This window comes from Mustela lutreola, chromosome 6 (assembly GCF_030435805.1).
Source record: "Mustela lutreola isolate mMusLut2 chromosome 6, mMusLut2.pri, whole genome shotgun sequence".
NCBI classification, from domain to species: Eukaryota; Metazoa; Chordata; class Mammalia; order Carnivora; family Mustelidae; genus Mustela; species Mustela lutreola.
Genome location: NC_081295.1, coordinates 97,348,186 through 97,492,364, shown reverse-complemented (window position 1 = coordinate 97,492,364; position 144,179 = coordinate 97,348,186). Strand labels below are relative to the sequence as shown.

The 144,179-nt window shown below is 37.3% G+C and overlaps 1 long non-coding RNA gene and 1 pseudogene across 1 annotated transcript; one reads left to right on the top strand and one right to left on the bottom strand.

Annotated features, from left to right (window-relative positions):
* Positions 1 to 29,186: 29,186 nt before the first annotated feature.
* On the top strand, positions 29,187 to 125,147 carry LOC131833207 (uncharacterized). The gene is made up of 3 exons (XR_009354356.1): positions 29,187 to 29,570; positions 67,900 to 68,052; positions 124,949 to 125,147. It is a non-coding gene; the product is annotated as an uncharacterized LOC131833207 (long non-coding RNA).
* Positions 125,148 to 140,613: 15,466 nt separating this feature from the next.
* LOC131833206 (small ribosomal subunit protein uS17m-like) lies at positions 140,614 to 140,988 on the bottom strand (annotated as a pseudogene).
* Between the last annotated feature and the right edge of the window lie 3,191 nt (positions 140,989 to 144,179).

Below are 144,179 nucleotides of genomic sequence, written 5' to 3'. Positions count from 1 at the left end.
AAATGAGGATCAATTGTATGATAATAGATGTGAATGGATTGTGTTAAAAATTTAGAACTCTAAACTCTAAAACACACAATGAGTCTATAAGAATGTTCTTAAAAGTTTCAAGGTACCCCATTCTGAGACTTCCTATTCAATGAAATTGAATTTACCTTCAAGCATAATTTCTTCTCTCATATTCTGACCATATTTTGTTTCTGCTACCTTTTTTTCATATATATATATATATATGTATCTATATTTATATCTATATCTATATGTATCTATATCTATCTATCTATCTTATTATTTTGATGGCCAGGACTGGTTACTTTTCCTTGGTTCGTTCTTTTTTAGCTAGTGATATAATTGATTAGTTATACCTGGTTAGATTGGTATTGATTAGTTATATCTGGTTAGAATGCCAACATTCAAAGGACATTGCATGATCTAATTGAGCCACTGTTTGAGTCACCTATGATTTTTTACATGAATTGAATATTTATATTTTATAAGTAGACATACTTTTTTTTTCTCTTCAACACATTAACCAGTCCAATGTCCTTTTAAAACAAAGTTACTTCTTGTCTGTTTTGAGCTTCCATTCTTTGTGTCTAAATGCAGCCTTTAAAAGAATATAAACTGGAAAAATAAAGTAACTTTCTGATTTATAGAGGTACTGAATATCATATACCTTTTTTCCCCACTTGATAGTTTCCAAGTGGATAAAATGTTCACATATACTTAGGAAATTTCTATATTTCAAGATTGGTTGAAACAAGTTTTGTTTTTATGGAAGACTAATTTTGTTGTTTTCTTCAGAAAAAGCTGGATTTTGGTATAGATATACATTTTTCATCAGCAAATGTGGTATCTAGAATGGAACCTGTTTAAGAATGTTATGTGTGAATTTGAGAAGAGCATTTTCTGAGCTCCATAGACCAAGCTGGGTATTAACAATGCAGTACTTATGGTGTCATGTTTATTAATGACTCAATAGGAGGGACAGACATGAAACAAGTAGAGATGTAATTCACTCTTCATAATATCTTGGTACTGTAACAAACCAACAGGATGAAAATATTTGTATAAAGAATCTGCCTTCTTTGATGTGTACTTTTAAAATTGCCTTGGAAGCCTCCAGATTTTTAAAAAATATTTACTATTGTTATATTTTAAGTAAGGCAAACACCTTTTTTATGTTTATATGATTAACTTCCCCTATGTTTGTCTAGACCTAGATTCGCATGTCAGTATGAAAGCAAATTCATGGTGTTTATGAATTAAATGAGTTCCTCAGGGATAAAAGAACCACAAGGAATTCATAATAATTAAGTTACAACTGGAAGGACATTCAGGGACATTTCGCCTAACCCATGCATTTCTCAAAAGGAGAAACAGAGGTACATTTTAACTTGAAATTGAAAAAAATATGTACACCAGCAAAGTATTTGCCTCTTCCTTTTTCAGTTTATGTTTAGGTTGAAACCAAATCTTTCTTATTCACACAAGTTAACATCATAAAGAAATCAGGGGACTCTCGATGGTGGTACATCTGTCCCTTCTGAGTATCCACAGTACTCCAGGGGTGGGAAAGAAAGAACAGTATTTCTGATGAGACAAGCCAGGAAGTGATTCTCCTGGGGTTGCTGACTCCCAACAGGAGCAGATTATCATTCCAGAGAAGAAAGTGGCTACGTGGCTCACACAGCAAGAAGATTAGACTTGGCTCGGAGGCTATAGTCGGAGAGATAGAGAGGGAGAATAACAATACATTTTAGGAATAATGGTAGAGTTTTTATAAATATGCTCATTTAGTTTCAGCAAAAATGGTGGGGGTATTGTTTGTTTGTTTGTTGTTTTTTTTTTTTTTTGGATCTATTTTTGGTTTTGACTCTATACCAGTTAAGTTAATGGTAAAAGTCTGGATACACTAAATATTTCCCATGATTGACGATATTCATTTTAAGGATTTGAATTCAGAAAGACACAGAGAAACTTGCCCCCAGTCCTGTGAAATAAGATCATTTATCAGCTCTGCTTTATTTGCAAAAGAAGGTTCAGTTGCCCTTTATATTATTGTTAGAGCTCAAGACAATGTTTCTTTACTTATGAGCAGATGTTTGAAATCCTCCAGGAGTTTTCTATAAGACTATGGAAATGAACTTGGCATGGGTACTGGGCTCCCAGGTGGAGCGGCGCACATGAGCCTCCTTAGAAGTGTTAGATCAAGGCTAGTCCGGGAGAGCAACAGAGCCTAGCCACCAAAAGCCGAGCGCTTTGGTGAGTGACAGGTACAGGCTCCTTCTGAGGCATGAAAAGGAATGCTAAATGATCTCCCTGACAGAATAAATCTTCTGTTTGTTTGGTCTGGACCAGATGTGCTACCGGCTGATGTGGAAATGTCTGCTCATGCCAGTTTCACTTTCAATCACAATTTGGCAGGCCGGCTAGTTTTGAAAGTTGCAGTCCATTTAGCACTTTAAACAAAAATGTTTTCTAATGGTCTTTCCAGTTAATTTGCAAATCCACACCAGGGCCTCAATAGGGCCTGTAAGAAGCTGTTCTCTAGAGATGTGGGTCACTTGATCAACGAAGTCTGTCTTGAGATTGAATGGAAAATATGGCTTTATTTCCTGTTTTCAACAGAGTGGTCTCTATGTATGGATAGAAGAGCTCTGTGTGACCAGCACGGGGCTGACTATAGTACCACAGATTTATTTATTATAGCTGGTTCATATGCAAGTTGCTTTAATATTTAAAAAAAAAAAAACAGGAGATAAAATGCTGATTACCACCTTCCAACAGTTCTGAACAGTCCTCAAAATCACGGGTTAGGAAAGACCCCGAAGACTCACTTTTCTCAACATATATTACATACTTTGAAACCATGGGTACTCTAAGAGCCATCACAGATATGGCCTGTAAAGAAATCTGTGAAGAATTAATTTTAGGAAAATAAAAGATTCTCCGTTGAGAAGAGCATTCTTGCTTGAATTACTTGAAGATATAATTATCTTACCTTCATTTTTCTTCACAGCTCTAGTTAATGAGCAGAAATTTTCATTAGTACTTGATTCCTGGTAACATGAGGATAGGAATCTTGTTTTTTCTTTTTTTTAATTTCTGTATCCTGAGTTCCTAGATAGAAGCCTGATACATAGTAGCTGCTCAATAAAATGTTGTTGAATGAGAGAATTCAGATATATGAATGTACTTTTACCATTCTATTGGTGATTAGGGAAAGAGTTTGGTATTAGAACTCCAGAAAGAACATTCATTTCTGTGGATTCAGATGTAAAACTTGGACTCTTACCTACAGTTCTTGATTAAAACATCTCCAAAGACTTCCCATCAATAATGGGAAATGAACATTACATTTGTCATTGGGGATTGTTCCGTTGTAAAATTTAAATTTAAATATAGAAACAATAACTTCTTCATGTTAAAAAATAAATAAGCCAAATCAAAATACAAATTGCAAAGTAGGGGAAAATTGCAACATATTTGAAAGCTATGGGGCAGTTTCCTTAATATATAAACGCTTCCAAATCAATTAAAAAATACATATAAAACACAAGGTACTCAAACTTACATTTAAAGCTCTGTATATCATTTTTTTCACCCAATATATTGAACGACAATGAAATGTTTGATAATACACCGAATACAAGGAGGGGGGAAATAGGAACTCTCATGCATTATTGCTGGGGGTCTAAATTGCTGTATCCTCTCTCAAGGGCAATTTTGGAATAGACCTGAAAATTAAAATCACTTTGACCTAACAGTTCCACATCTGAGTATTTATGGTTATACTTGTACCGATGTCAAAGTACATGTTCAAAGAGAATCAAGAAAATTCATTCATTTCAATATCATTTGTAGTAGCCAAATACTAAAAAAAAAATCTAGTGGTCTATCAGTGAGTAAACTAGTTAAATATGCTGTGCTACACCCATATTATGGGATGTTTTGGAGCCATTAAATAAATGAAACTTTCCATATGATCTAAAATGAACTAGTTTCATTTCAAAATAAAATAAATTGTGTTTAAAATAAAATGCTGGTTCCTATTCTTTATTAGCCTGTGCATTTAGAAATATACTTTTTAACATATTTATAGTATTCAAAACTATTTGAGGATCTGTGTGTGTATGTGTGTATGTGTGTGTGTGTGTGTGTGTGTGTGTGTTTGTATGATGTTAATGTATATCATGGCGGAGTTAGAGATGGCTAATTAAACCTCACTTAACTATCTCATAAAGCAATCTGTAATATAGCCCTAACTTTTAGTCACATTTACAGACACTAGAACTTATCTAGAGACTTTCATTGACATGGCGTTTTATTTTCCAGACCATAAGGAGAATATGTAAAAGTTTTTTTCCCATCTGCGAAACTTTTGGGGGCCATTAAAGTGCCATTTTATAAGATGACTGTTCCAGTGCAATAAATGTTGCCCTAGGAACTTGAAAAAGTTTATTATCCTCCTAAAAATGCATATTTTATTTTTTTAGTCACTGCAGGAATGAACCTCATAAACTGGATGAGTTTAATGGACTCACACTGAGCTTAAATGGTGGTATCTGCTTTCTCAATGCCTTTTATCTGCCACATTGGAGATGCATCCCCTACGTGATTCCCCGCAATGGTGAGCTACACTAACAGTATGGCTGATACATTTACCCTCTGAAGAGGAAGGACACCTGTAAATCTGAAGCACCATTGCATACCTTAACAGTTATGTTGCTGGTGTTAAAAAGGTAAATTATTTCAACTGCAAAGACACAAGTATTGAAAGTGAAATTGCAGATGGGAGAAAACCCAGTTCTGGAAGCCCCCTTTACTCAATTGGTCTATGGAGTGAATAACCTTGTGCTGCATACAGATGCTGGGAAAGGTTTGTGTTGTGGGCTGGAATTCTAAGAGTGGCTGCTGTGATTAGTTAACACTTTATGACTGATCAGCGCTCAACTGATACCAAAAGACTGAGGTTATTCCTTGCATATTCTCAGACCACACTGCTTTGAAACTGGAACTCAACATAAGAAAAAGTATGCAAGGAATTCAAACACTTGGAAGCTAAAGACCACCCTGCTTAAGAATGTTTGGCTCAACCAGGAAATCAAAAAAGAACTTAAACAATTCATGGAAACCAATGAAAATAAAGACACATAGATACAAAACCTATGGAAAACTGCAAAGGCAATCCTAAAGGGGAAATATATAGCCATCCAAGCCTCCCTCAAAAAAAAAAAAAAAAAAAAAAAAAAAAGAAAGAAAGAAAGAAAAAAAAAGAAAGAAAAATCCTGAATACATCAGCTCTCTTTACACCTTAAAGAACTGGAGAATCAACAAAAAATTAAGCCAACCCCACACACAAGAAGGGAAATAGTCAAGATTAGAGCAGAGATCAATGAGATAGAAACTAGAGACACATTAGAATACATCAATGAAACTAGAAGCTGGTTTTTGGAAAGAATCAATAAGATCAATAAACCACTGACCAAACTAATCCAAAAGAAAAGAGAGAGGACCCAAATTAATAAAATTATGAATGAAAAGGGAGAGGTCATGACTAATACCAAGGAAATAGAAACAATCATCAGAAATTATTATCAACCACTATATGCCAATAAGTTAAGCAACTTAGATGAAATGGATGCATTCCTGGAAACTTATAAACTTCCAAAACTGAATCAGGAAGAAATTGACAACCCAAATAGACCAATATCTAGAAATGAGATTGAAGCAGTGATCAAAAACCTCCCCAAAAACAAGAGCTCGGGACCTGATGGATTCCCTGAAGAGTTCTATTAAACATTCAAAGAAGAAATAATACCTATTCTCCTGAAGCTGTTTCAAAAAATAGAAACAGAAGGAAAACTTCCAGACTCTTTTTATGAAGCCAGCATTACTCTGATCCTCAAAACAGGCAAAGACCCCACCAAAAAGGATATCAGGGACCAATATCCCTGATGAATATGGATGTTAAGATTCTCAACAAGATCCTAGCTAATAGGATCCAACACTACATTAAAAAGATTATCCACCATGACCAGGTGGGATTTATCCATGGGATGCAAGGGTGGTTCAGTATTTGCAAATCAATCAATGTGATAGAACAAATCAATAAGAGAAGAGAGAAGAACCACATGGTCCTCTCAGTTGATGTAGAAAAAGCATTTGACAAGATACAGCATCGGTTCCTAATTAAAACAACTCAAAGTATTGGGATAGAGGGAACAATCTTCAACTTCATAAAATCTATCTATGAAAAACCCACAGTGAATATCATCCTCAATGGGGAAAAGCTGACAGCCTTCCCTTTGAGATCAGGAACATGACAAGAATGCCCATTCTCACCACTCTTGTTCAACATAGTACTAGAAGTCCTAGCAACAGCAATCAGACAACAAAGAGAAATAAAAGGTATTCAAATTGGCAGTGAAGATGTCAAACTCTCTCTCTTCGCAGATGACACGATCCTTCACATGGAAAACCCAAAAGACTCCACCCCAAACTGCTAGAACTCACACAGCAATTCAGTAATGCAGGACACAAAATCAATGTACAGAAATAAGTTGCTTTCTTATACACCAACAATGAAAATATAGAAAGGGAAATGAGAGAATTGATTCCATTTACTATAGCACCAAGAACCATAAGACACCTGGGAATAAACCTACCCAAAGAGGTAAAGGATCTGTACTTGAGGAACTACAGAACACTCATGAAAGAAATTGAAGAAGACACAAAAAGATGGAAGAGCAATCCATGCTCATGGATTGGAAGAATAAACATTGTTAAAATGTCCTAGAGAAATCTATACTTTCAATGCCATCCCGGTCAAAATTCCACCAGCATTTTTCAAAGATCTGGAATAAATAATCCTAAAATCTGTATGGAAACAGAAGTGACCCCAAATTGCTAAGGAAATGTTGAAAAAGAAAAGCAAAAGTGTGGGCATCACATTGCCTGATTTCAAGCTTTACTACAAAACTGTGATCACCAAGACAGCATGGTACTGGCACAAAAACAGACACATAGACCAGTGGAGTCAAGTAAAGAGCCCAGATATGAACCCTCAACTCTATGGTCAAATAATCATCGACAAAGCAGGAAAAAATATCCAGTGGAAAAAAGACAGTCTCCTCAATAAATGGTGCTGGGAAAATTGGACAGCTATGTGTAGAAGAAAGAAACTCAACCAATCTCTTACAACATACACAAAGATAAACTCGGAATAGATAAAAGACCTCAACGTGAGGCAGGAATCTATAAAAATCCTAGAGGAAAACATAGGCATTAACCTCTTCAACATCAGTCACAGCAATTTCTTCAAGGGATGTCCCTAAAGGCAAAGGAAACAAAAGCGAAAGTGAACTTTTGGAACTTCATCAAGATCAAAAGTTTCTGCACAACAAAGGAAACAGTCAACAACACCAAAAGGCAACCCATAGAATGGGAGAAGATATTCACAAATGACACTACAGATCAAGGGCTGATATCCAAGATCTATAAAGAACTCCTCAAACTTAACACATACATAACAAAAACACATAAAAAATGGGCAGAAGACATGAACAGACATGTCTCCAATGAAGACATACAAATGGCTAACAGACACATGAAAAATGTTCATCATCATTAGCCATCAGGGAGATTCAAATCAAAACAAAATTGAGACACCACCTTACACCAGTTAGAATGGCCAAAATTAACAAGACAGTAAAAAGTGTTGGAGAAGATGTGGAGAAAGGGGAACCCTCTTACACTGTTGGTGGGAATGCAAGTTGGTGAAGCCACTTTGGAAAACAGTGTGGAGATTCCTTAACAACTTAAAAATAGAGCTTCCCTATGACCCTGCAATTGCACTACTGTGTATTTACCCCAAAGATACAGATGTAGTGAAAAGAAGGGCCATCTGTACCTCAATGTTCATAGCAGCAATGGCCACAGTTGCCAAATTGTGGAATGAACCAAGATGCCCTTCAATAGACAGATGGAAAGAAGATATGGTCCATATATATATACAATGGAATATTATGCCTCCATCAGGAAAGATGAATACCCAAGTTTTGTATCAACATGAATGGGACTGGAGGAGATTATTCTGAGTGAAATAAGTCAGAAAGAGTCAACTATCATATGGTTTCACTTACTTGTGGAGGATAAGGAATAGCATGGAGGACATTGGGAGATGGAGAGAAGTGAGCTGAACGAAATCGGAGGGGGAGACAAACCATGAGAGACTGGACTCTGAGAAACAAACTGAGGGATTTGTGGGGGAGAGGGGTGGGGGATTAGGTGAGCCTGGTACTGGGTATTAAGGAGGGCATGTATTACATGGAGCACTGGGTGTGCTGCATAAACGATGAATTTTGGAACACACACACACACACACACACACACACACACAAAATAAAATAAAATAAAATAAAATAAATAAAAACAAAACACTGTATGACTGAGTCTTTGGGCAGTTGTGTTGAATGCATTAATGTCAGTGGGTTGGCAACCTGGTGAACGAGGTGCCAAGCTTCTCCTTGTTTTAGGTGATGTGGGAAGGAAGAAAGTGAAAAGGAAGGGATGGGGAGAGAGTCTGAAGTTTTAACTGTAAAAATTGGCTAAGTGTTTTGTTTTGAGTCAGTGGAGAGAGATGATGTAGAAATATAGGTGATCTGTGTATATGTATTTAAAACATGTGTCTATGTTTAGGGTAGCCTTTGGCATGGATATGTTGCCAGATTTTACTCACTCATTTGCATGGTTTCTTATCTGGGTTTCAAGGATCCTTAGATCTGTGAACGGAGATGAGGGTGACTGTGACCTGGAATTGAAGAGGAGCTTTTTCTTGTGAGTTAGCTTTGTCTCCCATCACAGAGGCATTAGCATTCAGTAGATTCTCAAAGATATGAATGTCACTGATGTTCATAGATCGAGTTGGTTGACCAGCACAAAATGTTCCAGCTAGTATCTATTGTAGCAAACTCTTCAGAAAATTCTAACAAGTCTGTAGAGAGTGTATAGCAAAGGGGAACATGAGAAAGAATGGGTCCAGAAGACTTTAGGAATTCCCCAAAGCTGTGTGTACATAACTTCCGGGTTATAGAAGTCTAAGGTTATGTTCATCCTTGTAACAGGACATAAGTGAATGCATTCACTTTTCTAAGCTACAAATACTGCACTCTACCAGAGTATACCTAAATATATGTAACATATTTACTCTTCAGGACAGTTCACTGAGGGCTTCCTGGTCTGGAAACATTCTCCACGGGATCTCTTCATTTAAGCTGCCCACAAATTTGTGATCATAAAAGGTCTCAACATTGTTATTGTTCTGGTGGTAAAGCTCCCATTTTTGTTGCCATCTTTTTCAATAAAAATGAGAGATTGAATATTTGGTAGCTCAATTTCACATCTCAGTCATTTCCTTGAAAATGCTAAGAAGAATAGAGAGAGTCAACACATGTGAGATTCATTATTTCTTCCACAAGTATTTGCTGAATTCTTAAGCATGTATCAGAAGCTAGATCTGTTTCTGGAGTACAAAGACAAACATAATTTCTGTCTTGGTGAAGCTTGCAGATTAATAGGACTGGGGTCTGGAAGAGACAGAGAAATAAACTTATAAATTAAAAGAACTCATGAGTGTCCAAACAAACTTTCCTATCAATCCCATATTTGAGATTGGAATGTAAATACTTCTGACAGCTCTGTGTTAAGTTAGTGGGTATTCCAGTGATTTGCAACCCTCGGTGCCCAGTGGCTCACCTTGCAGCATTTTAAATAGTTGCCTGGGGCTGTACTCAGACCTTATGAATCAGTAATCCTGGGGATGGGGCCCTGATTTACACATTTTGAAGAGCTCTACACTGCTTCTGATGTGCCATGGATTGAGACCCTCTGAAGTTTTATTATATTTTTATTATTTGATCAGAAATATGGGTTTATTGGGGTGCCTGGGTGGCTCATTCACTTAAGCATCTGTCTTCAGCTCAGGTCATGATCTCAGGGTCCTGGGATGGAACCTCCTGCTGAGCCGCCAGCCTGCTTCTCCTTCTCTCCCTCTGCAACCCCCATGAGTTTATCACAAGAATACTTAGAAAGAAAGTCAGCCCAGTTACTAGGACTCACACGCCAGTTAGACCTTTGTCCTTTCCCAGTGTCCGCAAGTCCTGTTAACATGTTAACCTTAGATATGGAGTTGGCTTGCATTTATGATTGTTGTGTAGCTAAACTTTGTTTTTCTGAGCTGATTATATTGCACTCGTAACCAGAATCCCGATTATTCCAAAGGGAAGATAAACTATGTCAACTGTTAGGAAGTCATTAAAATATACCTCGAGGAATAGTTAAGTCCTTATGGAAAACCCTGACACCTGTTGTCTTTTACAGCAATCCCAAGTCTACCTCATACATTTTCTTTATTTTTTTTCTTTCGTTCTTGGGAGATGATTTCCATGAAAATGAGATCTTTATTTCTTGAGAGTTCATCTGTTCCTGCTGCTCACAGGGGAAAAAAAAAATGCTTAAAATTTAAGCTCGATGAGTTGAATTAGAATACTTCCCAGCATTTTCCACAAGGATCAGTAGCTTTTGGTGGTCTATCAGGAATTCAAGCCCCGCTGCCTACCAGCTGCTGTTGGGATGAAGGTTTGCTGGTGCTGTTTTCTTGTGGACATGTCGTCCTCAGGAACAGCCATTCCAGCTCCTGTGACTGCAGTTAGGGAAAAGGTGGCGTCCTCTTCAGTCTGGGTTCTTAAACTTTACTCTCCCTGTAATCTGGTAATGCTTGAGTCTGACAGCAGCATTTCTTCAGAGCATTAAATTCCAGATGATGGACATAACACTTTATGTGCTAGAATATATTTTCATAATTCTTTTTTATGTGTCACTTTCCCTTTTATTTTATATCTCTCTCTAACTACAAAGTAAGTACTAATGCAAGTAAATGTAACAGAACTTTTGTAATTAGGCATTGTCCTAGGTTGGCTTTGCAGATGTATTGATAAATGTTCTCTCAGTTAACTAGCTGTGTTCTTCTTGTATTAAGTGTAGTAATGACTAAGAAAAGGTTTGCACTATTGCTTGAACTTAGAATGTGATAAGAAGGGAGGAAAAAATGCTATGCTTGGGTAACATTGTGATTTATTGCCTTTGGATCTGTATGGAATTGGTGATTAACTTCTTTAACAAAGGCTCATGGGATTCTAAAAACTATTACAGCAAATTGTATTTTAATAAAGTTTTGAGTACTAGGAGGTTATTGTACATAGCAAAAAAAAATCCTCAAGAACCAAAAAACAAACCCAAATGATATAGTCCTATCTTTAACATTCCTTAAATATTCAATCATCTTCTTTCTTTCTTTCTTTCTTTCTTTCTTTCTTTCTTTCTTTAAGAGTATATTTATTTATTTGACAGAGATCACAAGTAGGCAGAGAGGCAGGCAGAGAGAGAGGGAAGCAGGCTTCCCACCGAGCAGAGATCCCAATGTGGGACTCGATTCCAGGACCTGAGACCATGACCCAAGTAGAAGGCAGAGGCCCAACCCACTGAGCCACCCAGGTGCCCCCATTTTCTTGACCTATATGGAAGTTATAATAAAATAGTATCAAAAATTGAAGCCATGCATTCAGATTAATTTATTAATTTTCTCTAATTGGTTATAAAAATAATATAATAAAACTATATGTGCTGCTTTGCAATCTCATTAGTGAGAAATAATCTATTTCTTCAACACCTATAGCTAAGGTTCTGAGACAAATTGGAAGGAGGCTCGTAAGAAGGCTTTTGTTCCTTGAAACACTCCTGAATCTCTTTTTTGCAACGTTTATTCTTTTGCTATAACTGACATTGATGGTTACATTCCCCAAAGCCATTCTTCTCTGTCTTCTCCCATTGGCCAAATACAACTAGGAGAGAGATGGAAAATACCAGAAAATTCCAAATTTCCTTCCATCTAAGAAAGACCATGTGAACTAGAACAGGTCTATGACACGTGAAGGAAATTATGCTGGGGGTTTCTGGCAGAATATTTTTCCTTGATAAAAGGAAACAGCTAAGTATATGCATGGAATTCCCCATTTCCCCTTATTAATTCTGTACATGCTTTATAGGAAGATGTAATACTTAGAACAGCTGCACCCATTCTGTAACCACGAGGAGCTATCATCAACGTCTTGAACAAAGCAGAAGGATAGGAAGATCCTGATTATTTGATAACGTATGGAGTCACTGAATCTTCCCTGCAACAGTCTACCTCAGTATTTTTTGTTATGTGAGGTCGTAATAAAACAGTTCACATATTGGTATGAGAATTTTTCATTTAGTTTTTTCAGGCCTTTCAATGAAAAATATTTTAACCTGGCAAATGCTGCAAGACTTACAAGGAGATTTGATCTATTTAAGAGAGGCCTCAAGATTTGGAAATTCTCTAGTTTTATTTAATCAACCGATAATAAAGCCAGATAAACTACGAAGGAAAGCTCCATTGATAGCTGGCAGCTCTGTACCCAAGAAAAACATTTTACAAAAATAGGTTAGAAGCCTATAGCAATCAAATTTAGATAAGAATGAGTGTACATCAAGTGGTAGGTCACCACTGGTCTAGTCAGGAAAGCCATAATCTCAATATTAAAGATCAAGGGGGAAGTGAAAAGCTAGACACTTAATGGAAAATCTGAATTGAGGTCTCTGTACTTTGTTAGGAAACAAATTCAGCCTTCAATAATTTTTTTCTAGCTTATTGAAATGGAAAAAGAAAGAAAACCAGGTAAAAACAAGGGACACTATTGGGCCTCAGTGGGTTAAAACCTCTGCCTTCTGCTGGGGTCATGATCCCAGAGTCCTGGGATCGAGCCCCGCATCGGGCTCTCTGTTCAGCAGGAAGCCTGCTTTCTCCTCTCTCTCTGCCTGCCTCTCTGCCTACTTGTAATCTCTCTCTGTCAAATAAAAACTAAAAAACCAAAAAACAAAAACAAGGGACACCATACATTATGCAGGTGGGCAATTCAATTCAGTTTGAAAAGTTTAAAACTTGGAACATTTGTTCATCAGAAGGAATTTAAAGTACATTCCATTTCAAATTTCAAAAATGATTTATTAAAGACATGATGCTTTTAACATGAGTATGGCAATCAGGGGAACTTTTTGACCAAAACTGAATTGGAAACCTATATAACAATACATGTATCTGGAACTATAAGCAAATCTGCTGATACTGATAGAATTGTATGTGGCTCTGTCAATAGAGAAGTAGAACTTGACAGTAGACAGAGTAATTCAGGGAAGGAAAACCTACAAAAACTGAAATATAAGACCAACAGTGAAGGTGAGAGGCACTAGGCAGTATACAGTCTAAGCTGCTATGGAGATACAAAAATAGAATGACTCAAGCCATTTAGGAGTGTGTTTCTTTCTTACATAACAGAATAGAGTTAGGAAGTCTAAGCCTGGAAAAAATTTTGTCATTCTCAAGATATAGCTTCCATCCCTGGGTCCAGTTCTTGGAAAGGGAAGAGAGAGAGAAGACAAAGTTCATTTCTTTCAGGGGCACAACCTGGAAGTGACAAGCATTAACTCTGTTCACATCTCCCTAACAGAACAAAATCACACAGCCACACCTAGTTGCAAGTTGTGCTGGGAAATATACTCTGTAGCCAAGGATTCTGTCCCTTTATAAAACTCACTCTTCTTAAAGGAATGGAGAAGGAACAGTGAGGGGCAATTGTCATTTCTGATCCAGGAGGAGTCAGTGTTGGAAGAGAGAGTGGGACTGTAGAGTCTTAGCTTTTAATCCTGTTCACCTTGTCTGGGAAATTTTCCTGACTACATCTGTGATTTTAGTTAAGTATGCCTTTCTTTCTTTTTCTTTTTCTTTTTCTTCTTCTTCTTCTTTTTTTTTTTTTTTAATGCTCTAGTGCCAATGTAGACCACAGTGTTACCAGGTTGGAACATTTATGTCTTTATTTTAGCAATTAGAAAAGAAAAGTAATGCAAAAGTAATTCCTACACAGGATTACAGAAGATCATACATGGTGGAATTCTAGGGAAAAGTGTTAAGTTTCCTGTTTTCCAGTGGCCTTCAGAAAAGGGGACATGTGTCTTCCTACAGATATATACATCTCTCAAAACACTGGGTTTGGTGAATAAACAATGAAATCTTGGACCACTGAAAAAAATTAATAAAATAATTTTTTTTAAAAAGACCACTATTATGTCTACAAGCTTTAGGTTTATTTATTTTTATTTTTTTAAAAGACTTTATTTATTTATTTAACAGAGATTACAAGTAGGCAGAGAGGCAGGCAGAGAGAGAGAGAGGAGAAAGCAGGCTCCCCACAGAGCAGAGAGCCCGATGTGGGGCTCGATCCCAGGACCCTGGGATCATGACCTGAGCCGAAGGCAGAGGCTTTAACCCATGAGCCATCTAGGTGCCCCAAACTTTAGGTTTATTAATTTTAGACATCATCTGTTGAAGCTTAGCTCAGTTGCCAGTAATGGCATACCTCTCACTCAAAAATTAAAATTTTAGTTCCTTTACTTATTGTCTTTGTAATTTTAAGTAATAGGTTTACATGTTAATTTCTTATTTGGTCAATTATAGACACTATTTCTTCACTCTCTAGTTTGAAGGTTAAGATATTATCACTTCTAAACATTTCTTTCAGCTTTCATCTTCCATTCTAACCCAAACTTTGTCATCTTTATTCTTATATGTATTCTTATATACATTATATTCATTAACCAAAATTAAGTATCTTCTAATTTGTTATTGGTTGTTTCTAAAAGTTGGAAAATCGATGGATATTGTTTATGTTATTATGACTAGTGTGGAGGAAATAGATTAAGGAAGGATTTGTATGCTATCCTCCCTGCCCTGAGAACATTGGGATGGAGAAGGAAAGAGGGAGGGGGTTGGGGGAGAAGAAGTAACTCATTCTAAAGGAAAACTTAGAATTTATAGCTTTATGAAGCATGGCCTATTTGAAATGTCAGTGTCAGCTGTGTCATGATCAGAGTATAAGAAAGACACATTTTGTGACTGAGACGGTTCCCTTTGAGTAAGTGATGCATTACTCTTAGATCTTATGTGCTAAATCTGGGCCAGGGTATGTCCTAGCATTGTTGGGAAGAAACCAGGCAACTTTTTTCTCCTTTTTTAAAAGATTTTATTTATTTGAGAGAGAGAGAGAGACAGAGACAGAAACAGCAAGAAAGAGCAGAGCAGGGTCAGAGGGAGAAGCAGTTTCCCCGTTGATCAGGGAGCCTATTGCCGGGCTTGATCCCATGACCCTTGGATCAGGACTTGAGCTGAAGGCAGCTGCTTAACCAACAGAGCCACCTATGTCCCCAGAAACCAGGGGTTCCAGACTTCTCCACTTCTCTTACCTCTGTATCTTATAGTACCTATATTCTTCGAATTAACACTAAAATTTATTATTTTTTCCCAACTATATGCAAAATTTAGTAATGTTTATCATTAATACACTTCACACACATTAATTCAGTTGTCACAGCATTGTCAGAAGTCTATTAATTATTTCATTATGATGATTTTTCCTTTTTAAATTTAATTAATTATTATTTTAAAGATTTTATTTATTTATTTGACAGAGAAAGACACAATGAGAGAGGGAACACAATTGGGGAGAGTGAAAGAGGGAAAAGCAGGCTTTCTGCTGAGCAGGGAGCACGATGTTGGGCTTGATTCCCAAGTCTCTCAGATCATGACCTGAGCCCAGGGCACATGCTTAACGACTGAGCCACCCAGGCACTTTACCATTTTTTTTTTTCTTTTTAAAGAATTTTATTTTTATATAATTTTATTTTGTTATGTTATGCTAGTCATCATACAGTACATCATACAGTACATCATTAGTTTCTGATGTAGTGTTCCATGATTCGTTGTTTGCATATATCATCCAGTGCTCTATGTGAGACATGCTCTCCTTAATAAAGCTTAATATTAGGTAAAACCTACTGTTCCTTGAGAGTCTGATTTGACAATCCAACAATATTTATTCTCACCTGTTTCTTAATGATCACCATTAAAGCAAAATCTATGGGGTGAATATATTTTCTTTTCACTCAGCCCTTTATCTCTTAGAGTTTCTGTCTACCTAGTTTTTCATTATATTATTATGTTTGAATATGCATGTTTGAATACAATAGTATATATTATTATATTTCAAATTATCATTACATTTTTATCATACTGCCATTTTCCATGATGTATGTAAGAAAAGTTGCATAAAAAGCACATTTTATGAGTCCTTAGATATCCAAAAGTATCTGCATTAATTTTTCACACTTGGTTTATCCATTAGCTGCTATAGAAATCTATTATGAAATAACTTTCCTGGGGTGCCTAGTGTGGAGGAAATAGATGGCTATTTCCTGGGGTGGCTCAGTGGGTTTAAGTCTCTGTCTTCAGCTCTGGCCATGATCCCAGGGTCCTAGGATCGAGCCCCTCATCGGGCTCTCTGCTCAGCAGGGAACCTGCTTCCTCCTCTCTCTCTCTCTGCCTGCCTCTCTGCCTACATGTGATTTCTATCTGTCAAATAAATAAATAAAATATTAAAAAAAAGAAAAAAACTTTCCCTTATTATTATAAAGGCATTATTACAGTTTTTAAATTTGATATTGACAAGTCTGAGCACATGTATGCAGGTAGCACATCCCCTTAGTATGTTTCACAAATGATTTTATTAAAAAACAAACAAACAAAGAAACAAACTTGGGTTTATATGTGTTCTTTCAGAAGATGCCTAGAGTTGCCTGGAGTCATCTGAAAAGAAATAAGTCACTTCACCTTTAGCATCTTAGTTTTTTCATCTAAAAGTTGGTACTGGAAAAGTTTCCTAGCAGTTTTATAAATGATGATAATAATAAATACCTTTTTTTCCCCCAAAGAACTTTGGTGTCTATTTTTTATTGTCCTGATTCACCTTCATGGATATCTGGATGGTAAGTAGGATCATTTTTGTTATTCCCATTTTATTACTGAAGAAAGAGAAGCCCAAAACTATTAAATAACCTGTAAAGGTAAAAACAGGTTTGTTTTGTTTAGATTTATTACTTCAAAAGTTGTTTACAACATGTTCAAAACACAACTTGTATATATACAAAGTGTCCTATGTTAACATAGTGTTAAAAGTATTCATTTAAGAACATTTTCCTCTAAGGACTTTTCTCTTATATCATAAAACAAAAATCATGCCCTGCATTTATTGAAGAGGTTTTAAAACATCTAATCCATCAGTGTATTTATGAGAAAGAACTATGTGATCAACACACAAGAATTTGCCAATTGACAAACATTAGATTGTATGTTTCTTTGGTTATTGAATGAGCTTGCTTTTTTTTTTTTTACATATTTTTTACTGATTGGTTTATTTTTATCTGTGAGTTGTTCCCCCCCACCCCCACCCCCAACACCACTTTTTCAGTTGAGGGTGATTTGTAAGCACCATTTACACATTGAGGAAATTGCCACTTTTTAATATCTGTGATGAGCAGTTTTATGGGATGTCATTTGCCTTTAATTTGTTTATGATACCTTTTGATATATAGAAGTTTTAAAACTTCAGGTAATTTCAACCACTGATATTTTCCATTGTGGTTTCTTCCATTGTCTTTACATTCAATGATCTTTATCCCTGAAGCTGGGATTTCTGGGCTAGGTAGACACAGCCCATGAAATAAGGCATCCTTGGTGTATGGGATACATTCTTGATCTTTCAGATAGGGAGATGCTTAAAATGCGATTGTGAGCATGTTACTAGGTAAAACCTTTGAAGGGCTTCTTATTACTATATATTGAAATTATAAAATCCCTCCCCTCATTCCCTACAGCCCCATGGTAATGGATCCCAATTTCACCATGGACGACAAATTATCTGGTGTCTATTGTATCACAGGTGAGAATTTTGGTTTGTAGGAGCTGTCGTGAGAATTGCTTATCATGGGCTTCCACATCATCTTGAGTATCTGTTAAGTCCTGGAGAGATGGTTGTTCTTTTGCTATTACTAAGTATTCAAAGCCATAAAATAGAACGAAGTCTATCCCCCTCTAAGACACATCAGAACCAGTGTATCATGCCTTGTACCTTCTTTACTGGGTAGCTGGCAAAGTTCCAGGGTTCCCATCTGTTTTCATGTACACTTGATGTAGTGCTTCTATTGACTTGGTAAGTGATTATCTTTAAAATATTGAAATACTTATCTTGCACCCAGGTATCTGTTTTTTAGAGGTTTTTGAATGTCCCACACTGCCCTAGTCACCCTGGCCCTTCCTTCCTTTCTACCTATGCTCCACTACCCTGCAGTTCATGGACTAATGTTTCACACCTGGAACAGCATTATTCTTAAGCATTCTTAATGTCTTAAACATTACACATTAAACATTAAACATTTTGTGACTCCTATTCACTAAACGCTCTTCATATCTTTCTTTTCTTTTTTTTTTTTAAGATTTTATTTATTTATTTGACAGACAGAGATCACAAATAGGCAGAGAGACAGGCAGAGAGAGGAGGAAGCAGGCTCCCTGCTGAGCAGAGAGCCCGATGCGGGGCTCCATCCTAGGACCTGGGATCATGACCCGAGCCAAAGGCAGAGGCTTTAACCCACTGAACCACACAGGCGCCCCTTTATCATATCTTTCAAATGGAAGGAATGTATCACTCATTCCTACCACCCTTTCCACTTTGCCTTCTGGATTTCCTGACATGTGATTTAAAAGAAAAGTCCACTTCCTCATTAGTTCTTTGGAACATTCTTTTTACCTTGCCTTAACTCCAGCCTCCTTTCTTCTGACAATTCTGTTTCCTTGCCATCCTCTCACATAGAGACCAATTTTGTTTTGTTTTGTTTTTACATCCTAAGTAAATCAATCAGCAGGCTGAGAGTTTGGAAAAACCCAATACTTGCTAATTGTTTCTTCTTCCTTCTTAGCCCATTTCTACTTCTTTGGGCCTTTGTTGTTGTTTAAATTGAGGTATAATTGGCATTAGTTAGTTGATGGTCTTGCCTTCCTCAGTGGGGTCCTCTACTAACACTCTGGTCATTCACTTCATCCGTGTTCTCTGCTCAGTCACCTCCACTTGCAGTTCTTAATCGTTCTCACTGGCTTCAATATCCAAGATCTGGAACAACCCAGCACACTGGATCTCACTTCTGAGATCGAGCTTTGTCGGCACCAAAGGGCCTCATTTCTGAATAGTGATTTCCATCCCCCTACTTTCTGCTACCTCTTACCCTCTTAGCCCTTTTGATTTATTGTCCACTATTGCTAATATTCTGTAACCTTTTGGATCCGTAAGTCCCACTGATTCTACCATTCTTCCTTCAGCATCTTCCTCTTTTCACTTTTCTCTTTGTCCAGCTTAAATGTTGAACATTTTTTCAACTCTAACTTTGGTTTTTCCTTCATCGGTGTTTACCAATGAATTCCAACCTGAATTCCTAGAGAGCGTCTCATATATTTGGGCTGATAATATTAATTTTATATTAATTTATTTTCAAAAACCTCACACAAGCATTCAACAATTTTCTGTAATCCTACTGTTCACCTAGAACATTGTATTTCTTATTTGCTACATATCCTATTTTGGTCCTTCTTCCGTCTCCTTGATCACCACATATCCCAACTGATCATTCTTACCACAAACTGCATGCCATACTTCATGGGAAAAAAGACAGTCATTCAATGGGAACCCCCTTATTTTCTATTACAGAACCCACAAACTTTATGCGTTCTCATGCATTTCCTCATTCCTCTCTCCTGTTACATTAGGGAAGCTTTTGCTTTCAAAGATAGGTCTCTCCTCCTTTTTCTGCAGTGCATTTGCTTTAGCTAGTCAAGGATTCTGCAAGCTCAGCTTTTCCTGTCTATTGCATAACTAGTCTCTTGCCATCTCCAGGATCATTTCCATCAAATGTAAAGCTACTCCAGTAATTTCCATTTTACAAAAACAAAAATGCTACCTTTCCATTTCTTCTGTACTTTTCCATTTCTTGAGATTTTATTTGATTCTTAAATATCAGTCTTTTTTCTTAATCACCTGTTTTCTGGATTTTATTCCTTCCCTTAGCTGTTTGAACAGTTTAAAGCCCTCTTTAGATTGTTCTGGTTATGCAGATCATTTATGTGATAATTCCAGTTCCTTTTTCCTGCCAGGGCCTATGACATTACCCAATTCTGAACTGGTTTTATTTCTGGGTCTCAGCTCAAGGTTTCAAGTTCTGCTCCACATGGAGAGTGCTGATGGATCCCATGACCATTCATGGGCAAACTCCAGATGCTCATCTCAAATCCCTTTTTCCACTCATGATTGGGATAAGCAGTAAGATGCTTTAGGCCTATGCCAGGGAGTGGAGATATCCTGGTGCCTGTTTTTAGACTGTGCATTCTCAGTTGAAAATTACCCCTTAAAAAAGCATAGTGAAATGAAATAAGATACATTCTGATTTCCCCATATGGGCCCATGTTCTTGGTAGATAGGAAACAATTGTCAAGAATCAGACTTGGTTTTGTTTATCCACTGTCTGCCCATAATGGAAAGATAACCACACTTCAGGGTCTTGGTTTTTAAGTGCTATCCCTGGAGCAGCATAATAGCACCACATTCTAGACCAACTAGATAAGAATCTACATTTTAACAAGTTCTCCTTGTAATTCATATGCATTTTGAGGCCTCTGTAACTAAATTCCAATTAATCCATGAAAAATAAAAATTTAAATTTTCGGGGCACCTGGGTGGCTCAGTGGGTTAAAGCCTCTACCTTTAGCTCAGGTCATGATCTCAGGGTCCTGGGATCGAGTCCTGCATCGGGCTCTCTGCTCAGCAGGGAGCCTGCTTCCCTTCCTCTCTCTCTGCCTGCCTCTCTGCCAACTTGTGATCTCTGTCAAATAAATAAATAAAAATCTTTTAAAAAAAATTAAATTTTCTTGCTTTATTTATCTGATTATAAGTGAAACAGTCTGTAATAGTCCCATCATGATTAAGGCAAGAGATAATAGTATTTTCTCTTTCTGATCTAAAATACACAAATTAAATGGGGAAGATGAACTATAACACAGTTCTGACCCAAGAATAAAATGACCTTTTGATATTGTCATGATCTGTTTAATAATAGTCTATTCACAATGTACTTTCATGGTATCCTTGAAATTTCCCTACTTTGGGAGGAGTGACTCATGGGAGCCATCTTTTCTCCCCCAGTGACTCCCCAGCCATCTTTTCTCCCCCAGGTTCTCACTGCTTCTGTGGGAGATGTTACTCTTCATATCTTCAGAGATGATTATCTCTACAATGGGATACATATTTTTTAAAAGGGGTAAAATACCACCCAAATGTGACCAGTCACCTAGCCAAACAGTGTGCCATTTTAGAAAGGGATGTAGCTCTTTTTTTTTTTTTTAAATTTATTTATTTGACAGACAAAGAGATCACAAGCAGGCATAGAGGGAGACAGCGAAAGAAGGGGAAACAGGCTCTCTACTGAGCAGAGAGCCTGATGTGGGGCTTGATCCCAGGACCCTGAGATCATGACCTGAGCCAAAGGCAGAGGCTTAACCCACTGAGCCACACAGGTGCCCCATAGAAAGGGATGTAGCTCTTGAGGCAAATTATTACTGATGTTACAAATGCCAAATCAAAGCAAAAATGCCATTGAGTCTTCTCAAGGAAGAAGGCTGGTGACTGGATCCAGAATGTCCCTCTCAATGTTCTCCTTTAAGTGAGAAAAAGGAGGCTAAAATGTTTTAAAATCTTAAATAAGAGAAAAAGATTTTTTCTTTAAATCCAAGTTATCCGGGGAGTATATACTAGTAAAGCATAAAAAATCCATGCATTAAGAATTTTAACTTCTGGATCTCTTAGACCTATAATGCAATGTTATTAATAATAATTAATGACTAACATTTATTGAGATTATTGCAATATGTACTTAATATGAGTATCATGCTTGATTTTCACTTTTAAGGTAGGCACTATTTTTTTTCCCCCCCATCATTATATGGAGTGAGAAGCAGCAGCCCAGAGACTCATGCATAGTCATGCATTGCCACTGCTGGTAAGGAGTATAGCTGAAGTCTGAACTCAGGCAATATGGTTCCCAAGCTCTTTCTTAGAACCCCTGTGTCATGCCAGAGATTTTTGTCCTTAGGAGTTGAGATACACACTAGGAACATATTTCTCAGACTTGCCTATAGGCATCACCTAGGAAACTTGTTCAAAATTTCTGGGTTCCTCCCTTGAAGTGGATACCAGTAATCCATAAGATGCTTCTTGGGTAATTCTTATCAGGAATGACTGGGAAAAAAAATGCTTAAAAGTTATTGAAAAAATGCAAATATGTGACCTTACTATGTGACTTAGGATCAACTAAAATCAGATTCTTTCTCTTTTTTATAATATAAAGAGGGAAGAACGCTTAGAAGACCCACTAGGAAGAGTTTCCTGAGATTGTGGAGGGAAGGAAGTCATATTTACCTAAAAATAATCATCATATAAATTAAAGTATTAGATATAGTGTGATAATGGAGGAGACCGTGGTTGCTGGGATTGTGACTTCTCCTATACATGTTTCTATTTATTATCTGTCAGGAGTTTTGACACTGATGATAGTCAGAAAAGAAGTGGACATTCACAGGGTTAAATGTTCGTCTAAATGGTCAAGTAGAATATTCTTTTCCCCATGAAATTTCTTAAGATAATCCATTATATATTCATTAGGGATTATGGATTTTAGAACACTCTGCACCTCATAAAAAGAGCAAATAATACTATGTCAGTAAAGTACTATATTCCTGTAATTCAAATGTACTTTCTACACAGAGAAAATCAATATTGCTCCAGGAAAGGTTTTAGATAGATGGCTAACCGAAATAGCTCAAGGTGAGAAATTTTTTGAAGAGTCAATATTTGAAAGAAATGGAATGCCACAATTAAACAATCCAAAAATCCAAAAGGTGGGACATTCTACAGGAGAACTATCCTGTGCTCTTGAGAGAGTTAATAACACGAAAGCAGACACGCCAAAAAGAATGAGGTTGTTATAGATAGAAGAGACTAAACAAATATAATCAAATGCAGTGTGCAGACCTAGGCTGGATCCTGGTTCTTGTCAAAAGAAAATAGTCATAAAAAAATCTGGAGAGGGATGCCTGGGTGGCTCAGTGGGTTAAGCCGCTGCCTTCGGCTCAGGTCATGATCTCAGGGTCCTGGGATCGAGCCCCACATAGGGCTCTCTGCTCAGCTGGGAGCCTGTTTCCTCCTCTCTCTCTCTGCCTGCCTCTCTGACTACTTGTGATCTCTCTCTGTCAAATAAATAAATAAAATCTTTTAAAAAAATCTGGAGAATTGGAGAAATTAAAATAAGGACTAAATAGTAAATGTTGTTTTAGAACAATATTATTTTTTAGGTCATAGTGATATCGTGTTTTTGGTCCTTATTTTTAGGAGATGTATGCTAAAATATTGAAAGATAAAGTGCCATGATGTTGCCACTTTCAAATGGTACACATAAATGCATGCACATGTGCACACACACACATACATATATACATATGCACACACAAACACACACACACACAGAGGCACATATAAGGAGAGGGAGAGAAAATATGTTAAAGTGTTCTGTCAGCTATACTCTTTTCTACTGAAAAGAACAAGAATTCCTTGGAGATATAGATGATTCTAGGCCTGGGGAGAAATGTACAAAATAATACTCAATATTTTACTGTGGCAGATAGCAGGGGAACTATCAAAGACTACTAGGTTTGTGTAAAAGGATTCAAGAGATAATTTGAAAGCTTCCTCTGGCCACACGTGGGTATCAATAAGGGTAGTATCTTCTATAGATTTAAACATCAATTGTGTGTATATCTATAAATTCTTAGTGTGTATTAAAAAAGAAATGGTCATCCACAGAGGATGGAGTAATTTGAAAGTTGATAAACGAAGGATAGAATAGAGCATTTATTTTTCCTTTTATATACAACAGTACTACTGAACAAGAAAGTGGTAAATGCGGGAACATTTCTCTTTATAGAAGTAACTTACCCAATAATTGAAGAAAAATAAAACTAAATATCACCCTCACTCTTAATGGATTATTAGGTCTGTGTATTGCACATTAATTGTTGCTAACATCAGAACAGGAGCAGTAACTAGATATTACAAGCCCCGAGTGGAGCAACACACCACCTACTAAAAAACAGCCTTTCCAGTGATGTCGTTCCTAAATCTAATCAAATCTTTAGGTCCAGCTAAAAATTCACAAGAAATATAAAATCAAGAGAATCTTTAAAAAACAAACAGCAGCGCCTGGGTGGCTCGGTGGGTTAAGTGTCTGCCTTCAGCTCAGGTCATAATCCTGGGGTCCTGGGATCGAGCCCCACATCAGGCTCCTTGCTCACCAGGGAGTCTGCTTCCCCCCTCCTCCCATCCCTCTGCCTGCTTGTGCTCTCTCTCTTAAATAAATAAAATAAAATAAAAAGATTTAAAAAAACAAACAACAACAAAAGCTTCACAGGGATGCAGTCAGAAAAATCCAGATTATAGAAAAATCTGCAGAACAAGTACCTAATTTTGTCAATAAATGGAATACAAAGAAGATGAAGAAAGAAAGCTATAGATTAAAGGAGGCTTAATAGAAATATTATTTAATTGCTATATGTGGGCCCTATTTGGATCCTGATTCAAATGATTAAAAGAAATTTTCTAATATGATGGAACATTTATGTTTTAACAGCATGTTTGAAGGTATTAAGGCTATTGTTTTTAGGTATTATAATGTTTTTGTGGATCTATAGCTTCTATTTTTGAACAGTTTTTAATCTTTTATTTTTATTTATTTATTTATTTATTTATTTATTTTTTAAAGATTTTATTTATTTATTTGACAGAGAGAAATCACAAGTAGATAGAGAAGCAGGCAGAGAGAGAGAGGGGGAAGCAGGCTCCCTGCTGAGCAGAGAGCCTGATGCGGGACTCGATCCCAGGACCCTGAGATCATGACCTGAGCCGAAGGCAGCAGCTTAACCCACTGAGCCACCCAGACACCCGAGTTTTTAATCTTTTAAAGAGGCATGTGGAAGTAACTACAGAAGAAGTGATACAATGTCTAGGGGATGTTATATAATAATACGGAGAGGAAGTAAAAGTTGATGCAATGAGACTGACTATGAGTTCACAATATTTAAATCTTTTAAAAATATAATATTATTGATATTCTGCTATTTGTATATTGAGCAGCTGGAATTTAGTTTGGAATGAGATAGCAAAAATCTTCCTGGCCATTTATTTGGCTGAGATAACAAGCACAAAAAATGCTAGCTGCGGAGCAAACACGAAGCAGTTTTTCTCTTAAGGACATGTTGTAGCTTTTCTTCTTCTTCAAGGAAAAAAAAAAAAAGATGAAATTGATACTATTATGATCAGCATTTCACAGATGAGACAGAGGGAGACAAAGTCACTCGCCCAAGTTACACACTATGATTTGCAGCGGAGACAGGTTCTTTCTTCAGGCACTCTGGATGCAAGGCCCATGATGATGTATATACCTGGGCTGAGATCGTCACTGAGATGTTGTGACCTAGCATGGTTGGCAAGTTTTCTTCATATGGAACTTGCAAGTAACTACATGGCTTATTTGATGGGTACAGATCCAAAACTCCCTGTAAGCCAAGGAAACAGCCACATGACAGGGATGCCAATGACATAGGCCTCGAGAGTCCCCAGACTTAGGAGTTGAATCCATTTTGATGCATGGAAACATGGACCATACGCATATAGATAAGAATTTTGGAGATGGTAGGGATGAATAATCACATTATTGTTCCTTTTATCCATATGCAAAATAGGAAAGGGAAAATACTTTCTTTAGTGGTTGAGAAATGCTGTTTCTAAGAAGTGAGAATTGAGAAAATATTTTTCCATTGCATTGTCTGGAGTAAAATTGCTATCTTCAAGCAAGATAACCAACTCATAAGAAGGAATATAAAAAGAACCTTAGCATATTAAAAAATCTTTGCTATGCTAATGTGTTCAGATATTAGAAACAAATTGATTACATCTGTAAAACAGAAGAGAAAGAATGATGATATCCTCCAGGATGCATCAGGGAGGATTTAATAAGCTGCCTTAAATCACTCAATGCACAACACATCTAAAATGCTAATTAAGCAATTTTTTTTTTTTTTTTTTAAATCCTCACCTCTGCTCTGCTGGCTTTAGTAAAAGCCTGTCTGCCAGCATAACTCTCTACAGGTAACTCCAATTCTGTTTGAAGTTGGTGATCTGGGCTTGGCTCATAACATTCACAGTAGATTTACCTGAAAGATCAATAAAAGAGTGTTCAAAGCTAGATTGGCTTCATAGAGCCCAGGATTTTTATTAATTCATATAAACTTCCTAAAACTTTCAGTGTAAAGAAAAAAGAAGGAAACTTGAGAATATTCACATTGTAAGAAATTGAACTGGTATCGTGGAGTTTTAGAATTGGTTTGGAGCCTGTGAATCCCCTCACACGACAGAATTGGTGGAAGCACCAAGGGCTGAGTCTTTCTCAAATCTTCTAGGAGGGTGGAGGGCCATCAGTCACATCAGAAACAGGTTGATAGGAGCCAGCCCCTTTGTCGTGGACTCTGTGCAAGGTTAGTAGGGTGGATTTTGTCCTTTATGAGGTTGGATGTCACTGACCTCAGGAGCCTAGGTGGTAACTCTGTGTTTTCCTAACTGTAAAGGAGATGGAAAGGCTATAGACAAAGAAGTTGAATCAGTTAAAGAAAGTATGCAGGCTCCATGTAGACAGTGAGAGGAGGCTGGGAAAAGAGGGTCAGGTAACATTTTCGGAGGCACCTACTAACGACGTGAAATAAAGCGTGGCTTTTTAGAGACAAATAACAAACGTGGCTGGAGCGTTCGGTGCAATTTGCTAATCACCTCGAACCCCAGTTTTTCTGTTAGCCAAGGATAAGAAAAAATAACGTATTTAAAGGAAGTAATTTGCTTTCTCATTTAGGGAAATAAGGATTTTGAAGGACTATTTTGAAAGAAGCCCTCTTGAATCATGATTATATATTTCAAAATGTGGAGTGATAGGAGGGGAGATATTTATTACATACTCTGGGGTTTGGAGAGACTTTCACGGAAATAGTGTTGTTTTACAGCTTAGTGTTTGATATAAGGGTTTCGGCAAGTCGAGAAAACCGAGTTCCAGCCACAGGGCATGGGGTGGGATAATTAATGGGTAATTTGACTAGCATTTATCATTTACTGGAAGAGTGAGCTCACGTAGGGACAATTATTTTCCTCTTTATTTTGGAGAGGTAATATTCTTGCTTTTTCAAATTTAGATTTTTTTTTTTTAAAGACTGTATGATTTGACTAAGAGTGTAAAATTAGGACCTAGAAACTAATCAACCAGCAGAGAAGCTTTGATCTTTAAAATGCTGGAATTATCTTTAATCAGAGGAGATTTAAATTGGCTAAATAGTGGGATTAAGGCAAAATTATCATCATTTTGTGCACTAAAATGTTGATTCTTTTTCTACTAATGGAAACATTTCTTTGAATAAGAGCTCAGTTTTCTTTTAAAATTAAATGATCCATTGCTTTCCAACTGGTTTAGTTTTAAAAATTATTTTACCTTTTAGCACAGTTTTACTACCAGTATCCACAGAATGAAATATAAACACTGATCTATGATTTTATTATACTCACTAGTGTTGTTTTTTTATTTTATTTTATTTTATTTATCTTTTCAGTGTAACAGTATTCATTGTTTTTGCACCACACCCAGTGCTCCATGCAATACGTGTCCTCCTTAATACCCACCACCTGGTTCCCCCAACCTCCCACATCTCGCCCCTTCAAAACCTTCAGGTTGTTTTTCAGAGTCCATAGTCTCTCATGGTTCACCTCCCCTTCCAATTTCCCTCAACTCCCTTCTCCTCTCCCTCTCCTCATGTCCTCCATGTTATTTGTTATGCTCCACAAATAAGTGAAACCATATGATACTTGACTATCTCTGCTTGACTGATTTCACTCAACATAATCTCTTCCAGTCCCGTCCATATTGCTACAAAAGTTGGGTATTCGTCCTTTCTGATGGAGGCATAATACTCCATAGTGTATACGGACCACATCTTCCTTATCCATTCGTTCGTTGAAGGGCATCTTGGTTCTTTCCACAGTTTGGCGACCATGGCCATTGCTGCTATGAACATTGGGGTACAGATAGCCCTTCTTTTCACTACATCTGTATCTTTGGGGTAAATACCCAGTAGTGCAATTGCAGGGTCATAGGGAAGCTCTATTTTTAATTTCTTGAGGAATCTCCACACTATTCTCCAAAGTGGTACTCACCAGTGTTTTAATTCTTTTCTCCAATAGAGTACTGCCTATAATGTACATGAAGAACTTTTTATCACAACTTCTTCCTTCTAGAAAAACATCTTGGTACCTGAGCATGGATATCACCTTTTATTTTATGGGATCCCTGTAAGGGACTCCGAGAAAGATTGATTAGAAATTTACATATATTATTTTACATATATTTTAAAAGCTATAACAAAAACAATATATATACACACATTGCCATATAACAGATTTTACTACCAATGTATTAACATGTGTTACCAGATAACTAAATTTGCATGGATCTTAGAAATCAGTATCCTGATGTATACATATATTTGGACATCTCATAAATAAGTCACTGATCATTTATGCATTTGTAAACATCACTGATTGGGTTTCAGCTAAGTTTTATAGGAGCTGGGTAGGTGCATTGGTTTCCTTAATTTCAGGGTTTGTTTATTCACAAATGGGCCCCTCTACACAGAGGGTGAGGGGGAACTAAAGAAAGAGGCAGGTCACTTTAGATTAGTAGGTGGCAGTTTTAAGGAGTAAGTGTTGGAGGAGGTCATCAAGAGGATGTGACCATCGACCCCAGAGCTGCACTTGGGCAATCAGAGGCTCTTCCACCCCCCACAATCACCCCCATCCTGGTAATGTGCGTTTCATTGCCTTTCCGCCCCAAGGACATAGCTCTGAGATAGCGATGTGTTGTAGAAACATCTGGGTCCTATTATGTGGCTGAGCCCAGTGAAAACCTCTGTGTAAACATGTAAGATTCTAGCAAGCAGCTGTGGAGATATACTCCTCTTGTGGCTGCCCAAACAAGCCTTGTTTGTAAGGTCTCCTGTCTTTTTCTTTTGGGATTCCCTGTCCTCTGTTTGTAAGTTCTCTTGCCTCTTTCTTCTGTCTCTCCCTCCCTTCTGTGCAACAGGAGCCAGTTTCCAATTATACCTGGGAAGCTTGCAGAGGAGGTTTCAAACCCAAAGCAAGGAAACTTAACTGGGTTCAGTCGTGTGTACCATCCAGAAGATCTCAACAGCGCATCACAATCTCACAGCTGTGTCCTCATGGCAGCTCTTTTGGTGGGAAAGGCAAACAGAACACACATTCAAGGGATAAGGGAGATGTGCGAGGAGCCTCCAATTGCCCAGATGCAGTTCTTGACTCAACTGGCAGTTTCATCCTCTCTGTGATCTCCTCCAACAGGTAGGAAACTTTTTGTCCATTTATTTATTTGTTTAATTTATCCTTTTAAACTAATGTTGCTATCCATTTCTCAGGTGATAACCAACTCATTAATTTATTATCAATTAATTCATTTATTTATCACACATGTACTGAAAAACTTCTTTGTGCCAGAATTCTAGAACTACAGTAATGCACAAAGTAGTGTCCCTACTCATAGAACTTACAGCTAGCAGGAGAGATTGCAATGAGTGCATAAGCAAATAATTACACATTGAGGAACCTTTGCTATAAAGGAAAATAAATTAGTGTTAGGAGAGTATAATGAGCAACTAGAAAGGAGGGTCCTCATTATAAAGGAGAGTTTACACTGCAACATGGAAGTTTATGAAGAACTAGGTGAAAAAGAGCCTTTGCACAGAGACCCTGAGAGGGAATACTCCTGGACCACTGGAGAACCTGAAAGCCAGCATGGTTGGGTGAAGTAGGTGAGGGTGACTGGGGCAAAAAACAATGTAAATAGATAGTAGGGTCACATTGTGAAAGGTCTCAAAGGTAAAGGCAAGGAGGTTAGACTCCATTCAACATCAGTGAGAATCCGTTTAGGAGTTTGAGTAGGAGAATGATATTCTATTTAAGGGATTACTTTTGGGGACACCTGGAAGGCTCAGTCAGTTAAGAGGATGCTTTTGGCTTAGGTCATGATCCCAGGATCCTGGGGTCAAGCCCTACATCAGGGTCTCTGCTCAGTGGGGTGCCTGCTTCTCCCTTTCCTTCTGCCTGCCTTTCTGCCTACTTGTGCTCTCTCTCTCTCTTTCTGTCAAATAAATAAATAATCTTTAAAAAAAAGATTACTTTTGTAATTATGGGGAATGGATTGGAGGTAGACAGGAATGGTATGAGGGAGACCTGTTATGAGGTCAATATGAGTCCAATTTGATGGTGAATTAGGCCAGGATGGTAATGGTGGAATGGAGAGAACTGGACAGATTTAAGATCTAATTTGAGGATGAAATAGATATAACTCTATAAGGAGTATAAGTGTGCAGAGGGGAGAAAGGTGTCAAGTAAGCTTCCTGGGTTTCTGGTATGAACACCTAGATGGTTGATGATCATAGATGGAGAACACTGGAAAAGCTCATTTTGTGGGGAGAGAAGAAAGAATACAATTTTGAACATGTTAAATTTGAGATTCTTGAGAGATACCTGAGTGAAATGTCAAGACCAGTCTAGACCTCAGAAGGAAGTTTTGAGAAGTGCACATAAATGCTGGTGTTATTGGAGGGGTATGTGAAAATGAGGGATAGGTCAGAATCATCTGTTGGACACAGTGTTTGTGGTTTAGATACCTCATATCTGTATGTCTGCATCAACATGTTCAGGCAAATAGGCTTTGTTAAACTTCATGACTTAGGAAAATGGTTACAATAATTGCTGCTGTCAAAGTCATTTTCCTGAATTAGATCTGAGTCAGGAAAGATAGATCACTCTTGCTGGTTTTTCCATATATACCCTGAGGCTTTGTGTGTATCTGAGATGTAAACGTACAGATGGGGAAGCTCCCTGGTGCTCCAATGACCAGAAAGAGAGTCCTTCAAGAGTGGAATCTAGAAATCAGGTGAGAGTAAAAAATATTTTGAGATCATGTTTTCTCTTTATTTTTCAAAGATCCAAGGTGGCTTATCCTGAGAAGTGTGAGGAAGAGACGAGGCTTTACACGTCCCTTCCCGCCTGTGGTATGGTGCTAGTACATTTAACACTTGCCAGGGTCAGAGAGCATCAGACAAGCTTTTGCTTTTTTTGATTCTCTTCCTAAATAAGATGCAGGGTTGTTACTTGAAATCTATCACAAGGGGAGAAACCATGTATCACACATACTGAGGGGTTTTCTTTTCTTTTTAAGGGAAACTTCCTTTCCCATCTTCCTCCCCAGAGTGGCGTTTGGTGCAGGGGAAGGTTAAGTCACCCTGGTTCCATTGGCATGCTCCTATCCACATCTGTACTCTCTTCTTTGGTCTTGGTTTAAGGTGCTGCCAGTTTGGAATGGCTGGTTTGGTTTCGTCTCTGGCCTTTTGGCACCAGTATTCAGTGGTGGTGGCTGATGGCCCTCATTGCTCTTGGACAGAGCTCCCAACTTTTGTTGCTAAAGCACACAGCCCCTGTCCTAATCTCTGGTTGCAAGGTTTCTGAGAGCTAGTATGTGATCTGTCCTGATTCTGGACTTGTTCTAGGACTCCGATTCTCCTAGATCCTCCATGACCCGTTTTAGGCTGCTAATCCTATATCACTCTGGAGTTTCAAGCTTCTGCGAGGCTCTAAGCAACTATCTAGGCAATGGCGTCACGTAAGTTACCACCTTATTTATTTGTAAGTTACCACCTGCCGCCATGTTGATGATAGCATCATGTCTCCTGCCTGCCTTCTCAAAGCTGTTTGTTGTTTTCCCTATGCCATGTCTAAGGAAGAAGGGTACCATCATTTATATCCCCAGATTTTCCTTAGGTCTACTGGGATGTGCCTATACCCCTAACATACATTCCCCTTGCAGATGCTCATAACTGATCTCTTACCTTAGCTTTCTATTTTTTTTTTTTTTTATGTCTCCACCAGAAACAATGGCTTTTACCATCTCCTATGTCTACTCTTCCACATTTACTTCCCATTCCTGTGGTAGTTCCACGTTTAGTTTTTAAAGAAATTGTCAAACTGGCTTCCAGAGGGGCTATACCATTTTCAATACCCATCAGCAAAGTATCCTAACTCTCATTCTACTCTTCCAGGGGTGGCAACTCTGTGTAGAGATTCATAGACACCTATGAAGTGAGGTTCTTCTCCAAATTGGTTTGATAACTAATTATAATGGATTTCTCAATGCCATCAGTTATCCCAACTCCAGTTTTCCTTGTTTACATCATTGAAATGAGGATAAGTACTGTCATTTGACTTTTGATTATACAATGAGACAATATATCTAAAATAAAGACCCTTTGGGAAAGACTCATGTTTGAAAGGGCTTTTATGGTCCCCAAAGATTTTGAGAGTTTATTATCTCACTTAATTCAAGTAAAAGAGTGATCCATAATTGAGAAGTGTGTTTGTATTTTTATGACTTCTACAACATGAAAATCATTGAGAAATGACATTAAAAAGTAAAATTATATCCAATTATTTCATAATTTGCTTCATATATCTTAAGTAAACTTCTCATTTTGAGATAGTTATAAATTCACATGCACTTGTAAGAAATAACACAGATACATTTGCCCAGTTCGTCCCTATGGTAACATCTTGCAAAAATATATAGTATGATATCACAAATAGTGTGCTGACTTTGCTATAGTCAAGTAGCAGAATATTTCCATTATCATAAGGATCTCTCTATCTCTCTTTTTTAAGCTTTTATTTATTTATTTGACAGACAGAGATCATAAGTAGGAAGAGAGGCAGACAGAGAGAGAGAGAGAGAGAGAGAGAGAGAGAGAGAGAAAGGCTCCCTGCTGAACAGAGAGCTCAATGCGGGGCTTGATCCCAGGACCCTGAGATCATGACCTGAGCCGAAAGCAGAGGCTTAACCCAATGAGCCACCCAGGCACCCCATATATTGTTTTTTCTTATGATCACACCTACTTCCCCTCAACCATCCTCCTCTACATCTTTAAGCCCTGGCAACCACTAATCTGCTTCCTTGTCTGTAATTTTGTCATTTCAAGAATACTATACAAATCAATTCCAACAATATTTAACCTTTGGGATTGGCTTTTTTCACTCAGCATAATTCTTTAGATTTCTATCCAGGTTGTTGCATGTCTCAATAATTAATTCTTTTTTCTTAGTGTAGAAAAGTATTCCATGATATGGATGTATCACAGTTTGTTTAACTTCACCCCCTAAATGTCATCTTAGTTGTTTCTGGTTTTTGGCTATTAGGAATAAACCTACCACAGACATTTGTGTATACATTTTTGTGTGAATATTTCTTTGGAGTAAATGCCCAGGAGCACAGTTCCTGGGTTGTAGGGTAGCTGCACATATGTATGTCTGTGTATTTTGAAGAAACCGCCACACTGTTTTCCAGAGTAGCTGCATCATTCTAATTTCCACCAGCAACTTATTGTTGATCTGGTTTATTTCTAGCCTCACCAGCATTTGGTGTTGTCACTATTTTTTATTTTAGACATTCTCATGGGTGTGTAGTAATATTCCATATGTTTTAAATTTGCATTTCCCTAATGGTTAATGAAAACGAATGTCTGTATATCTTCTGTGAAATATCTGTTCATATATTTTGCTCATTTCCTAATTATATTTTTATTTTAGAGATATAAAGTCCTTTGTTGGCTCTGTGATTTGCAAGTCTTTTCTGTCAGTCCTAGTTTGTTTTTCATCCTCTTAAAATGGTCTTTTACAGAACAAAATTTAAAGTTTTGATGAAATTCAGTTTATCAGTATTTTTCCTTTTGGATCATGCTTTTGGTATCAAGTCTAAGAAATCTTTGCCTGTCCATAGATGCCAATGACAGTCTTCTGTCCTTTTCCCTAAAAGTTAATAGTTTTAACTTTAAGTCTGTGGTCCATTTTGAGCTATTTCTTAAATGTAAGATATGAAGTTTAGGTAGATACTCTTTTTTAAAAAAATATTTTTATTAGCATACAATGTATTATTAGCCCCAGGAGTACAGGTCTGTGAATCATTAGGCTTACACAATTCACAGCCCTCACCATAGCCCATACCCTCCACAATGTCCATAACCCAGCCACCCTATCCCTACCTCCCACCTCCCACCTCCCAGCAACCCACAGTTTGTTTTGTGAGGTTAAGAGTCTCTTATGGTTTGCCTCCCTCCTGATCCCATCTTATTTCATTTTTTTCTTCCCTACACCCCACAAACCCCCATCCTGCCTCTCAAATTCCTCATATCAGGGAGATCATATGATAATTGTCTTTCTCTGATTGATTTATTTCACTCAGCATAATACCCTGCAGTTCCATCCACGTTGTTGTGAATGGCAAGATTTCATTTTTTTGATGGCTGCATAGTATTCCATTGTACCACCTCTTCTTTATCCATTCCTCTGTTGATGGACATCGAGGCTCTTTCCATAGTTTGACTATTGTGGACATTGCTGCTATAAACATTTGGGTGCACGTGCCCCTTCGGATCACTACCTTTGTATCTTTAGGGTAAAACCCAGTAGTGCGATTGCTGGGTCATAGGGTAGCTTTATTTTCAACTTTTTGAGGAATCTCCATGCTGTTTTCCAGAGTGGCTGCACCAGCTTGCATTCCCACCAACAGTGTAGTAGGCTTCCCTTTCTCCACATCCTTGCCAGCATCTGTTGTTTCCTGACTTGTTAATTTTAGCCATTCTGACTAATATGAGGTGGTATCTCATTGTGGTTTGATTTGTATTTCCCTGATGCAGAGTGATGGGGGGGCACTTTTTCATGTGTCTGGTAGTCATTTGGATGTTTTCTTTGCAGAAATGTCTGTTCACGTCTTCTGCCCATTCTTGATTGGATTATATTTTCCTTGGGTGTTGAGTTTGATAAGTTCTTTATAGATTTTGGATACCAGCTCTTTATCTGATAAGACATTCTCCTTTTCTTTTTCTTTTTTCCCCCATGAATGTCCAGTCACTCTGGCATCATTTGTTGAAAATGATAATCTTCCTATTTTATTGCTTTTGTGCCTTTGTTAAATATAGCTGGGCACATTTCCATGACCCTATTCTGCATTCTCTATTCTGTTCCATTAATCTGTGTATCTGTGTGTCTATCCTTCCACTGATACCACAGTTTTTTTTTTTATAAAGATTTTATTTATTTATTTGAAAAAGAGAGAGAGAGAAAGAGAGAGAGACAGAGGGAGCATGACGGGGGCTGAGGGGCAGAGAGAGAAACAGGCTCCCCGCTGAGTAGGGAGCCCAATGGGGGGCTTGATTCCAGGATTCTGGGATCATGAAGTAAGCCGAAGGCAGATGCTTAACTGACTGAGCCACCCAGGCTCCCCAATATAATAATTTTGATTAGAGTAGCTATACAGTAAGTCTTGAAGTCAGGTAATTTGATTGCTTCTATTTTTTTATTCCTTTTCAAATTTCTTTTACCATTAAGTTCCCTTTGCCTTTCCATATCCTTTTCTTTAAGATTTATTTGCCATTTAAAGTTCACAGACAGCAACTCTGAGATGAAAGTACAGAGATTTCCCATACTTGCTTTGCTCCACACATGCGCAGCCTCCCACACCATTAACACCGCCCATCACAATCGTTTCTTTGTTGCAATGGTGAGCCTGCATTGCCATGTCATAGTCACCCAGAGTCCATAGTTTACCATTTAGTTCACTTTTGGTTTGGTCAGTGTATAATGGATTTGGACAAATGTATAATGACCTGTAATAATCATTATGGTATCACACAGAGTACTTTCACTGTCTTCCAATTCCTTTGTGTTCTGCCTATTCATCCCTCCCCTCTACTCAACCCTCCCCTCCCCCCATCAACCACTGATGTTTTCACTGTCTCCCTTCTTTTGCATTTTCCAGAATGTCATTTAGTTGGAATCATAGTATATAACTTTCTCAGCTTGGTTTCTTTCATTTAGTAATATATGCCACTCCTGTTTTGTTTTGAATAATGTTTGCATAATATATCTTTTCCTAATCTTTCACTTTCAGCTTACTTATATTTTATATTTGAAGTGTGCTTTTTGTATATGCATAGATTTGGGTGATGCTTTTAATCCATTCTTCCAAGCTTTGTCTTTTAGTGGGGATATTCACTCAACTTACATTTAACGTAGTTGTGGATATCTGGGGCTTAAGTATTGATTTCATCTTCATTCCTGACAGATATCTACTGTCAATATAAAATTCTGAGCTCACAGTTTTTTGTTTTTTGTTTTATTTTGCTTTTTTTCTTTTAGTACTTGAAAAATATGCATTTCTTTCTGGCCTCCATGGTGTCAGATAAGAAATCTACTCCTATTCAAATTGTTTTCCTCTTAAAATTAAGGTGTTATTCCTTTCTCACTGCTTTTAAGATTTTCTTTGCCCTGAGTTTTGAGAAGTTTGATTATGATGTGTCTTGGTGTGGATTTCTTTGGGCTGATCCCATTTGGGGTTTCCTTAATTGAATCTGTATGTTTATGCCTTTTGTCAAATTTTGGAATTTTACAGCCATTATTTCTTTGAGTACTTCTTCATCTACCCTCTTTTGTACTCCAATGACATGAATGTTAGGTCTTTTATTATACTCCCACAAGTACAAAAAGGTTCTGTTACTTTTTAAAGTATATTTTTCTTTGTTGTTTGGTTGTGTTATTTTTATTGTTTTACTTTCAAGATACTGGTTCTTTTCTCTGTCTCTCTATTCTGCTGTAAGGTCCATCAACTGAGTTGTTTTTCAGTTTGTAGCGGTGCCTGGGAGGTTCCATTGGTTAGGTTGCTGGCTCTTGATTTCTGCTCAGGTCATGATCTCAGGGTCCTGGGATCTGAGTCCTGTATCAGGCTCTGGGCTCAGTGGAGAGTCTGCTTGAAGTTTCTCTCTCTCTCTCTCTGTCCTTACTCCTGCTCTCTCTCTCTCAAACTTTCAGCGTGCAGTCTCTTGAAATTTCTCTTTCTCTCTCTGTCCCTCCTCCTGTTCTTTCTCTCAAACTTTAAGATAAATAAATAAATAATTAAAAAAATCTTTTAAAAAATTTCAACTGTTGTATTCTTCCATTCTAAAATTTCCATTTGGTTCTTCTATATATCTTTTCCTTCTCTCTGTCTCTCTTTTTTTGTAAGCTGAGACTTTGTATTTTTGTTTTATACATGTTCCTAATGGTTTATTGAAGCCTTTTCATGATGGTTGCTTTAAATCTTTGTCACACGAATCATTCCTCTTTTATCTTGATTTTGGCATCTATTGATTATCTTTTTCATTCTAATTGAGATCTTCTTGGTTCTTGATGGGATGAATAATTTTTATTTGAAACATGGACATTTTGGGTATTATAAGAGTCTAGATCTTATTTAAACCTTTTGTTTTAGCTGGCTTCCAATGATACTGCTGTGGCAGGGGCAGGGTGGGGGTTGCTGCAATGGTATTGACATTTGAGAATGGACATCCAGTTTCCCCACCAGCCTTCCTCTGACACAGATGGTGAGAGGGCGAGAAGGAATTGTCATTGTTACGGGTTTCTGAGTTTCTGTGTGCTCCACTAGGCTTCTCCTGTTAATCATCCTGACTGAGAAAGATAAGAACAGAAGGTATTATTACTGCTGGGTGGTGGTGCTTGACTCTTCACCAGGCCTCTGACACCACTCAGGAAAGGAGGATGGAGTGTTTGATTATTATTGGATGGGAGTGGGAGTCTGGGATCCCCACTTGGTCTCCACTGAAACTCAGAGGTGGGTGCCTCTTTCCTGGCTCAGTACAGATGAAGTCTCGGCTCTCTGCTTGGTGTTCTCTGACATCACCCTACTGGGGTAGAGTGTATGTGTGTGTGTGTGTGTTTGTGTGTGTGTTTGTGTGTGTACGTGCATATGCCCATTTGCACACACACACACTGCTGGGAGCTTTGGTATGCCTCATGGAGCCTGGTAAGGGCAAAAGTGTAGGTTCTCTGCTTGTCCTTTGCGGGCATGGACATAAATGAGGCCCCAGTTTTCTCTGTAACATTTAGATGCAGTAAGGTGGTTGATGTCTAAAAGTTTTCTGTTCTCTTTCCTTGGTCCTTTGGCTAGAGAGAGAAAGCTTTTTTTTTTTTTTTTCATTGTTGTTTTGTTTTATTGTATTGTTTGTTCTGTTTTTTTTTCTTTTTTTGTTATTTTTTTATCTATATCTTTTGACATTTTTCAGGTGTCAGCATCTTCAGCTCTAAGTCTGGTATATAAGAGGTAAAAAGAAAACATCTCATCACCTTGTCATTTTTCTGTTCTGAGATCCTCAGCTAGTCTGTCTTCTCCTTCCCATATTTTAGAGTCTTCTTTTTTATTTTAATATATGTAATATCCAGGGGGTTTAGTTGTACTTAGAAGGACAAATGTGTATATCTACTCTATCTTCTCCATCTTCACAGAAGGAGATACTTGATCTTTTTTTTCTTCTCTTAGGAAAGGAAACATTGTAATATGGAGTCTTCCTGTGAATCTTTCCTAGTCTCATTCCTTTCTCTTTCTCTGGTTTTTAATTTTTCTTTATTTACTTATTTTTATACAGTAATTATACTATAGTGACTTTTGCAACTTAATTTGTTTATTTCCTCAAAATGCATTTTGAACTCTACCCATGCTAACATACAGACTCTAAGTTCATTAAGATTGGTGACTAGTTGGAGTTTGGGATGATAAGAAACTGTATCTTATTTGTATTTGTCTGTATCTTATTTGTATTTTTTTTTTACTCTTTTAATAATTTTAATGGAAATGTTTTGATGTTAAAGACACCTTCCTGCTTCCCTAAACAGAATATGGTATACAATACAAAATAAGACTTTTTCATATTGACTCAAGGTTACCAACATGGTCAGTTATTTTACTCAGCTTTAATACTGCAAAGTCTTCAGGAACTACTAGGAAATAGATACATATTTAAATATACATACATACATAACACATGCATATTGAATACACCCCATACTATTGCACTTTCTCAGCTGTCCTTTATCATTTTTATTAGTCAGTATGCTACTGATTCTAATATTCCTTAACTCATACATAATTATGTCATCAGTATTTTCCTTTTTTTTTTTTTTTTTTTTTTGGTTTGGCAATGGTCCATTTTTTAAAATGAAATTTCACATGAATTCCAACATACAAATTGAATGAATATGGATTTCTGCTGTGGAAGTGGAACAGGGAGCCAGTGTCCTGCTGCTGAGCCTCTATACCTGGTCTTCAGAGTAGAACACTGAGGTATCTGATGAAACTCAGTGACATTTAAAGACTACTGGGGCCTAGCTTGTGCATATCTCAACTAATTAAAATCAAGCAATAATTGTAGGGCTTCGGTCTAGAGAATTCTAATCAGCCTTGAAACTAATGGACCATTAAAAAAAAAATTCTACATTGAAGCCCTTTTCGCAAGTGAGAGTTGTATTTTTCTTATGTGAAACTTATACTCAGACCTCTTTGGGATCTTAAGCATCATGATTTTGCATGAGAAACTTTCAGGGGGTTGAGGAGATATTATAATAATAATCTTGTCATTATAATCTTATTTGTATTTTTCTACTTCTTATTTCTGTAATACGATGGCTAGGGATTCTTGACTGTTTTTCTTCTCCTCTTTCATTTTACATTCTCCTTTTATTAAGATTACATTTATGTACCTATGAGCAAATATATTTGAGCCACATGACTGAGCTAACGTTACATTTAGAAGTTATTTTATTAGGCAGCATTTTAATTTTATTCCATTTGTCCTCATTAAACAACTGTTTGCCCCCTCAGGCATAGTAGAGCTAACTTTCTGACTCTATATTGGTTACCAGGCTGTAAAAGTTAAAGCTTATCTGAATTTTTTGCCTAGGACTCTTTTAAAAATACACATAAAAAAATCAACTTGAGAAATTCTAAATGTTTTGTATGTAAACCTACTTTGGTAACATAATATTTGTTTTACACCTGAGGGATAATACTCATAAATGATAATAGTAATATCTGAATAAATAATTTTCTCTAAAAAAGATGATTTTTTGCATGTGTATGTATCCCTAAAAAGGATATGTGTGTACATACATTTATATGCATAAACATCTATCTATCTATCTATCATCTATCTATCTATCTATCTATCTATACTTGACTATGGAACAACATGGGTTTGAACTGTGTGGGTATAGATTTTTTTTGATACAGTGCTACAAACGTATTTTCCTTATGATTCTCTTAATAACATTTTTTCATCTAGCTTACTTTATTGTGAAAATACAGTATATAAAAGTCTACTATATATATATATATAACATATATATATGTTAATCAACTGTTTATGTTATTGCTAAGGCTACTAGTAGTTAAGTTTTGGGTGAGTCAAAAATTACATGCAGATTTTTCTACTGGCCAGGGTATTGGTGCCCCTAACACTCAGGTTGTTCAAAGGTTAACTGTATATATTTAGGTATACATTGTATAAATCTATAGTGTGTAGAGTCTACCTAGGACTACATGAAGCTAGTATGTCCCTACAGTGTTCAAACCCCATATTTAACCACCTTCCCTTCCCTGCCCCCTACCACGCTCTTCCTCTGTCACCTCCTTTTCCTTTTCCCCTTTTGGAGTATTTCACTGAAGGAACTGGAAAGAACAGGAATAGGGATGAAGAACTGGGGAAGAGATGATCCTGTTATAATCCTTTCACAGGGATCTGTATTTTCCACCATGCTGGAGTTTTATGTCTCCACTCCTCTTTTCTACTGTTCTCTGGAAGTAATGGAGAAGAAGGTCCAGACATTGGTCTGTGCCAAACCGAAATTATATTGTTATAAATTCTGACTTCGTAGAAGTCATTCAATCTCTGTGGACTTTTTGTTAAGGGGTTTAACAATTGCTTTTTTTTTTTTTTTTAAGATTTTACTTATTTATTTGACAGAGCGAGATCACAAGTAGGCAGAGAGGCAGGCAGAGAGAGAGGAGGAAGCAGGCTCCCTGCTGAGCAGACAGCCCGATGGGGGGCTCGATTCCAGGACCCTGGGATCATGACCTGAGGCGAAGGCAGAGACTTTAACCCACTGGGCCACCCAGGCGCCCCAACAATCACTTTAAATTAAGAGCTTGACCTTGCTCTTTCGGGTCATTTTCTAGATTTAAATCTGTAATTTATCTTTTATTTTTTCCTCTTTTTATCATCTTTGTATCTTAACTGCTTCATAATTTCCTTCATCAGGTTTCTCCCTCTCCCCATCTTTTTCTTTCTCTGAAAGTATTGCGGCAGAGATATCAAGTTCAGGAGTATATATGTAGCTGAAAAGAGTTTTTTCAATAGCAAAGGAAAATAATTTCCTTTTAGTTGTTCAAGATATTCAGAATTCTTACTTTTTTATTAGTGCCATATTCATGACATGTTAATTTGAATTATTGGTTTGTACATTTTCTTTTTACTTGTCTTCATTGGAAAGGCAATTTCAGTCAGGGTGGACAACAATTTTATTAACTATATCCATAGATATCAAAAATCCACTCTCCAATTTGAGAAACAAGATAGAGGATTATAGGGGAAGGGAGGGAAAAATGAAACAAGATGAAACCAGACTGGGAAACAAACCATAAGAGACACTTAATCTAAGGAAACAAACTGAGGGTTGCTGAAGGGGAGGGGTTGGGAAGAATGGGGGGTCTGGGTGATGGACGTTGGGGAGGGTATGTGCTATGGTGAGTGCTGGGAATTGTGTAAGACTGATGAATCACAGCCCTGTACCCCTGAAAAAAAATAACACATTCTATGTTAATAAAAAACAAAACAAAAATAAACCAAAAGCTTCACTTTCCAATGAAATCGAATACTTGCCAGTCAAAGAAAAAAAATTATGCGATTATGAATTTTATACCTTGTTATAACTTGACATCAGTTTGATATATTTGTTGGTTGCTACTGAATTTTTATCTTAGAAAATTTTTGTCTTGGAAAACATTTTTGTACTCATTAAGAAAATTCTCATAGTGTAATAAAAAAAATTCTCAGCCATGTGATCAAGAAAGGGAAAGAATGGAAAGTAATCCTATTGAATGTCTGTGTGTCAGGCATGCACTAGAAGTTACACAGGTATGAACCCTTAAACACAGGCCAGTAATGAAGAATGTCAAAAGCTGAATAACTGCTTAATTGTTCTTAAATGGCTAAAATCAATATTGCCTAGGGATAAACAGTACATCAATCAATATTTAGGATTTCTATTGATCAAATATCTTAAACATTAAAAAATTATTTATTTATTTGAAAGACAGAGAGACAGAAAGAGAAAGAGAGAGAGAAGGTGAGTGCAAGGGAAGAGGAAGAGGAAGAGGGAGAGACACAATCCCAAGCAGATTGTGTCAATCCCTCACTAAACATGAAGCCCATCATGGGGCTTAACCCCAGGACCCTGAAATCATGACCTAAGCTGAAATCAAGTCAGCTGCTTGACTAACTGATCCACCCAGGTGCCCCAAACACCTTAAACATTTAGAACCCCAACACAGGCAATAACATAAGATAACGTGATAATTGTAAAAATGTTGTGAATTTCATGGACAAGTAGCCTGATTTCATGGAAAGAAGACTCCTCATAACTTTTTTCTATTACAATTATGTGACCTTGGGATCATCTTGAACAAGTTGTAAACTTCTGTTGCTCATCTGTGAAATGAGGAAGCAGTAGAATGCACAGTGAGGTTATACATTAGTTGCTTTCTTACCTACATTACAAAGATCATAACCAAAAGTAATTGTTGGGATATTCTTCAAATTTACTATTATTGCCACCAAATAATCTGGTTTATGTCTCTCTTTTAAGTAGAGGAGGGAGAATTTGGCTATTTGATAATTTATTGGAAATGTCCTGGTACAGTTCATATATGGAGCAAATCCATGGCTGCATAAAGAAAAATGGCACTAAGAAAGAACTGTGTCTCTATGCTTGTGTGCAGGGAACACCTCTTTACTAGGTTTTAGGAAAAGGAGCTAAGTATGTTACTCAGCCTGGGTTCGAGTCCTAGCTCTGCCACACGGAGATGTCTTTTAACTTCACAGTTTCCTTGCCTGAAAGCAATGGTGTTAATACCTGGCCTGTCTAATTCATGAAAACAACAATTAAGGTTAGTTTACATTCAGTGTTTCTTTAACTCACGCTAGACAAGATCACTTGGAGGTGTAAGAATCTATGTGTTACTCTTCTATGTGAAACAATGCTTCTGATTGCTTGTAGGTTTTAAGATTGCAGTTATCAATGACACATTTTTGAAAATTTACTTTATGCATTTAGAACACTCTACTTGCTTGTTACTTCCAACTCTAGACTCATGTTCTTTTTCTTAAATAAGTGCGATGTGCATAAAAAATGTGAGAGTATTTACAGTTTGTTCCAGAATGGTATTTTGATACACAGTACTAGAAAAATGAGACTGACTTAGTTGGGACAAAAAAATTTCATGGTTTTTCCCCCTTATTCACAAATGTTAATGACACTTTCAAAAAAATGTCAGTTTTCCAAGATAAAAATGGATAGTTTGATGTCATCTTATTCCAATCCTTGTTTTTGAACATTTCAGTGTTTGTTACACTGGGGTATCTGTCAGTAAATAATATTCACTCATGCTCCTTGCTTTTTCTGTTTAATGTTTTGAAAAATTTGACTCTGATGGAAAAATACTGATTAACTATTCCAAAACTATTTTGATCATATTCCAAGACCCAAGTGGTGCATGAATAAGTTCTTTAAGTTTTATATTTTAAAAATAATTGGATCTTTCTAATCCTAGGTGTCCATATCCCATGTGTTAGCTGGCACAGAACTAAGTAAATAACCCTTTTTTGTATTTGCATTTTAATTTCCCCTTAACGGTTTTGCAATCTATGTTTTCATACAGAGAATATGTCTGCATTATAAATAGATGTCACTTGAGCTGTCATTACAAAGATCTATGATAGGAATCTGAAAGTCTAGAGACAATGTTTAAAGTGGCAAATTTAGTTAGAGTTTTTGAAACATTTTTTAACTGTGGCCCTTAAGGTGAAAGATTATATAACCCCCTAATTAATACCACAACTTGTGGTGTAGTGCTTATTAATATGAATTACATACATGCATCACTTTGATTTAAAGTTCACAAGATAGTTTTTAAACTGAATTATACTTCCAGCATAAAACTGGATTGTTAACACACTCCCCTTTGATTATTAGCATCCATAATACATATGTACCTAATGTTTCATAAACACATCCTATCAGTACAGTTAAAGTTCTCCCAAGTACATGTCATTCTTCTAAAAAAAGCTAAAGATGTTTTATAAAATTCAAATGATACACCATATAAATGAAATAAGCCTCTGGGGTGTTTATTTATCATAAGTGCTCGAATTAACTGTGACTACAGTGAATTTTTCCTATGAATTATGTTTTCAGTGAATTATATCTTTTCATGAGTTTTGTTTTTAAAATGATACTACATCGTTTCTATTCCTTGCTAAATTATACTTTGCAGAGAGAAATATTCTAAACTAAATACTTCCCATCTGGCCCTGCCAGGGTGAATGTTCCCCTCACAGCCTTGACTTGCAGTGGAAGCTGATGTGAGAGTATGTCATGGTTGTTTTGACAGTCCGGTCATCCTAATCCAGGGATCCGATCCCTATGGTTTGTCAATTATCCTGCTAACCCTACAGCGAGAACAACACTCAAGGCACTGAACTGTCAACCAATAACCAAGAAATAATGTCAGGAGCCAGAGAGGCAGGAATGAGAAAGGGATGCTTTTGACAACAGAAGTCTGTATCATTCAACATTTATTTTATTTGTGGGGGCTAGTAACAAATTAATTACGGGAATCACACGATGAAATGTCATCCATTGCTTTGGACATTCTTTAATATCTAAATTTAAAAATCAAGGATTTGACTGCTTGTATAACTTTTCCTAACATAGGATTCTGGAACATAACTCTATGTTGAAAATGGCTAGATCACCTCAACTTAATTTGATTGTTAGGGATTTTTTTTTTACCTGCCTCATGTTTACTGTAAGGTCTTTAGGGAAGAAAACAAAAAAAAGTAACGTACCTGGGGACTATGTGTGTGTTCATGGAAATAATTTTGAAAGTTATCAGGAATCCTATTAATATGGAAATAAATATAAATATGGGGGGTGAAATTGTACCTATGTATGACCAAAAAAATGCATTCGAAACCAAGAATTTCAAAGGGAAACTTATATCTGAACAATTCAGGATCTTTAGTAGTTTTCTATAAGAGGAAATAAAAGGGACTTTTCAGTGGCAATGGTATCTATCTTAAAATGAGAAGATGATAATGAGGCTTTAAATCTGCAACTGCTCTTGCATAGGGCTCACTGGAACTCTTGAGTGACATCAGCTAAAATCTACATGGGTTTTTTGTTCTGCTCTAATGTGCAGTCTGTGTTCTATGAGTGTATCAATTCAAGTAGCTGCTGTATACATAAAGTGAATGGTAGACCATGATTAACCAATACAAATCTGGGATTGATCTTCATATAAATGCTTGATTGCCATACCCAAATGACACTTTTTACCTGCATGTCTTTCCTTGGGAAAATATTGAATGAGTCATTGTTCTTGTTTGTAGAGTGCAGTAAGTTTGAAATTTAAACACATTTTGTGAAATTCCAGTAAATAATCACACTGGCTCTTTGGATTTAATGACTATAGAACATATTTTTCCTGCCTTGAGAAAGTATAAAGTAACCTACAAAATTATGTTCATTTATTTGGGGCAGTACTCCCAAAATGAGAAGAAAGAAAAATATAAACACAATGCAGACATTCATATATATAATGTAAACTACTTTTTTAAAAATATGATTTTATTTACTTATTTGAGAGAGCAAGCACAAGGCGGAGAGCGAATCAGAGTGAGAGGGAGAAGCAGACTCTTTTCTGAGCAGGGAACCCAAAGTGGGGCTCGATCCCAGGACCCTGAGATCATAACCTGACCCAAAGGCAGATGCTTAACCGACTGAGACATCCATGAGCCCCTGTACACTACTTTTTAGCAGTATATATCAGAAAAAATAGATCATATTATATAGATATATATATGTATATATAAAATGTTTTGTACCCTACTCTTCTCCCTATTTAGTGAATATGTTCCCACATTATAGCAAATGTTTTGAAAATTGAATATTTTTGACACCGTTATACTTTAATATATGAATATAGCATAATTCATTTAAGTAATACACTAATGTTGGATTTCATATTAGTTAAATTTGAAAAGATGTAAAATGACTGCAATAGATAACTCTTATTTTTGATTTAGTTTAGACTTACTTCTAATTTTCCTTTTAGGATGAATTTGTTTCAGGTAAATTATAAGCCAAAGAATATCAATAGTTTTGATCATCTGGGAGGACTTCAAATCTTATTTAAAAGTAAAGATTAACTTAAAAAAAAAAAAAGAAGCATCTGCCTGGCTTGGTCGGTTGGGTGTGCAACTCTTGATCTCAGGTTTGTGAGTGTGCATCCCAAATTGGGTGTAGAGATTACTTAAAAATAAAATCTTTAAAAAAAAGTCAGTGATTAGCACTAGAAATTTTCTTATCTCCTTAATATACTGTTAATTGCTTCTTTTTAGGCTGTCACAGGTGTAGCCAACTTGTAATTATTCGTTATATGTTCTAAGAGAAACATGTCATGGCTGAAGAATAACATTGGGGCGGTTAGAAGAAATACTTATTTATTTATTTTTTAAAGAATTTATTTATTTATTTATTTATTTATTTATTTATTTATTTTTGACAAACAGAGACACAGCAAGAGAGGGAACACAAGCAGGGGGAATGGAAGAAGGAGAAGCAGGCTTCCCACCAAGCAGGGAGCCCGACAGAGGACTTGATCCTGGACCCTGGGATCATGACCTGAGCGGAAGGTAGACGCTTACCGACTAAGCCACCCAGGTACCCCCAAATACTTCTGTTTTCAATCTAGGTGTTATTGCCTAGTGCTAGTGGCTCCATCAGAAACTAATAAGGTGGATGGCAGAGTCCACTCGTACTTCATGCTAGCTGTATTCTCAGACAGATTACTTAATCTCTGTGCTTTAATTTCTCCTTCCATAAAATGAAGGTGATATTATTGTCTGCATCTTTGAGTTGTGGAGAGGATTAAATTAGGTAATGTGCATCATCTACTTCACACACTGCTGGGCACACACAGAGCCTCCAGTGAATGTTAGCTGCTGCTATTACTGGAATACAGACATTAGCAAATAAAATGCATTCGGATTCAACAAGCATTGCATTTCTGGTGCGGAAGTCAGGAATAGCAAATATTTTCATTCCATACATAATACCTGGCTAAAACAGCTTTTATTTGTAGCAAGAGAAACTTTTTAGAAAAGTACAGTGCAATATAGTAGCAATTACTCCTGCCTGCTGGGAACAGCAGAGAGGAAAGATCCTAATAAGTGTCTTTGCATTATGCGTTATGGGTTACTAGCTCTACATGTAAGGATGTTATGTTGGTATTATGTGATGTAGCTCAGAACTGCTTAAAATTTAATGAGTCATTTGGGAATCTTACTAAAAGGCAGATTCTGGGGCGCCTGGGTGGCTCAGTGGGTTGAGCCCTCCTGCTCCTCTGCTCAGCAGGGAGCCTGCTTCCTCCCTCTCTCTCTGCCTGCCTCTCTGTCTACTTGTGATCTCTCTCTGTCAAGTAAATAAATAAAATCAAAAAAAAAAACAAGATTAAAAAAAAAAAGGCAGATTCTGTACATCTGGGGTAGGTCCTGAGATTCTGTATTTCTGGCAGATCTCAGGTGAAACTGATAGTCTGGTGGCTACACTGAGTAGTAAAGATTTAGAATGAAAATTCAAGTTAGTGAAGTTTGATAGTGAGTTTTTAAATTTTTTAAAAAGATTTTATTTATCTATCTATCTATCTATCTATCTATCTACTGTGAGAAAGAATGAGAGAGAGAGCATGATGGCTGAGGGAGGAGCGGGGATGATAATCCCATGGGGTTCAATCCCAGGATCCTGAGGTCATGACCTGAGCTGGAACCAAGAGTCGGTCTCTTAACTGACTGAGCAATCCAGGTGCCCTCTGAATTTTTAAATTACAAAAAAAAAAAAATCTTTTTTTCCTCTTTTGTTCTTCGATTTGGGCATGCAGCGTATTTGTATATTATGAATTTGAGTCTCTTCAGTGTCCTGCAGAAGTGGGAAGTCAACCCATTTTTTTCCCTAGAGAGAGACCGGGGGGAGGGACAGAGAAAGAGAGAGAATCTTAAGCAGGCTCCGTCAAGCACAGCACCCAAAGTGGGGCTTATTCTCACAATCCTGAGATTATGACCTGAGCCAAAATCAAGAGCTGGACACTTAACTGACTGAGCCACCCAGGCACTCTGGGAAGTCAGCACATTTTTATTAAATGGATACTCTCAAACAATTGGCAGCTGGGAGGAGAATGGGATTTAAAAAACCAAAAATGAAAACCTGAAAACCACACCTTTCTATCCGCTGATCTTTGGCTGTCTGCACTTTGACGTGAATATTGGTAACCAGGTTGTAGGCTTTTTCATCTCTGGCTGCTCCTCAAGGCCACCGTCACTACGGATGGCTGTGGCTTCTTTCAGCTGGACTCCATGAAGGCACAGAAGCAGAAATCAAGTCCCATCAGTATTGTTTAATGATGATTATAATGAAGACACATAGTGTTCCTTACATCAGAATGCTTTTTGTCCATGATCCTCACCTGATTTTTTTTTTTTAAGATTTCATTTATTCATTTGAAAGACAGAGAGAAACAGAGAGAGACAGAGGGTATGAACACAAGTAGGGGCAAAGGGCAGAGGGAGAGGGAGAAGAAGGAGATTCCCCACTGAGCAGGGCGCCAATTGCAGTACTCGATCCCAGGACCCTGGGATCATGACCCAAGCAGAGGGTAGATGCTTAACTGATTGAGCCACCCAGGCACCCTGATCCTCACCTGATTATAAAAGAGTAGGTATGTAGCCAGGAGACTGCAGATTGTTGGACAGCTTTTCTTAATCTTCTCAGAACATCCATTTTACTCAAAGACTTGGAAAATTCTATTAACTCCAAACATGGATCATTTATACCATAGAATTCATATGCATTAAAAAACAGTATGAGAGATTATGGTAGGCCACGCCTATCTATGTTCCTATACCCCAGGGATATTGTTTCACATAATTTTGCCATTAAGACCAATTTCAAGGAGCAAATATGAATTCTCTTGGGAGTAAAAAGAATAGGAGAAGAAATTCAGGGAGGCATGTTGATAAGAAAATTGATATAAGTCAAAATACTTCATTTCTAATCCTTGCTCTGCTGTTCATATCCTTGGCAAAGCTTTATCTCTGTGGACTTCATCAGCTTTCTCGTTTGCAAAATGTAACAGTTAGACTGATTTTGCAGTCCCTCCAAACTCTGGCTTTCTATGGTTTTGTGATTGAATTATTCTTTTCTACTGAGAATTTTACCCTAACTCATAGGCGGCTAGTTGACTCTTTTGTATGGTGAAGCCTTCCCCAGCCTGGGCTCCTATGGTAGTCTCCATCTGTGACCAGGACTGTCAGTCATTCTGTGATTATTTTCACTGTTCTGCAGAGTCAAAATCCTGCCCTAGAGATGGAGTTTCATTTGAAATACAGTTGAGTACACGCGATGCTAAAAAATGTGTTACCCCACCTTAGTGGGGCAAGTCTGTAAGAGAATTTACCCCCTAAATGTAGGGTATCAATGAGGCCGTGTAAACCACAAGGACAGCTACTTGACAATTTGTCACTCAACTTCAGCAAAACTATAGAGGAACAGCACAATGAATTAATGAATAGCAACAAATCCCCATGACAACATGTTAGTTCATTAAAATTTTATCAGCATTCTTCCTAAGGAAAGTGTGCCTTCTGTTCTATGTTGAGTTTCTTCAACATTGTTTTACGGCCAATTCACAGCATTCTGGTGCTTCAAAATTAGTTCCTGTGGAGAGTGAGATACACATAGACTCTATATTGTGTCACACACGGGTCTCCTGGGTGTCACGATGAAATATTGCCTGCATTTTTGCGTATCTTACAGCTTAAACATTAACAAGCATTTCCCTATCACCTTTTTTGAGAGTAGGTTAATTAGCTGAAAAACACCTCTGTGTTAATTTTTAGCAAATGTATTAAATTGCATTTCATAACTATATTTCTAATATTCAACCAAAAAAAGGCATCAGATGTGGGGGATGGCAGAAAATTTTTGCTTGCTGCCACAGTAGCATTTCCCCTCTGGCTTTGGAATACACAAAGTAACACACAAGCCTCAATAATTTCCTGGGATTCTTTTTCTCTCCTTGAAATTTGTGTTATGTATAATCCAGATGCCAGTGATCCGAGTGTTCTCAAATCTTCTAGTGTATTAAGGATATACTTCCCTTTTATAATTAAAAAAAAGTCCCGTAAACCCATCTTATAGACAATAGGAAATGCAGCAGAGTTCCCAATATTTTCTAGGGTTTTTGAGAGAATTGCACTCTTTTTGTTTAATTTTTTACTATAAGTTCTACCGAATTCCTGATTTCACTCTTGTTTCTCCTTTTATAAAAAGTACCTAAATGGACATATATATGGAAGTCAGTCCTTTTTACTCTTTTAACAACAAATTGAAGATCACAGCAACTCAGCAGTCTCTTTATTTACCTCCACATATTGAAGATTATGTATTGTTGGAGAACATGGATTTAGACCATTCATTCACATATACATATGGCCATCATAAGATGGTTTCTTTTGGCACAGAAATTGAAGGAATAATTTTTCACATGTCACTAAATGTGTTTACAGTGAACTTAATTATGAATTTGTAAATCTGTGTAACCTTTGTATTATGAAGATTTGCAAAGTGTGTCAAATAAAATGACACATTTTCCTTGACTTAAATTTTTTTTTTCCTAAGGGGGAGCTTGGGTGGCTCAGTCATTAAATGTCTGCCTTCAGCTCAGGTCATGATTCCAGAGTCCTGGGATCAAGCCCCACATCGGGCTCCTTGCTCAGCGGGGAGTTTGCTTCTCCCTCTGCCCCTCTCTCTGTTTGTGCTCACTCTCACACTCTTTCTCTCTAATAAATAAATAAAATCTTAAAAATTTTTTTAGATACACTAAAAATAAACACATTTATGCCAAAATTTATCTATAAGAATAGTTATGATATTATTGCTTATAACAAGAAAACTGGAGTTAATCTAAATATCTGATAAGGTTGGTTAATATAATTTATTACATCCTTAAATTGAATACTAGTTAGTCACTAAAAATAATGAAGTAAATCACGATTTCCTGACATAGTGGATTATTTACAATCTATTGGTAAATTATAGGGAAGTATAACATGATTGTATACTTGTCCCAGAGAGTCCATAAATATGTAAGTACTCGTGTAAGATGAAGTCTGCAAGAAGACACCAGAAAGTATCTGTCACTAGGTTGTGGGATTTATAGTGACTTGATTTTTTTTTCTTTATGCTTATTTTCTAATTTTTCTATCATGGCCATGTTCTATTTAGTAATGTCTTTAAAAAAAGTTTTTAATCATAAGTTTTTTCTAAACTTATGATTAGATTAGGATTTCTCAACAGCCTCACTATAGCCATTTTAGGTCAAATAATAAATTGTTGTGGGAGCTGTTTTGTGTATTATGGGATATTTAATAGCATCCCAAGCCTCTACCTACCTGGTGTGGGTAGCAGCCCTTAGCTGTGACAGCCACAAATGTCTCTAGACATTGTCAAATATCCCCTGAGTGGAAAGAGGAACAAATCAGGTCCCAGTTGAGAATCACTCATTTAGAGGTATTGACTGATTGATTTATAGCTTGTAATATGATTCTTAATTTATATGTGGAACAATGATCTTCTCTCACAATTCATTCCTCTAGTTAATAATTTCCTCATTTCATGCCTCCATCTTGAAGGAGAAGTTGAATTTTCCTTTTTTCAGAGAAAGCCTGAATTCAGAGACTCAACTAGAGTAATTGACAATATGTAGCTTGCTTAGATTACCGAATCTGAAAGGATTATCTATTAATGTCACCATGGCTAATTGCACAAATTACAGCTATCGAAGAGGGCTTGTGCTCCAAACTGTTGGGCTCTACACCTTATGTGTAGCTTCACAACAAGAGAATGTCCAGCCAGCTTATTCTATGTCACATATTTAAAAAATATTTACTGGAAGTATAGATATATTCTTATTTCCAATAATTAGGCTGACTCTGGGAACTGTATGATTCTTATAATGATTAAGCATGTCTTTGAGTCTTGAGCCTGCCATTTTCCTATTAACATGACCCTGGACGAGTCTTTTAACCTCTTCGAGCTGAAGTTTTCTCATTTGGAAATAAGGACAATATTAACAGCCCCACTTAGCTACCTGATTGTAATAAATAATGAGTGCATTTATAGCTTGAAAGTGTTGTGTAAACTGCCAAGGACTCCATTCCCACTGGGAATTCATTTCTCATGGAGGTTGTTGGTGACTTGAGGTTACTATGGCAACTTTCTGGCTTGTAATGTTCCCAAAACAATGCCTAATATATACGTGCCATCTATTTACACCTAGAAAGCAAATAGGGATAATTAAGGAATTTAACTTGAATTGCTTAATTTGAATTGTTTAATGTTTCTGTACCTTTAGTAGAAATTAAATAAATCTCAGATGCTGGTAGGTATGGAATAGAAAACTAAAGCAAATAAGAAAGGAAGAGAAAGTAAAATAAACGTGAATTCTTAAAACAAAATAAAATAAAACAAAAGCCAACTTCACAGGAATTAGGAAACACATGTTTGAGCTCATTTCAAGAATTACCAGTGTGAGATTTCCTCTGATAGTTGTTTCCCCTGCTTTATTCAACCCTGTTAAAATGAATCAACCAATGGGGCTTCTGCATATCCCCCAGGAGCCTCTGCTATACTGTAATATAACTAAACATTAGAATATCTTTTTTCTGATTAGCTGTCTCACAGCTTCTCTCCAAAATATCCCCTGTGGATTTTGGAAAATTATTGCAAGCTAGCATCTGAACAAGAATGGAAGATATGCCAACTCCTTTGCCTGATAACTACTATGCCTGCTAAGTTCAAGACTGTGCATTGACAACTTTAAGAAAGCAATTATAAAATGGATTTAAAAATATATACCGACCAACTACTTACTTTGATTTTCATTTATTTTTACTTTTCAGTCCTTCAACATTAAGATATAAGGTCAACATTAGATATGATGCCCAAACAGAAGATGATATAATGGAGTGTGTGTGTGTGTGTGTGTGTGTGTGTGTATTAAACAATCCCTGGAAAAGGACAAAGTAATATTTGCATCCCAACATGACAAACATATGCACACTAATATTTTTTTTGCTGTCCACCATGTGCAAAGATGATGCAACAAGTCCTCTGATTAGTAAGAAGAATAGTTTCAGATTAGTTTCTAAGGATGGTGAATGGACTCAGGATTAATTTCTTTCTTTCTTTCAGTTTGTTCAGTCTTCACGGGGAGTAGCACACGTTTGAGAAATGATTGCTTGACGTACTCTTAGATCAAGGAACAGCTTAAAGAGCTTAATATCCACAATTATATATTATACAGACCCAGATATACATATACATTATATGATATAGATATAGATATAGATACCCGGAAGTCTTATAGATACACAGACCCGGAATGGAGTTAATTTGATTAACTGAGAGGAGAGAAAAGGCATGACAGTACTCAATATGTCTGGGGAAACGGCTGGATCCGTTTTGATAGCTGTGATATCCGTAGAATATGCACATACCTATCTAGTCATTGAGCAAGCAGTTGGAATTGACAATGTCATGACCAGGAAAGAAATACATGGGAAAAAGAGATATGAACTTGACTGCTTATGCTAATTGGAAGTTTCAAGAATGGGTGAGATGACCAAGGTCAAAAAAAGCAAGGATATGAAATTGTCAAACTTTTCACTACTGTCATTTATTATTATTGCTTTTTACATTTACTGTCTGTCAGATTAGACCTTAAAATCTATGGCAGAGCCTCCAGTAGTCTTGTTTACTGTTTTGTATTCTAGAGCCTAGCATCATGCCTGGAACATGGGATCCTTGAAAGAAGACACAACAGCAGAGATTATTCATCAGTTAGTACAGAAATTAACTTGGGTTTTGTCAGTGTTGTTACTGATTTTAAGCGGAATGATCTCATTAACAAAAGGATTTAAAGGTCATTTTGCCTCCCCCATCAGATGGGCTTTTATATTCTTTATTTGCAGATTTGTGAGTGGCATGGGATCAGGAGGAAGGAATTATGTCTGACTCAGGTTAGATGGAGACTGTCATGAAAACACCCTTCTTATTTTGTATGAAGTGTCTGTGCCCCATAAGTGATTATATAGATAGGATTGACTTAGAAGACAAGGGCTTGGTGTGTTAGTGCTTCTGATTGGGATTCATCTAGACTCGTAGGAGTCTCTCTAGACAAGTGATGACTACATGGAGCTATGACATAAGCAAGACATACATCTTTACTCTATTAAAAACAGTAGTAAGTGGGGAACGTGGGTGACTCCATTGGTTAAGCAACGACTCAGTTTCAGCTCAGGTCATGATCACAGGGTCATTTGATGGAGCCCTGCCTCGGACTCTGAGCTGGGTGTGGAGCCCGCCTAAGATTCTCTCTCCCTGTCCCTCTGCCCCTCCCTGAAAACCCCACCTCCTTGCCTCAATGCATTCATACTCTCTCTCAAAAAATAATTAAAATAATTAATAAATAAAAGTACTAGTAAGTTAAATGGTCAGCATGGGAATGGGATTAGTGCCCAGTGGTCTCAAGTCCTAGTACATGAAATTGTTTTTTTTTTTCTTTTTCAATATTGAAGTGATTCCTCCTCCCATCATCTTTTGTGTCAAAATGATCCTTGAATACGTAGCGCAATGAACGTGGGAGCCATGGTAGAACTCCTATCTGTGCATTCAACTAGCATATATTTATGCATTATGTGCTCTGTGGACAAGGAATAAAGCTCTCTAGATATGCTGTTTTATGCTCAGATGGCCTCTGACTCCTAGAAGGAAAGTAGAAGGTAACTATGCTCCCTGGCAGTCTTCATATATTAGACACTAAGTCGCTATGAATTAATAAATGAAATTTATGTCCATCTATTAGAGAAAGGTCTAGTTTGTAGAAAGAGAGAATTTGGGAATTTGGAAATTTAGAATGACACCCAAAAAGCATCTTGACTTCTTAAAATAGGACCCTTATTGACTTAAATACAATTGACTTATTTTTTATTTTTATTTTTTTTTTCCTTTATGGTGTGCTGAAACTCTTCTCTCCCCTTCTATCTTTCCTTTTACCCATTGTGTCCAATTTCTGATGGGAATCTTATTTTATTCATTGACATTTATCCTTCTATGTTTCCTTCCATGATCACATAATTTTTAAATCAATTGCACCTTGCTATTATTTGTGTCTTTTGTGTTCTTTTCTTCTTCTTTTCCTGTCCTTACTGCATTTTCATCAGTTCCTATTCTTGACACCTCCTGACTCATCCATTTATACCTCCATGGGATTGTATTCAGGGATCTTTTTGTTGAAATATATGGAAAGTTAATCCAAACTGGCTTAAATAAAAAAGAAAATGTTATAGACTAAATAATGGCCCTTCAAAGACTTCTGTATCTCAATTCCCAGAACATGTGAATTATGTTACCATATGTGGCAAAAGGGATTTTGTAAATGTGGTGAAGGTAAAGACCTTGAGATGGGGGATTACACTAAATTATAAGGGTGGGCTCAGTGTAGTCACAACAGTCTGTATAAGAGGGAAGAAGAAAGAACAGAAACGGAGATAGGAAATGTCATGAAAACAAGCAGTTGAGTGATGTGTGGAGAGAGCCACAAACCAAGGAATGTAGATGACTTCTAGAAACTGAACAAAGACAAAGAAACAGATTCTTCCCTCAAGGTGCTAAAGAAATATAAACCTGCCACCTAAAGACCTCAACCTGATTGAGACTTCTGACCTCTAGGACCAAGAAAGAATAAATTTGTGTTGTCTTAAGCCACCAAATTGTGACAATTATTTACAACAATGATAAGAACCTAATACACAGTATCTATTTGCTAATATCTGATTCAGGTGGGACTAAATGCACTATTTTATTTTTTTAGTTCCTGATTACAGCACCCTGTTTTCATTCTTTTATAAATTTATAATGAAGCATCTATGATTTCAGTGTAAGTGTCTTTAAAGTGAAGCATAAACTTGTCATGCAGCTGAAACACAGAAACTTTATGGATTTGTATAATTTTCCCCATCATTTGTGGATGGTGTCTCACCCATCTGTAATTCTATAGGATTTTCTTTGATCTATTCTTTCTTTCCAAAGCATTCAACTTCTCATAAAAATAACACCTACCTTTCTTTTTCCTTGTATTTCATTAGTGTATTCGATATTAATAACTTTTTTGACTAAAATAAAATTGAAAAGAAACAATGATAGCTTCATAATAATATTGTTAAACTAGACAGACCACATTCAGTGTGTATGGTTGCCAGTTCACTATGTTTTACTGAAGGCATGAAGAGTATTAGTTCAAACATAGCTCCATTGGCCTGGAATGGCTTATGCAACCATCCTTGACATAATCACCCCAGCTAAAGGAAGATACTGCAGATAACATCAAACATAAGATCAGATAACATCCTGTTATCACAGGATAACATCAGAAACATCCCCCAAAGTGTTTCCCTTGAGCTCTTCAGCTTCCTTCCACTGTACAAGCTGATTAAGCCAGATACTTGAATTTCTATTCTTTATTGTAATTAAAGATGGCTGCATGACCCAGTTGTAACTATTGAGATGTGAACAGTCTTCTGGGGGATTTCTGGGAAAGGGCTCTCTCCCTGATAAAAGGTGAGATGAGTGTAAAAGAGTGTGTTTCTCCTTCCACCCTGGCATGTCTCCTTCCTTACTTCTTCCTTATAGGTGCAGTCCTGGGACTATGAGGGAAAAGTTAAGAGTCTCAAGGACATCTACCCCACAGGTTGGAATTATGAAGCTGCTGTAATACGCTGGAGTTGTTTATATAATTATTATCTGTCACTTTTTGTTGGTTTCCTCTTACAGGCAGATAAATTCTTTCTTGCTGATGGAGAACAGGATAAGCTGATAGACTAAATGAGGATTATGTTTTCACTCCCAGAGACAGGATGTGTATTGGTTAACAGTCATGGGTTGAGGTTGGGGAAGAGTTATTTACCCAAAGGAAAACAAAGGTGCTGTTTTTAAAAGAAAACAGGAAATTGATCCTAGACAAAAATAACAACAGTCAACCTCACATGTGCATTTATAAAAAAACAAAACAAAACAAAACAAAACAAAAAAACTCCACTTCTCCTATATGGATCCAAAGTGAAAATGCAAGCCTTAGATGCTGTTTCCAGAGAAAACTGAAGCATGAAACTCAACTTCTCTGCTTTCCTCAGCCCTGCTAATATTTCTTTTCCTTTCCCTTCTTTTCCTATGATGCTAGGCACTTGTAAATGAGAAACCTATGTGGAGTAGGAAGATAAGTTGACTTGAGCTAGAGTCAAATGAAACTGTCAAAAGAGGAATGCCAGTCACTTTAAGCTGCTGTCTGAAGTCTGCCTGCCTGTCTCCTTCCTGTAGTCTCTGTAAGACAGCTCTTGTTAAAGGCATATGTCATGTCAGTCAAACACCATAGGTGGTGTTTGGAGTTTGAGGTATTGACAATAGGTATTTGCTTTTGTCTCACATCATCCCATCTCAAAGGTATGTGGTAGGTACAGATGCCTCTTGAAAGAAAGGGGACAAAAATGATGGATGAAAAATTGTCAATGGTAGCCAGGATTACCTATTATTTCCTGACTTTCCAAATGGAATACTAGATTTCACAAAAATGTTCCTCTTTTTTGATCACAGGATAACTTTCATGACTGGTTTTATAAAAATATGTAGTTTTGTGGGTTGGTTGAAAATTATAGAGTTTGCATAAGTTTCAATTCAATGAAGGTACTGAGAATCTCTTGTTTTGGTGCATAATTTAAGACCTTGTGAAGGATAATATAAAAATCAGAAGACAAAAAATCCTGCCTTGAAGTGATTTATAGTAGGGGTGCAGAGTAGGGAAGAAGAAGGCAAGATAATTCCATAATTATAATTCAAGGAAATTAATTAAACAACAAAGCAGAGGTACAAAATATTCTGAGTTCTGAATTAACATCTGGCCATAGAGTTAGGGATGATCAAGATGAAGATGATATTTAATATTATATTTTGGGGAGCAATGTGAAAATGAGCTCTATGTTAAGACAGGAACATCTGTGTCTTAGGTCCAACCTTTAATAAACTAGAAAAAATGATCTTTATTAATTTGGGGAAAAATAATACCTGAAGAATTTACTTCCATTAACTCAGATTCATCTGTAGGATGGGTGATGTTTTATTAGTGATGATTTTAGCCTGAAATGTTTTTGTTTCTTTTTTATCTTGGGAAGTGATTAAATTGTTACATGATGTGTAATTATAAGACTTTAAAGTTGAAAAACTGAGGGCTGCTGGAGGGGCGGTAGACAGGGAGATGGGTTAAGTGGGTGATGGGTATTAAGGAAGGCACTTGTGATGAACACTGAATGTTGTATGTAAGTGATGAATCATTAGATTCTACACTTGAAACTAATGCTACACTATATGTTAATTCACTGGAATTTATATAAAAACTTGAAAAAATTCTTTAAGTTGAATACAAAAGGGGAAAGGAGTGATAGATACTTTTATAATTATGTGTAGTAACATCTATTTTTTAATGTAAGAGTACTCTTATAAGATTATATATATTCCTTTTTGCTCCTGCCTTATTTAAAAAAAGATTTAGACACTTAACAAAAAGAATGTTTTTAAGAGAAAATTTAGGGGTGCCTGGGTGATTCAGTGGGTTAAGTGTCTGCCTTTTGGCTCAGGTCATGATCTCTGGGTCCTGGGATCAAGCCCTGCATCATTGGGCTCCCTTCTCAGTAGACCTCTGCCTCTCCCAATGCCCCTCCCTCCACTCTTGCATGTTCTCTCTCTCTCTCAAATAAATAAATTAAATCTCAAAGAAATGAGTAAGTTTTACTTCTTGATGTATATGAAGTTAATAAAAATTAAGCAGATGAAAAGATACAACATCTGTTCCTGATTAAAATGACTCAAAGTATAGGGATAGAGAGAACAGTCTTCAATTTCATAAAATCTATCTATGAAAAAGCCACAGTGAATATCATCCTCAATGGGGAAAAGCTGACAGCCTACCCTTTGAGATCAGGAACATGACAAGAATGCCCACTCTTACCACTCTTGTTCAACATTGTACAAGAAGTCCTAGCAACAGCAATCAGACAACAAAGAGAAATAAAAAGTATTCAAATTGGCAGTGAAGATGTCAAACTCTCTCTCTTTGCAGATAACATGATACTTTATATGGAAAACCCAAATGACTCCACCCCCAAACTACTAGAACTCATACAGCAATTCAGTAATGTGGCAGGATACAAAATCAATGTACAGAAATCAGTTGTTTCTTATACATTAACAACGAAAATGTAGAAAGGGAAATTAGAGAATCGATTCCATTTACTATAGCACCAAGAACCATAAAATACCTGGGAATAAACCTAACCAAGGAGGTAAAGGATCTATACTCTAGGAACTACAGGACACACATGAAAGAAATTGAAGAAGACACAAAAAGATGGAAGAGCATTCTATGCTCATGGTTTGGAAGAATAAACATTGTTAAAATGTCTATACTGCTAGAACAATCTGTACTTTCAATGGCATCCTGATCAAAATTCCACTGGCATTTTTCCAAGACCAGGAACAAACAATCCTAAAATTTGTATGGAACCAGAAGAGACCCCAAATTGCTAAGGAAACGTTGAAAAAGAAAAACAAAACTGGGGTATCACCTTGCCTGATTTCAAGTTTTACTACAGTGCTGTGATCACCAAGACAGCATGGTACTAGCATAAAAACAGACACATAGATCAGTGGAACAGAGTGGAGAGCCCAGATATGGACCCTCAGATCTATGGTCAAATAATCATTGACAAAGCAGGAAGAAATATCCAGTGGGAAAAAGACAGTCTTTTCAATAAATGGTGCTGGGAAAATTGGTCACTATGTGTAGAAGAATGAAACTCGACCATTCCCTCACACCATACATAAAGATAAACTCAAAATGGATAAAAGACCTCAATGTGAGACAGTAATCTATCAAAATCCTAGAGGAGAATATAGGCAGTAACCTCTTCAACATCGGCCACAGCAACTTTTTTCAAGATATGCCTCCAAAGGCAAAAGAAACAAAAGTGAAAATGAACTTCTGGAACTTCATCAAGATCAAAAGTTTCTGCACAGCAAAGGAAACAGTCAACAAAACAAAGAGGCAACACACGGAATGGGAGAAGATATTCACAAATGACACTACAGACAAAGGGCTGATATCCAAGATCTAAAAAGTACTCCTCAAACTCAACACACACAAAACAGAAAATCATGTCAAAAAATGGCAGAAGATATGAACAGACACATCTCCAAAGAAGACATTCAAATGGCTGACAGATACATGAAAAATGTTCATCATCATTAGCCATCAGGGAGATTCAAATCAAAACCACATTGAGATACCACCTTACACTAGTTAGAATGGCCAAAATTAACAAGGCAGTTACCAAGAAGTGTTGGAGAAGATGTGGAGAAAAGGGAACCCTCTTACACTGTTGGTGGGAACGCAAGTTGGTGAAGCCGCTTTGGAAAACAGTGTGGAGATTCCTTAAGAAATTAAAAATAGAGCTTCCCTATGACCCTGCAATTGTACTACTGGGTATTTACCACAAAGATACAGATGTAATGAGAAGAAAGGGCATCTGTACCCCAATGTTTATAGCAGCAATGGCCATGGTTGCCAAACTGTGGGAAGAACCAAGATGCCCTTCAGTGGAGGAATGGATAAAGACGTGGTCAATATATACAATGGAGTATTATGCCTCCATCTGAAAGGATGAATACCCGACTTTTGCATCAACATGGACTGGACTGGAGGAGATTCTGCTAAGTGAAATAAGTCAAGCAGAGAGTCAATTATCATATGATTTCACTTACTTGTGAATTATAAGGAATAACACGGAGGACATTGGGAGATGGCAAAGAGAAGTGAGTTGGGATAAATTGGAGGGGAAGACAAACCATGAGTGTCTGTGGACTCTGAGAAACAAACTGGATTTTGGAGGGGAAGGGTGTGGGGGTTGGGTGAGCCTGGTGGTGAGTTTTATGGAGGGCATGTATTGCATGGAGCACTGAGTGTGGTGCATAAACCATGAATTTTGGAACACTGAAAAAAAATTAAATTAAATTTAAAAAATAGACAAAAAAAATTAAACACTCTGAAAATGCAAGTTACTATGTCATGAAATATGCAAAAATGAAGTAAAAAGAAAGTGGTAGTTTTCATTTGACTTATTTTTTCCATCGTTGTCCACAGTTAAATCAGAATATTTTTGAGTATTTATTCAGCATACCTCCATTTTGTGTTTTGTGACATCAGGAAGGATAAGACAGAAAATAAGGGAGAAAATGTTGGTCTGTTGAGGACCAGTCTACTGACAAACAATAAAAACTTACTGAAGAAATTAATTTGGTACTGAATACATTTTCAGTGTTAAACTAGGGAGTAATAAATGGGATAAATTTACGTGAACTCATAATTGCTTTGAGAATTGGGAAAGACAGTTGGTGTCTTTTTTTTTTTTTTTTTTCCTTCTGAAGGGATAGTAGTCTACACATAGTCAACATAGATGTACAGATCTCTTTTGAGAAAATTAATCTTTCTCAAAAGGCAACGATGCTTCAGGTTTTTTTCAATATTCTGTTGAAAGCAACATAACAAAACCAACAACCTGAAGCTGATTAGGAGACCAGGGAGAAAAGATGTAGCATACACCAATTTTGGAATAGTTTTTAAAATCTATTTTTCAAAAGATAGAAAAAAGAGAAGTCATTTACAAACTCTGCTTTGAAAACTTCTTTACTCATGATCTCTTCTTTAGCCTATTTTCTTTCCTTTCTCTTGGAAACACTGAATGATTGACCTCACTCAGACACAGATGGGGAGAGAAGGGTTGAACTTAGATCCGACAGTAATTAAAAAATAGAACAAGGAGGGGGGCCTGGGTGATGCAGATGGTTAAGTGTTTTGACTGTTGATTTCAGCTCAGGTCATGATCTCAGGATCATGAGATTGAGCTAGCCTTGGACTCTAAAAACAGGGAGTCTACTTAATTCTCTCCCTCTCTTTCTGTGCCACCACCTCTTTTCTCCCCTCCCACTCTCTCTCAAATAAATAATAAGTCTTTTAAAAAATGTAGCAAATGTAATGATGTATGAGCATATTCCCAGGACTGCATATATAATCAATGAGTGCTTACTTTGTGCTAAGCATTATGTTTGATGCAAACACGTGCGTGCGCGCGCACACACACACACACACACACACACACCCCAAACTTAATCCCTATGATGATTGTAAAGGGAGATACTATTATTCCCATCTGACAAAGGAGAAAGCTGATGTATGAAGAGGCTTAGAAATGAGATGTAAAGTGGCAGCTTCAGTTTAGATGCTAAAGTGATACGTACTTTTATTTTTTAAAGGATTTTATTTATTTGACAGAGACTGACACATTGGGAGAGGGAACACAAGCAGGAGGAGAGGGAGAAGAAAAGCAGTCTTCCTGCTGAGCAGGGAGCCCGATGCTGCTTTTGATCCCAGAACCCTGGGATCATTATCTGAGTCGAAGGTAGACGCCTAACAACTGAGTCACCGAGGCGCCCCTAAAGTGATATGTACTATGTCAAGGGCATTTGAGACATCCTCCATGCAGATGGTCTTAAATTCCTTTTGAATCTTAAGTCTGTCCTAAATGTAGAGGGTATACAAAGGGTTGGGTCATTGGAGATGGGGTAGGGGAGGATTTTTGAAGACTTCTCAGAGCTGTTAGTGTTATCCCCTCCTCACAGGGTCAGAATTGGAGATGTTTCTTCCTTGGAACTGAAAAAGAATTGACAAGTGAGGTGGAGAGGAGGCTGGAGAGATGGCAAGGGCCAGATCATGCAGACATTCTATTTATCTCCTAGGGAGAGTGGGAAGTTGTGAAGTATTTTACACAGCAGGACGGCATACTCACGAATTCACTTCTGCTACTGTGTGCAGGGTGGTGTTCTCTGCAGCCAAGACTGAGAGCAAGGGGGCCAGTTGGTAGTGGTGGCCATGGACCTGCTGAGAGCTGACAGCCCGGACCAGCAGGGGAGCAGCTGTAGTGATGGACTCAGCGCACATTTTCATCACTAGTGGCTCATGATTTTCTTTAGGGAAATCTGTTTATTGTTGGAATTACCCACCGAACATGACATCCTTACCTTTGGAAAGATTAGAAATGGAATTTAGAGAGAATATTTTCATGTGTATCTTTTATAAATAAGAAAAACTGAGACAAGACCAATCACACATACACGGTACATTGGTTGTCAAAGAGCTCAGGGATCCGGACCCCGTCAGATCTTTTTCTATCATGATCAAAGCACAAGATGACACTGACGAAACTTGTCAGATGTCAATGTCAAGATGCCGGCAGTGGTGGTAAGCCAAGATCAAGAATGCTGCAGGTCAAAACTCTGAGAGAGACAGAAAGAGAGAAAGAGAATGTTCAGGTTCGTAGCCTGGAATAAGGTACAGTCAGAAAGATAGGAGTGCCTATTTGTACCACTGAATGGTACATTTTGGCTGCTGGAGTTGACCAGTTTGGTCTAGCTCCTTTGCTCTTTTTATATAACTCTTTAAGGATTTGTTCTGCTGCCAATTTGTCTCCACTCACCTTTCTCCTTTTTACTTTCTTGTTCGATTTAAACATGCAACTTGCACTGATTTGCTTTTGGTAGTAACTAATTCAGTGCTCTGAGCCCTTCCTGAAATCATTATTTCTTCCTAATGAGACACTGTATTTTTCTAGGAAGAGCTGGAAGATCCTTTTACCCTGCATAATCAGACTCTCTACTCAGGTCCCCTTTATATATATATAACAGGGTGTATTCTCATTGTTACCTTCACGTAAAGTAATGTATATATTACTTTATAATATTGTATATAGTAATATACAATTATATATAGTGTCTGTATTATAATGTTTTAATTCAATTATATTAATATGATTGATTATATGACTAATTAATCATAACCACCAAAGCTTTCTCATTCTCTGACTTGTTTTTATTTTTTTATTATGTTCAGTTAGCCACCATATAATACATCATTAGCTTTTGATGTAGTGTTCAATGATTCCTTAGTTGCATGTACCACCCAGTGCTCATCACCACATGTGCCCTCCTCAATACCCACCACCGGGCTTCCCTATTACCTCCCCCATCCTGAAACACTCAGTTTGTTTCCTGGAGTCCATTGTCTCTCATAGTTTGTCTCCCTCTCTGATTTCTTCTCATTCAGTTTTCCCTCCCTTCCCCTTTGGTCTTCTGTGCTATTCCTTAGGATTTTAATCAAGATTTGGTTATTACAAATTACTGGTGTGCCTCAGTTCAGGAAAACCCTTTCTTCTTTCTTGCCTCCCTCTCTGCCTACTTTCCTGTCTTCTTGCCTTCCCGCCTTGTTTCTTTACTTCTGTATTCCATCCCTGCATTCAATAAATGTTGAGTGCCCTCTGTGTGCTACGCACTGGGCTGCGGGCTTATGATTTAATAGTGAAAAAGACAGATGTAGTTCCTTTCTTATGGCTCTTTTAAGTAGTAGAAAACTATTTATTAAACAAAATAATTTCAGATATTGATACGGTTTAGGAGGAAAGTTATCAAGAAGCTATGTGAGAAAACAATGGAGCATGATTCTGCATAGAGTTCCCAGGGACAGCCTCTCTGAGGAAATGATGTCCTCATCGAAAGTTGAAGGACAAAAGAGAAATAGTCAAATATATTTCAGGGGAAGTGTTTCCCTCAGAAGAATATCAAGTGGGAAGATAGCTATAACCCAAATGGTCTTTAGTGTGATCTAGAAGATGATGTCCCTTCCTCAAGACATTGCTGGATAATTACTATAATAAATAGACAAATATGTGAAGAAACCAAATGTGAGTTAAAGCCTTTTATAATTTCAATGTATACCCTGTACAATCTTATATTTCTGACTTATCTTAGCCCCGACCAAATGATGCCTCATGATTCTGGATTCAATTTAACATGATGAAGGGAGAGACAGGAGTCATGGTTGGGAGGTTTGTTGTTGTTGTTGCTTATTTGTTTTGTTTTGTTTTTCCAAGCAATGCAATGTCAGAGCATTGGAAGTATATTTCTGCCATTCTGCTCACTTTACCTTCATGGTTGCAGGACGGCTGCAGTGTCTTCATGTGGAACATATGTACACAATTCATTGCAGAAGCAAGAAATCGCAAACAGTCAGGAAAAGAATTTTGTTTGACTGCTTTCTTCTCCTCCTCCCATTCCATTCTTCTCCTCCTGCTCCTTTGTCCTTCTTCAATTCAAGGAGGGGAAGATTTTCCAGAAGCGCCCCAGTAGGCTTCATCTTATGCTTCTTGGCCAGAATTAGTCACTTGAATATACCTCCGAGAGGGATCACCTCTCTGACATCAAGGGATACCCACCTCAACCTGCTTCCAAGACTTACCATTACATTTACAAGGAAGATGCCAGAATAGTGCCTGCTGAATTCTTAAGGCCTTAGAAAGGAGTCTGGAGCAATCAGAAGGTTCTAAGCAAAGTTTCTAAAACAAGTTACACCATATAATGTGTTTTAATGAGATACTGCTGAGAACTGAATGGTGAACGTATCAAAAGGCACAGAAGGAGTAGCAGAGAAACAAGTAGGAAGCATCTTGAGAAGTTCTGGTGAAAATCCAAGAAAACCTACCCTGAGGTGGCAATAGGAGAAATTAGGAAAAGAGGTAATGCAACCAGGAAGACGGAGCAAGGATATAGCCCAGTTTATCTTGCATGTCTGTGTTTTGAATTAGAGATGTACAGGGGCTCAGTCTGTTGAGCCTCCAGCTCTTGTTTTCAGCTCAGGATACTGGGATGAAGCCCTGAATTGGGCTCCCTGCTCAGTGGGGAGTCTACTTGTCTCCTTCTCTGCCCTTTATCCCACTTGCATACTCTCTCAAATAAATAAATATATCTTAAAAAAAAAAAAAAAGATGGACACAGGCTGCCAAACTCTCTTATTATTAGAAGAGAAGGATGAACTATTATTTACACCTTACTTCCCTTTTATGTAAAGAATTGCTATAAATCAAATAAATTATATCATTTTTCCTTTGCATCAGAGATAGTTTTCCAGTTTATAAGAAAATTTTTCTAAATCTTTGACTTAACCGAAGCTCATGACTTATCACCAAATCTTATGACTTGTCTGTTCTCTTATCTTTTGTTGGTTCTTTTTCTTCCCATCCTTCCCTCTCTCATGTGGCACCTCCAAAAGCCTCTCAAACCCTCCCCACTCAGTTTCTGGAGGTGAAGTAGTTGAAACTCTGGCTGCAACTACTATGACAGTGTGCAAAAGGTCCAGTTCCTTAAGGAGCATGCTCTTATTAATCTCCTGTTAACTTTGGAGGGATAAGAGAAGCTCTGTGCGAAAATGGCAGCCTGCTGTAAATCTCTGCTCTCTGTGTATCTTGAACATCCATGTCAAATGTGCTGAATTTATTGACAAAACCCACACTCTTCTTCCTGCCGGCAGTATGGAAACTTGAGAGCTATAGATGGACAGGCTATGTTTGGTTCTGCCTTCTACATCAGCAACGGACTTGCCTCTTAGTAACTTTAATCATCTTTACAGTTGATGGTGGAAAAAGGCTTGGTTTTGGCTACTGAGCTGAAGCCCAAAGCATTAGTAATATAAGCATTTTATTTAGTGGCATTTACTTAGAAGAATGAGATAGCTATATGGTTATGTAATTCTTTTACGGTTACTTCTTTAACTATTTGTGAAAATAGTTGGGAAGTTTTATGCTGTCTATGCTGACATTTAGAAGGCACAAGAAACAATGCAGAACTTCTAGACTAGATAAAGCTTTCCAGTGAGCACCCAGACTTGTCCTCTGGCCAGAGTAGAACCAGAAAAACTGTTTCAGAATAATAGATTTTTGTTTATCCTTGCTGTTAAGATTTTAAAATATCTGCCTTTAATATCTTGTTACTGACAGTTTTAATGTTTTTTGTTTGTTTGATTGTGTGTGTTTTTTTAAATTTCACTTTAGCTAGAATTTGCAAACAGTATTTTAAGCAAACAATTTAATATGTTTTGTCAGATGGGTGTTCTAATGTAACCTCAACTTTGCAGTCAGGTGCAGAATATTTTCCGTAGTGAGTCCACTAAAGCTCCTGGACACTTCCTACCCCTACCACATGCAGAGGCAACCATTGTTGTGTTTTTTATCACTATGAATTAGTTTTGACTGTTTTTGAACTTCATATGATTCATAGTTATTCTTTGATGTCTATATTCTTTCAACATAGTATTTTCAGTCATGCATTTTTTAAAAAGATTTTATTTATTTTTTGACAGAGAGAGAGAGCACAAGCAGGAGAGGGAGAGGGAGAAGCAGGTTCTCCGCTGAGGAAGGACCCTCATGCTGGACTTGATTCCAGGACCCTGGGATCATGACCCAAGCCAAAAGCAGAGGCTTAACCATCTGAGCCACCCAGGTGCCCCAGTCATGTACGTTATTGTATCAATAGTTTACTCATTTTTTTGAGCTAAATGGTATTCCACTGTATAAATACAACCCCACTTGTTTATGCATTCTCCTTTTGGTCAACATTTGGGTTGTTTACATATATTTACTATTACAAATAAAGCTATAAGGAACATTTTTGTGTTGATCTTTTGGTGGGTATGTTTTCATGTCTCTTGAGTAAATAGGATTACTTGGTCATGAGGTAGATATACAGTTAATATATAAGAAAATACCAAGCCATTTCCAAAGTGGTTATAACATTTACACTGCTACCCAAAGTCTTAGAGAGTTTCTATTATTCTCCATTCTTCACAACGTTTGGTGGTGGTCTCGGGTTTTGAGTTTTAGCCAGTCTAGTAGGAATGAATTGGTATTTGTTGTGGATTTAATTTTCATTTCTCTTAATCTCACAAAACAAACTGAGGGTTGCCGGGGGGAGGGGGTTGGGGAGAAGGGGGTGGGATTATGGACATTGGGGAGGGTATGTGCTTTGGTGAGTGCTGTGAAGTGTGTAAACCTGGTGATTCACAGACCTGGGGATAAAAATATATGTATATAAAAAATATATGTTTATAAAAAATAAAAAATTTAAAAAAAATAAAATAAAAAAATAAAAAAAAATAATTTTCATTTCTCTGAGGAATAATGATGGTGAGTCCTTTTTGTGTGCTCCATAACCACTCATGTATTTTCTTTTGAGAAGTGTGTATTCCTGCCTTTTCCCCACTTTTATTCTAATTTTTTGAAGTTAGTATTTTGTGGGAAATTTTTATATATTCTGAATATAAGCTCTTTGTTAGATATATGCAGTGAGTATATTTTCTTCCAGTTTATGGTTTACTTTTCATTTTCTTAATATTGTTTTTGGACAGGGTACTTGGGTGGCAGTGAAGCATCTGAGTCTTGATTTCAGCACACCTCTTGATCGCAGGGTTTTGGCTTCAAGCCCCATATTGGGCTCCATGACCAGTGTAGAGTCTACTTATAAAAAAACAATGGGATGCCTGGGTGCAACAGTCGGTTAAGCCTCTGACTCTTGGTATCGGCTCAGGTCATGATCTCAAGGTTGTGACACTGAGCCTTGAGTTAAGCTCCTCACTTAGCACAGAGTCTATTTGACATTCTCTCTACCTCTCCCACTTGTACCTCCCTCTCCCTAAAATTATAAATAAATCTTCATAACTCTTCAAAAAATTGTCCTTGGATGAACAGAAGGTTCAAATTTTGATTAGGTCCAAATTATCTTTTTTTCTTTCTGCTATGGTTAGTTAACACATAAAATTCAATATATCAATTTACTGGATCCATTTTTACCCCTATTTTTAATCAGAATAAAATTCCAAATTATGTGTAATTCACCTAACCAGAAATCTTTACTAGTCAAAACTTTTTATGATACTTTACTAATTGGAAAAAGAAGACAAACTTTAAAAAAAAAAATTTTTTTTTTTTTTAGCAGCACTGTAGTCTCCATTCATGTAGAATGACTTTCAACTACAAACACAGAGCAATGCTGTATAAAAAATAACCAAAACCTTAATTTCCCAGCAACTGTAAAAGAAAAGAAGGAAAATTCCTACCTACCAAGGAGACAGGATAACAACCAAAACCTCAAAACCAGAATAGTAAGAATGCAAGTTGATGCTTAGCTACTGAGCAAAAGATTAGGGGTCAGTGCAGTAGACACTGACTTTAGTAGCTGGAGGCTGGGCCGTGGAAGCTCTTGTAGGAGATGATATTGCTCAGGCCCCATGCAAAGTGATGAGATAAAACCATACTACACAAATTTGAAAATGCTCTGTGAAATGGAGACTAGAAAATTCTACCTTTTTCAAGCTTATTCCCATTTGGTAGTCTGGGAAAGAAATCTACCACAAAGAAAAAGAAAACACTGAAAAACCTAAAGCACGAACAATACCAAAGTATACTGAAATCCGAGTTGAGATATTCACATAAAAACTTGCTGTCTACTTGGGATATTCCTGGACATTTGGTGAAAGTAAATGAGGAAGATCTCTGTAGGGGACACTTTCCCCAATTAGAGCAAGCAGTATTTCCCACACCCAACAAAAACAGCAATAGCAAAAATTAAAGAAAACTAAAAAATCTTGATGGCAGATTATCTTATACCAAAAAAATCTTCAAATACATTGGGAAATAGGCTACAGGAGTATTATGTAAATGGACATATTTTTCTCAAAATTAAGAAAGTGAAACAATAGAAAAATATAAGTATATACTGTGTATTTAAAATGATGAGACATATAAAGAACATATAAACCACACACAGCACAATGAAGTAATAGAATACTATAAATAAAGAAATAGCAGATTAAAAAAAATCTAGAGATGAAATATGTAGGATAGATAGATGATCAGATTAAACTGAAGAGTCTAGTAGTAAACTGAAAAAGAGATCTGAATAAGTCCTTAGGATCATAGCCCCCACCCCCAAAAAAAAACTGATTAAGAAATGGAAAATAAGAGAAAAAGATGAAGGAACAGTGGGTATAATAACAAATTCCTACATATGCCTAATCGGTTTTCCAAAAGATGAACATAGAAAAGGGGAAGAGCCCATGCTAAGAGAAAATATCTGAAAATTTCCATGAATTACTGCAAATTCAGATCCCAGGATAAAGAAACACATCAAATCTAAAGCAAGGTATTTAAAGAACAATGCATGTGTCACTGGAAATTTGAAAAACAATGAAACATTAAACACAGCAGAAAGTTATGAGGGTCAATAGAAAGGACAACTTACCCAGAAAAAAAAAGAAAAATATATGAGGCTAAATGTAATTTTCTCTCTCTTACAACACTAATGACCAAACATGAGAGAATAGTATATTTAAAATACAGAGACAAAATAATTGATAGTACGGAGATTTTTACCCTGCAAAGCTGTCATTTAGCACAGAAGTGAACTAAAGATATTCCAAACAAGAACTAAGTTTACCGAATACTGATCTCAGTGAAAGAAGTAGTAAAAAAATGCACTCTTAAAAGAAGGGAAACAAATAGAGAACACCAGACCTTGGTTATGAGGTTATTTAACTTCAGCTCAGATATACCTATTAAGAATAGATATGACCCAGCAATTGCACTATTGGGTATTTACCCTAAAGATACAAATGTAGTGATCCAAAGGGACACATGCACCCGAATGTTTATAGCAGCAATGTCCACAATAGCCAAACTATGGAAAGAACCTAGATGTCCATCAACAGATGAATGGATCAAGAAGATGTGGTATATATACACAATGGAATACTATGCAGCCATCAAAAGAAATGAAATCTTGCCATTTGCAACAACACGGATGGAACTAGAGCGTATCATGCTTAGCGAAATAAGTCAAGCAGAGAAAGACAACTATCATATGATCTCCCTGATATGAGGAAGTGGTGATGCAACATGGGGGCTTAAGTGGGTAGAAGAAGAATAAATGAAACAAGATGGGATTGGGAGGGAGACAAACCATAAGTGACTCTTAATCTCACAAAACAAACTGAGGGTTGCCGGGGGGAGGGGGTTTGGGAGAAGGGGGTGGGATTATGGACATTGGGGAGGGTATGTGCTTTGGTGAGTGCTGTGAAGTGTGTAAACCTGGTGATTCACAGACCTGTACCCCTGGGGATAAAAATATATGTTTATAAAAAATAAAAAATTTAAAAAAAAAAAAGAATAGATATACTAAATATTTTCCAAAAATAGAAGGAAAAAAGGGGAATAAAGAAAATTTGATTAATTTCATAAAGGCAGGAAGAAGGAAAAATCAGCCAAGAAAAACCATAGAAAAGAGAAAGTGTAAAATAAAATGCTAAGTATAAATCTAAGTGTATCCAAAATCATAAGAAATAAACAGATGAAACACATATTTAAAAGCAGATTGCTAGATAAATAAAACCCCCAAATATCATTTTTGTAACTTTGAGATATACACAAAATTATATTATTTATGATTACCAAAAATGTGGTAGAATATAAAGACATGGTTTGCAGGGAGACACATGATCTTCCAACTATTAATTATATCTGAGGAGAGATAAGCTCCTTCAACTAACTCTGTGATGTTTTATTCCTTAAAAAAAAAGTCCAAATCAAATATGGCAAAATATTTGCATTTTTATTGCAGAGTATGAAAACCCTAGTCACTTAAGAAATAATCTGTTCTGTCTATTCTGTTCTTACCTCAATGGAAAATTCAACTGTTTTAGGAAAATTTTTGACAAGGGCTCAAACAAAATAAATTTTCTTGTTAATCTAGAATTAAATAGAAGTAATATTAACCATAGGTTTGCATTTCTTGAAGATTCAGACTTATGGAAAATTTTCTGTAAATATAAGTGGATTAGATACACCTGGGTCTCTTCCTCATTCAGTGTATTTAGTTCTGCCAATAAGAATTCCTATGAAATGCAATATAAATAAAATATACAGGAGAAAACACTTTTTAAAAAAAAAATTTTAATTTTTTATAAACATAAATTTTTATCCCCAGGGGTACAGGTCTGAGAATCGCCAGGTTTACACACTTCACAGCACTCACCAAAGCACATACCTTCCCCAATGTCCATAACCCCACCCCCCTTCTCCCAACCCCCCTCCCCCCAGCAACCCTCAGTTTGTTTTGTGAGATTAAGAGTCACTTATGGTTTGTCTCCCTCCCAATCCCATCTTGTTTCATTGATTCTTCTCCTACCCACTTAAGCCCCCATGTTGCATCACCACTTCCTCATATCAGGGAGATCATATGATAGTTGTCTTTCTCTGCTTGACTTATTTCGCTAAGCATGATATGCTCTAGTTCCATCCATGTTGTCGCAAATGGCAAGAGTTCATTTCTTTTGATGGCTGCATAGTATTCCATTGTGTATATATACCACATCTTCTTTATCCATTCATCTGTTGATGGACATCTAGGTTCTTTCCATAGTTTGGCTATTGTGGACATTGCTGCTATAAACATTCGGGTGCACGTGCCCCTTCAGATCACTACGTTTGTATCTTTAGGGTAAATACCCAGTAGCGCAATTGCTGGGTCATAGGGCAGTTCTATTTTCAACATTTTGAGGAACTTCTATGCTGTTTTCCAGAGTGGCTGCACCAGCTTGCATTCCCACCAACAGTGTAGGAGGGTTCTCCTTTCTCCGCATCCTCACCAGCATCTGTCATTTCCTGACTTGTTGATTTTAGCCATTCTGACTGGTGTGAGGTGATATCTCATTGTGGTTTTGATTTGTATTTCCCTGATGCCGAGTGATATGGAGCACTTTTTCATGTGTCTGTTGGCCATCTGGATAACAAAATCAAAAGACAACTGACAGAATGGGAGAAGATATTTGCAAACGACATATCAGATAAAGGACTAGTGTCCAAAATCTATAAAGAACTTAGCAAACTCAACACCCAAAGAACAAATAATCCAATCAAGAAATGGGCAGAGGACATGAACAGACATTTTTTTTTTTTTAAAGATTTTATTTATTTATTTTACAGAGAGAAATCACAAGTAGATGGAGAGGCAGGCAGAAAGAGAGAGAGAGGGAAGCAGGCTCCCTGCTGAGCAGAGAGTCCGATGTGGGACTCGATCTCAGGACCCCGAGATCATGACCTGAGCCGAAGGCAGCGGCTTAACCCCCGGAGCCAACCAGGCACCCCATGAACAGACATTTCTGCAAAGACTTTTTTTTTTTTTCCTATGAGTATAAATCCCCAATTCACATTTGCTATTTTTAAAATTTCAGTCTTCAGAATTTTCAGTGTGATAGTGATTTCATATTTTTAATGATAATGTGACTTTGCACAGAGACCCTTGAGAAGAAAGTTCCACTGCATTTCTTCTTTTGATAAATTATCCCCATAGCCAGTAAAGCTGTGAGATGTGTTCTTGGAGTTTGAGGGGGTATTTGAATAATTATTCTGTTAATGAAGCTTTGATAATTTCCCATGTACTACACAGCAGCTCATATAGGAGTAATGTAAGGTGCTAAAATTTTATCTTGTGTTACACATTTGGTTTGTCCTGTACTACTGACTTTGGTTTTTAGTGATAAATTTTCCAAGACAGTCAGGCACTGGGAAAACTGATTCATGACAACCCAAACCACTAAAGACAACATATCAATAACAACGGAACGGAATACTACCTTAAAGATGAATGGTAGGGAATGCTGGGAATCTACTCTCTTTCCACAAAGAAAAGAAAGAAATTCACCTGAGAGAGGTAGCTACTTAATGAGTATGTGAGATTAGATCTGGAAAGGAGGGAGGAAGAAAGGGTGAAATAGAGAAAAGAGAGAGAGAGAGAAAGAAGGGGAGGGAGAGCCATCATGTATCAAGTACTTGACTGATTTGGGCATATATGCAACCTGTGCTAGAAATGGGACTACCCTCCTTTCACTTGCTTTTATTATCTTACTTGTGTCAGAATGTCTTTATCATTGCTGATGTATTATAAGGAGTTTGGTTTTGGAATATAGAAGAAAGTCTGGATTCAGGATAAGGGTGTCTGAGTTTATATAAAGGGTATAAAGGAAAGCTGTGGAAATGAAAAGACCAAGGGGGAAAAAAAATGAAAAGTAGACTTAGAGGAGTTGATATAGGAAGGAGTCTGGGTAGAGTCTGCATTATTTCTGATCAAGAAATGGGTGCGCCTTCCTTCGTGCGTGATGTATACTTCATAGCCTGGTGTGATCCTTGAAGGTGAGGACCTTCTGTTGTATCCCACAGGAAGACTATTGTTAGTACCAACTAAAATGGTAAGATTAGCTGTTAGTAAATATAACGCTAGTTGCTACAATAAACAACCCCCTAGATATTTGGGGCTTAATACAATAAAACTTTCTCCCTCTCATATGAGTTTCAACACTGATTTTATGGTTGATTGTGGGTCTTTTCTGAGCAGTGATTAAGGAGTTCAGGTTCCTTCCATTTTGTGGCTTTGCCATTTCAGCTTCTAGCTTTCAAGGCCTCTCTGTTGATCTGCCTCATGTCAGAGGGTGGAGGATGGGAACCATGCATGAGAATACTTAGATCAGGCTGGAAGTCACATACATTATTTCTATCCTGGCCACACCAACTGCAAGGGATGCTGGGATAAGTGGTCTGATCATTAACTTTGCAAGAAGGAGAAACTGTCTTAGAAGAAATCTCCCAAACTTTCGAGTCTGTATTCCTGTGTCCTCACTGATGTCAGATATTCTACTATAAAACATCATTGAATTGGTTGTGTTGTTTGTTGCCATATAAATAAGAGAAGTAGGAATTTGGGACATTGAAGTAGGAATTTGGGACCTTATTTCTCCCTTACTATAAATTATTGCTGTGTAATAATTTGTGAATCATAACCTATTAGTGTGTTTGAAATTAATTTAACGTCAATTATAACCTGCATTTAAAAAAGACGAAAAAGGAGAGGAATAAAGCAGAATAAAAGTCACAGTGCATTATATAAAGTGCAGGTAAGAATTGCTTTGCATAGGATGCCTGGGTGGCTCAGTGGTTAAGCATCTGTCTTTGGCTCAGGTCATGATCCAAGGGTCATGGGATTGAGTCCTATATCAGCTTCTTGCTCAGTGGGGAGCCTGTTCTCCCTCTGCCTGACGCTCCCCTGTTTGTGTGCTCGCTCTCTCTCTCCTTCTGAGAAATAAATAAAATCTTAAAAGAATTGTTTTGTATAACTGTTGTGCCAATGATATGTATGTATAATATTTGTATTATTTACATATGTAATATGGAATTTTTATATATATAATTAAAACAATAGTTATATGTTTCTATCTATACATATATATGTGGGTTATTCAGTTGGCTTTAATAATACATATTTCTTCCTATGGTTGCCTAAAAAATGTACAGTAGTAGTGGAACCAGTTAACTACATCTTCTCATACATACAAGGTAGCTCTTCAAGTGGACTTGGGAAATAAAACGAACTATCCTACTTCAGTTTTGCTTGGGGTTGTACAGGGTGAGCAAAAGGATAATAAATTCCAGTATAACCTCAATTTTCTTTCTTTTATTTTTTTCTTTTTTCTTCTTCTTCTTCTTTTTTTTTTTTTGGTAAATGACAATAACAGGGTAGGAAATTCGTGAAATATCCTAAGAAATCGGCACGTCTCTACACAAGGATGAGTTGGTGGCAGACTTACAAACTTAATTCTCAATCTGTTTGCCTTCTGTCAGTTTTAGACAGATAACTTTTTTTTTAAAATCGTTGTTTCAAGAAGTGTCAATATACATGCATAGTATTAGTCCTGTCATCTAAAGTTCTTTAGATAAGCAGGTGGTTTTGGACCTTGCCTGCAGCAAAAGTCTTTGATCATTTAGGGGCTACTGATGTACCCTAGGCAGCAGAAGTTAAACAGTTATTTGTAGTCATTTAGATACACACCTTTATACTATATCTTTAATCTTTTTGCACTTATAATAGGCTCACAGTATGAGAATATTTGAAAAGATTTTTTCCCCCACAGTTATACTTCACCTTTTTCTTTTTGGGGACATAACAGTGTTTCTGTTTTCTGTTTTTTTGTGTTTTGGTTTTTTTTTTTTTCTATATGAATGTAATTGAGATTATACCTAAGCATGAATATTTGATAAATATAATTATAGACAAACCTAATAAAATCATTTGACATGGTTTTTACTAGATGCTTAATGTAGCTGTTCCTATTTGAATTTAACTTTTGAACCTAAAATCTGGAGTTCTCAGGCATCCTAGAATGATAAAGACATCTTTTCCCCTCCACATATGGTTTATAAAAGATGGAATATAGCGTATGAAGTGATTAAAGAGGAGGCGAAAACAAAACCAAAGGACCGGTTGGTTTGGTCGCCACTGTGTTTCCACATTAAGGCTCAGATTTTCCCAGTTTGTAGGGATGAACAGCTCCAGACGCAGTGATACCACAACAGATTCCCACGGAGTATTTGAATGTGTGGCAGGTCGCAAGCACGCTGCTGATCTGGCGTGGGGGGAGCAGGATGAGTTCATCCAGGGACTTCTAGTCTCGTGGCTGCCTGAACTAGCAGAAAAACGTATGGGTTTTGGACACAAAGAGAACTGTTCTTGAATCCTGGCTTTGCCACTTTTTCTAGCTTCGACTATAAGCTAATTATTTAGTTTTTCCACAAATTAATTTTCTTCCTTGTAAAGCCAGAATGATGGTAATTTATCAGTCAGGAATGTTTAGTGTCACTGACAGAGCTCAGATTGGCTTAAACAGAAATAGAGGTGGTTTTTGTTTTGTTTTGTTTTTTGCTCTTCTTTTTTTTTTTTTTTTTTTTTTTTTTTTTTGTTTTTTTGAGTCACCTGATAGAAAACCAACAGGAGTTTTTTCTCCTCATAGAGGAGCTGCTGATTCAGGGTCACGTGTCTTCAAGTTTCCAGCTCCCTTTCTCTGAATTTCTTGTTTTTGCTGTTATCTTCTTTTGAGTTGGGACATCATACAAATTGTAGTTGCCACTAAATAAAACAGAAAAGAGGACAAGTGAAAAAACAGTTCCTAAAGAAGAGTAGAAAATGAACTCAAACTCTCTCATAAAAGACTCTTCTTACAACAAATTTGATCACATGACAGCCTCTGAAAAAAGTCACAGTGGCCACAGGAGTGGAATGAGTTATTAGGGCCCTTCCAGAAACAGAAGGTCAGGCTATCCTGTAAATAATTTCTGGCTGAGAAGTGGTTCTCCAAAAGAAGTGCAGGTTTTGTTTGGAGAAAAATGTTGGTGAGGCCAGTATCTGCTAGCTACCTCTTGACAACCCTGCAACCCATATGCTCTTCTTCCCATTAAGGTACACTGAGGCCTATGGCAGATGTGCCTGGCCCATGTCTCTTCAAGGATGTCATTCAAACCCACATCCCTGAGTGGAAAAGAGTTAACACAGTGAGGGTGCCTGGGTGGCTAAGTCGGTTTAGCCTCTGCCTCAGGCTTAGGTCAGGTCCTGGGATCGAGCTCCAGCTAGACTGGGCTCCAGTCCTGATCTGGGCTCCCTGCCCCTCCTCTCTACTTGTGTGCTCTCTCTCTCAAATAAATAAATAAATAAATAAATAAATAAATAAATAAATAGATCTTTAAAAAAAAAAAAAAAGAGTTAACACAACAGACTTGGTTGTTCAACACTAGCATATATTTAGGAGGGTTTGCTATGTGACTGACCCTTGGCCAACTCCTGGGAACAGCTCCTGGGGACGTTTCCCCTGTTACTAATAAATATGGTTGTTCTGTCTACCTGGGGCACCCAGCCAGGCCATATCAACTTGTTAAGACAGGTTGTGCAGACTTCTGGTGGACATTGGTTTCTTTCTAAGGGGTCTTAGCTTCAGAAATCATGGCTGGCCATACATGTAAATGAGCCCACACAGCCAGGTCCCAGTAAAAGTCCTGTGCTCAGGAAGGCCTCCTTGGTCAGAACCACTTTGCTTGTGTCCCAGTCCTTTCTTGGAGGAATAATGTGTCTTGTGTGATTCCTTGAAAGAGGGCTCTGGGAACCTGTGCCTAACTCCATACAGACTTCGCTCAAATGTCTTTTCCTCCTTGCTGATCCTGCCTTGGATCTTTTTGCTGTAACAAATATTAGTTCTGGATTTTGTGAGTTCTAGGGAATCATTGAAAGTGTGAAACAATCAAATTGCAGGACTCTGATCCCAAACAAGGCTTCTCTAGGTTCCTGGTTGGCAAATATATAGATATTTTTTTTAAGTGCCCAATCTTATATACATTTTGCAAGTAATAGTACTGTGACAATGACCTAACTCTGTAAGCTGTTACGGTGCAGCTGTAGACAATTCATAAACAAATGGATGTGGCTGTTTCAAGACAATCTTTTTATAAAGGCAGATGGTGGAGAGTGGGCAGGTTTGTTCCAAGCATGGTATGTAGTTGGTTGACTGCTGCTGTAGGTAGTGGGTCCTATTCTTGGCTTGTTCAAATCTAGCTTCCTGTAGTGTGATGATCTGAGCAAATTTAACTTGGAAGTTCAGCTTCTTACCATGTAATCAATGTACAGTGGGGAATAACACATAAAAATATATATTAATTAATGATCCATAACACTCATGTTTCCTGCTGGGCCTGCATCACATAGACTCCTTGACTTGGGAGTAAATTCTCAATCAGCCCATCTGGTACTTCTCTACCCCCTGGGAAGTAGCTCCCTTATCTGTGGCCACTGTGATCATCGCTTGGGTAGGATTTGGGTGGTATTTACCATTAGGGCTTCACACAGCACACTTTCTCAGGGCAAAGGCCTGAGAATTGCCTTGAGGGGTAGAGCCATCAACATCCCTAATTTCTCACTAATTGGTTGAAGGTTTTGTCCTCAAACTATTTCCTTAATACTTTAATTGAATTTTAAGCACACTTTAAACTCCTTTTAATGAACTTCAAAGGATAGTAAACAAAACCAAGGATGTTACTAGATAATGGTCTCTGGAGTGTGTAACGGCCTGAGAAATTTATTTCCCAGAAATAGGTTCTAGTTAATGGCCTCTGCCTTGTTCTCTTTTTGGGAGCCACTCAGAGCAATAGCTGATATTTAGGGGGTTGGGGAGTCACTCATCTGTATCTTTGCAATAAGAGGAGATGGTCCCCTCTGCATGTAGTAATGAACAAGAGTTTTCTTGGGAGTTGCCTAGGCAAAAACACTTGCCTCAGTTCCCAATCTTATCACGTGGTAATATTTCTTCCCCATGATTTTTATTGCCATTGACTTTAGCATGGGCTGCTAATTCAGTTTTTTTCCTATCTGTGTAAAGTCAACTTCCAGTCCATTTTGATTTCTTGGAGTGGATCAAAAGGATCACTCAGAGGACAGTGAATGTTCTTTTTTTTTTTTTTTTGGGCTAGATTGTTCTCTTTTCTGTAGATCCTTATAGAAGAGTACTTTGGTCTCCTCATCAATGAAATGAAAATAAAAATTGTAGCTGTGTTGTTAGGTAGGATGTAATGGGAAGTTACTTGTATCAGAGGGATGAAAGCTACCAGCAGAGGGAGGAGGGGAAAGGGACAAAAGTGGGGAGGGAGTAGATTTCGTTTTGCAGAACCAGGAGTTACTGCCATAAAGCCCTTTAGGTGTTTCACTTGATAGCCCCTTACGTGATCCAGTTTCAGCTGGTTTGGAGATGAAGACTTCCACAGAAGCCCTCTGAGTGGTCCTGAAGTTACCTTTAGCTTATTTATACTAAGGTCAGGGTTTTCCACCTTTTTTTTTTTAACATGCAATCTATACACTAGTATGTTGATGTGATAGGCATGTGCAACTGAACCAAAATATCTAAGTCATAGATTATGTACAAGTTCCTTAATCTGTATACAAGTTCTTGGGGCACCTAGGTGGCTCAGTTGTTGAACATTTCACCCTTCATTTTGGTTCAGGTTATGATTTTGGGATTGTGAGATCGAGCCCTGAGTCAGGCGCTGCACTCAGTAGGGAGTCTGACCATGATTCTCTTCTTCCTCTGCCCCTCCCCTTGCTTGTTCTTTCTCTTTCTCTTTCACAAATCAATAAATAAATCTTTAAAAAAATATGTATGCCATTTCCCTGTCCTCAACCTCAATACACTGAACAAAAGCCTGCTGTACCAATCCCAAGGGGAGATAGTGTTTGAGAGCTAGCTCCCTATCTCCTTGTTTGTAACAAGTAATAAAAAGTTCTTTGCTTTCAACGCTTCCTTGGGTCAGTTCAATTTAATGCACCCCAAGAAGTGAACCCATGAATTTGCTTACAGTGTCATCAGTTAAATGAGTATTAAATGAGTGGATACAAGTAAACTGTTAGAAAAATGCCTGGTGGAACATGTGGGTGGCTCAGTCAGTTAAATGTCTGCCTTTGGCTCTGGTCATGATCCCAGTGTCCTAGGATCGAGCCCTGCATCAGGCTCCATGCTCAGTGGGAAGCCTGCTTCTGCCTCTTCCTCTGTATCTCCCCCTGCTTCTGCTCTCTCTCTCAAATAAATAAATAAAATCTTAAAAAAAGAAAAAGAAAAATGGCTGCTGCATAATAAATAGTTGATATATGATGGCAAATAAAGGCCATAGGAGGCAGCCAACACACTGATGAGGGAGTAGAAGGCTAGCTGAAGACAAAGCACAAGCTGACACACAGCTACCTCCACCCCATCCCCCCAACCTCCTGGGTGGGACATATGTGACATTCTTTCAGGAAGCTCCCAACTATGTTAATGTTAATGCCTTGGTAGAGGGAAAAACAACCTTAACTTGACAATGGCAAGGACTCTGGTATCTGGTAGGTCCTCTTTAACATTTGAAGGTTCTTTTGAAAACCTCCCCTTTTCCTTACCTTCCCCAACCCCATAGGGTATAATCAATTGCTCCTCACATCCCCAGTGCATGGCTTTTAGTCCACAGGCCCAGTCCTTGTGCTTTAATAAAATCACCATTTTTGCACCAGAGAAGTCTCAAGAATCCCTTCTCGGTCGTCGGCTCCGGAGGTTACCCATCTTCCAAAACCACATCAACACTAACATCTTGAAAATTTCCTACTGAACCCTTTAATGCTCCAGCCTCATTAGATACAAGGTCTGAGCCTAAAGCTACAACTGCTACCAGTTTTAATACAACAAAGGGTGCCAGTTCCTTAGCTCTTGATAATGGGACCCTCATCACTTTCTTCCTACTTCAAGTCAGCCAATTCTGTATGTTAATTCCCTTTTGATATCCCATTCCCAGTTCTAAACTTTATGTGACTAAGGATCATTTGCAAAAGATGGAAAATACTAATCAAAATGGCTTAACCAAAAATAAAGAGCTGAGGACTCTGTTAGCTAACAAAGTAGTTCAAGGAACACAAAAGTCATTGCTTGATCTAGAAGTTCCTGACTGAGATCATCAGAGCTCTGGTTATACATTTGTCTATGAATTCCTTGGCTCTACTTTTCTTCATTAATCAATCTCATTTTTAGGTTGTCTTCCATCCAGTTGTCAATGTAGTTAAATGGCTAAGAGAAGTCAGAGCCTCCCCTCTCCTCACCACATTATCCAGAATATAGACCCATTCTGGTTGCTCCTGTTAAAAGGATAAACTGAGGTATATTAAAACATTTAAGAGTTTATTTGAGTAAAAATCAATTTGAATTAGGCAGCACCAAACCACAAGTGGTCAGGAGTGCTGCGTAGATAGGAGCCTAAGGAAAGAAAAGTAAGAGCAAAATAAGGGAATTATTGACTGGTTATAGCTTAATGCCTGGCTGGGTGTTTGTGTGTGGTTATGCTTAGAGGTTTAATTTTATAACCTTGAGGCATTTGCAGGCTTAGATTTTGGTTTGTTTTATAGGCTGCCAAGGCATTAGAGCCCCCTTAGTCTAATGACTTCTTGCTTAAGTAGTTTAACAGTCTCAAGAAGAAGGGAAGTTCCTTACGGGAGTATAAGCTCTTCATTTACTCAAATTACTTTGGAAGAAGAAAGATTCCGTCTATCTTGTTGATCTCACGGGACAGCTATTACATACTGAATGCAAAAGCTCCATTCCCATTTGTGTATCACATATTTTTTTTTGTTGCTGAGACAGGTGATTTTAAGACAGTTTCTGGACTCCCTTTCAGATGATGTATTTCTGCCAACAAAGGTTAAGATTGGAAAGGTAGAAAGAAACCAGGCTCCAGTTTTGACTTCAACTAGTTTTGTAGGAAAGCAGAGTTGTGGAGATTTTGTTTTGTTTTGTTTCTGGTTGTTCCCCGTGTCCAAGTTTTGTCTCATGAGTGTCAAGAGGCATGGAAATGTGGCTTGAGTTTTAGTTGAGGCGATGTGATCTTGGGGCCAGCAGCTTGGATCTTGGAGGAAACCATGTGATACTGGAGCTAGCAGTTCAAGGAGCCACTTTCTGATCATGCAGGTTTCTGGTAACAGGGAAAGCAAGGGCTGTATTAGGGCAGTGCTTCTATAGTGTTCTGGGAATCATTATTTTTGGAGAGCTGGAAATAGCACCTGGGGAGGCAAACAATGAATATTTAGTAGAGAGGCCTACTTTTAAAGAATTGTGAGCATTCTAAGAGATGATGCTTATTTATTGCAGTTAATTTTTATGTGTGGGACAAAAAGACACATATGGGATACTGGGAGCAACAGTCAAAAGGAATTGTTTGTGACAACACTATATACACCTTCTCTTTCCCCATACACTACTTACCCTTTCTTCAGTAGTATCAGAATCTCAGTTTTTATTCTGGGGACATTGTTGTCCAAGTTAAAGAGAGTTCCTTACTAGGGAAGAGGCAAATATCATTTTGGACCTTCCATTTTTTCACTCTGCTGGCCTGTAACACAGTTGTGATGGTTGGAGTTCTGGCAGCTATTTTGGACCATGAGGTGACCACGATGGTGTAATGAAAGAAGGGGATCTTGATCTCATTATAACTAATGAGCCACCATAGCAATTTTGGGTAGCTAATTTCCAAAGTCATTTTGTGAGGGATAGGAAAACTATTTTGTTGTTTTAAAACAGTGCTGTTTTAAAGGCTTTCTGCCTTACATATATGAATCTAATCATAATTAATACAGAAATAGTCAAGTCTTAAAGGATAGGGATGGGATTTTAAATTCTGCAAGAGAAGGCACCGTATAGACTTACAAAAGAAAATAGAAAAGGAAAAATTGGACAAAATCAGAGAATAAGAGGCAAAGAATACAGGGCAATTGTATTACAATGGCAAGCATTAATATCTTGTTGCTAATATTTATTTTTAAAACTTTCTATACAACATTTGAATCTTCTTCCATTTTGTGAACATAATACATTATGATTTAGGCTACTAGAGCAATCAGACCACTCAGTTATCAGACCATTCACTTTGGACCTTAAATCAAAAGCAAATGAAGCCAGGCAGGGGAGCAGTATAATTTCCTTGAATGTGGGGTTCCTGGGTGGCTCAGTTCGTTAAGTGTTTCCCTTCAGTTCTAGTCATGATCTGGAGGTCCAGGATTGAGCCCCACGTGGGGGTCCTTTCTCTGCTGGGAGTCTGCTTCTTCCTCCCCCTCTGCCTGCTATTTCCCCAACTTGTGCTTTCTCTCCTCTCTGACAAATAAATAAAATCTAAAAAAAAAAAAAAAAAAGCTGGGAGGTCAACAGGGGGGTTGGGCGCTCTCATGCCCAACCACTTGTAGTTAATTGTAGATGCACCAGAAAGAGACCACACCTTGCCAGTTGACATACTTTTAACTACTACTTTACTATCCCAGCAGGAGGAAGAAGCTTTTCTCCTACTCTGGCAACAGCCCATCCAATAAGAGACTGTCACAACTCAGCAAAAAACCACTTTGGATTCCCAGTTTAGTCAATGGACTTTCTGTTTATAATAGTCTCCCCAGTTACCCCACTTGCCTCTTTAGAAGAGCCTTCCTCTTTGTTCTCTGAACTTGCCTATTGTTTTGCCTTACCTTGTTTTTCCCATGTAGCAATTCTTTGGTCTTCCCGAGTAAACCCATTTTGCTGGTAATATAACTGGGGGTTTTTCTGTTAAGGTTAACAGCTCTAGTTATGTTGTTGCTATTTGATTCTTTGTCTTCTCCTGTCTTCCTTTTTGGCAGTTTGCCTTTCCATGGTTTCAGTTACCTGCAGTCAAGGGCGGGTTGGAAGCAGATGATCCTCCTTCTGATGTATTGTCTGAAGGTCAATAGTAGTTGAATGCTGTGTCACAGTGCCTACGTCACTCATCTCACTTCATCTCATCATGTGGGCATCTATTTAATTTTGTTTTTTAAAGATCTTATTTATTTATTAGAGAGAGAGAGAGGGAGAGAGAGCAAGCAAGGAGGGAGAGTGACGGAAGGACAAGCAGAATCCTAGCTGGGCAGAGAGCCCGATGCAGGGCTCTGTCCCAGGACCCCCAGATCATGACTTGAGCCCAAATCAGATGCTTAGCTGAATAGGCCACCCAGGCGCCCCTCATATGGGCATTGTATCATCTCACATCATCACAAGAAGAAGGATGAATACAGTCCTGTAAGATATTTTCAGAGACAGAGACTGCATTCACATAACTTTTACTGAGTATACTTTATAGTCATCCTATTTTATGATTCACTATTGTCATTAATCTCTTCCTGTGTCTGATTTATAAGTTAAACTTTATCATAGGCATGATCATAGGGAAAAAAATCAGTATATATAGGGTTCAGTACAATCTGCAGTTTCAGGCATCCACTGTGGGTCTTGGGACATATCCCCCATGGATAAAGGGGGATAATTTAGATTTGGGAGCTAAATTTGTAATTTAGATTTGGGAGCTTCCCAGCGTCTTTTCTACAATCCTTTCCTACAATTCTTTTATTTACGTATGTTAGTTAGAGTCAGTTTGTGTTGATTGCTAAAGTGAACTCCATCTGATACTTATCTTCTAATAATCATGCAGTATGTAACACTGCAAAGACAAGCTTTGATTTAAATAAGAAATTTCAACCTGTCTTTTTTCTGAATTGATTTTAAATAACATCCATATGTTTCTCCAGGGGCGAGAAGTCTTAGGAGCCTCTTTGATTAGTCTTTTTGCCTTTCTAAATTCATGTTTCAAAACCAATTCATTTAAGCTTGAAAAAATGAATTTGGACTGAAATAATGAACCCATATGTTTCAAATGGATTTTGAATTTACCAAGAATAAGACTCCTTAAATCCACACTTGATAAATACTCATCTAAACCTGTTACAAATGTGACTTTATTTAATGTGTCTTAAAGTAATACAGAATGAATGGGACATAGTTTCTGTGTTTGGTGAGGTCAGTTGTCCCAAGATTTTGACCATTTTTCAAGGAAATTTCTATTAAGTGCCCAGCTGATAGTGGGTCCCTAATAAATGGTATTAATAAATTGAATTTGATAAGAATAATAGGATGATTTTCATGGAATTCTCTTTATGTAAGATTGCTGCACTTTAGAAAGATAGAAATAATTAAGTAGCAGGAGGATTAATAGGAGTATTGATATATGAGCTTTATAATTTTATTATGATGATTCAATGAGAGGCAGTAGATTCTTTAAACAAAGCACAATCCTGCTTTCTGTTTGCACTTTATTTAATATTTCAGTGTTCGTTTTTAAGCACACAACAGTTTCTTTTCACTGCTATAATCAATGAGCATCTTCTAAATTACCTTTTCAGGGTCATTCGGATTTGAACCAAGCATACTGTATTTCATCCCTTGAAGTACAATGCTTCATGATGGGGTAACAGTGGAGATATCATTATTTATTTGATTTTATGCTTAATATCCCTTTGCCATTGAATGTTTGTTATGTGGATTAAAATTTGTCCTTCTTTCCTTTGAGAGATATAGGTTACCCGTGAGTGTAATAAAATGTTCTAAGATATAACAAAATAAAATTTGGGAATCACTGGCTTCAGAGCTTTGTTACTGAGCAGTCACCCGCTTTTTACATTTTTTGCTTTATCTTTTATTTTTTTAACAAAACTTCCTTCATTCCTTCCTCTCCCCCATTGTCAAGGAAAAATCTGTAGTTTTTGCTATGTTCCCTCTTAGACTGGGAGCTTCTCAACATCAGGGCTGACGGCATTTTTTTTTTTTTTCAGTAACACTATCACCTTCTCTGTGATATATGTGTAACATAATAGTCTACTGTGAAAATATAGCAGATGGAAATGGACTCAGCTTTTTACTGTGTGAGACAGTGGACTTAAGTAGAAAAAAACCCCCCACAAACTTTGGGGTCAGAAGCATAGTTTAAAATTATTCCTCTATTCCTTATGTAATAAATTATACTACTTTGTTACTTATGAAATGAGTGATATTACTGGCTCCTATAGTATCTATGTCCTAAGGGGGGGAAAAAGATGCCTTATTGAGAAGACTAAGAGGAATAATGGTGTAACCAATTTCATTCAGTGCCCACTGTATGATAGGCAGCAATAGTGTTGTCCAGCCCCCCCTTTTTTTTCCACTGGCATTGATACTAGGGAGTGTAAAGCATATCATTTTGCTTTAATAGTAAAAGCACTGGGCAAATAGTGTAGAAAACTGAGTTCTTGTTTTCATTTTGATCTTGAAGTTTTATAAGATCTCTAAACTCTCTGGGTCTTAGTTTCTTCCATCTTAAAATGAAAATATCCTCTATCCAAGGATAGAAAGTAATGAAATAAACCAGATAAAACACCTTAAAAAATTTAATAAATATGTACTCAGTGGTGTTACTAGTTTTTGTTTCTTTTAATTGTGCATAGTACAATATATTACCATTTGTTACAATTAAAAATATATATTTGGTATTATGAATAGGTGCTTATTCTCAGGCTAAGATGATGTTACTAGAATGTCCTCAAGGCCTCACAGAAAATGTTGATATAGGCATAAGGATTACACTGACAAGTAATCTTAAGAAAGTACTATGGTTAAAGAAGAAGTTTTAAAGATATTTGAACTAGCAGAGTATGGACAGATTGAAAAGAGAGCAAAGACAGGTGGTGAGGAATGGGTTTTGGAATATCAGATGTGAAATGACAAGGACAGGAACAGAGATTTAACTGTGGGGGAAAAAGAAGTACTAGAAACATATAACTAATTTTCCGAAGGAAAACTGTTCAATGTGTCCTTTGTGTGTAGAATTCTGCAATATGGTCTTTTATACACAGCTAACCCTGACTAATAAAGCAGGGAGCAACTTGTTTATTATTTTTTCTTCATCTGGTAAGAAACCTGTTGTCTTATTTTGCTCTATTGCAGTCAAGCTCTCAAAGTTCTCCCAATTCTTCAGTGCCGCTCTGCAAGATTTGTTTTTTAAAGATTTTATTTATTTATTTGAGAGAGAGACACTGAGAGAGAGCATGAGAGGGGAGAAGGTCAGAGGGAGAGGCAGACTCCTCATGGAGCTGGGAGCCTAATGCGGTACTTGATCCCAGACCTCCAGGATTATGACCTGAGCCAAAGGCAGTTGCTTAACCAATGGAGCCACCCAGGCACCCAAGAAATTGTTTTTACTAAGTGTTTCAAACAACAACAAAAAATACTTAAATGTTAGAAGAGAAATTTTATCTGCAAGATTATTAGCAACCCTTCACTAGAATTTACATTTAGAAATAAAAAATTCAGGCAGAGAAACAATCAAGGCTAACTACAAGTTCCAATTTGTGAGTTCTATACCCTCAGCGCATAAATATCAGTCATCCTCATTGCCATTTTTTAGGAGAAAATGCAGACTACTAGGATTATCAGTAATCTCTCTTGTTAAATTATATGGATCATTTTGAAAAATGGACAGTAGCTTCTTGGTTTTTGTGTTGGGAATGCCTTCTGCTCACCTCTTCCAGGTTGGACTTGTCAGGGGTTTTTCTAAAGCCCGAATTTCCTGGTCAGGATCTGAGAGATACTGGCCATTCTCATGCCCCTAGGCTTTACTGAAAACTGCCAAAACGTTATGTTAATCTGAACTTTTATAGTTTCATCCATTATCCACCTGCCAACCAGATACCTCTACCTGGATGCCTTCTGGATGCTTCAATTTCAGCATTCCTAAATTGTCTGCTCTTATAACTTTTCCTCCCCCCTATAGTCTCTCTATCTTATTTGGCAGTATTACTTTCTATGCAGCAGCAATACAGAAATCCTGAAGTTGCCATAGATCCCACTCTTCTTATATACCATACTGTAGGTGTCATGAAATCTTACAGTTTTCCCACCTAAACAACTCTGGGATAGGTTCTCTTCTCTCTGTCCTTGTAATGCTCTTTGGGTTAACCCTCATCCTCTCATGCAGTAGATTCCTATCTCATCTGCACATGTCTGCACTTAACCTGCTGTGATTAATTTTTCATCCTGACACTGGAGTGATCTCTTCAAAACTCAAATTTGACTGTGACCCCTACTGGTATATAACCCTTCAAAGGAGTCATAACACTTATGGGGTCAACTATTGAACTCTACAGTAGTATGCAAACAACTCCATAATTGAGCACCTGGCAACTTCATCTTCCATCCTTTCTCCTATTGTCCCTTGTCTGGAATGCCATTACTACCCTGTTAACCCACTTGTCTTTGCAGAATTCCTGCTAATGGTAGGAGTGTCAGTTCAAGTCCCCATCTTTAGGAAGTCTTTCTGGACTCTCCTACTGGCTCTCATTGTGATACTCAGAAAACGCCTTGCTCTGAGGTTTTGCCATAGTTTTGCATCTGTCTGTTGTTGTCCTCACTGTGTTGCATTTTGATTCTCTCTCTGTAACAGCTTCCAGGCTATATGGTGGGTGACTTGAGGATAGGAACCATGGCTTATTCTTTGTATTCAACATGCTTAACACAGGGGGTTTGTACAGAATAACAAGAAAAATTATTTTTTCAATGAATGAATGAATGACTATATAGAAGGGCAATGAAATTATAGAAAGAGGAATAATATCTTTAAAAACATTTCATCTACATTTTACTATTTGTTCTTCCTCAGTTTTACTAATATTGTGGCCACAAAGTCACAGTGAACAAAATCATAGGCTAAGAGGGAAATGAAAGATATTGAGCCTTTTAGGTTAAATAATCATTTCCTTGCATTTCTCTCCATTTCTAGATCTAAGATCCAATTAGATCCCTAATATTTAAGACTGAATCATAGTAATTTGAAAGATAATGTATTTTTTATTCACTTCCTATTTTAATAATTTTACTACCATTTATTTTATTTTTAACAATTTTTATGTATTTATTAGAGATAGCATAATCAGGGTGAGCAGTGGAAAGAGGGGGAGAAGACGACTCCCCACTAATCAGGGAACCTGACATAGGGCTCGATTCCAGGATCTCGAGATCATGACCTGAGCTGAAGGCAGCTGCTTAACTGACTGAGTCAGCCAGGTGCCCCATTTTACTACTATTTAAACAGTTTGAAGTCACTGTAAAAATCTCTATAAAAATATTTAGGTCATAATCATTTGAAGGCCATTCTGATCTACTCTGTGGATGTGAGAATGAATGGCCTTGTTGCCGTTACATATTTTTTTTTACTTTGGTTTATTTCTTTTTCCTCCAGAGAGTTCATTTGTTGTACTTAATCCCATACTTAATAATAAAACTAAGTTTAAGTCTTCTATTTAAGCATAATATGTTCTAATGACATAAACTCAAATATTAAAATAAGTAGTCAGATGCCACCTTCTGGCTCTTGAAGAAAAGGAGAAAGAAAATCAATAGTTGTACACAAATTGGTATATTGAAGGTGACTGTCATTTGCTTCAGGTTGATTTGTTTCCCGCCCTTACACGCATATGGTGTATCATGCTGTATCTCCAGGCTGTGTCAGCCACACATAGTATAACAGTGGTAAGGAAGAAACACAAAATGCATGACTTTGATCTTCAAAGTTACCTAATTTCCCTTTGCTCAAAAGCAGTTGTTAGAGCTCCAGTGTTAAAAAGTCTTCCAAAGAAATGTAAATGGCCGTCTGTGCAACTTCACTCTTAAGCATAAATCTAGAGACCCGGAAATATTGTCACCATAAATCCAAGTGGCAACAAAGTCCACAGAGAGAGAAGAGAATCATGTTCCTTTGGTGACTACAAATTACACTAGTGGATTCCGCCAACTTCCAAGGGGTAGAAAGACTACTTTCCTTATTCTTTTTTTCTAACTCTGGGTTCCACTAGCCTCTAGCTTCAGGAAGTTGGTCAAACTGAATTCTATAAGGTGATAGAAGAGTTACTTTTTTAAGCTGTGCTTTATGTGTTCTCATCATATTGATAATAACCATTAATAATGTTTGTTAGTAAAATGAGTTTTTGATGATTGGGAAACAACTGTGATATCTTTTTTTGGGGGGCCTGTGTTTGTGGTTGTTCTAAGTTGATTTTCTGGAAAAATAACATAAAGCTCAGGACATGTAGGATCTTGCTGGTAACAGCTGGAGGGAAACTTCCCAAGAATTTGAAAACCAATTTCAAAGTGCCCACAGGTTCTTTACTATTGAATGGTGAAAATATAAAGTCAACATCCCTTTGTTTAAGCAAATCATCTTCATGAGTTTCTGAGTATGCAAACCTGAGCCCAGACATTATTTGAGGCGACTGATGGAGAGCTGAATTGGTCTTCACAAGAAATGAGCCAGAATAGTGAGTTGGAGGCTGTCTTGTAGAGATAGGAGGAGGACACAGGAAGTTATGTTCAAAGTTAGCCATGATCAATGAGAAATTATGCATGGTAGGAAATGCCCAGCATACTCCAAAATTATATCTAATAGCTAATTTTAAGATTTTTAAAATATTGTTTATGTAATTTTCACACTTTTTGGCCAAAACCCATCAGTAAATTAGGTTCTTCAGGTACAGTCTTGTATTAGGCATATTTGAGAAAAACGAAAGAAACCAGGAGAATGTTGAATGTGATTTGAAGTAATGCATAAGAGGAACAAAATAAAGTAAAACTAAACCTTTGACTGACACAAGGAAAAGAAGCCAGTGGTAACCAGAAAAAAGGAAATCAAGAATGCCCTTAGAAATTAGTTAGTTTGGGTTAAAGTCTTCTTTTTTGGGGGAAGATTTTATTCATTTATTTGACAAATACACGCAGGGAGAGCAGTAGCAGCCAGAGGGACAGGAAGAAGACTTCCTGTTGAGCTGGGAGCTGGATAGAGCAGGGCTCCATGCAGGGCTCCAACCCAGGACTCTGGGATCATGACGTGAGCTGAAGGCAGTTACGACTAAACCACTTAGGCACCCCTGGGTTAAAGTTTTATTTTTTTTTTTTAGACCTGTACCCCTGGGGATAAAAATATATGTTTATAAAAAATAAAAAATTATACTTAAAAAATATATATATATATAAAATTTAAATGACAGGTTAAGCTCAGAAGGCAGAAGAACTTTCAGTTTTGCGTGACTTTATGGAAGCCTATGGTCTCACATAAACAAAACCTTAAAAACATTTCATGAAACGGATGAATTCTAGGCATTCACAACAGTCACATCAAATGAAGCCTAGACAAATGAAAACTATTATCCACTTTGATTTGTGGTTTTCTCTATGTAGTGTAAATTCTTTGAGCATAATTATTTTTCCTTTAAATTTTAAAATCCTACATTTTTGTTTCTGACATTGCTTTTGAATAGAATGTAACGGGGGTTATGCATTGATATAAATCAATGGCTTACAAACATTTCCATTTACAGAATTAGTTTTCTCACAAAACCTTAAATGGGAAAAATTTGTTAAAAAAAGATAAGCAACTGAAATACTAGAGCTGAAGTAAAGGGTAGGTTTCAAGTTATGGGTGAAATTGCATCAAATAATCCTGCAGGGTGAGTGGAAAGAATAACTAACAACTCTGGTGTGTCCTGGTCCTCTCCAAGCTCACCTTGTCATCCTGTGGTTTTAAATGTGCTCAAAATAATAACCTCATCAGACAACTTTTGACAAAATTAACCATGATCTTATTTTGTATTTGCTTTCTGGAATGTTAAAAATTATTTTGCCACTTGTTGGTCTTTCTTTTAACAGACTTTCTCTACTCAACTTACTTTGTATCCTTGGTTTTTATTGTTCCTGTCAGGGAGGAAGAACTTCCACTGACCTTCCAGGTCCCTCTAGCTGGACTTAGAATCAACTTGCCATGAGACAGATTAACAGGAGGAAGTAAAATTTAATGGTGTGTATATGGGGAATCCGCACTGGCATGAAATTTTAAAGACAATGAGGCAACATGAAGCTTATTATATGAGCTAAGGAGAGGAGTAGGGTCTAAGGATACAAAGGGGAGCAGGAAGGATATTGGTAGAAGGTGAAAGGAGATGTTTTGAAAAACGAAGGTTGCCGTACTCTACAGTTAAGTTTTCTTAGGTAAAGGGGAGTTTCTGTTAATAGTCTTCTTCCTGATACAGGCTCTCCTTTCCAATGGAAGTTTAGGCAGTTGAGGACTAGGTTGAGAGCTTTTCCTGCATCTGCTGGGTTCTGATTACTTCTAACTCAAGATAACATTCATGCCAAAGTGGCCATTTTGCTGCAGCCTGTCCTTGGCCCCTACACTTGCCACCCAGCGTTTAATGATTCCCAAGTTGTAACGGAACCAGTATTGTTTGGCTTCCCCTATTCACTTTTGAATCTTCCCCTCATTTCTCTCTGTATATTCTCTGGTTTGTTTGTGCCATGTTCCCCATTCTCATTTGCCTCTGCTTCCTCGATTCCTATAACTTACTCAAATTTCCTTTGCAATTTGCTTTTCCTGCAATGACAAACTAACTTCCCATAGCTGCTCTATGAGGGAATGTTATTCATTTAATGAGCACTTTCAAAGAGCTTCTTATGTGCTCCACCTAGTTTCAAGCAATTCAGAAGTTACCTGAAAAAATCATGTCATGGAAATAAACAAAATGAGTTAAATCTAAATATAGAAAAAGAAAATCTGAGTTACATTTCCAGCATGGAACCCTTTACTGAAGCCTAAAAGATTGTAGAAATTCAAAGTAAAGTACATGCCAGAGAAGACTAGAGTTAGATTAGGAAAGATTGACAGAGTTAGGAAGAAGTATAGTTGACCAAGGAATCAGCATATCTTCCTGAGAATAAAATGTGGTAGTCTATCTCATTTCAAATTTTTGTCAGCATTACTAGAATGAGGAGTCCAAAAAATGATGTAGGCATAGTCTGCTTGGAATTTTGAAATGAATTTTTTTCACGAATTTTTAAAATTATTTTACAAAATATTTTATGAATTTTTTTTTTTTTTTTTTACAAAATACCTGACAATTTTCTTATAGGTTAGATAAAATATAAAATGTACTTGCTGAGGAAAAGTTGAAAAAGAAAAACAGAACTGGGACATCAGGTTACCTGTTTCAAGCTTTACTACGAAGCTGTAAAGCTGTGTTCACCAAGACAGGATGGTACTGGCATAAAAACAGACACATAGACCAGTGCAAAAGAGTTGAGAGCCCAGAAATGGACCTGCAACTCTGTGGTCAAATAATCTTTGAGAAAGCAGGAAAAAATATACAGTGGAAAAAAATACAGTCTCTTCAATAAATGGTGCTGGGAAAATTGGAGAGCTACATGTAGAAGAATGAAACTCGACCATTCTTTTACACCATACACAAAGATAAACTCAAAATGGGTAGAAGACCTCAATGTGAGGCAGGAATCTATCAAAATCCTAAAGGAGAACATAAGTCGTAATCTTTTCAACATCAGGCATACCAACTTCTTTCAAGATATGTCTCCAAAGGTAAAGTAAATAAAAGTGAAAATGAACCTTTGGGACTTCATCAAGATCAAAAGCTTCTGCACAGCAAAGGAAACAGTCAACAAAACAAAGCGGCAACCCATGGAATGGGAGAAATATTCACAAATGACACTACAGACAAAGGGCCGATATCCAACATCTATAAAGAACTCCTCAAACTCTATACACACAAAACAGAAAATCATGTGAAAAATGGGCAGAAGACATGAACAGACACTTCTCCAAAGAAGACATACAAATGGCTAACAAACACATGAAAAAATGTTCATCATCATTAGCCATCAGAGAGATTCAAATCAAAACCACATTGAGATACCACCTTACACCAGTTAGAATTGCCAAAATTAACAAGACAGTAAACAACATGTGCTGGAGAGGATGAGGAGAAAGAGGAATCCTCTTACACTGTTGGTGGGGATGCAAGTTGGTGCAGCCTCTTTGGAGATTCCTTAAGAAAAAAATAGAGCTTCCCTATGACCCTACAATTGCAGTACTGGGTATTTATCCCAAAGATACAGATGTAGTGAAAAGAAGGGCCATCTATACCCAGTGCTCATAGCATCAATGGCCACAGTTGCCAAACTGTGGAAAGAACCAAGATGCCCTTCAACAGATGAATGGGTAAAGAAGATATGTTCCATATATATGTGTAATGGAATATTATGCCTCCATCAGAAAGAATGAATACCCAACTTTTGTATCAACATGGATGGGACTAGAGGAGATTATGCTGAGTGAAATAAGCCAAGCAGAGAAAGTCAAGTATCATATGTTTCATTTACTTGTGGAGCATAAGGAATAACATAGAGGACATTGGGAGAAGGAGAGGAGAAGTGAGTTGGGGGAAATCAGAGTGGGAGACAAATCATGAGAGACAGTGGACTCTGAGAAACAAATGAGGGCTTTGGAGGGGAAGGGGATGTAAAGTTGGGTGAGCCTGGTGGTGGGTATTATGGAGGGCATATATTGCATGGAGCACTGGGTGTGCTGCATAAACAATGAATTTTGGAACACTGAAAAGAAAGTAAAATAAAATGGAAAAAGAAATAAAATGCACATGATTATAACTAGGTGGACTTATTGAATGACAGAATGCAAGGGTTGTGGATGATGGGTTTATATAACATATAGGCTAGACCTTAACATTCTCCCCTCTTCTCTTTTGTATTTATCATTTTAGTTTTTGACTCAGATGGAGTTATGTAAAGCCAGCTTATTAGATGTGACAATAATACAAAGCTAGGAAGGTCTTCCTACCCCTAAAGTTTTGAAAATCCTGGAGTTTTGGATCAGATTTTTAAAAAATTGATTATTGTGGTGGTCTGCACTATTACCTTTAGAGCCACTGCTCAAATAAGGGATGAGAGAGAGGAGCTCAGTGGCGGCAAAGTGTAAAAAGACTTGGATGCAGTTTCCACATTCCATTGAATTCAGGATGAGTCAGCAGTGTATTGGGGCTGCCAAAACACAGTTAGTTCTGCTTATTGTTATGGACTGAGTCGTGTCCCCCAAAATTCATATGATGAAACCCTAACCTCCGATGTGATGATATTTGGAGATATGACCTTTGAGAAATTAGGTAGATAAGGTCATGAGGGTGGAGTTCTTATGATAGGATTAGTACCCTTATAAGAAGAGATACCAGAATGCTTGCTCTTGCTCTTTTTTTCTGACCGCCACATGAGGACAGAGAAGTGCCATCTGCAAACCAGGAAGATAGCACTCACCAGAACCCGACTGTTGTTGGCACCCTGATCTTGGACTTCCAGCCTCTAGAACACTGAGAAAGTGGTCTTCTGTTATTTAAGCCACCCAATCTGTGTGTTTTTTTTTTTCTTTTTTTAATGACACCCTGAACTGATAAATATATGTATCTTGCAGGAATAGGATTCCTTGATCTTTGTTTTTCTTTTCTTTTCTTTTTTTTTTTTTGATTCCTTGATCTTTTAAAAAAATATATTTTCTGAAAGCTTCTGATTACATTCAATATGTTCATTTTATTTTAAATGTAATTACAGTTGTTATTGGCCCATATGTCCTTTTGAGATTGAGTCCCTCAGAAGACCATAAGTGGTCACTAGTTCTATGGCAAACTTGCCCTCAAACTTATTCTCCAGAGAGGAGAACACATATTTTTAAAGGACCACAAGTCAAACCAAATAATTTGACCTAAATATGCACATCTTATATGTCCTGGAAAACACCATTATGGTATTTATAGTTAATGAAACTTGTATTCTGAGCCATGAAAATGAACATAGACCGTTTTTAAGTAACCACAATAAAATAGGTATTGGGAGCTGGAAGTTGAGGATGGAGTTGCATATGGAAAAATTAGGGAGGCTTATATGGATGGGGGGGGTCTATAACATGGTTCGAGTTTGGGCTACATGTTAAAAATTCAAATTTTTTGTTTGATATACACACTTGGACTATGACTAATTTATAACACCCTGTGAACTAAATAAGTTGAAGAACTTAGTCTGAAATCTATTATCATATTCGTTTCTTTAACACTTGTGAAAATGTCGCTGATGGCACTCCATGAATTTCTGTGAATTCCCTTTTTTAGTACTTTAGTAAGGAAGTGTGAAAGAAACCATGATCAAATTAACGCTAAAACACTTCCATAGGCTAGAAAAAAAAATCTGCCTAGAAACCAGGCCTGGAGGAGGAACAAGCAGTCCAATGTGAACTTTTGGTTAGTGTTGAGTGTTTTTGTTTTTCTGAATGTGGGCCTGTGAAGGAGAGGTGAGAAGCAGCGCTGAGCCGTGGTCTCTCAGGAAATCCTCTGCCTCCCGCTCTCTTGGAGCTGGAGGGTGGTAAATTGCTAGAGGTGATATACAACATATGGAAGAGGAACGGATGTGATGAGACAGACATAATTTATCTGTCTTTCTCATTTCTTTGCTATTTTCCCACTCCTTCCTATTTATAAATATTGTCAAATTTCATCTACTTCCCTTCTCTTTCCTTCTGTATTTGATAACATTGACTTCTAATCCTTATTAATTCTGATTTGATTTTCAAACTTAGTTTGCTTTTGTGGAAAGAGGGGAGGAAAAAACTGGCTCACTCAAACCCATGAAAATGGTGTAAAGAGTAATGCAATGGGATGGTAGGATTTAGATGGTGCTCGAGGAAGCTAAACGGAGCAAGGAAAGAAAAAGCATCAAGGTAGTAGGCTTTCTCATCACACTTAATCTCCAGCTGTGTTTGGCAGTACCCATTCAAGTTCTAAGAGTAAATATATAAGTGGGCATTTTATGGTGTATGAAGACATGCACAAAAGATTTCCTTTGGCATGTTCTCTGAAATCTCTATTCCACCATAGGGATTTTGACCCAAAGAGCATTGATCCACATGACAGATGACTTCTCGGATTTCTGCAAAGATTCACATAGAGAGATGGGAGGTTAATTTCCCCAGTACTTCAGAGAACCTGTGTTCATTTGACCATAAAACCAATAGTTTAGGCAATGTTGGGTCTCCTTATGCTAAATGCAAAATACTTCTGTGCCTGACTCATTTTCTACTTAAAAGACAAGTGCCATATATTCTTTAAGGAAAGCCAAGATATGAAAAACATTTAATTTTTATGTAATGGGCACATAGGGGCTAATTTCTTAAAAGATAATTTTAGACTTGCAGAAAAATTGCAAAGAACTCCTAAATATGCTTTACCAAGATTCCCCAAATGAAAATATTTTACCAGACATTTTACCGCATTACCACATTTGCTATATTATTTTCTGTCTCCCTACACACATGCACACACTCTCTCTCTCTCTCTTTCTCTCTTCTTCCCTGAAATGTTTAAGATTAATTTGTAGACAGGGTTACTGTCTGTAACCTGGGAGCCTCTCTACTCTTTAGGATGAAACTTTTGCTCGTGTTTATTCACACAACAATGTTATTTAATGTACATGACAAACTGACAAAGTTTATAAGCAATTATTTTGTAAATAAGCTTTCAGGAACATTTCTATTGTGAAGTCCAAGTGTACTTTGTGTTTCTGTTTTATTCTAAATAAGCAAATACAGCTAACAATGTTTGCATAGTAACTATGTGGAGAAATTCAGAAAACACAGAAAATGTGATTTAATACCATTTCCTGAATGCCTGACATAAGCAAAGGGGTGTGTGTGTGTGTGTGTGTGTGTGTATCAACAATGTATCTAACAATTTTTTTTTCCTTAATGACAATGTCTTAAGGAAGGTATTGAAGGTGTTATTAGCCTCATTTTGCTTTTAAAGAAACTGTACCTTGAAGAAATTAAGTAATTTGCATATAGTTACACAACTAGTAAATGCTGGAACTGTAATTTCCAGAAAGCATCTTTTCTTTTTTAATAGAGTAAATTTTGTAAAAAACAAAACTTAATTTATTGTTAACCCTCATCTCCCAAAAAATGAAGCCAGCCAATAAAAAAACTCAACACAACTCTCTTCTTGAAGATGGCTTGGGATGAAATTTAATTTCCATCAGTAATTCTTTATTAAGTCATATCAACTGATGCTTAGGGAAGTTAAGTACATGTCTCAAGGTCACACACTATCTGGGTGCTGGAGTTGGTAGACTATTCTGGAAAAATGGTCTCTGCTCATCATGTTTCTGGAGTAATTAAAAAAATGGCTTTCTCAGTTTGCATAAGAAATATGTATTCATGTTTTTGAAATCACATTTTTTTTCATTAATTTTTTATTTTTTATAAACATATATTTTTATCCCCAGGGGCACAGGTGTGTGAATCACCAGGTTTACACACTTCACAGCACTCACCAAAGCACATACCCTCCCCAATGTCCATAATCCCACCCCCTTCTCCCAAACCCCCTCCCCCCAGCAACCCTCAGTTTGTTTTGTGAGATTAAGAGTCACTTATGGTTTGTCTCCCTCCCAATCCCATCTTGTTTCATTTATTCTTCTCCTACCCACTTAAGCCTCCATGTTGCATCACCACTTCCTCATATCAGGGAGATCATATGATAGTTGTCTTTCTCTGCTTGACTTATTTCGCTAAGCATGATACGCTCTAGTTCCATCCATGTTGTCGCAAATGGCAAGATTTCATTTCTTTTGATGGCTGCATAGTATTCCATAACAGACACATAGATCAATGGAACAGAATAGAGAGCCCAGAAATAGACCCTCAACTCTATGGTCAACTAATCTTCGACAAAGCAGGAAAGAATGTCCAATGGAAAAAAGACAGCCTCTTCAATAAATGGTGCTGGGAAAATTGGACAGTCACATGCAGAAAAAGGTAATTGGACCATTTCCTTACACCACACACAAAAATAGACTCAAAATGGATGAAGGACCTCAATGTGCGAAAGGAATCCATCAAAATCCTTGAGGAGAACTCAGGCAGCAACCTCTTCGACCTTAGCCGCAGCAACATCTTCCTAGGAACAACGCCAAAGGCAAGGGAAGCAAGGGCAAAAATGAACTATTGGGATTTCATCAAGATCAAAAGCTTTTGCACAGCACAGGAAACAGTTAACAAAATCAAAAGACAACTGACAGAATGGGAGAAGATATTTGCAAATGACATATCAGATAAAGGACTAGTGTCCAGAATCTATAAAGAACTTAGCAAACTCAACACCCAGAGAACAAATAATCCAATCAAGAAATGGGCAGAGGACATGAGCAGACATTTCTGCAAAGAAGACATCCAGATGGCCAACAGGCACATGAAAAAGTGCTCCTTATCACTCGGCATCAGGGAAATACAAATCAAAACCAGAGTGAGATATCACCTCACACCAGTCAGAATGGCTAAAATCAACAAGTCAGGAAATGACAGATGCTGGCGAGGATGCGGAGAAAGGGGAACCCTCCTACACTGTTGGTGGGAATGCAAGCTTGTGCAGCCACTCTGGAAAACAGCATGGAGGTTCCTCAAAATGTTGAAAATAGAACTGCCCTATGACCCAGCAATTGCACTATTGGGTATTTACCCTAAAGATACAAACGTAGTGATCCGAAGGGGCACGTGCACCCGAATGTTTATAGCAGCAATGTCCACAATAGCCAAACTATGGAAAGAACCTAGATGTCCATCAACAGATGAATGAAATCACATTTTTAAAAAGATTTTATTTATTTGAGAAGAGTGAGAGCACGTGCATGCACAGAAGGGAGGATTAAGGAGGTATGAGGAAGAATGAAGGAGGAGGAGGAAGGGAGGAGGAAGGAGGAGCAGAGGGAGAGGGAGAGAGAGAAGCAGACTCTCTGCTGAGCAGGGAGCCTGCCACAGCACTAGATCCCAGGATCCCGAGATCATGACCTGAGCTGAAGGCAGACACTTAATCAGCTGAGCCACCCAGGCACCCCACTGAGATCATATTTATGAGTCAGCTTTGAAAATTTGTATTTTTTTCTGGAAAATTAACTGTATTTATGATATTTTAAAATTTCATTTAGCATAATTTTATATTTTATTAGAACAATTAAAGAATTTTTTATTATTTCTCTGGATCTGTTTTATATTCTTTGTTTCTTTTGTTTATGATCTTGGATCTTTTACTTTAAAAACCATCTATGTTTGTTGGTCTTTTCTAAGAAACAGCTCTTAAATTTATCACTCTACATTTTTCTTTTCCTAATTAAAATTTTTTGCTTTTATCTTTATATTTCTGAATTGAACTCCACCAATTAGGGTTTAACTGCCAAAACCACTGTGTTTTCCTTAGTTCTCAGGCTACTTGATCTCTCTGTAGTATTTAATGTTTTTTGATATAAATTTCTTCTTAAAAAGATCTCCTATAGATCTTTTTAACTCTAGGTTTCTTTTCCCCCCTAATTTCTCTGTCTACTTTTTGTTTTCATCCTTAGCTCATCTTCTTCCTATTCTTCAAATGAAAATCCCTCCAAATGTAGCTCTTAGTTCTGAACTCTTACGTTTACTTTTGAGATCACAACAGCATCTTGGACGTTAGCCACCATTTTCAAGAAAAGGATCTTTAACAGTTTTTTTGAGATCCAACCTACACATCTTAAGATTCTTTTATTGTAAATGCACAAGTTAGTGATTTTTCATAAATTGATAGAATTGTGCAACCATTGCCACAATCCACAATCCAGTTTTAGAACATGTCCGTCACCTCAACAAGTGCTTTCTTGCCCACCTGGAGTTAATTCCTGCTCCTACCCACAGTTCAATGCAAAAACTGACCTACTTTCTATTTATATAATTTTACCTTTTTTGGACATTATAAATGGAATCAGGCAATAAGGTAGTCTTTTGTGTTTGGCTTCATTCACTTAGCATGTTTTTGAGGTTCACCCAGGTATGGATACATTGTTCCTTTTTCTTATTGAGTAGTATTAGACTGTAGAGGCACTCTATATTTTGTTTATTCACTAACGGTCTATGGACATTGTGATTTTTCCAGTTTTGGCTTATTGTGAATAAAGCAGCGATGAACATTCAAATCTTTGTGTGGCATATGTTTTTCATTTTTCTTGGAATGCTTTCTAAGTGTGGCATCGTTAAATTTTTGTTGTGCTTTCAAAGAAACTTTTGAATTGTTCTGAGTGGCTGTTCCACTTTACATTCCCACCAGCAACCTAGGAAAGATCCAGTTTGTCCTGTCCACAGTTTTGCCAATACAGAGTTCTTTTTTTTTTTTTTTTTTTTTTTTTTTTTTTTTTTTTTTTTTTTTATTGTAGTGATCCCGGTGGGTGTGAAGTGTCTTATTTTGCTTTTATGTATATAATTTTTTAACTTAGTACCCTCAGTCCTGGCCTACTCTTAAAGGTCTAGGTATGTATTTCCAGCAACTTGCTGCAATTTCCACTCAGATATTTCACAGTCACATTCATTTTACCATGGGAGAAACTAAACCTCTCTCTTGACTCCTAATATTGGTTTACTTTCAGAGGTCCCTATTCTTTAAAAATAATAGCATTGTTTTCTTTCCCAGTTTAAACATTTCAAACCATCCTTCTTCTCTTGAGCTCCTTGTATTTAACCAACCAGCAAATTCTACAAATTCTTTCTTTTTTCTTTTCTTTTCTTTCTTTTTTTTTTTTTTTTTGAGAGAGAGAGCGAGATAGTTGGGGGCTGGTGGGAGAGGGGAGAACTTAGCAGGCTCTGTGCCTGTTGTGGAGCCTGATGTAGGACTCTGTCTCACCACCCTGAGATCATGACCTGAGCCGAAATCAAGAATCAGATACTTAACTGACTGAGCCATCCAGGCGCCCCTACAAATTATTTATTAATATCATATATAATGTTTTCTCCCTATTTTCATTACCTTAATTCTATTCTAAACTAATTCTAAATAATTATGTAAAACATTTTGTACATTGTATTTACACTGCTTTCTACTTTGGAACTGTCAAGATATAGTACTTTTTATTTTATTGTATTTTCTGACTACATCCCTTGAGGGACTCAAAATTATTTAATGCCCTTGTTCTCTCTTCCATAGCGTGCTACTTTTTAGTGTTAATTCCATAGTGCTACAACCTACCTTTTTTATCTAAAGAAACTTCAGCTCCAGTTACTTGGAGACTCCTCTGAACATGTCTGTGCCTTTCAACCTGGAGGCTTTGGTAACAACTACATCTCAACCATCTCACTTGGAATTAACTTTCTTTGCCTGTCTGCCTTTTTGCCAAGCCTTAGCAACAAAATTGGTCTCATTTTCTGAGTGAAAGGTATACCAACTGCCTGTACTTATATAAGCTAATCCAGTGTGGTCTTCCATTTACTTCTTTACTATTTATTATCAATTAATCAATTAATTAATTAAATACTTTGAGAACTTCCTGGGAACCAGGCTTTGCTCTAGGCGCTAAAAGGCAAAGTGGATATATTACAATTCAGTGTGATGAAGCAGTATATGAAGAGGCAAATAATACATTGATGTAGCAATTGAGCTGTAGACAGGATATTTTAATCAAAAACAAGGAGAGGCACAAAGCCCATTTTGAATTAGGCTGAGTGTGGGTGATAGTTGAACTGAATTTTGAATGGTGATGAGAGTGGTGAAGGTGAGGGCAGGAAATTCTAGAAACAGAGGAAAACACATAGAGGTAAGAATTAGCCCAGTGTTACTGGAAGTTACCAGCAGAAAGGGTCTACGGACACATGTGGCATCAGGCACAGATCAGTGAGCATGAATCTAGGGAAGAATTCAGAGACCAAGGTGTGAAAGGTCTTGTTTTTTTGTGACAGCAATTCAGACTCTATGCTGTGGATAGTGTGACCCCACAAAGGTTTAAATAGAGGAGTGAAATGGTTAGTCTTGTGTTGTAAGCCATTCATTTTGACAACTACATGAAGGACGACTTTGATCAGGACCAAACTGTTGGACGGGACTAGATGGGTGTCATTTCGTTGATGAGATAGTGAATGCTTAAGCAGATGGTGGTAATGGTTATAAAGAGAATGGGATAACTATGATAAAGATTTTGTAGATATAATTGGTTGGATGAAGTAGTTGTTTGAATGTGGCAGGAAGAATGAGAAAAAGCGTTGAGAATAACTTCTAGATTTCTGGCTTTGCTTACTACACTCTTTCTTTCAGGGTGATTATTTAATTCAATTGACATTGAGACATTTTCAATGGTCCAGTAAAGTAGATGATCATACCTAATTTAAAGACTGAGGAATTTAGAAATCCTCCTGAAAGCAATAATGCTCCTCCAAAAAGCTTAATTTTAGTCACATCATCATTTGAATTTTTTTAAAGATTTTTATTTATTTATTTGACAGATGCAGATCACAAGTAAGCAGAGAGGCAGGCAGAGAGAGAGAGAGAGAGAGGAGGAAGCAGTCTCCCTGCTGAGCAGAGAGCCCAATGCGGGGCTTGATCCCAGGACCCTAGAATCATGACCTGAGCTGAAGGCAGAGGCTTAACCCACTGAGTCACCCAGGTGCCCCTCATTTGAATTTTTAAAAAATATTTTTTATTTATTCATTTGAGAGAGAGCATGAATGTGAGAGCATGAGCAAGGGTAGGATCAGAGGGAGAGGGAGAAGTAGACTCCCTGCTGAGCAGGGAGCCTGATGCAGGCTCTATCCCAGAAATCTGAGATCATGACCTGAGCAGAAAGCAGACACTTAGCTGACTGAGCCACCTAGGCACCCCGTTTGAATTTTCTGATGGTGAAGCACAGTTTACCTCTATAGACTTTATTACAATCTAAGGTAAGGTCAGATGTAATCTAAGAGTTTGAAAAATCTCTTGATGCTCCTCATGTTTAGTTTGAAGCTAAAAAAAAAAAAAAAAGGCACTTCAGTGCAGTGGTTCCTTGCTAATTATGTCAAGGAGCAAGAAAATCATTGCAGAAGTGGGGACCATTTTTCCCCATTTTGGCAGCAAAATAGGGACGGGTGAGAAGCATGAGTCAGAAGTTAATTATATAAGTAATTAAAGAACAATACTGTACGCATCCACAATTATATATTCAAAATTTTGCCAATGATATATTCCTTCATTATCTTGGAAGCAATAAAAAAACTCTTAAATGTCTCTTTTTAAAAAAGATTTTATTTATGTATTTGACAGAGAGAGAGAGAGAGAGTGAGTACAAGCAGGTAAAAGTGGCAGGCAGAGGGAGAGGGAGAAGCAGCACCCCTGACCCCCGCCCAGCAGGGAGCCCGATGTGGGATGTGGGACTTAATCCTAGGATGCTGGGATCATGAGCTGAGCTGAAGGCAGATGCTTAACTAACTAAGCCATCCAGGCACTCCTTAAATGTCTTTTTAATACAAATTAAATCTGTTTCTTTTTAAAATGTGTACCATTTTTCTGTAACCCTCCCCAACACAGGAATCTCTAAACAAGTTAAAATTCTCTTAAACTAATGTCATAGTCAGTGCCTTCGGAGATGTCTGTAGTTAACAGAGATATTTTTATTCTGTAATTCCCAATTAATGAGACACAGATACTTGAGATTGTATCTCAAAGTCTTGATTTGTAATGTTCTTCAGTCTTTAGAAAAGTCCTTGGAAAAGAATTAACTATAATCCAGCTAGTTCTGTGTGTTTTAGTCAGGGCACTTTTTGACTACAAGTTACGGTGAGCAAATTTTTGGCTCACATAACTGGAAAATTCAGGGGTGCAGCAGGAATTAGCTCTGTCTAGATCAAGCTATTCAGAGGAAGTCTTCAAAGCTCACAAGGTGACTTTCTTTAGTATAAATCCTCTTCGCCAGTGAGCCAATGGCCACGGTCTTTGGCAAACATATAAAGAAGATTTCATTGGACTTAGTTTGGCTCACTGTGCTTGGCTGACTGGGTTATTATGATGGGTCAGAACGGAGTCATCCCTGCGCCTGGAGTGGGAGCCTGAGGCATATGGAGTGGGCTTTCTGCAGACAAGAAGTTCCCTAGTACCAGGCAAAGTGGGGGAGGTTGCCCTGGAGAGACAAAATCAAGAGGTGACCGCTATAATAATTTTTGCCACTATAAGAAGTTGAAGTATTTAATGAGTGCCATTTTTTTCCTGGCAAATGAAATATTGTTAATTTATAACATTACATATCCAACTATTTGGCCTTACTTTTTAGTACCTAGGAATGTGGAGTTTAGGGGAACACAGTTCAGTCTGAACTCCTAGATTTACTCCTAGATTAGCCACATTCACTTCTATATTTGCCAAATCACACATCCAGGAAGATTCTAAGACCTGACTCTGATATATATTCCCAGAGAATTTACATGAAACATGCTTTTGAAATACAGGGTTCTCAGAAAGTGAACAGGGTATCCTTTAATAGGCCATCTGTAAAACCATTTCTGAATGACAGAAGAAACTTTGTGAGACATAAAGATTTTCTATAAATTTTATCAGAATGGAAGTATAATGTATTCCCTGCCCAGCCTCCTGGTGATATAGATGTGATAATAAATGGGAGCATGAATTTATTGGGCTTGAGCACTATAAAATAACTCATGTTATCAACCTGAAATGATGTGAGTAATTTAAAAATCATCTGTTTTTTGTTGACCCCTTCACTGTATTCTACTTCATTCATAATATCTCAATTCTCACTTCCCTGAAGCTAAACAATTGATGAAAGAAATCTAATTAGTATTTATTGTGTTTGTCTAGTATAAAAAGAATCTATTCCCTAGGTTTTGAGGGATAATCCAAAGGACAATGGAATATGGTGACAATCATTAGGAATTAAAGATACCACTTTAAAAATTTCAGTTTTTTTCTTAGAGCTCACTTTAATTACTGTATTTCCAATATCTTAAACTAGATATTTTACTTTAAGAATAAAATTTTACAACACTGTGTTTACAAGTATATCTTATATCAGTATATCATCATCATCACCAGTATGAACCACATTTGTTTTGCGCACTGGATCTTTAAAGTATGCTTAAAACGTTATACTAATTTCATCCCTTAGAAGAAATTGCATAAAGTGGTGAATAAAGCAAAACAACAACAACCACAAACTGGTAAGGGCTGGGTTGAGCCCTAGACATTCCATTGGTTTATAGTCTCACAAGGTTTTTATAAATATTAAATGGGATAACCTATATGAAAGTGACTAGCTTGCAGAGAGGAACTTTTGTAGTTGTGCAAAGTAACTTTCTTCCCCTTTCCAATTCATCAATTCATACTTTCCTCTTTTTTTTGTGGGTTTTTTTTTTTTGTTGTTGTTGTTGTTCTTTCTTTTATCTTTTCCATTCCTTCTTTCTTTTCCATTTTTTTCCTCCTTCCTTATAATTTCTAGCTTCTGAAGTGGAGCACAATTTGCTTCCCCAAAATACATCTTTTTTTTTTATTTTTTATTTTTTATTTTTTATTTTTTATAAACATATATTTTTTATAAACATATATTTTTATCCCCAGGTCTGTGAATCACCAGGTTTACACACTTCACAGCACAATGAGATATCACCTCACACCAGTCAGAATGGCTAAAATCAACAAGTCAGGAAATGACAGATGCTGGCGAGGATGCGGAGAAAGGGGAACCCTCCTACACTGTTGGTGGGAATGCAAGCTGGTGCAGCCACTCTGGAAAACAGCATGGAGGTTCCTCAAAATGTTGAAAATAGAACTGCCCTATGACCCAGCAATTGCACTATTGGGTATTTACCCTAAAGATACAAATGTAGTGATCCAAAGGGACACATGCACCCGAATGTTTATAGCAGCAATGTCCATCTTTTTGTTTTAAGGATTATCTTGAGCTGGTCGTTACTCTGATTTTTCATTATTTTTTTAAATTGAAGTGTAGTTGACATGGAGCTGGTTATACTTAAGAAACAGCGCACATAGGAAAACCTCTGAAAATGGAATAAAAGTTACCCTTTTGTAAGAGACATTTACATTTATAAGGAAAATCCCCATTTGTAAGTGTGTCCCTTTCTGTATCAAGAAAGAATGAAACGGATGCCTGTGTGGCTCAGTCAGGAGGTGCCGGCCTTAGGCTCAGGTCATGATCCCAGACTTCTGGGATTCAGTCCTGCATTGGGCTTCTAGCTCACCTAGGGAGCCTTCTTCCCACTCTGCCTGCCTCTCCATGCTTGTGTTTGTTCTCTCTTTCTCTCTCTGACAAATGAATAAATAAAATCTTAAAAAGAAAAAGAGAAAAGAAAAGAAGGATGACTCAAAATCTCTAGAAACTTGGAGAATGCAGAGACTTAAATCTGCCTAACAACCTACCCTCTTTTACTGTGCTTTACCTGAAAACATCCCATAAATGGCTACCTAACTCCCAAATATCTTCTTTTGTCTTTACCTGGAGATGGTGTTTAAGGTGGTAGCTGAGACCATTTGGGGAGTAAGTCAGTTTCCCTGGGTCTTTCCCATGTGTAAGGGAGGTGTTATGTGTTATGAAACCTGTTTTTCTCCTTTTTTTACATGGGGGCCTAAAAGTGTAGAGGGAAAATTATTTTTCTTCCCCCATATTTATCTCAGATTATCCTTCTCTGTCTTATTCTTAAATTCCATGTAGTTCCTTCGAAATCTTTAAGCTTATATCCTTCAAGGTTTAAGTCCCATAGGTAAGACAGTATCTCTGCAAAAGTTCTTCCTGCACATTCAAGGATTCACTCCGGACAAACTTAGCATCTACTCCTAAATCAATCAGTGTTTCAAGAGATTTGGTATACTGATTGATATGCATTGGGTCATGCAGTGCAGGAGTGGAAATGTGTGGAGAGAGGATGAAATAGAGTATTTTCTTTAAAGGAAACTTTGGGTCCTTCTACTGGAAGAAAATGATTGGATGACAGATAATCAAAATCCAATAAATGTTCACTACATTCTTTTCCTTAAAGGAGCTCATAATTTAGTTAAAGAGACAAACTATCTGATGTATTATATATGTAATGAAAATGATGTAACTGAACCCAAGTTTATATGCCCAAGACACAACAAAGGCAATCATAGAGACATTAAGTAAATAGTAAGGAAAGGGTCTATTTGAGATGCAGCCAAACAAGAGACTGCGGTGTAGACCACAAATCCACCTCCCTGAAGGGTTGAGTTTGGGTGTGTTTAAGGATAAGGGATTTAAAGATAAGGATGTCATGGGGTATAGAGGTTGAATGGAATATGCTGAAGAGGAGTGTGTCTTCCTTTCTGAGCATGCACAGTCAAGAATCATGTCTCCTTTTGGGACACATGTGCAAAAATTGGCAATGTAACCATGACAATTGGGGGAGATCTTGATGTGCATTATCGCAGAGGTTACTGTCATTCTTAGTCCCTTCTGCACAGTTGCAAACCTTCTTCAGTGGTTTGCTACAGTCCTAGCTAGTCTGCAAAACAGGCTCATAAATCAACCACGTTAGCCAGAGTTTTGTTTTTCTTTCTTTCTTTCTTTCTTTCTTTCTTTCTTTCTTTCTTTCTTTCAAGATTTTATTTATTTGACATTGAGAGAGAGCATAAGCAGGGGTAGAGGCAGGCAGAGTAAGAGAGAGAGAAGCAGGCTCCCCATGGAGCAAAGAGCTGGATGTAGGGCTTAATCCCAGGAATGAGGGATCATGACCTGAGCTGAAAGCAGAAGCTTAACTGACTGAACCAGCCAGGTGCCCCAGCCAGAGTTTTCTTAAGATAGAATGGTCAAGCACTTGTAAATGTGTCAGTTTCAATAACTAATAAAAAATGTCTAGTAGAAGTGTTGATAAATAAGTTTATCTTTGTGATGATTTCTGTAGAGCAGGCAATATCTGTAATGGTTATGAACACAGTGTAGAGCCAGACACCCTTGGTGTGATTCCAGATCTACCACTTGATAAGCTTAAATTCTTAAATTCTCTCTAACGCAGTTTTCACACTTATTTTAGTAATAGTGTCTACTTTATATGGTTATGAATTAATGCCTGTAAAGGACATAGAACCTTGCTGACATATAATAAGCAGATATAAGTGTTAGCTACTATTCTTATTATTTGAAAGGATATCTGTTTCAGTTGGAGTAAGACTAACTTAAGATAGATAAGCTGAGAGAAGTAGAAAGATCATTCCAAGTAGAAGTAACCAGGTGACTAAAAGCATGAGGAAAGGTGCATTCATGTTCAAGGAACAAGTATCCACCACAGAGATCACAATACAAAAAACATAAGAATGCATCTCAGAATCTTTGGTTGTCCTTGGCATCTTTTCACTTTATGCTCCTGTTTCTTTAGATCACTTTCTTCCTCATCTTTTAAGACCCACACCACATTTTACCCCTTTTAATCAGGGAAGTCTTATTGAAGTGAGGTCACTATCTAAAACTGTTGCCAGCCTAGTCAGATTTTGAATCAAAGATGTAATACACACCACAGGTCAAGTAATAATCCTTCCACCACTTCATTGGTTCTTTCTTCCCAAGGGTTCTGATGACTCTGTGTTTAGGTCCCATAGATATTCCTGCGCACTCATCCTGCTTGGCTTCTTTGAATTATGTTATCCTGCTAATCACTCAGTCACTTGGTCCCAGAGATGTTCTTTTCTCAACGTCATGGTGAAATGACCTATTGAGGTGTTGTTCCTGTATTGATGGTCATTCCTTCACAGTCTACTTTCTGGAGCTTCCTCTCATGCTCTTATCTTAGTGTTCTTCAAGTTCTTTCCTGGGCCACTTTCTTTTGGCACTCTACATAGTTATTCACTTTCTCCTGTGACTCCAAATATAAAATACATGGACTAACAGCTCTCAGATCTTTTTATTTCCGATACGGTTTTCTCTCCTGAGACAAAAATCTGTGAAGACATCTTCCAATATCTCCTATCTGATGGGATATAAATAAAATGGGATATAATGGGAAATAAAATTCATAGTAGACTTAAAATGGGACTGTTTATCTTCCCCCAAAGCAAGTCTTCCTGTACTCATTACCATTTACCCAGATGTCTGATCTCAAATTGGGTCTTCATCCTTACCTTCTCTGTTTTACTAACTTTCTAAATATCCTGGGTCTATTCACTTAACTTCCCTAGAGCCACAATCTCATCCTGACTATCTTCATCCCCCCTAACCCCCACTCCATTCTTTTTTAATTTTTTTTTTAAAGAATTTATTTATTTATTTGACACACAGAGATCACAAGTAGGCAGAGAGGCAGGCAGAGAGAGAGGGGAGGGGAAGCAGGCTCCCCGCTGAGCAGAGAGCCCGACATGGGGCTCGATCCCAGGACACTGGGATCATGACCCAAGCCAAAGGCAGAGGCTTTAACCCCTGAGCCACCCAGGTGCCCCTCCCCCACTCCATTCTTGTAATTGCCTCCAAAATGGTCATTCTGACTCCAGCCTTAGTCAACAGCTTTTTTTTTTTTTTTTTTTTTGGTCTTCCTAATGACCAAATTTGATCAGACCATGCCGCTCTGTGAGGTTATCCAATGGTCTCCTATTGCTTTTGAGCAACATCCAAAATATTATAGGCTTCTTGATTTCATCTTTAGTTTCATTTTCTATTACTTCCTCTATCTAGCCCTGTTTTTAGCTGCTAAACCTCTTGTTGCCCTCTATTCATGCTCTTCTCTCTCTAGATTATTTTTCTTCCCTTCTTTGGTTAAATCATTCTCTCTTTGACCCTCTCTAATCCTTTGTTTCCAAAGAGTTAGCGTTTCTCTAAACACACTGGATTTTCTGCATGCTTCTGGTACCGATTCATTTTTGTCTCCTGCAAGAGCTCTTTGTCTTCTATGACCAAACACTTTGTTGTCTGTCCTGGAATAATCAATAGAGACCTCAGGATTTCCCAACTAGTGGTCTTCATCATCCTCCACATTCAACCTTCATCCTCTTTGGTGCTCTCTATTTCAAATGATGACTTTTCATCCCCTTAGCTGTCCATGTTAAATTCTGGGAATTAGCTTTGATTCCTTCTTCTCTGTTTCATGCATAGTCAATGAATCTCAAGATTTTCCTGAGTTTACTATCTATCTCAGGAGTCATCATGTTTCCCTCCATTGTTGCTCCCACTGTGTTTAGATCCTCATAATTTCTGATAACAATGACAAGAATAGCTAACGTTCATTTTTATGGAAGGTACTCTTCAGTGTTTTATGTGCATTATTTTAGTCAATTCTCACAGAAAATTCCTTCAAAATAGAGATTGCTATTTTTGTCTTTATGTAGACCAGAAACTGGAGGATCAGAGAAGTTTGGCAACTTGTTTGAAGTCACACAGCTAGTCAGGGTTCATGCATTCTTATACAATGTCTAAAATACAACGACAAAGAGTCCTTTGTTTTGTAATTGTTACTCTGAAAGTCAGGTACTTTACTTAAAATCTTCCTTGAACTTTTGTCAGAATATGTCCCATGGCCTACTTAAAACCCTGTGTTCCAGATTGAATCATTAAAACCTTTTTCTGTGACTCTTTCCTGCTGACATTGATGTTGCCTTTCAAAGTGAATTTGGGTCAAAAGAGTAGTTATCAGACACAGTTACTAAAGGAAGAAAACTCTCTTGTCTCTCTTCCTTTTCTACAGTGGCATGAGCTTCCTTAGAGCTTTGAATCCCCAAACTCTGGAAGGATTTCAGCAGGCTTAATATTTTGTTTTTCAGCCCCCCTAAAGGAGAACTCAAACAGTGCCTCTACCACATAACCACGTTCTCATTTTCCACCTTATCCTCGCTAGCTCATTAGATGTCCACTGCTTGCCTCCCAAGCAGCTTTCCTAATTATGTCGGTGGCGCACAGCTTGTCTTCTTAAAGACTGTGTTTTTCACTCTGTTCGTGCCATTTCACTGGAGAGGAAATCTGCATCTGCGCTCCTATGGAAGCCATAAGGTCACCACGTGAAAACTTGGAGGGCAAAAAAATGTTGTCAGTAATGAGATCTCAGGCATTTGGGAAGTTCACAGGGTCCTTTGTACAACACTGAAGAATCCCTCTGTTTCCTCTGGTGCTGTTTCATGCTAATTTCAGAACACCAGCCAGTATAAGGCATCTCAACTCAAACTTCAGTTCACAGTGGAGCTCCTTTCATCCTTTTTTACAGCAAGGCAGTTAGATTTATCTTGTTGATCTGAGGAAAAAAAGGAATAAAGAAACACAGCCACATGAATATAACAGATGGAACAAATTGTAGGGTTTGCTTCTACCACTTTTCTCCTTATTAAAAGGAAAAGGAAAAAGTGTTTTTCAATGGGGCACCGATTATAATGATTATGTAATATTTGAAAATCATGTGACATTCTAGAAACTTTAAGAGTTGCTGATATAGGCTGAATAATAGTTACACTGGATTAATTCTATCAGTTACAGGGTTTTTGCCATTAATTTTTGTCTCTGGACTCCTCTGGTGATGTCCAGTGAAGGAACAGAAAGCCAAATTCATCCCTTCCCTTCTTTGTGACTTGTTTAATTCTACTACACAGAGAAAGTCCCAGGGGTGGCATGAAGGAAATAGTGGACTCCCTGATTTCCTGCTGTGTGCTGTGGTACCACTGCATCTTATTTAAACTGTGACATTCGGGAGTGTCTGGGTGGCTCAGTGAGTTAAAGGCTCTGCCTTCAGCTCAGGTCATGATCTCACAGTCCTGGGATTTAGCCCCACATGGGCTCTCTGCTCAGCAGTGAGCCTGCTTCCCCCTCCAGCCCATTCTCTCTGCTTGCCTCTCTGCCTACTTGTGATCTCTCTCTGTCAAAAAAATAAATAAAATCCTTAAATAAATAAATTCTTGAAACTGTGACATTCGATTAGTGTATTGATATGCTTAGAAAATTGTGGTGAAGTGTTCAGATTTTGCCAAATTAGTTGGTTGAAATAGGAATGCTGATTACTTTGAATGGACATGCGGCAACATTGTTTTGTAAAAGGTGCTCATACATGGTAGTTAAAAAAGAAAAAGAGAGAGAGCATTCTATAGAGCTGAACATCTCCAAATGGAACGAAGTACAAAACTTAGTCAGCTTTGGGACGATCTGAATAATGTTCACACACCCTGTCTTCTGAATGTTTTGTGGTGTATCTGCTGCCTTTCTGTAAAAAAGGAGAAGGGGAGGTTCAGTGTTGTTCTTGGTATATTTGAACTGGTTTCCTCTCTCAAATAAACCCAGCAGGTAACAGTTGATCCAGATGGAGAACCAAGTTTTAATTACCATCAATAGCATCGCCTTCTCTACTTTGCCCAATGCTGCATGTTTCCGGCAGGCCACTCGGAGATTCTTTTCTTGGAGGCCTGCTTCTGCCTATATCAGTGTGATTCCCTTTGATATTCCCACAGTGTGCACAATATACCCCAGAACACACACTGCTTAGGGTAATATGTCTCTAATGCTCTGAAATCAATGGGAACACAGCCTTTTTTTGCCTGACAGTATTGTCAGGGTGTATTATCTGGTTTAGGCTGTGGCTTCAGTTCATAGCAGTCGTCAGTTAAATTTCCCTTTCTGAAGCTGAGCAAAGTGTGGTAATGTCACAGCCACAGGCGACTGCCGTTCATAGGACGGTTACCGGAGAAGCATAGCCTCCTGGCTTGTCACACTGTATATATCTCAGGGTCTTCTCTTCCTTCCTAGTCAGAGATTTCCAAGAATGTTGCCTGGAGCAGTCATGGGATGCAAAAGAGAGAGATTTTTGTTCTGCACTTAGCAACATTACCACACTTCACACTCAGTTTCTGATAAGGGAAAATTTAACTGACTTGCTCTGAACTCCATCTATCAGATAATACACTGTGACAGGGCTGCGGATAAAGGCTAGAAAACCTACTAATTTATATTTCATTATCTCTGCACTTGGCTTAATCTGTTATCTTTTGCTAAGTGTTATAAAGATGACAAGGAGAGCTGAACTGAAAGGGGAAAGGGGAACCCTGACCCCACAGGGGAAGTGGGAAGGCACGCTAGATAATTCAGCCTCCTACGTTGAGAAGCTGTATGCCAGGGGATAACCTTGGAGTCTGTGTCAAGGATTAGAAGAGGCAGGGCAATCTTGCACAGGTGAAGAGTGGAGGGGCCATTTCTAGCATCTGCGGCTTCTTCCCCTGCCTCAGAAAACAAACTAAAGATAATGAGAGTTCTCTCGGTGCTCAGGCTCTTCCTGGCCCTGGTCTCAGGTGGTACAGTCAAGAGCCGGAAGAAAATGACCTTGGCAGTACTTTGCCATCAGTACTTAAAAAGACCCTTTTAAGTACTGATGTATGTTCGTTAGAACCAATGAACTACTAGTAGGGGTATATATATGGCATAATTAATTCAGGGAGAACTCTGCTTTCCTCCAGGGTGGAGGAGGCCTAGTTCTCATAAATACTCCTGGAAGTGGGGGAGTGGGACTTCAGGTCCAATGTCTCTGCAGGACTGCAGCAATTCAATTTGGAAGTTCTTTACCATAAGGATAAATCCATATTGGAATTGTCTTAGCTTTGAAAAGGAATTATACAATACAGATACTATAAAATAGGGATAATAAATTTAAGAGACTCATTGAAATTATGCTGAAGGCTATTCTAGGCACTTGCTAATATTTATTTGTGAGGAGCGAGGCCAGACTTTGGGAATCTGAACATTCATAACACTTTCTTGGAACCTTTCCATTTTTCTGTAAAAGAGAGCCATGCAGGCACCTTTGAAATGTAGTCCCCTGATTTTCTTTTTGGTCCATGTTGATAAAAAGCGTATAGCTAGGAGGGTGGGTAAATGCATGCAGATTTCAGTTCAGGGTTAGCTCACTCTGTCAGTCATCCTAAGAGGAATTACAGTTCTCCGGGGGACGTGTGCAACACAGAGCATTATGGACCGTGTGTCTTCATTCTTAGGTTGACCGGGCTGCTCTTCTCAGTGTGTAGTAAATGATTCCTATGCTCAGAACTTGTGCTCTCATGTCCGTGAAGTGGAGTGGTGAGGAGGAGTAAGAAGATACGCTCTAACCATATTTTAGGGATGAAAAGTGCCCCAAAAGAAGTTATTATAGCCACAGAAATTTAGAACTAAGAGGAGCCCCAGAGATTTTTAGAAGAAAAGAACTAAACTAAGAGCGAGAAGATATGGATTCGATTTACACGGACTCACTGCATGTCATTGGGAACACACTTTCTTTCCCCTGAGATCTCAGGGGCACCTTCTGTGAGATGAGAATATGTCAGTAGTTTATCTCTCAAATTCCTTTCTGCTTTGATTCCTTACCATGGTGTCTACAGAAATGGGCATCTGCCACAGTTATACAGGTGTTGGATGAGGCAGCCAGCACCAGAGTCTCTGTTCTCTGCTCTCTTTCCAGTGTTTCCTCCTTTCTCCTTTCCTTCTATCCCCCCCCCCCCACTTCCTTCCCTCTTTCTTCTTCGGGGTCGGTTTTTGTTATCTAAGTTCATTCAAATTCTTGAAAGAGTACCTTAAAGATTCAACATTGGGTTAGTAGTCACAATAAATAAATACTAGTTATTATAGAGTAGCTTCTGATGGATTCTTTTTTTAAATGTTAAGGCTGTGAAGCAGCTACTGAAACAACATCTATACATTTCAAATCACAGTACTGAAGTGTTTATTTATAATCCAAGAATAACTGCATGTTATCCTTAAAATATGTCTTTCCCTAATGATGGACTCCAAATGACCATGCAAAACTCTTGTCAGCTCCCAAGTTTTTGTTCTCACAGATGCGGTGCCCTGGTTTTAGGACTTCTGTGAGCTCCTGGATGAGCTCTCACAGCTCTGCCAAACTGCTTCTGACACAAGACGGCTGAGACTCACTCAGCTGTTTTGGCAACTTCTCTAGGGAATTCCTATACTCGCCCAAGGAAGGCGATGATGAGGACTTCATCATTTTGATTTTTCTCCACCTCCTACACAAAGTCAATTTTGGTTTCAGGTGTGTGTGTGTGTGTGTGTGTGTGTGTCCTTGAATGCAGACTGGGAAGTGGCCTTTCTGTTGTCTTATAGTTGATAGTTGCCTTTTCTATTAGATACAGCTATTCTACTGTACACAACTTTCTCTTCTTCTGGGGAGCTCTCCTCTCAACATTAGCAAGTAAAGTAGATTCTTCAATTTGTCATTTAACTCCCTAGCTGGCACACAATTTTGAGGTACTGATGAAAGCCATAGAATATTATGTGGGAACACTTCTCCATTCCTGATGTGTTTCTTCTCCGCGAAGGAAGCACAGAAGTCTACAAGTTTCTCTCCATCTCACTATTTCATCCTTGGGGAGATGAAGAGGTTGTTTGGCAATTAGTATTAGGAGCGACAGCTGGGCATGTGGGACTCAGCCCCATATTTCCTTTCTTTCTTTCCCACTGCTCCTCTAGTATCTCTGTCCCCTAGAGTTGGGAGTGAGAGTGTGACATCAGCTTGCACCCAATCCTGCCTCTGCCCTGGGATGAGCAATTCTGCCTAATTCTAGGATTCAGTTATGAGATCTTTGGGATTTCACATTAAAAGTCATCCTGCAACCTAGTCCTTGTCTGTTATAGTGATGTCCTTCTCTTTCCTATTGTTCAGACCTTAGATAGCAAATAGGGGAGTTAGTTCTTGAAATCCTCTTGGAAAAACTATCCCCCAAACAAACAAGCAAACAAACAAACAAAAGAAAGGATTAAAATGATGGATTATCTTAAGTGCATAAACCCTTAGGGATCATCTACTAAGTACCTAGGCATGTTATTAATCATTGAGAAAATAAAGATGAATTAGGCATAGTCCCTTTTTTAAAAAAGATTCCAGAGTTTAATGGAGTAGATTTATAGGGTAGACTAGACACATCAGAAAGGAGGGGACATATTAAAACACAGAGATGTTTATCTCAATCAATAATTCTAAATTATCTAGGAGTGTGGTATAGTAGCAGGGAGAGGAAATGAAGGCAAAAGATAAAATACCCAATTATAAGTGGATTCCACTGGTAATTTATTTAGCCAACTATTTCACTTTTTCCTGTACCTATCTTTTAAAAAATTGTTTCAAAAAACACAACTATTTATAAAAATACAACTTTTTCTGTGGACCAGGATAGTTGAGTTTAAATATATAGCAAGTAAAAAACAAAACAAAACAAAACATAGATGTGTAGCAAGTAGACAAATGAAAAATGAGAAAGAAAAATGAAATATACAATATTTTTAAAGATTTTTTAAAAATTTATTTATCAGAGAGAGAGAGAGGGAAAGAGAGTGAGCACAGGCAGACAGAATGGCAGGCAGAGGCAAAGGAAGAAGCAGGCTCCCTGCTGAGCAAGGAGCCCGATGTGGGACAATTTTTAATTGCATGTGCCGAATTGAATGTTTTGGTGGTTAATGAATGGGCAAACAAATTAACTTCATTTTTCTAATATACAAAGTAGGGGTCACAGCAACTAACTTGTAAGGTTTTCATAATGATTAGAATTTAATGAATTAAAGGGCTTGGCATGATGTCAATGAATAGTTAATAAATAATAAAGTATTATTTGTATTATGGCAAACTTCTGGCTTAGATTTGAGTAATTCCTTGAATTTGATACTTATAAAAATCTGTGTGTGTTTTGCATGAGGAAATAATGTACACCTCTTAAGCTGTTTTTGAGTTGTTTTTGATATAATGTAACCACAGCTGATCATGATCAAAATTTAGATAGGAGTAGAATATATTGGGGTTGAGGTCAGAGGATGGAGTGAAATAAATTGAGGAAAAGGCAGGAAAAAAAGGAGAATGTTAATTTATAGTTAATCAATTTTAAGACTTTTTAAGAGTAGACTTTAAGAGTAAATTCTATTTAGACAAGCATTTATCATTTGATTGATTATATTTGTTGACTTGGAGCAAATTATCTTTGCCTCTGTAATTTTTAGCAAAAATTACCTTCTATTATGCCTCCATCAGAAAGGATGAATACCCAACTTTTGTAGCAGCATGGATGGGACTGGAAGAGATTATGCTGAGTGAAATAAGTCAAGCAGAGAGAGTCAATTAACATATGGTTTCACTTATTTGTGGAGTATAACAAATAGCATGGAGGACATGAGCAGTTAGAGAGGAGAAGGGAGTTGGGGTAAGTTGGAAGGGGAGGTGAACCATGAGAGACTATGGACTCTAAAAAACAATCTGAGGGGTTTGAATTGATGGGTGGGTGGGAGGTTGGGGTACCAGGTGGTGGGTATTATAGAGGGCACGGATTGCATGGAGCACTGGGTGTGGTGAAAAAATAATGCATACTGTTATGCCGAAAATAAATAAAAATAAATTAAAAGAAAGTTACCTTCTTTCTTTTTATTTGAAAAATCCTATAAAATACTAGAAGTTACAAAAAAAAAGTGTTACCATATTTTTCTAAAAATATTTTATTTTTGTATTTTATAGAGAGACAGAGAGAGCATAAGTAGGGCAGAAGAAGAGGGAGAAGCAGACTCCCTTGCTGAGCATGGAGCACAATGTGGGGCTCAATTCCAGGAGCCTGGGATCATGACGTGAGCCGAAGGCAGACTCTTTTTTTTTTTAACAATGTAAAACTTTATTTTTTATTTATTTTTTATTTTTTATTTCTTTTCAGTGTAACAATATTCATTGTTTTTGCACCACACCCAGTGCTCCATGCAATCTGTGCCCTCTCTGATACCCACCACCTGGTTCCCCCAACCTCCCACCCCCCGCCCCTACAAACCCCTCAGATTGCTTTTCAGAATCCATGGTTCACCTCTTCATCCAATTTCCCTCAACTCCCTTCTCCTCTCCATCTCCCCTGACTCTTAATTAATTGAACCACCAAGGTACCCCAACAAGTATTACCATATTAATTATAATTCCTACTCGACAAAATTTTCTCTATTCCATGGAGTCCAAGGGAGGATTTGTTCATTAAGTGTCCCAATTCAATGTTAGGAAAAAAATGTGTATTAATTGAAAAACCCTAGTTGGAAGTTTTATTTATCTGCCATGATTCATGGTAAAGGTATATGCTGTTTTCATAGGAACACAAAGGGTGATGGAGGATAAAGTAGAAGTCAGAGAGAGAGAGTGTGTGTGAGAGAGAGGGAGAGAATACAACATTTATACTCTGAAGGTATCAAAATACTATTTCACTCTCTGATTTTCCTTCTCTAACTTGCAAAATTAAGTAGTATTTTACCTTGGATTGCTTCACATTCACTCTGAATTTTTAGATTAACCCACAAAAAGTAGAGGTTAAATTTTATTTCTGGTTAGTCTGATTATCTGTAGACAAAAGAACTTTTATCTACAAAAAACACCCTCCTGAGTGGCTCAATTAGTTAGGTTGAGCCAACTCTTGATTTCAGCTCAGGCGTGATCTCAGGGTTGTGAGATCTAGCCCCAAGACTGCCTAAGATTCTTTTTTTCTCTCTCTTTCTCCTCCCTTCTGGCCCATCTTGTCCACCCTACTCATGCTCACTCTTGGGTGGGCATGTGCTCTCTTGGGGGAAAGAAAATTTCTTATCTGTGAATCCTGACAAAATCCTGTCCCATTCATGATGCTTCACTGTGGATATTTGTGAGTACTGTAATCTTGAGCCCTATGATGGTGAGGGTACCTTTAAGCCAGTGTCTCATTCTAGGGAACAACCCCATGTACTCAACCCCATGTACTCAGTGAATTGTATATGATGTGCTGCATTTTTAGTCATGAGCTGTCTGCCTGAATGCCTTCTCTGACTTTCTAGAGAGAATTTAGGTGAGCATATATTGTGCTGGAAGTAAGAGTTATCCCTATTATGTGAAGCCAAAAATATGGTCCTCAAGGAGCCTGCTAGAGTAAATCTCCTGCAAGTTCATAATTCAAGGAATGCAGCACTCTATAGAATAAAGAATTATTGAAGTAGTAGAAAAGCTGGATGCCTTTAATTCAGGGTTTTTAATGTTCTAGAGCATGTGTTTGTACATGCACATGGTAAGACCTGCTTTGCCACCTTTTAGATTTGGAGTTACCCATTCATGGGCAATCCATCTAATCACATTGTAAGCACACATGTGTGCACATGGCAAGCCCCCTTTTCTCCACAGAGGCATTCTCCACTCTCTTCTTCCCAGTAGGGAGGGGTCACAATTGCTCCAGGCTCCACTAAGCACTAGTTCTAAATTTTTCTGTTTATCCTACTATATTTTGGCAAGACAATTTTTAAAGGTAACATCTGTCTACATTGGGAAAACAAACAATCCCCAAATCTTAGTGGCCTAACCAAGAGAAATTTTTACACTCATGCCCATTATATTTCCCTGGGGCATTCTACTCCATTCATACATTCAGGAGACATATTAATGCAAGTAACACCAGTTCAATCTGTGGCTTCAGCAGTCAAAAGGGAGTGGAAAAAAAGAGGGTAGGTGAAGGTTTCATACTGCTCTTCTGTTTCAGCTATTAAGTGACACATATTAGAGTTTCCATGCACTAACATTGGCCAGAACTAGTCATGTGACCCCACCTAACTTCAAGAGGGCTGGGAACTGTGATCTTCTGTGTAACAAGAAGGAGAAGGAAACCAGGTGTTGGTGAGTGCTAGTAGTGTCTACCATACAGGACAAGCCCGTTTGGTTCTGGCAGTCTTTGGTTGAGTTTCAAAAGACAAAGTGACTTTGGTGACAGTGATACCATCCTTAAAGTTTTAAAGTTTCACTCTTGTCAGGACTTCCATGGCTGGTCAGATTCAGAAAAACTCATTCATATTGACTAAGGTCAAAAAAGACTGAAGTACTCCCATGGACAGTGTAAGAGGGTTCCCCTTTCTCCACATCCTTGCTAACATTTGTTGTTTACTGTCTTGTTAATTTTAGCCATTCGGATGGGTATAAGGTGGTATCTCATTGTGGTTTTGATTTGTATTTCCCTGATGACAAGTGATGTGGAGCATTTTCTCATGTGTCTTTTGGCCATTTGTATGTCTTCTTTGGAGAAGTGTTTGTAGGAGCGAGATGTCCTTCAGTGACTGAATGGATAAAGAAGATGTGGTTCTTATATACCATAGAATATTACTCAGCCATCAGAAAGGGTGCATATCTACCATTTACAGTGACATGGTTGGAACTGGAGGGTATTATGCTAAGTGGGATAAGTCAATCAGAAAAAAACAATTATCATATGGTTTCACTCTTTATGTGGAATATAAGGAATAGCATAGGGGACAGTAGGAGAAAGGAGAGAAAATTGAATGGAAAGAAATCAGAGGGGGAGACAAATCATATGAGACTCTTGACTCCAGGAAACAAACTGAGGGTTGAGGAAATAGAGGCAAGCAGGGGGAATAGGGTGACTGGGTGATGGGAATTAAAGAGGGCACATGGTATGATGAGTACTGGGTGTTATATTCAACTAATGAATCATTGGACCTTATATCAAAAACTAATGATGTACTATACCTTGGATAATTGAATTAAAATTTAAAAAAGAGACTGAAGTATTATCTTTGTCATCATGACAGCTAAAAAAAAAAAAAAAGCAAAACCAAAACAGAAATACACTAATATATTAATATATTTTGGACATTTGCTACTAAATTTCAAGGTCTCTCCATACAGTAGATACTAGCATATACAATAGTGTGAACTATGGCTCAGTTAAAATTTGCAAATTTCTTTGGGTCACTTTTTTTGGACCAAACCATTTTTGCCTATCCTTTGAAGTAGTCCTTTTCCAATATTAGAGTAACTAGAAAGCTGAGTTAGTGAACAGAAGGTTATTTCTTTAGTAAAAATAGAATCCAAGGCAAAGGAGGTGAAAACTCATAAATTCCCAATCCCACTGTGATGAGGTCTGGTGAGTCATTCATACCCCAGAGCAGAGTATATATATCTCTCAAATGACTATACTCATAGCTGCTATACAGCATTCTTCTCCTCCTCCCTCCTTCCCTGTCGCTTTCCCTCCCTCAGTGTTGAATTACTTTGTACAGCCACATAATCACATTTTATTCCTCTTTGGGCATCATCTTTTATGTTTCATGCTAGTGATATGATAATCCAAGCAGTTAATTCGATTAGGCTTGTTCATTTATGATAACATTCCAGTTCTGTCTTCCTGGACATTTCTATTAGAGTTTGGGGTACCCACCTTTACAGTCTGGGTAAAGATATCCATATATGATGGACTGATAAACATCTACAAATTTCTTATTGTAATAAGAATTGACATTATTCTAAGTACTACCCATATATCAGTAGGAGTAAAAGAAAGACAGAGTTCATATTCTAATATGGGAAGATAGACAAGAAACAAACAAAATAAATCCTATAATGTAGCATATATTGATAAACAAAGCAGGCACTGGAGAGGCCGGTAGTTTGAGAGAAGGCTTCACTTGAGAAGATGATCTCTGACTCCAAATGATGGATGTGAAGAAGCAGATCACAAAGAGGAAAAAGGGAAAAGCTTTTTATATGAAGGGAACAGCAAATTGAGAGGCCTTCAGGTAGAACCGGAACTCGAGAGCATCACCAAGTAAGTAGTGTCCTCAGAGGAGTTCAAGTTTCAGGTAGACCAGGGCTTCTTAATCTAAGCCCAATTACATTTTGAGCCATATAATTACTTGTGGGAGATGCTACTGTTCACTGTAAGATGTTTAGCAATATCCTTGGCCTCTACCCACCAGATGCTAGTAGCATCTATGCAGCTGTGAAAATGAAAAAAAAAAAAAAAAATGTCTCCAGACATTGCCAAACATTCCCTGTGGGAGAACTATTGCTCCTGGCTGAGAATTACTGAGATAGAGTGAAAAAGGAAAAGCTGTACAAAGCTCTATTTATCTGTCTATCTATCCATCACCTCTCACCCTACTACCTAACTTAAAAAAGCAAAAGCGCTGCTGGGTAAAGAAACTTTCACATTGGCCTATTTCTCACGAGCAGTCATGAGGTAGAATGGTGAACAGCCTTCTCTCAGATCACTAGTTTCTGCAAATTAGGGGCTTAAGGTACTCAATCATCTCTAGATTGACTTTCCTATGTTAGCCTGTGGAGACTTTCCAAGGAAAGATTACAAGACATTTCTCCATCCTCTGGAAAGTCCCTTTGGGGCATCTCTGGTGGGTCTTACCTCCAGGCATTCCAGGTGCCAGAGTGGCCTGTAGCTCACAGCACAGTCCTTCAGGTCAGATATCCCATCTGTTTCAGACATGTTAACGATCAGAGGTTGGCTTTATTTCCTGCATTGCCAAACTCATGATTTTCTCCTTGGCTTCCCTGCATTTTATTGCCCAAAGCAATATTGTAGAAAGTTTTCAACTGCCTGGTCCTCACTCATCATTCACCATTTTAACAAGATCATAATATGATCAACTGCTATCGATTTGCCTTTAGATCATGGTGTTCTAAGGAGACAGGCTGATTAGGTGTCCAGTGATTCATTGATTGTCAAATCTCAGGGTTGGTTCTTAGCTTTGGATGTTGTTTGATTCATCTTCCCGGCGTTATCAATCCACTCTCCTTCCTGGGAGATTAGCCTCTTTGATTGGGTTTGAATATGGCTTTATGTTTGATTAGTTTTCATCTTCTTTTCTAAAACTGTTTTCCTTTATTTATAAAGGGACGATCTTATCAGAAAGACAAAATGAATCTGTGATACCCTATGGTTTCATCCTCATGTGTGCTCAGTGCTCTCTTCATCTGTTCCCATTAAGAAATCTTGGAGATTTACAGATTTATTCTTCTGTCAAATACACTTGAAAGTAACATGGGCAGAGAGATTAAGTCCTTACTATTTACAGTCATTCAAAAAATGTTTTCAAATATTATCTCTGCCTTTTGAAGATCTGCACATGGTTTGTATTTCATTCAAATTATGTTTATAGGTAGCAAAACTTTGAATTCCAGTTTCTATGAAGCATATTTAGCACTGTTTCATCACTTTATCCTCTGGTAAAAAGTGGTTATAGATCTCTATCCATTGTCATGTAACACATGTGGGAGGAATATAGGTCCTTGCCTCACTGACTTTGTACTTGGCCATGTGGTATGTAGGTGATATGTTTCACACAATGATCATAACTGAGAAGAAGATTGAGCAGGCATCTGCAGTCTTCTCCCTGCCCTTTTGTTTTACTTCCCTTTGACACAAGAATGGGCACGTCACACTAAAAGGTTGCTGCTTTAGCCTGGAAGCCTAGACTGAATAATACCCAGAAACAGACCCAAACTCAGTTGTCGTTGTGGAGCAGAACTGTAGCTGTGGTCTCACATCTACTGACTTGTCTCGTGAAAAGAAAGAATATTGATTTTTGCAAGTCACTTAGCATTATTTGTTGTAGGCATCCCTAATGTGAGTTGAACAATCCACACTCACTTCTGACAGAATAAAGAGAAGACTCAAAGGGATTTTTTTAAAGATTTTATTTATTTCTTTGACAGAAAGAGAGAGGACAAGCAGGAGGAGTGGCAGGCAGAAGAAGCGGGCTCCCTGCTGAGCAGAGAGCCCAGTGTGGAGCTCGGTCCTGGGAAGCTGAGATTATGACCTGAGCTGAAGGCAGACGCTTAACTGACGGAGCCACCCAAGCACTCAAGACTTAAGAGTCTTATAATATATTTTTAAAATCTTGTAGTCTGTCTGTGCAGTAGCCCCATCATCAGCTAGCATGAAATTAAAGCCATGATTAGTCAAATGGATTGACTTTATATCTTAATTGTTGGTAATGATTATTTCCCCTCAATTATGAATAAATAAAGCATATGGTCTTGTATAAGATACCCAGATATCTTTATGTGTTGATTGTGTACCATTTGCTGATTGCCTCATGTGTATGGAAGTAAACTTTTTATGTGTTAAGACTTAAGGAAAAAACTCCAACTCTCTTTGGATGTGAAAATTACAGATTCGAATGAATGATCTAGAAAGCACAGGAGAGACTTGTTTTAGTAAAATTGAATAATGCTTGCTTATTCATTTTTTATAATAGATGACCATTCACTGAGCACTTAACATGAGTGAGGTACGTTACTTAAGTAATTTGTGTTATCTTGTTGGCTCTTCATAATTATTGTGGAAGGTGGTTTCTATCATTTTATACATTTTCTAAGGGGAGAAGTGGCTTTGTAAGGTTAAGTATCTCACTCAGTTTTATAAAATTGACAATTAGTTAAGTCAGAAATGACTCAGGGATTTTCTCAGATTTGAGAACAACCACTATTGCACTATCTTACTCATGAGAGATCGTAGCCAAGCCAAAAGCTAGGAGCAGATTTTGCCGTAGATTTACATTGTATATTGAGAATATTACGCTGTAAGTCTTTATTATTTCTTCATAAATAACCAAATAGATTGAGCACCTAATAGTAGGTAGACATTTTTCTTATTATCTTAAATTATATGGTATTCCATTCTTCATTATAATAGAAATCCAAGAATTCTACATTTGGAGATTTATTTTATTTTCAGGTTTTTGCTTTCAATATTAATAATATTATTATTTTTTTAAAAGTATAGTATGCTAGCATTCTTCATGCCCAAACATGAAGTCTGCCTTTACCCCTTTTAGTAATGCTGATGCTTTGCAAACTGCCTCAGGATAAACCATTTATTCTATTAAGCTATATAGTAATATGGAAGCATACATATAGTATATAGTAAATTTAGAGATGCAGTAGTCTTAAAGGCTGTGTTTATCCTGGGCACTCTCCCCAATAAATGTTAAATTTAAACCAAAATCTAAACAAAAACTGAATATTTAAAGTGAGAGACAGATGACTATGTTATTTTTTTTGAAATGCCAAATAACTCAATGAAGGATTGTCAGCAGGTATTTATTTTACATTTTTACATTGAAACCATTTGAAGACTTTTTTTCAAAACAATGAGAATGGCCTAGAAGACCAGAATCTTACTCTAGGATTATAACAGAAACTATAATATTGGGTAGTTCCTATGTGGATGAAAGATAACTGTAGGTTTATAAGTTGAGTTGGATCTAATAGACTTTCTGTTTGGAAAATATAATTTTCTTTGAAATTTTGAGAGACTTTTATTTTTTTGATTTTTGCCTACAACATGATCTCTTTATATAAATAAACCAGTTGGATGTTTTTTTCTGGGTCAAACACTTCTAAGTTCTCAGATATCTCAGACTATAGGCAATTGTACTCAATATATTTTTAGTCAGTCCATGTGTCTTACTGTGCATATACCCAGAAAACAACCACTACAACTACCTAGAGAGAAATAGAGCTAGACAAAAGTCTGTAAGAATGTATTTATTGAGGACTTTTAAGGGGATTCAAGTAAAACTGCTCATATTCTAATTATAAATGTTTTACCTGCATCTCAAACATAAAATAAAAACAATAATTTATTTTTTCCAATAAAAGAAAATAAAAATTAAGAAAAAAACTTCTTTGAGAAGGTATATTTAGATGAGAATATTCTGTGGTAAGTCAAGATCTATAACAAGTTTTTGGTTTGAAATAATCCAGAAATCATTTATATTTCATAATGGTTGAGGGATATTTAGTATTTTAACAGGAGCTATGCCTTATGAATTGTTTGCCTAAGGGAAATATTAATATTAATCTTCATTTCCTGACCATCAGCTAACAAACTGATTGCAAGGAGAGTGAGCTAGAAGAGTATGTAGCTGCTTAGTGGGTTACAGATATTCAAGAAGGTGGTTGATTGTTTAGCATGAATCTAATAAGTTTACCACATGAACGTTATTTGAGAGCCTATAAAACCAGAACTCTTCTCACAGGATAATAATAAGGGCTCACAAATAATAATAATTCAATGTATGTTTATATGCCCAGTTTCCAATGAAGAACTCGAACCAAAACATTTCCTCATTCTTAGCTAGTTGAGAATCTTACTTTGGCCCCTAAGTGTTGACACCACAATCTGTGTAGAAAGCCATCTTCCAGTTGTCTTGTAAACTTCATGTGACAGTGTTTAGCTGATAGGCACATTTTAATTGTTTCTGTTCCAACAAATGCGGACTCCTGCATTTTATTCCAGTGTCCTTTTTGTTTTAATAATCCAATAGAAAAATGTTCAAACTTGTTTGATAGCTTGTTTCCAGAGAGAACACCATCTTCCACCTATGGACTCCATTTTAAGGATAATATCATGACGAGTGACAAATATCCGGAAGCCAAATGTAGTATATTGTTATATACTATTGCTAAGATTAGAAACTCAATTTAATTTTATCTAACGGTCTATCATGTTCCAGAAAAAAAAATTAATGAATTTGATAGAAAAACATTATTTAATTGTCTTCACTTATAATTGAATTGTTAAATCCTTAACATGAACCTGTAGATTTTTCTTAATAAAAGGCTTCATAAGATTCTCACATCTGTGTCATAATGAGGGCAGTTCTCTGGAGAGTAATTATCAGTGGCGTAGTTGCCATTTAAATACTTAGTACATGTCTTAATTTTTGCTAAGTCATTTTTTAGCTCCATTTATTTTATCCTTTAGGATTTCAGTCTTTTGTTCTCCATCGAAATAGCTACAAAAAAGAACCTGGCCAATAAACCCAAAGCATCATCTGATTGATGTTAACATAGCCTATAAGGTTTGGACTGATCTGGGTTCTGCCCAGTGTTTCAGCATCTTGTTATACCACCTTCTCTTAACTTCCATATTCTTGCTACGCTAGGCTTTTTTCTGTTCCTAGGGCCAATCCACTCTTCACCGCTTTTAGGTATTTTTCACCAGCTGTTTCCTCTAAATGGAAAGAGCTTCCCACTAGCTTTTCTCATGTTGGGGTTATTATCATCCTTGGTAGTTTCATTGTCACCTTTGGTGAGAGACCATTCTACTTACTCTAATTAAAGTAAATATTTCTTGTTGTGTTCCTAGCCTTTAATCTATTTGTGTTCACTTTGATGGATCTGTAATTACCTTCTCATTTTGTCTGCTTGTTTTTTGTACATCTTCTTGATTAGAAAAATGTCAGCATCCAGGAGCTCCAGTAAGGGTGACTCAGCAGGAATGTGACATTTGGAAGGATAATTGTAGAAGTCATGTATGTTTAGCAATCATGGGTAATAGACTTACTCTGACAATACAGAGCAAAGGATAAATCAGGTGGCAAAGCATGCAGGGTTACCCAATGCCCATTTTATGACTCCCGTAATAAGGGAGGCGAGAGTTTCACCAGATCAGAGGAGGGCTGGGCCTCCTCTTTCTGGCTTGTATCCTCTGACATCCTACATGGCTTCATCATCAACAATCTATCCTAAAACTGGCATCTTAAGTCTCACATCAAATGGACCCAAATGACTGGATTCCAAAGATTGAGTATCTATTCATAGGACCTAAGATATTCTAACATGAAGCTTACATGAGACATGATTCTTCAATGACAGGCCTTTCCTGCATGTAAAATCCATGTGAACAAGGATGTTGTCTTTCTTTTCCACTTAATCACCAAAGATCAACATGTGCCTGACATGCAGTAGGTAGACAGCAAAAACAATTGCATGCATGTATAAATGAATGAATGGACAGAACTGATGGAAGAGTGAAATAGCCATGCAACATCCTTATTTGGGTATCATGTAGATATAGGTTTTAGCTTTTAGTATTCAAAAGGATAAATTTTGTCTTTCAACATTAAATAATTCTTTATTTTCCTAACTGTGGAGACTTTTTAACCTCTTCTTACATTCTTTCCAAGATTCAGGCATATGCTTAGTCAAGAAAAGAACACTTTGCCACAGTGGGTGGGCTGGGTGCTCTCAAAGCTAAAACTGATGGTTTACAAGTATTGCAAAAAAGCAAATTATCAGGGTAACAGGAACAGACTCAAGCAATGCCTTCTGCCAGATTCTTTCCATATTTAGCCCCTACTAAGAGTATGTGCCTGGGGGTGTGGAAGTGGGGAAATCTTGAATGCAATGGATCTAAAGCAGCTTTTCACACAAGCACGGCAAGGAAAGGCATTCTTATACTTTGTCTGTATCCTTCACACAAACCCAAAGAGGACTTCCCTCCATGGGTTTAATTAAGTGAAAACACTCTGACCTGTCAGTCAGGGACTGGGTTCATCCTAGGGCACTGACCTCCTTTTCTGAAGTGTCCCAGATGAAGCTGCCAAGTTTCATTCTCCTCTAATTAAAAGTTGTGAAAAGATTTTTTTACATTTATTATTTTTGTCCTGAATATATTTGTGATTTTACCTATTTAGGCATATTTTTGAATTACTTTTGGAAACTTTTTCTTGAGATGGAAACTATTCATCATGTACTAAGTTTATTTCTCAGTACTGGGATATTACAGTAAAGACTATGTTTCCACCAACAACTTGGAATTATATCTTCTGTACTTTTCCCCACCAAATTAAGAATAAAGTTTATCTTCACAGAATGTCAGAGGTAATTCTTTGCTTCAGTATTTCCTTCTGTTTAGAGTATTGTTTCCTTCTGCTTAGATAAATAATGGTTTCTTTTTGCTCAAATCACTATTCTCTCCATTAGTCATCCTAGCTTGTGAATAAAATCTGTCAATATTAAATCATCCTTTCTTAATATATGTTCTTAATCCTATTCCAGCCCATTATGAAATGAAGTTAGAGAGGAAGAATTTCTCCCATGTAATCTCTCTTTTGTTGAGAGATGTCATCCCCAAATTATGCTACAATATTTAAAAATACAATATATAAAAAGGAAATTTTCCATGTTGGTTAAAGTTCATATTTTTGGTGTCTTTTGTTTAACATCTGAAGAGGTAGGAAAACAAATCATTGACCTTCCAAGATTATGATTTCAAGCCAAACAGTCACAGTGATTGGTCATAGTGATTGGTTATAAATGGTTGTATAAAAGCTTATGAGCTGCTTCAACATATAAGACTTTCAGAATGGAAGGATTCTGAAGGGCCAATATGATGAAGTGACAGTGACTCAGAAAGTAAAATTTATCAACAGTGTGAAGAGTGTGAAGTTACCTGAACTACTGTGTAGTTGGCTGTGTCTGTTGTAGTTATAGGCATAACTGTTAACTTCGTCTGCCTTACTTTGGGGATCAATCATACCTTAGTTGGACATTTCCAGAATTTTATCTGAATCAAGATTGTTTTATGTTTTTTTCAGACTGGGCCCATAATCTTGCAACCTATAGCTTGTATAAATTAGTATTGGACTTTATGTTTTTCTTAATCTTTGATAATTTTATAGGTAACACAAAACCTCACCTAACCATAGAATGAATTTTGTCCACTTATTTCATCTCAGAGCTTTGGATAAGTCTTTCTCTATAGCCTTCCAGACAAGGAACTCATTAGTCTATAAGACTTTCATCCTTGCATGCACTTCGTGTAGATTTTCAGGCTCTTATTGTTTCACTTGTTTCCAGATTCTTTCACTGACCAAGTTCTAGTATAATTATTTTTTTATTATCAGGACTTTGTGCTTTATCAGCTGAAATAATAAGTAAAATGTATCCATTTCTCAACAGTAGACTCTTACCACTATAAAACACTATCAAGTCTCTCATTCTTTCTTATTTTCCCAATAATTATGTATTGTGTATAATGATCACACTGAATAGAGATGTCATAATTAGGGAGGTTTTTAATTACATGGCAAATAAGTATTCTGATAACCATTTTGAGATTTAGAATTGTTTAAAACAAACAAAAATCTTGCCCAATCTTACAAAGAAGTAGAGAAAGGAGAAAAAGTCCAAGAATGTTGTTGAGATGACTAGTTAACTATGTAATGATAATACCCCCCCCACACACACTCTGGAGTATTTCTTTATATAGTGCATCAAAAACAAATTCCAGAATTAAAAAAAATTAACATAGCATTATCCATATTCTAAATAATATTCTGAAAATAGGAAAGGAAAAAATAAAAATCTCATATTGAAGAGTATAGTAAAGCTTATTGAGTAAAGATGATAAATAAGTACAATCCTGGGAAATTTAAAGGCTAAAAATTAATAAAGAAAGGAGTCCAATTACTCTAGGAGTCTGACAACTAAAAATTATCCCAGTAATGAGATATGTTTTTTTCTTTATTACATTGGTAAACTTTCAATAAGAGCTATCACATCTACTGGGTGAGAATGTGGAGGAAAAGGCTGTATCAACCAACATCCTTAGTTGCAAACATCTCAGTGACTTGTCAGAGAAAGCAATTTATTGGGAAGTTATTAAGGAGTTCATAAGTATCAAAGAAGGCTGAAAAACCAAGATCATTTAATGAGCAAAGCAGGAGAAACTAAGCAGAAGACCTAATCACAGATAAAATCACAAGAGAGGTCCTGTCTGGTGAAGCTACTACCTACCTACAGGCTTAGCAACTGCCTCTGAACCCTAGCTATAGCTTGTGGACTCAGGAGTTGTTCTGCAATGTGTCCTTTCTTGTGTCATGAGGCTCCAGGTCTAAAATCGAAGGTGAATCCATGTGATTCATCAAGTGTGGTCACATCTCCCTGCAGGAGAGGCTTGAAAAAATAAGTGTGGTTTATTGGTGTGTTATATTGAAGATGAGCTTTGTCTTCTACCATGATCCATTTTTGGGGAGAACCCTCCAAACAAATGAAAAGTTTCAGATGCTGCAAATTAAAAAATAAAAATGACAACATTGGCCTCTCATACTCTGCACTTGGGAACTGGGAATTGCTACAACCCCTTTTTATTCCTTTATAAACATAAAGCTGTGTTTATAAGACATGTTATGTTTTATAACATAAAACAATTCAGATGTATAAGGATTAATCTGATGGTTTAAGTTCAAAGGACATGAGGTATTTCTGAAGCTGTATTGTTTCCTCTTTCTCAAAATCAGCAATATTAATTGTTTGTTAAGTTCCTTATGGTGGGATACTTGAATACGACCCTGAAAGAGCTTAAAATCTTTTTCTAATTCATTCTTCTGAAGGGCTGGTCTGTTTCAAAATTGTTTTCTCAGAAGAGACACATTTTTCCTTTTTCTATTTTGTACCAAGGGACATATAGGCTAAGCAACAACCATTTTAAGTAACAAAGAGATGGGAAAACACAAGATATATTTAGAGATTAGTAAACAAACCCTTTACAGCATGGGCTAGCAAATAACAGACCATTGACCAAGTCCAGCCCTCCACCTGTTTCTGTAAATTTATGTTGGAACACTTAACTCACATTTGTTTACATACTGCCTGTGGCTCCTTGCACCCTACAACAGAGACAGGATAGCATGCAAAGCCTAAAATGTTTATTTGGCGTATACAGAAAACATTTGCTATCTTTTGCTTTTTTTGCAGAATATGGTTGGACTAAATGTCCCTACTGAATCCTAATCTTTAATGAGATAGCAGTTTATATAAAGCTTCTTGGAAATATTGAGGCAGTTTACAAATGTGAATTGCGGTGTTGATCCCCTGGCTTCCTGTGTGCGGGAGGAGTGGTCAAGGAGGAAAAGTCCTTTCATGATGTTGTGATGAAGAAATCAGGGCAGCACAGGTAACAAAAGTGAGATAAATACGTATTAATTGGATAACTTCTGATAAGAATAAAGACATTACATCTTTCCCTTTGTTCATTCTAATTTGTATTATTTCCTGATTTGGGTTCTGTAGACATATTTGAAACAGGCAGTATTTGGGATATTTGGCTTTTTAATTTGGGGTTCGGACCCACGTCAAAGGAAAGTAGAAAACTATCCACCTGAAGGGGGTTTCTGCAAATGGCTGTAAGATGAGAAAACTGGAAAGGAAAGACTGAGTCCCAGCAGCTGGCTGGCGAACATTCCAATGAGAGTTCTTTTCTGCTCCGTTATGTACTTATCTCTTTTTACCCAGCAATCCAGTCCATAAGACAGAGAGGAGGAGAGGGCTGAGCTAGGGGGCATTTCAGTTGGGTGGTCCATCTGGGACAGATGTCTGGATTATAGAGAGAAAAACTGCTTGGATATAGAACTGATGAGGCAAGAAATGATAGGGAAAGAAAAAGAATTGAAGTCAGGAGCAAGCAAAGACACTAGAGTGATAATTTCCTTGGCAAAGGTTAGAAAATGTGAACCTAATGCATTTTGAACAGAAATTCAACTCATACCCACCTTCCTCCGATCCTTGTCCACGAGACACCCAGGCTGTTACATTGCAGCCACTCGTTGCCTCTTTTCCTCAACGTCTCTCCTTACACTCTTTAGGGCCTCTGGGCACTACTGAAACATTAACCTTGCGTTTGTGCTTCTGCTTTTATTGTCTCAGGTAAATTCTAATTTATTAAGCAGTATGGAATTGAAGCTGCTATTAGAAACTTATAAAGCCCCTCTAAGTAGAACCATTGCTTTATGTTTTGACATGATTGCAAAATATTTTTTTAAAGATTTATTTATTTATTTGAGAGAAAAAGGGAGAAAGAACATGGCAGGGAGGGCAGAGAAAGAGGAAGAGAGAATCTGAAGCAGATTCCTTACTGAATGCAAGTCGGACACGGAGCTCCATTTCATGACCCAAGACCATGACCTGAGCCAAAACCAAGAGCTGTATGTCAACCCACCGAACCACACAGGCAACCCCACAAACAATTTTCAGTTTTCTCTCTTTCCACATCCTCGCTTCTGGAAATAGTTTTGGGAAAGGTTTTTTCCCAAACTGATGCTATAGTTTTCAGTTGGGTTTCTCCCCAGCAGGGCTTCTGTATGGTGTCCATGAGAAAAGATTTCTTTGCTTTTCTCTGTTCTGTTAGCAATCCCATTCTGACACATGGGGTAAACAATTCTAATCTGAGAAAATAATGCTGAATTATAAATGTGCTGCAATTTAGTTTTTCCTAAAAAACTCCTTGAGAGAATGGGTCAACAAAATACATCTATATTAACAGCACTCTAATTGGCCAAGGTCGATTTAAGGTTATGACTTCTTGCTCCACAGTTCATGTAATATGCTGTGTGTGTGTGTGTGTGTGTGTGTGTGTGTTTGTAAAGAGCTAAAGAAAAAACAAGTTACATTTTAGGATTGCAGAAGAGCTGTTCATTCAAACTTAGAAACACTGATTGGTTTGCAAATTATGTAACAGTTTATGAAAGGAAGAATTTTTAATTATACTTTCCTGATATACTTGGAATTTGTCACTAAAATAGGAAAAACCATACTAGATCCAGATATGTTTGGAGGAGGAACTCAAGTCTAGTGGTGAAAATATGGGACTTTATTATAGGAATCTTGAAATCAAATAAAAGTTAAAGTGCCAGAAAGTAAAACCAGCAGCAATTCAGTCATCACGTAATTCAAATCTGTAGGTTTCACATTCTTTACCTGTCAGACTCCATATAAAGGGTGATATAACAAAGAATAAGAAATGGATCTTGATAAATATAAGATCCCCTATTTATGAACTCATCCAGTCAAATTGTGGTTTATTTTATGCAAACCACTCTGCTAAGGGAAGAAAGACAAATAACTCTAATTCATCTCTAATTTATGATTGATTATAATAAATTTTAAAACACATTGGTAAAAAAAAAAAAAAAAAAACACAACTGAAAAAACCTGGAACATCAGATCTATAATGCCATTCAAGAAAAGTGGAATTTCTGCCCAGAGTTGAGCTAGAGTTGAAGTGAATCAAATCGAGCACAGAAGGTGTTAATTTCTTAATCATTTCACCTTTATATGTCAGGTTTAAGTATGAGTCCAGCACCAGTCATTTAAATACAGTCCTTTAAATACATGTTGCATTGAAATGACCCCCAAATATTATGGGCTTGCAGATTCTGGACAGTTTCTCATTTTATTACCAGGGCCTTAGGATAAGTCTTCCCAATGCACTGAACATTATGCTCTCTGATGATTCCTGCTATGTTTTTCCATATATATGTTTCTCCATACTGTATTGACCTTGACCATCATTATACATTTTCACAACTTGGGAGAGAAAAGAAAATGCAAGAGAATGAAATCCAAAGTTATGCTTAGCTCTGACTTGACTATGGGCTTTAGAATATTTATTTTCTTCTTCCTTTGCCATAGATGTCGATAGGAACTAAAAGATCTTCTATGATATTACTAATGTCAAATTAAAAATATTAACAGGTGTGCCTGGGTGGCACAGTCAGTTAAGGGCCAGACTCTTGGTTTCAGCTCAAATCATGTTCTGGGGGTCCTGGTATCGAGCCCTATGTCAGGCTCCATGCTCAGTGCAGAGTTTGTTTGAGATTCTCTCCCTCCTTCTGTCCCTCCTGCTCATGCTTTATCTCTCAAATAAATAAATAATAAATCTTTAAAAAATTAAACCATCTAACCAGCTAACAACAACACCAGCTAACCATTTACTACTGCATACATACATATCCTAATTACTGTGCACATTACGCAATTACATTGCACATTGCATACATTGTTATTTGATCCTAACACAAGCAGTGAGATATGATGGGTTATCATTTTCCGGATAAAGAAACCTAGAACTCTGAGAGAAGTTAAGCCATTTGCCTAAAGTAGCATAAATAATAATTAGTGGAAATTGGAAGTAATATTTGCATCCAAGTTTTGTTTTTGCCTTCCATGCCTATAATTTACCTCTATTTATGACCCAGTTCTCCTTATTTTTACCATTTCACCATTCTTAATAATCTAATGTCACCACCAGAAGTAACTGAGAGCTTCGCACCAAAGTCTTGGTGAGTCTGTCCATGGTCTGCCCACTCCATTCCTTCAGGTCCCATTCCCTTGTTCAGATAATCCTTGTTTCTGCTTTGTTTCGTAGCTCTCTCCCATCTTTCTGCTTTGCATCTTGATACTTCATATGGACTCTGATTGCATGTATTATGGCTCTCCTCCAAGGCTCTTTATTTTGCATGGTGCTTGGCTCTCCCCTGGCTTCAGCCCACTGGCAGTTCTGACACTCAGCCCTCACCCTGAGTCCTTGTATCTTCCCCCTGGATCCTTTTATTTCATCTTTCCCTTATTTCCATTTCTTTGGCTTCTTCTCAATCCAAGTCCAAGGAGAAACTCAGTTCTACAGGGAGTGCTTTTTAGGCAAATCTTCAAGTGAAAATGTTATCTGACTAAGGGCCTAAAAAATAGGCCAGAAGAAATGCATAATAATTCATATTCTGAGGTTGAAAATTGATGCCAATATTACGCATAAATTATATCAATAGAAGCCAACAAATTAATGGGCATAGATTTGAGGTTCTTAATATTTATCTACTCTTTGGGAAAAGTGCTGCATTGATAGTTATCTTTATTGGCTGAAAGTTGTAGTTCCTATATTAGGAGGAATTTTCCTGGCACAGAGATGGTTCAAAGTAGAGAATCACAAAGTTTTCTTTAAAGGATGAGTGAATGCACATGTACTCCCAGAACCCACTTGTTGGGCTTCCCTGTCTTATAGATGGTGTAATATGGGTTACAGTATTAGAATTTGGAGATTTAAAAGAGGTAAAAACACCAATAAATGTATCATTTCTTATTCAGTAAACTCTGTATGTAATAAACATTCTTTACTTTCCACTACTGAAATAAAGAAAAAGTTGTGCTATGGAAAAGACACCTTATATAACTTAGATGTAACCAATATTTACAAAGTTGTCTGTGTTTCTGTATATTCTTTTATTAATTGCAGTATCCTCAGTTTGTCTCTTTCAGAGTAAAAGCATCAAGTCAGTGATCATATTTAATTTCTTAATTTAACCAATGGGGTGTTTTGTGTAGAGAAGAGCTTGATGCATTATTTTGCATACTGGCAATTCCCCTTTGCAAAGAGATTTGTGTGTGTGTGCGTGTGATGAACTTTGGAAGATTGGCTATAAAAAGATAACTGTGAAGATACTAAGTGACATACATACATAGCCTCATTAATTAATTTCAATGACTTCCCATTCTTTCTGTTGAGAACAGTGTTCCCTCTGAGCCTCCCCCCTCCCTCGTAACTGTGTCTTTATTACAATCTAGTAACTGCAGGGAAACTGCCTTCTCTAAAATGCCTTTCCCTGTGGCTTAAAGTAAAGATTTTTTTTAAATAAATAAATACAGTTTATGTTGGGCATCCACCACTTGAAGGGCTAATGATTATTGACTAGCCTCCAGCAGGCATCAGGGAGTCTTGCCTCAGGCCCTTCCAACTAGCCCCCAAACATGCCGAATGTTAACACATGTTTCTGGATTCTGGCTGGGATTGGACACAAACAAGGCAGTCAGAATGGACCATTTAGTGTACAAGTCAAGATGACAGATCTCTGCTTAATACAAGGAAGAGAAAAATTCGTATCTTATTGAAAACGGCAGAAGAGCCCCGGGTGCTTTCACTTTGTGATTCTGCAGCAAAAAAGTGGGTTGTGTCAATATAAGTCTATGTCACCAGCTCACAGCTGCCTCACTGAATTGACCCTGTTCACAGTAGACATAAAGGCCTTCCATTTCCAAATTCTCTCTAATGCTCATCTGTGAATGGGAGCAGAATGTGGAAAAAAGGCAACAAGTCTTCTTAACTATAGTAGAAGAGAGACAGGATTGCCTTAAAGCAGCAGAGCATCTGTGGTGTGGTTTCCACCATTGGGCTGCCAAATCAGGAGTATGCGATCATTTGAAGTCCTTGAAGGAGAATGCTCTGACAATACAACCTGATGCAAATCATGAGCCAGAATTCTTCATCCTCCTCGAGATTCTTCTAGACTGCATAGGGCTAGATTAAATAGCGCAGCCATGTATTTCAGAAATGGATGCTTGGCGGCCTTTCTCAAAGTAGATGTTACAGAATGTTTGTGAAATGTTAATAGAAATTCCTTGCAAAAGAGTTTCCAGGATCAAAGTAATTTTTTTTTTTTTGGTGGGGGGGAAGCTTGGATAAAACAGTTAAACTGATTTCTTCATTTTAGTGACATTTTGGACCAAAACTACGAATAGCTAAGAAAGATACTTAAATTCCATAGTTTATTTGAATGTAGAACAATCTTCTTCTTCTTCTTCTTCTTCTTCTTCTTCTTCTCCTTCTTCTTCTTCTTCTTCTTCTTCTTCTTCTTCTTCTTCTTCTTCTTCTTCTTCAGAATGGGTATAAAGTATTCTATGGAATACTCTTAAGGAATGCTGGACTGTGAGAAGAAGGAGCAGCATTGAATTTCCATCATCTAATGTTTTAGTGTTTCCAAATTAAAACACACTTCTCATCTCAATATTTTAAGCTAATGTGTTCATTTCAGGGAAAATGAATTATATACCAACTACATTATAGGATTATATCAAAAATTGTGGCACAGGTTCAGAGAAAATAACCTGGTGTATATTTTGCCAGGTGGAGCTAATGATCTGATGAAACGTTGAGTACGCTTAGAATAAAACAAATATTCTCCAGATTACATACAGGTTTTACTGCTTCTTATTATTTTAGAATAATAGAACCATAAAAGAATTGAAAGGGAAAAGTTTTATCTCTATTAATTATGGAGGACTCTTACTCTGTCACTCTTCTTGCAGACAGGGCTATATATAAACCATTCTAAATGTCTGCTACCTCTAGAACTCATTGGACTTGTTCTTTTCCCTAGGTAATCTAAAATTCAGCTTCTCTTACATGTACACTGTTAATCATACAATGATACACATCATCATATTTTGTTTGGTATAGAGCAAAGAAGAACAACAATTGTCCAAAATTGATTATGAATCATGTTAATGGTTTAGTTTGTCATGCTATCTTCCCTAGCTGTACATAAACCTATATAAAGAAGTGTTCATCTCAATTTTAATTCAATCATATAAACACAGTTCCTGCTTGTAAACCCCATGTATTCATAGAGCCTGATCAACATGGTATCCAATCCTGACTTCACATGAAGTGTGATTTAAATACATATGCTTTATCACTTAAACTGGTCAGATATTGGCAGATAGCATCAAAAAAATAAACCAAGTAGTAAGTTTTTAAAAGATTTTATTTATTTATTTACTTGAGAGGAGAGGGAGAGTGCGAGTGCAAGCAGAGGGAGGGGCAGAAGGAGAGGGAAGAGAGAGAATCTCAAGCAGACTCCCTGCTGAGCATGGAGCCCAACATGGGGCTTGATCCTGTGACTCTGAGATCATGACCTGAGGCAAAATCAAGAGTGGGAAGTTTAACCTGGGTACCCCACAAGGGAATAAGTTTTAAGTAATATCATTGATATAACAAATCAGAGTATAAAATAGGCAAAAACAGAAACAAACTATTTCTAAATGCTTCTTATGGAATTAATATAACTTAAGACTAAAGAAACACTGTGCCTGGCAAACTAGTTTAAAAAGATTTTGAATTGGCAGAAAAATCAAACTCTTCATTATTTTTCATTCTTGGGGTTAAAAATTGCTTTTATAAGCTTGACTACTATTATTATACACCAAACTTACCTCACTATTATTGGCTATTTTCAAGAAAGGAGAAGCCATCATCAAAAAACATTATTTGCCATTATTATAGGTGTTTGTTAGAGTCACAAATCAAAAAAGGTAAGCCAAAAATATCTCTGTTCATTTAGTCATTTAACAGTTATTAATAGACCTACTATATTTCAGGCCCTGCATTATGTGTTTTAGTTACCCATAGAAAAAGGAAAGCAAAACATCAGAACAACTTGAGTTTAGATTTTTTTTTTCAATTTTCAAGTTGTATTTTCTATATGTCAGCATTCTTGGTACAGAATCTGATAAAGTCTGGCCCTGATCAGACTGTTGATCATTTCCATTTATAACTGGTTAAATCAGAGAAAAAATTAATTTTGAAATATGCCACTGGAAATAAATATTCACTTAACACAATCTTATCTGTTTTATATCAAAAGATTCCCCCCCCCAAATAAAGATTCTAAGGTAAATTAAAGATTCCTTTGAATTAAAAAAAAATACACCTTCTAAAACAGTAAGCTTACAAAACAATGCAGGGGATTGCTAGACATACTTACTGTAAGAGGAAAGTATGTCCAATGAAAAGGAAATTTAAAACATGACCTTAAACTTTTATGAAGAATTTTAACAAGGCATTTACTTCATTTACTTTTAGCTACTCCATAAATACCAGAAGAGAAACTGGACAGTTTGTAATGAAGTTTAGAAAAATTTCTTTTTTCACAAAGCAAACTTGTAAATCGTTCCCTTTGGCTCCTTCTTCCAATCTTCCTTCACTGAGCTGAAGAGATATTGAATTCTTCCAGATTTTTGGTTAGGCAGGTAGTTTCAAAGCCAACTGGAGTTTCCAGGTAGCTGGTCACTGGATAGTAGTCTGGTCACTGGATCTATGATTTGTCCAACTTTGAAAATGATTTCAGCCAGTACATGTTTCATGAGCTTTGTTTGTGGAACATGTAGAGCTTTGAGAAGCACAATATCCCCAACTGTGCACTGCTGAAGATCACTGATTATTAAAGTACTTTAATAAGTAGGGATAGAAAACAAGCTGGGTCACTCTCACCTTAGCTGTTTTTTTGCATTGCTGTTCCAATCACCTTCCCCACCATCCATCTGGCATGAATGGATGAATGAACTATTGACATTATGTGGCTTGGGTCACAGGAGTGCTTTGAGGGTTTAACCTAGAAGGTGCTCAGTAGCGGTAAATGTGAGTCTTTATTTGTGTCCCTTATTTCTTTATTTCCACTGGATGTGCCTATGTGCCTGTCCCTGAAAAGCCTCACAGCTCAACTACTCATGCCCCCAAGAGCTAGGCTGAATGGCTAGGGTGTTCTCCCCCCTGGAGGAGACCTTTACTTGGGACTGCTTTCTTGATCAATTCTGGCAGACCTAGGATAGGTTGGAGTGATCAATCCTCCCACGCCATGCTACCCCAGAGTCAGGCCACTCGCCTCACCTCTAGGCTCTCACTAGGCAGCATCTCTCTCCTCTGAATTCACCCCCTGCAACAGCAGGGCGTGACTGACTCTCACCTCCCAACTCTACTTTCCCCTTGCGTGTCCTATGCAGGGCTGGCCAGAGAGTCTGCTGGATGATTTCAGATTATTCATAAATATTAGAATTGTGGTAACATTGTTAGATTAAATGTAGAACTTTCCAACCTGGTTACTGTGAAAGGGTTAAAAGTAATCAGATGTACCAACTAATTTCACTTAAAAAAACAAACAATGCTTACATATTAAACAATAAAATTAATCAAATGGATATTCTCAGTGGCAGTATAAAAGTCACCATTATCTGAGATCCTCTTGAATAAATTCAAATTCAAGTAATTCAATAATACAAATACATTCAAATTTTATATAAATATGAATGTTACATGTGCTTGGTTAAGCATCATGATATAAATAATAACAACACTCAAGGAGCAGAAGAACTGAAATGTGTATACCAACAACTTTATAATATATTATTTAACTGTGACATGCAAGTGATGTAAACAAGTGTTAGGAGGGTTGAAAGAGAGAAATTGATTCCAGTTTATAGAAAGAGGAGCAGCTCCATCCATCTAAGAATGCTCTTGAATGACAGAGAAAATTTCATTAGACAAGAGATAAGGAGCAAGTATCTAGATAGAGGTGACAATGTGACAATGTATGTAGGCAGAACACGTCCTTTGATACATAATGGAATGCTTATAGAAAAAATCTGTTTTGTATTAGAAGGTAAAGGTAGCTTGAAATCCAGAGTCTGAACTTATCCTTTCCTTCACCCCTCCTTCTCTTCCATTTCTCTCTCCCTGTCTCTTCCTTTCCATAGGTTTTGGGGCAGGGATTGCAGGGAGGGTCATAATCCAGTTGTACTTAAGGAAGAATATTCTGTCAATATTTTGTCAACTAGTGATGGAGACTAAAAGTAGGAGAAAATTTAGGGTATTATTTATAGGTGTAATATGAGAGAAAATGAGGAAGAATTACAGATGTTGAAGAGGTAGACTCAAAGGGACTTGTTAGCTGATGGTGTGGAAGCTTAAAAGAGAAATGAGTCAAGAATAACTGACACTTCAAACCTGGAGTAAATGAAAACACCAACAGAGAGTAGGTATACAAAAGTCAGAGGTTCCAAGGAAAGATAAAGAAAAATGTATAGGAAAGCTTTAATGCAATAGAAGGAAAAAAAAGGAACCATCAAAGAAGCAATCAAGGAGTGATCAGTGAGACTAGAATAAGCATATCAGAGTTTCCTAGGGAAAGAGACAGTAAAAGAGAGACATTTTTGGATCAGAGAAAACAACAAAAAGTCCCAGAGGGAGAAGAACAGTATCTACAAATGGCAGCTACAATGGATTATATAACATGTCCAATTTCTACAACTAAAAAATGAGATATACAGAGAAACAGGGAAGTGTGATCCATTCAAAGGAAAAAAAATCAGGCAATATAAATTACCTTTTGAGAACCAGATATTGGACTTACCAGACCAAGACTTCAAAGCAGATTATAAATAGGCTCCATTTATAAAGGATTATAGGAACTTGATGACAATATATTTTTTTAAAGATTTTATTTATTTATTTGACAGAGAGAGATCACAAGTAGGCAGAGAGGCAGGCAGAGAGAGAGGAGGAAGCAGGCTCCCTGCTGAGCAAAGAGCCCGATGTGGGACTCGATCCCAGGACCCTGAGATCATGACCTGAGCCGAAGGCAGCGGCTTAACCACTGAGCCACCCAGGCGCCCCTGATGACAATATTTTATCTAAGAAAATATCAATAAAGAGAAAAAAACTTTTAAAAAGTGGAAATTCTGGAGCTGAAAATCTGATAACTGAATGAAAAATTCACATCATTGGTGCAAAAGTAGATTTGAGCAAAGGTCAGTCAACTTGAAAATAGATCAATAAGGATCATACAATGTAAAGAACATAGAAAGAAAATAATTAAGAAATATGTTCAGGACCTTCGAGAAATGTAATGCACCATAAATATACCAACAAGTGTGTACTGAGAATACCAGTAGAGAAGAAGGGGAAAGGAGGAGAAAAAATTTAAAAGAATTATAGCTGAAGACTTGCAAAGTTTAATTAAAAGAAACATTAATCCACATATTCAAAACTCAGTGAACTTCTGTTCAAAAAAACAGTCCAATTCTGGAAAAACACAGAGATACACACCCAAACCCAGCATAGTCAATATGTTGAAAGACAAAGAGAAAGAGAAAATCTTGAAAAGAGAAAAAGTGACTTATCATATATATATATAAGGGGACTCTCAATAATAGAACAGCTGATTTTCTTTCAGGAATAATGGTGGCCAAAGGCAGTGGTAAGACATATACTAGATCCCGAAGGTGGGGAGTAGGGAACTATCAATCATCTTTCAACAGTCTTTCAAAAATGAAGGCAACATTTCCCATAAAATAAATACATTCTTAAATACACAAAAACTGGGAGAATTTGTTTTTAGTAGGCCTATCTTACAAGATGATATTGAAATTTTTTGGTCTGAAAGCAAGTGACCAAATAGTACTTTGAATAAATACACGTGAAAAAATGAGGAGCTCTGGAAAAATAAGTATGTAGTAACTATAAAAGACAAGTTAATTTTATTACTTTTTCTTTTCATTGACTTAGGAAACAATTTAATGAATTGTGGGGTTTATAAAATATAGAAGTGTATTATTTTTGAAAATAGCATGACAAAAGAGGCAGGTGTCAACAGTTGTAAAACTCAATTTTTGTAAGAAATTGACACCAGAAAATGTCCAGAAAGAAATGAAGAGAACTAGAAAGAGTAGTTAAGAAAATAGATGTAATAAATTCTATAAATATATTATTGCT